The sequence below is a fragment of the Podarcis filfolensis genome (genome assembly GCF_964270895.1).
Source record: "Podarcis filfolensis genome assembly, chromosome: 4".
Classification (NCBI taxonomy): domain Eukaryota; kingdom Metazoa; phylum Chordata; class Lepidosauria; order Squamata; family Lacertidae; genus Podarcis; species Podarcis filfolensis.
Genome location: NC_139607.1, coordinates 75,626,227 through 75,738,838, shown reverse-complemented (window position 1 = coordinate 75,738,838; position 112,612 = coordinate 75,626,227). Strand labels below are relative to the sequence as shown.

General features: G+C 42.9%; 3 protein-coding genes across 6 annotated transcripts; all 3 read right to left on the bottom strand.

Annotated features, from left to right (window-relative positions):
• Nucleotides 1-1,945: 1,945 nt before the first annotated feature.
• On the bottom strand, nt 1,946-18,193 carry LOC310760531 (beta-1,4-galactosyltransferase 3-like). Of its 3 annotated transcripts, none has more exons than XM_083609245.1 (7): nt 17,886-18,193; nt 12,884-13,356; nt 7,466-7,701; nt 6,328-6,518; nt 5,200-5,322; nt 3,366-3,470; nt 1,946-2,605 (listed from the first exon to the last, which is right to left on the bottom strand). In XM_083609245.1, exons 2-7 carry the CDS (start codon nt 13,134-13,136, stop codon nt 2,437-2,439), a joined length of 1,077 nt encoding a protein of 358 aa, XP_083465371.1. In that variant the 5' UTR covers nt 13,137-13,356; nt 17,886-18,193; the 3' UTR covers nt 1,946-2,436. The 3 variants fall into 3 exon arrangements, with proteins under 3 accessions (XP_083465371.1, XP_083465372.1, XP_083465370.1); XM_083609246.1 differs by having other exon boundaries at nt 17,814-17,888; XM_083609244.1 differs by lacking the exon at nt 17,886-18,193 and adding an exon at nt 17,120-17,317.
• Nucleotides 18,194-26,796: 8,603 nt separating this feature from the next.
• On the bottom strand, nt 26,797-30,790 carry LOC310760538 (galactosylgalactosylxylosylprotein 3-beta-glucuronosyltransferase 1-like). Its single transcript, XM_083609260.1, has 4 exons — nt 30,185-30,790; nt 29,490-30,025; nt 28,791-29,087; nt 26,797-27,724 (listed from the first exon to the last, which is right to left on the bottom strand). The coding sequence occupies exons 1-4, from the start codon at nt 30,294-30,296 to the stop codon at nt 27,638-27,640; spliced, it is 1,032 nt and encodes a 343-aa protein (XP_083465386.1). The 5' UTR covers nt 30,297-30,790; the 3' UTR covers nt 26,797-27,637.
• An 8,899-nt stretch (nt 30,791-39,689) lies between these two features.
• On the bottom strand, nt 39,690-112,189 carry LOC310760537 (galactosylgalactosylxylosylprotein 3-beta-glucuronosyltransferase 1-like). Of its 2 annotated transcripts, XM_083609258.1 has the most exons (9): nt 111,365-112,189; nt 81,285-81,384; nt 63,989-64,210; nt 58,062-58,206; nt 57,367-57,902; nt 54,838-55,134; nt 53,610-53,716; nt 40,466-45,916; nt 39,690-40,217 (listed from the first exon to the last, which is right to left on the bottom strand). In XM_083609258.1, the coding sequence occupies exons 4-7, from the start codon at nt 58,171-58,173 to the stop codon at nt 53,630-53,632; spliced, it is 1,032 nt and encodes a 343-aa protein (XP_083465384.1). In that variant the 5' UTR covers nt 58,174-58,206; nt 63,989-64,210; nt 81,285-81,384; nt 111,365-112,189; the 3' UTR covers nt 39,690-40,217; nt 40,466-45,916; nt 53,610-53,629. The 2 variants fall into 2 exon arrangements, with proteins under 2 accessions (XP_083465384.1, XP_083465385.1); XM_083609259.1 differs by lacking the exon at nt 81,285-81,384.
• Nucleotides 112,190-112,612: the final 423 nt, after the last annotated feature.

Below are 112,612 nucleotides of genomic sequence, written 5' to 3'. Positions count from 1 at the left end.
GCCCGCTCCTATGATTAAGCCTTTGTTGTTACAATTTCAAGTTGTCTGTCTGCAAATCGCTCGGTAGATACCATTTGTCACTTCACTTAGTGGATATGCTTTCAGTTCCCCACAGTATGCAAGGCAAATACAGGCCACGACTGTCTGCGCATGCGTGCATCACTGCAACCTGGAAGTGGTCAGAAAATGGACTGGACAGAGGTGGGACGGGCTTACACATGCTCCGCCAACACATGCCGGGGTCAGGAATACAACCCCTGTGCAAAGTGGCCACCGCCTATACGCAATGTGTATTTTGTGGGTGAAGTGACCAATAGGAACGTGTTGGCCTCACCCTCAGTGATGCTGCACAATGCATAATCAACTAGCTGAAGAGAGCTTTTATGTGCATGGAAAAAGGGAGATCATTTGCATCCCTGTGGAGCAAACCCTGCCCTTATTGAAGCAGCTCCCTTAAGAACATAGGGAGCTGTCTCATACCAAGTCATACTATTGTCCATCTAGCTCTCCAGTGTCCATACTAGCTGGCAGTGGCTCTCCCAAGATTTCAGTCAGGCAGCCTTTTCCAGGCCTACTTGAAGATGCTAGGGATTGAGCCAGGGACCTTCTCTATGCAAGCCAGACGCTTCCTTCACAATAATTGTGCAGAGGGGGGAATGCTGCCGGTACACAGGGCTACCCTGCGTTCCTGTTGCCTCCTTCACACCTAACAAACATTGTAATATGGTTGTTCTACACAAGATGAACTACTGATGCATCTTCGCTGTACATTACTGAATGCACTGCATAAGCAATTTGCAAATGCTTAATCTCTCATATGTCAAGTCCCCCTGCCATTTGCACTGAAATAAGTAAAGATGATCACCGCCTGTTTATAGCACAGTCATCAGATCTCAAGGCATAATGAAGCAATGGAGTAAAGGCTTCTGTTGACGGCTTTGAATAGAAAGAAGAGGTTATTAATTCTGCTAGAGGCTTGTGGGGAAAAAGAAAAGAAAAATCGAGTTGGTACCAGAAAGTTTAGCAGCACATTCCCAAAGAGCTGACTGATCCATATCAGGGATGCTCTGAGGAAAAGAGGCACAGTACAGGATGCCTTAATGCAGGGGTCTGCAACCCGCGGCTCCGGAGCAGCATGTGGCTCTTTTACACCTTTGTGGCTCCGGGGCGGAAACTAGCGAGGGGAGGAGGCGCATTGTGCACCCCGACACTCCCCACTGTGGCGGGCGCTGTACTGGCTGTGACGTCGCATGGGGGCGGTGCGTGCATTAGTCACGCACTGTCCCGACGTCACCTTCCCGCCCGCCCACCCGCTACATTGTAAGGGGCATGTACACTGGTCACCGCATTGAAAGGGGGCATGTACGCTGGTCACTGTTTTGAAGGGGAGTGAAGAACACACACACAAAAAAAGGTAACTTGTTAATTTAACGTTTATTTCTATGAGGAGTAATTCTGAGGGGTCAAACAAAGAAATAATAAAAAAGTGACAAAAAAGTTATTTTTATAATGACGAGTTTTGCGGCTCCCAGTTTTTTTTTTCTTCGGAAACGGGTCCAAGTGGCTCTTTTTGTCTTAAAGGTTGCAGACCCCTGACCAAGCGCAACAGAGCTACATACACCTAGAAGAAGGTGTCTTAATTTTTACAACAAAAGTGCACGTGGGGTGCAAACCTTGGCCACTCTCACACACTATCATTTATCTCTGTTTAAGATGGAATTGTTTTAGGGAGGAATGTGAACTAGGGAGTTAGCTCCTAACACCCATGCCTTACTGTAAAATGACCATGTGCTCTTTTATATGGGAAGGTGGCAAATAAGTCATTGGCTATAGTTTTCCCTTGCCATGTACTGTACATCAGAAACCTCTGGAGCAATGCAAAGCCTCTAAGGAGAGAAATGATCCTTCAGAAAAGCAGGTAATGATTGCAGCTGAGACAAAATGCTAATACTCAGTGCAGTTTATTTAAATTCATTGAAAAATAAACTTTTACAAAATTAACACTTTGAAACACATTTAATACTTAACTGCCACCTTAAAGCATTAACACTGGTGCAAGAGAACAGAATTTATAATGCAAAAGATGTCTAAAAATAGAACAAACACATAAATTTACGTTACATTCATACGGTTAAGAGGATACAGTAATGTCAGGTATCCACATCACAGTGTAACTGGTTATAAGATCTAACACTTGCTCTTCAAGAACTGTGCAGGTGAGTAAGAGTGCAGGGTTCAGTAGACATCGCACTTTACAATGGCTGCATGCTTTTCCAAAAATACACAAACTTAATACTCGCGTGTTCATTCGTGGTGACTTTATTATTATTTTACTTGTAAATAGAAGCTTTAAAAATGCATCTTCATGTCTGCGTACCGCACAGTCCTTTAGTACCCAGCAAACTCCAGCACTGCAAGAGTCCAATGCTGCCAGAGTCAGGCTTTGTTTCCTTTGCTTTTGCCCTCGGGTGGTAGGACGGGTGCAGCCCCAATATCCACAGTAATGTTAACATACAAACGGTACTTCTTCTTTCCCAAGAGTTTGTATTCCAAAGAATTCATCCCATCATCTCTCCACGTTTTTTTAGTGTTCAGTTCAGCAGGCCTAGAGGGGAAAGTAAAGGTGGAATTATGTGAGGCAGGGACAGTAGAGAGAGAAAAATGCTAATCAGATACCAATGTTACAGGTCTAGGTTTTTCAGCAGAGATGAAGAGGAAGTTTTCTAGTGCTATGAAACGTGAATAGATAGGCAAATTCTTGCAAAGAAAAACTTCCAAGTAGGAGCTGCCTCACCCAGGAATGTGCTATTAAGCACATGAGGCTCTTTTGGGAAATTTGGTGGCAGACTGAATGCCTTCACAAGCAGAGCCTTCAATACCAAAAAGGCCAGGTGCAGCCAAAGAGCGGCATAGTTTTCAATCTATCTGAGTGCTATGAACCGAGGGCAGTCCAGTAATCTGCTTGGTGTGCCTCTGAGCATATACAGTATCTCTCAGCTCAAAGCAGCCACAACAGCTAAGGCTGAGAAGAGTTTCTGCGTCAGATGATGTAGCTGATAGGCACCTCTGCTCTTCATTTATCTGCATTCCAGTAGAGCTGCTGGAATGCCTCAACTCTAGCTGTTGGGGAGATGTTTACCAATAAGATATTTAAATATTTTGCTCCATCCTGCTGGTAGTTGCATTGATAAACAATGAATTTGAGGTGCCAAAGACTGTAAGTCTCTACTACTTAAATATATATCCTGGCTCAAGGGTGAGGGTGTGGTTTGATCTGGTGCAGATGCAATGTGTTACAAGCCCTGTCTGCTGGGAAGTGTAGTGCACATAAAGCCAGTCATGGAAAGAAGAAAATCTGTATTCACCTTTTAAGGTTCTGTACACGTTCAGCAGCTTGTTCATAGTCTATCATTTTGTAATGCCCAACATAAAGTGGAACGCGATCTATTCCCATTCCTGCGATAGCAATCCTTTTGAAGTGAAGAGATGGTGAAAACGTTAATTTACAAGCATAAGTACATGCATTTCAGAACATTTCTCCATAAAAATGGCAAAATCAAGGCAGACAGCAGCAAAGGTGAAATGGTTAGGACTGGCATATTCTAAGGGTTCGTGATTGTCAATTATTTTCTGTCTAGCAGTGACACAGACACAAGATGGCTGGATAATTTGCTCTTGGTGGGTGGAATTATATAAGATCAGGCCAGTTGTTTTCTTTCTTGTCCTACCTTGGATGCATTGCTCTGCCTCTGCTCAAAAATGGCTCACAAAACCCGAAATAACAGATTTTAGCACCAGCCTCCGCTCTGTATCAGGGTTAGGGTTAGCAAACCAATTCTTTGAAGTTCAATCTGATGAGCTTCAATGCTGTTCCTTGGAAATAGTTTTCCCTTTTTTTTGAAAGGGGGGCAGGCATACGAGTAACATTGTCCTAATACAACCACATATGCTGACAATGGCTTCACAGCCTCAGTGGCCAGTATGAAAGCCTGTCAGGCTGGTGATGCCGTGTCAGATTTCTCTGCTTCAACTGCACTGGGCCAAAGTGAGAACTGCAGTTATCAAGTCTACATTCCAAAATACTTTCCCATCTGCTATTCTGCACTATTTTAAATTATTTATCATTCATTAACAATTTTTTAAAGGAGAAATTAGAGAAGGGGGGTGTTTTGGTGTCACAATTAGGCACCATAGAATCACAGGAGGAGATCCTCAGGAATGGTAATTAATAACAATAAAATGGACAAATAGGGAGCATGAAGGGCACAAAAACAATTTGGCATCACACTAGAGTTAGTCAATGTTAACAGATTTTTAACAACTAGAAAAATGGGGGGTTAATTTTGCCTTTCAACAAAAATCAACAAATTTGGGGACATCTTGAGGGGCACAAAACATGGGGCGGGGAGGCCTGGATACCGCCCACAGGTTAGTCACCTTTACTTTGAACAGCGGTTAGAACAAAGTGTTCCATTTACATTTTTATATTCTGTCAACCGTGTTTGGGAGCAGAAAAACGCCCGGGAAAGATGAACAGAAATTTCACAAGACTTTGCCACATTCATGTTTGATAGGGCTGATCTTTGCCCAAACTAGCAACTGGCTGTCATTTAATTCAACGACCAGTAAGAAACCACCTTGTCACCTTGCAGCCCCCTGTACACATCCCAATCTAAAGTCTTTTTAACTGTCTGCAAAGGTTTGTATGGGTGCCCTTTTATCTCAGACAGCAATCTTCTTACCCTTTATCATAAACTGCTTTGGAAATTCCTAAGCAGCTTGCCACATGGTACAAGGAGTTTGAATTTAAAAACAAACAAACAACAGAGTGAAAATTTCTGTTCCCTGCAGTGCAGCTTCAGGTTTGTTTATAGATTCTTGCACCGTAGAGCCCTGTCCTTGGAATAGCAGCCTTCAGAGGACGGTTTTCGAATGTTCTGCCATTTCAGCCAACTTTTCTCACACTTTTCTAACTAAAGGTGCAAAACAGTGCTTCTTTGAATGGAAAACACATTCCACACGCAAAAGGGCACCTTTAAATCCAACCTATCAAATGAAGTAATTACCAACCACTTTCTGAACAGAGGTCCTATTGAGCGATGGAGAGCTCTCACATCATTCTTTTAAGCAGGCACAACTTAACTGTTGTTATGTTTGAATTTATCACAACCTTTTTCAACGCCTGTTCCTCAACAGTACCTTTCAGCAATGTCATCATCTTCACCATCTTTGTCCCAGAAGGTATTTGGAAACCCATTTATCTTCATGTAATGCTCTGGGGTCAAAGCAATTACACCACCAAAAAAGGACCAGTATGGGAAACTACAAAGAAAAATAAACCTAGATCAGTTTACCAAGAAAAACAAATATTGCACTGCACTGTGGAAAGCAAAGAGTACATGCGTCTGGCACAACAAACTAGAATACTTTATTTTTCTTTGGTCCTACACAGAGCATCAGGACACAATGACTTTCACATTCATGCAAGTTTAGTGCTCCTGATGCTCTACCAGAAGTGTTGTGAATACAGGGAGTATTAGTTCTGGAAAAAGTTCAAGACTTCAGTATGCTTAAAAACATACCTTCCAAGTTTCTTCTCTCTTACATCTCAATGTTAAGGCCATGATTTAAGCATGCTTAGAAGTAAGAAAATACCAGAAAACAGTTTTTCCTTGCAACAGAAACAAAGCACTTTGGAATGTGCTTCCAATGAACACCAGGAAGGCACTTGCAGTATTGGCACTTACACACCTGCTTAAAACACATCGGCATTCCTGAAGGGTGCTGTGTTGATGTATTAGGCTTATCAAATGTATTTTCTACTTGTTTTATGAAGAACATTTTATTGTTGATTGTATGCTTTTCACCGCCACATTTTTTCTAAAGGTTTGTTGTATTTGCAAATAAAAATAAATTGCAAATAAATTCAATGGGACTTACAATCCCAAGTAAGATTGCAGTTCAAAGTGTCATACAAAAGAAGCGCATGCAGGAGAACACCTGTGTGGTTTTATGCTCCATACCCTAATCCATATGCACACAATGTTAGAAGGGGAAAAGGAGTAGACGTATTCTATCCAATTGCTTCATAAAAAATGAAATTGCCAGAACCTGCAAAACTGCTGGTTGACTGCAAAGCACTTGGCCCAGTGTTAACCCTTATATTTTTTAAACAATCATTATTTAATAAATTCATTTTCATTTGTACTATTTGCATTTTTGTACTACTTGTGTTACATTTCTTCTCCTCTCTCCTGCCCGCCCCCAGCCAATGGTAATATTATGGTTTATGGACCTAGTATACCTTTTCCTTAGGATATTTATTACCTGTAGTATAACTTGTCAATAGCAGTGGACAGTTGTTTGGGGAAATAATCATCACAGGCATAAACATTATAATCATTCTCTGGAATGAGATCCACATCATGCAGAAGCAGGCAGTCCCAGTCATCGTCTTTCATGGCCTCGCGGACTCCAACGTTAAGAAGCTTTGCTCGGTTAAATGGGCCACTTCCAGCCTGAAAAGAGAAAACGAAAATCAGCCTTAGAACACAATGATGAATTAGTTAGAGGGTGCTCATAATATATTGTGTTGCTTTTGTGACACTGAGATATTCGGCATGCTTGGCATATCAATCAGTTGTTGAAGAAACTAGTTTGCAGTACAGCAACTGTGAGGAAAGACAAAATTAGTGGTTAGGAAGGGATCGCCACCTCACACAAGCAGCTAGACTATGGGATGAGAGATAAGGAGGCTAAAATAAGGGTGAAGAATAGCTATTAAGTAAAGAAGAACATGAAGAAAGGTAAGTGGAGAATGAGGATCTGAGGAAATGGAAGAAGCAAAATGGAGCTAATAATCACTGGACTAAGATTGCCAACATTTCAGAACTGGAATATGTTAACAGCTGTAAAGTGTTTACATGGTTAATAATGAGTGTGATGACTACAAAATTTGTAACATACAAGCCTGATATCAAGCCTGATATCAATTGTACACATTCACACCTAGAAATGAAAAACAACTAATTAACCCCTCCACAAATGGCCTTCTCTTCAGTACTTCCCTTTTGTTTCTGATCTTTACATGTGATTTTATTTTTTATTTTTTAAAATCCCCAGCAGATCACATTATTTTCATAGAAACATCCATAGGAAGAGTTTGGACTAAGCAGCACTCATAGCATGTACTCCATCTGGCATAAAAGCAGCATGGCTGATTAGAAGATTAACCACTTGCAATTTAGAAAGCAGCAGCATCCTTGACATTTCAACTTTTTTCTCCACAGAAGATTCTACGTAAAGCAGATTTTGATTTTATGAGGAGCACTTTATAGACAGCCGTATATCGAAACTGCAGGCACACTCCCATATTCTGTACTTATCTGACAACCTTTGCGTTAGCTCATTTTATTAAAAAAAAACATGTTAAAGAGACTTGCAGTGTGCCTTTGGTTTGGCTTACCTGATGAATCAAGTAGATACAGTAGTTAATCTGCTGACGCTGAAGGAAGGGATGGAGATAATAGAGGAAGTGCTGCAAGTGTTTCTCGTGATTCTTGTGTGGCACAATGACAGCAGTTTTGTAGCGAGCCACACAGTGGGGAGGGCTGTAGTGACCACCTGACTGGACATACGGGTTTTTGCTGATGATCATTTCTTCACTGGGTAGTGTGTCAAATGTGACGGCTAAGGGTCCAACTGTATGAGAAGAAGGGTTAAGTGGGTGAGTTTCAGAATAAGTTATTCATGGAGATAAAGTCTCCTACGAGGATGGTTGGTAGAGCACAGGTGCTGATTTAAACATTTTTCTTCTACAAGAATGAGTGTGGGAGGCTCTGGATGAGCTCAGACATAACTGACTAAACCACTAATTAGCATTAGGAGAGCAAGCCTTTCCAAGCCTCAGGCCTGTGCATTTCCCCTCTCCTCTGATAAGGATGCAGAGGAGATTAGAGGCTTCTACTTCCATTTAAGATTAACTGGTTTAGCATTCCGTCCAAACCCTAAACTATGGCTAAACTAAACTAAAGCAAGCCAGCTTCATAAGAGTGCAATTTGATTTGCAGCTTGCCTGAGCTTAGATGCCCCCAGCAAGCTGCTGCTAGTTTAAAATGAATGCTTCTTTGCACTTGTGCAAGGATGAGTGCATGATCCCAAGGCTCATCCAAACAAGGCCATTATGTTAGAACGCAAAATCAATTAGGGACAGGCACAAATCACCCAATCCCGTGCAATAAGAAGCTAGTCAACTGCTTTCTTACAAACTCTAGGTAATTTTTAAATTCCAGCATGTTTTTATATAAGTACTTCACAGAAAATATATTTAATTGTGGAATCAGTACTTAATTTGCCTTTAAACAGCAAGAGCTATTAAGTATACAATGCAGCTTCCTTGGGTCAGTGGGGTCATAGCGCTTCAATTAACATTTTTAAATTAAAAGTGTTCCATTTTCACAATCAATAGCAGCCTTGAAACCAGAGGCGGGTATAAAGCTATACATTGACCAACTCTATTTACTATTCTGAGGGACTGATCCTTCTTATGCCAAGGGAACACCAATTGCTATGCCAGCACGCAGTTGAATATGACATTGCACCAGCACAGCAAGGACACTACAACTAAATTGCATATATAAGCTGGTTTAGAGTGAAGGAGGAATGGATTTACTGCAGAAGAGTATCCCCATACTCTAATCCTGTATAGAACAAATGTTGGTTCCTTTAACTCAAGCAGATCCAATGATTGCACCTGTACAAGGAAGAAATGGAAAACAAGAAGAGCATACAGTGGTACCTCGGGTTACAGACACTTCAGGTTACAGACTCTGCTAACCCAGAAATAGTACCGTGGGTTAAGAACGTTGCTTCAGGATGAGAACAGAAATCGCGTGGCGACGGTAGCGGGAGGCCCCAATAGCTAAAGTGGTACCTTAGGTTAAGAACAGTTTCAGGTTAAGAACGGACCTCCAGAACGAATTAAGTTCTTAACCCAAGGTTCCACTGTACTGTGTGACTTCCTTCATGCATCCACAGGAGACAGACAACACTGGGACAATCACTGCGAGTAACACCTGGCCACACTGTTTGTTGATCTCTTTTAACAGCTGAATAAATCACATACAGTGGTACCTCAGGTTAAATACTTAATTCGTTCCGGAGGTCTGTTCTTAACCTGAAACTGTTCTTAACCTGAAGCACCACTTTAGCTAATGGGGCCTCCTGCTGCCACTGCGCCACCGGAGCACGATTTCTGTTCTCATCCTGAAGCAAAGTTCTTAACCTGAAGCACTATTTCTGGGTTAGCAGAGTCTGTAACCTGAAGCGTATGTAACCTGAAGCGTATGTAACCCGAGGTACCACTGTAATTAGAATGGTCTGGAAAATAAGAATAAGTTATGCAGAACAAGGAGGATTAAAAGGTTCAAGATATTCAGTTGGCTTCATGGGAAGGAAAAGGGTAGGAGGAGAGCATAGGAAGTCAAACCACACTTACTTAAGGAATATAAAATTAAAGTTAACATACCAAATAATAACAATATTAATAATAATCCCATGCCCATCTGAGTGGGTTGCCCCAGCCACTCTGGGCAGCTTCCAACAAACTCTCTAAACTAGGAGGGATCAGATCTGCTCTGAAAATTACACTGATTCAAGAGGAAAAGGCAATTACAGTTCTCAGTAATAGTAATGGCAGGGGAGGACTTTGGTAATATGGTGCCCTGGGCAAGGACAGAACTTGGCACATACAACCCCCCCCCCAAAAAAAATATTCCTTATCTTCACAATAATTCCTTTTAGTGCTGTTGCTTTTAAAATGGATCTTCTCAGTAGGTGCCTGTATAAATATAGGTTTTATTACCATTGTTATTATTTTGTGCCCCCTCAGGTCAGCGTCCTGTGCAAAGGAATAGCCTGCACCACACTACAATCCAGAACTGGTTATGGCCATGGTTGGTGCAGAAGACTTCATTGGTAACTAAGCAGATTATACTGATGATTCAATCATGGGTACACTCATCTTCTCAAAAAGAAGCACAGCCTACTACAAACCTTACCCTTCAAGAATATGGAAATGAAGTTATTTCTTCTCACTACTAATGAGGACCCTAGACATTTACTGCATACAAAAGCAAAGAACACCATCTCTTCCACAACATGACTACACTATTTGGATTGAGTCAGCTATTACTTTTTTTTCCTAGACAAGGGCTGAAAGATTGACAGTGTCACTTTTTAAAGTGTGTGAATTTCATTACTGCAAATCTATTGCTTCCCCATCAGGAGTCACAGAATGGCAACTATACTTTGTCTGTCTCCTATTTGCTGATATTGCCACTGCTGCACAGAATGATTTACACAAGCTTTATCAAAACCAAATGAATGCTGCCTAGGATATAGTACCATCACAACTCCCTCTCATTTCACTCCCCACCTTATAATATTGGCTTGATCGGAATGTAATGAGAAGAGAGAAGAAATGGGGAACTTATAGTCCTCCAGATGTTGCTGAACCACAACTCAGGTCATATCTGATGGGAGGACCGGGACTGATGGGAGTTTGAGTCCAAGTCAGCATGCTTTTGCTAACCATAGTTAAGATTAAACACAATTTGGGTTTGGATGACACAGCAAGCTGGAGGTTATTCCAAAACAGTAATAAACAATTCTGAACTCGCCGTCATGTGGAAAAAACACAAGCCAAGGGTGATGACTTTGCTGCAAAGAACGAATTGGTCAACTGAAATCATAGTGATGTTGGGTGATGGAAAGCTGAGAAGCCTGCCAGAGTTGGGTGGGAAAACAAGGAATCGGCCTGTCAGCCAGATCCTGTTCCCTACTCCTGTGCTAGACTATGGTGAGCATTATGTCAAACCAGTCCAGCAGTAAGAAAAACAGGCATTGTAATAGACAACGCAAGCACAAGAGCCAGTTCCCTACCCCTGTGCTAAACTATGGTTTGGCCTTATGTCAAAACCAGTACAGCAGTAAGAAAAACAGTCATTGGAGCAGATAATGCAAGCGCAAATCCGGAGTCAGGCAGTTATTCAGAAGTAGTTACTGAAAAAGATTAAGTTTTTAAAATAGCAGCATGCAAGATAAGAGGTACTGGATGCTAATATCTAGCACACTAAAAAACATCTTAAGATGAACAGCAATTGTTAAAAAGGATAACTACTTATAGCAAAAGCAACTGCTTCCAATGGAGGATTAATATAGGAAAGTAATGCAAAAAGAACACAATCCTACAACCCAAAATACAAAAGCAAGATCACCAGCCAAATTAACATAGGGTTTCTTAAATTTCAACAACAAAGGCAAAAAGTTAAAAGGACAATCAAAATCTCTTGTCAGACTAATGTGGACTGAGTCTCAAATGCCTTATGTATAAAAAGTCCAAGTGTCGGGCAACCTTTGTCAGATCAGATTAAGATATAGTACACCAATGGAGCTTTGCTCATGAGGTAGTTTTAATAGCAAAGCAATACAAAGCCAAAGTTGTGTACCGGCTGTTGTATGGCAGATGTGTGAGTATGAATATTTGGAAGACCTGGGAAACCAAAATCACATCTCATCAAAACCCAAGTTATGCAGAAAGTCAGATCATTGACTGCCCCTGTAGCATGCAGCTATGACATCACCTGAAAGAAGGGAACAGTTGCTAAACCTGTCCCCCAGGCATAGTCTGGAATGCCTGAAAATAAATTTGTCTGCTTTTGTGCCTGCATTTTGAGGATATAAAACTGAAATCACTCCTGAAGTAAACTGCCTTACTTTCATTAGTAATGCATAATTGAGGGAGGGCAGTAAATACACACAGTACAGTACTACCTTTCTGATAAAGTCGAAACTTCTTTTACTGATTTAACAACACAAAATGTATAATTTATTACCTAATTAGCATATCAAATTGTATTATCATACAATCGTAGAGTTGGAAGGGACCCAAGGGTCATCTAGTCCAACCCCCTGCAATGCAGGAATCTCAGCTAAAGAATCCATGGCAGATGACCATCCAACCTCCCCTTAAAATCCTCCAAAGAAGGAGAGTCTGCAGCCTCCAGAGGGAGACTGTTCCACGGTCAAACAGCTCAAACACATGGGTCCACTGGAAGGTCATCCAATATCAAATCAATGTTTCCTGTAGTAGCCAAGGTTCTCTTAGCACAACAAACCAACCATTTATCAAACACATAACAAAGACAATGCCCAGCCAGTCAAGGACAGAAACAAAAGTAGTTGATATAGCTACAGGTTTTTATGATGCTGTTTGTTGACTCAAAAAAGGAAGCACATACATTGTTTAATGGATATCCTGCAATTCCAGCACTAGAAAATACAAGCCAACAGGTGTAATTTCCCATCAAAATTCTATATTCTAAAAGAATGAGATAATATTTGAAATTAATGCTACTACGAAAGATGCTTTCACACATCGGTCCCAGTATAATAACTATCCCACATACAGGTAAAGCAATCCTAAAGCCCAATCAGCTTAACTGGAGAGATAGAATGCAGCAGGTTTCCCTCTACCCAGTCCTGGCAGTGTGGGGTGTGCTCTGTGAACAAGGTGGATCCCACTGCACCCAGCTGAGGTTCTTATGGAGTCTTAGTCAGTCCAGCTACTACCAATGGGCCTGATCCAGGCCCCTCTGCAACACCAGCCAGGAGCTGGCACAGTGAAAACTGGAAATTTTACTGTGTGTGTCCCCTTCCTTATTCCTGAGCAGTACAACCAGGAAATGGAAGAGATGGTGGCTCCACTACTTCATGCAGCCCTGCTGCTCCTAAGTGCGAGTTAGGATCACAGCCAAATACAGCTTTCATGTGCAACTCAAATCATTAGGATGCATTACCAACATCAACCTGCAACAATACATACCCAATATTGGTGACTCAGTGCAGTACCGCATATTTGCCTTATCAGGAGCAGGAGTGAACAAACTGAGATTTGTATAGACATCCTCTGTTTTTGAATAGTCCAATGGGCGAGGTAGCGGAAAAGAAGTCCGATATACAGTTGAATTGCTGCCTCGGTACAGGATCAAGATGAATATTGCTTGAAAGATTATCAAAAAAAGCAGAAAGCAGGGATTTTCTACTCGAGAAAGGGACATTTTCTTTCCAAAAGCCATACTTAGGCTAAACACTTAATTCTTCAAGACACACCGACATTTTAACTTCATGGGTACAGTGCAATGTTCTCGATGGGCAGCTGAATAAGGGAGCTAGCATCTTTGGAAAATGCCCAAAGTTCTCACAGGATATAATGCAACCTATATTATTATTGCAGATCAAACATCTTAGATTTTAAACATCTTCTATGCATCTTTATCCATTCTTCTATTATTCAATCTGCAATTAAAATGAGAAAAGCAATGAAAAGGTGCTAACAATGCATTTGACTTCTAACTGGATATAATGGCATATAAACTATAACTAGGAATACTGTTTTAAAACTAACAATTGTTTGACCTCTTCCGTGTTAGGTGGTCCCAGGTTCATCTGGTGTCTCCGGTCAAAAGCAGCTCAGGTAACATGACTATGAAAGCCCTCTGCCAGAAGCTTAGAGAACAGCCACCAGTTCAGCTTGTACAAGCAAATATAACCAATACTGGACTAGCAAGTGAATGAAAGGCAGCTTGATGAAACTGATAAAAGGGCTGACAGCAGAAGCAAAGTGGGAGGGCTGTGACTTTCAATTCATTTACGTATTTAATTTATATAAATGTATGAGCATTTATTGCGGGCAATCTATAATCACCTGTTTCCCACTTGCCACTGTGGAGTGGAACAGTTTCAAAATGCTGGTATTTAAAATTACGTTTTGGTGCAGATCCCGATCTCCACACTTCAGATTAAATTCTGGGTTTTTAGCCAATACATTTTCTTTCCATTACTGAAACTAACCCAAGCATAATTATTACATATAATACAATAGGATCTAAAGCAATATTGCAATGTAGAGTACTCCTATTCAGGGTTCCAGTCAGTTGGCCAGGCCCTCTTTCAGGAATCAGAATAAACTATTTCTCCTCCCAACTCTAAGTTTTATGTTTCTCTTTTCTAACTGAGACTCAGCATTCTTTGGCAGCTAAGCATAAGTCAGTCAGTGTGTTTGCCTAGATTTAAAATTTTAGAAACTGTCAAGTCCAGGCTTCCAATTCAGTGAGAAATTCAAATATATTCAATACTTACTTAATTATTTATCAAACCTAAAGTTGTTTTGCTGCTTTAACAATACAAAATACATAATTTAACACTTAATTAGCATAATATTATACTTATTTGGCATTTTTCTTAATTTTACAAAGCATTGCTATGTATTCTTATTCAGAAGAACAGCCCATTTTGCAAAGTGCACGTAAATGCAGTATACGACTGGACCCTTACTTTTGTACAAGCAAATATAACCAATACTGTACAGTACTAGCAAGTGAATGAGAGGCAGACTGCAGCACCCTATGCTACTTAAAACACAGGCATCTTAATTTTTGCCACCTGGGACATAGGCAAATAAAACTTGAAAATATAAATTACAAATGTTGTAGTAAACAAACAAACAAAATACATTACTTGGGAAGAAACCGCATTGCATACTCACAATATTAAGGACTGGCAGCATATTTGGGTATCAAGATAAACTTGCACCAACAATGAAAACACTGAGCACACCTTGCATGAGTGTTCACAGAAATTATCATTTTCTAACCCAGTAAAATAGATTGCTCTACATAAAACCATTACAAAATGTGTTTTAAGTAAACTGTTGTCCTCATCTAGAAGAAAAAAAGAATTATTAATAATATATTTTCTCATTGCTGTTCTCACATACTGTCATTTTTATTGGCTAAGTAATTGTACTTTATGGCTTTTCTTGCTGTTATATGAATTATTATGGCAGCTGGGTGTTTTGAACTACTTGAATATAATCCCAGTAGTGCAAGAGTTTCAGTGTGGTTCACTGCTAGCTGGTTGACTCTCTCTATTCATCTGAGAACAGGTGTTCTTTCAACCAGACAGGGAAAGTTGAATGTAATTTGATCTGGCACTCAAACATGTCCTAGTCACTGAAACGAGAATGACTGTTCTTTCAAATGGTCTTTGACTCTGGTGGAGGAAGACTGGAAAAAATTTAAGACTATCTTCAGAAAAATTGTAAAATTAATGAATGTTAAAATTATGTTTGGATTGGCAATAAGTGGTATTCAGCAACAAAAGTTAATAAGAATATGCAAAAATGAATTGATAAATGGATGAAAATATAGAGTTATAATATGTTATGATATAGAGTTAAGATAAATGAAAGAGGGTAAGGATTTGCTGAATTGATTATGTAAATGGGAATACAAAAAGGGGAGGTGTGAGGAGGTCAAGGAAACAAGCAAATGAGCTTAAAGATATCAAAAATGGATTTGCTTTTTGTATTTTGTATTTTCTTTTTTTCTCCTCTATGTATCTTTGTATTTTTTGTATTTTTCTTTTTCTTTGTTTTCTTTTTATTCTGTAAATCTCTGTTTTTTGTAAAACCCTAATAAATATCTTTAAAAAAAACAACAACAAATGGTCTTTGACTCTCAGGGTTTTCAAAATCCAGAACGCAGTGTCCTTGAAGCACAGGGGAAATACTCAGTTGATCTTATAGAACAGTATAGCACACTATTAGAATATCTCATGCCTGAACCCCAGATACTGTTTTTAATATCAGGAGTCAGTCATGGAACATGGGGGTGGGGAGGAAATCAGATAGATCGACACAAAGACTTTCAACCATATGCAGAGACTTTTCACAACCGCTGAGAACCAGCAGGATTGGTGGGGACATCTTAAAAGGAGGTAAAAGAGCCCTGTCATCTCACCCTTTTCATAGGAATTCGTTCATATTTTTTTTCCTTCAAAATATGGTCCAGCCCCCCAGAAGGTCTGAGTGAGCCAGCCCCCTGTTGAAAAAGTTTGCTGACCCCTGGCCTACACTCTACAACAGAATGGAATAAACTTTCTACTGATAGAAAATGTAAAGTGGGGAGGGCGGGGGGGGGGGGGCGGAGAGATAGGAGAAAATCACAAGGGGTAAGAAGTTGGCTTCCCACCTCTACCTCTACCCACACAGAGCAGTCTTGAGCATATTTTTCTCTCAGAAGTGGCGCTTCTAAGTGTCCTTAGCAGTCCCGCCATAATGTGGTGCCTTGGGGGGGGGGGGAAGCTTCAGAAGAGGGTCAAGCAAGCCCCTGAACTGTGCCAACGGAAGGCAAAATAGAGAAATATGAGGAGAGGCCAGCAATCAATCTACAGCAGGGGTCAGCAAACCTTTCCAGCAGGGGGCCGGTCCACCATCCCTCAGACCTTGTGGGGGGCCGGACTATTTTTTTTTTGGGGGGGGGAATATGAATGAATTCCTATGTCCCACAAATAACCCAGAGATGCATTTGAAATAAAAGCAAACATTCTACTCATGTAAAAACACCAGGCAGGCCCCACAAATCACCCAGAGATGCATTTTAAATAAAAGGACACATTCTACTCATGTAAAAACATGCTGATTCCCGGACCGTCCACGGGCCGGATTTAGAAGGCGATTGGGCCAGATCCAGCCCCCAGGCCTTAGTTTGCCTACCAATGATCTACAGTATTGTGCAAAACAGGGAGCTTGCGCATTCACACTGGAAGCCATTTTTGGATCTTCCATTAGGCCCGGGTAAAACTGAGTGAGAGCTTCCTATTGAACACAACTGAGAACCTCGGGATTTTACCATAGCAGTGAATCAGCAATCCTCTAGCCGGTGGGGCAGGAAAGATTTTCTTCTAACCTGTATGCTTGCTATGGTGGCTATTTCATCATGACAGCCTGCCTTGACCCTGTTCATACACTGCTTTGTGAGTCCTCAAAAAGTGACTAAAGCTGCTTTTAAATAGCGAACCCCTCACAGGGCTTTTGCAACTCGGATCTTCTTCTACGTGTGTGTGTGGTAGTGGGGGAACCCCTTATTAATTTATTTCTCACAAACATGGGCATAGCCAAATCAATCAAAATCAATACAAATCTGAAGGTCCCCCCCCTTACAAAAGTCAGCCCCCACTAGCAAAAATCCTGGCTATGCCATTTTTAAAAATCGCGTACAAAGGCCAGTAACACATCCTGTTATCCCCACAATGTGTGTCTGAGAGGGATTAAGTCAGCGTATGACAGTTTGGACTCCTTTATTATCATTATTATTGCCAACCAGAACTGTGACGTTTCGCATTTTTCCTCTGAGGAGAAAACAACCGCGGGGGGTGAGGGTGGAAGAGGAGGATTGAGAAGGGGACACAGCAGCGCTGGCAGAGGCGGGTTAAGTTTAACTTAACCCCCATCCCAACCCCCCAAAAACCCACCCCTCAAAAGTTGAAGCGCAGAGTCCCATCATCGCCTTACAATTCGCCCCACAGCCCAAATCCAGGGCTGAATCCCGCGCCCTGAAATGTTTCACACCCAGCAAGACCCGAGTTAGGAAAAGCTACTCCGTGTTTGTGTGTGGAGACCGAGAGCGAAGCGAAAACCCCTCGACTTAGCTTTCGGTGCCGGTAGTAGGCGACCGTCCCTCACCCCTATCTGCCCGTTTGCTTGTTTATACAAGTATTTTTTAATTATTATTTTAAAGGCTGCAGTCGAGGAGACTTTGGAGAGTCGCTTAACTCACTTACGGGACAAACGGCAACTTTATATGTCTTGACTTCTTCCCCAGCCCCCGGCCTGCTTGGGTTCCCGGCCCCAACCCGCCACCTCTTGACGGTTCACACGAAGCCCCGTTCCCTCCCCCCCCCCGCCAATCCACCCCGCTTCTCAGAGAAGCCTGACGAGCGAACAGGTGCCGCCGCCGCCGAGGGCGAGAGATGGGGCTGCTCACCTGCACGCCTGAGAGAACGCGCGTGTGCAGCACTTCCGTCCAGAGGGCTGTCGTCGGGACCCGCCCACCTCCTCGCTTCATCCCCGTGTTTTTTTGCATAACAAGGGTTTCTAGGACTACAGCTCCCGAGATGCAACGTGACGCCTAGGCCCTCTCGGTGGGGTTAGCGTTGCATGCTGGGAATCGGAGTGCACTAGGGCTCCTGCCTTGCTGTAGTCTATGGAGAAGGAATCGGCGCCTGTCAGACGGAGTTTCTCTCTCTCTCTCTCTCTCTCTCTCTCTCTCTCTCTCTCTCTCTCTCTCTCTCTCTCTCTCAGAACTGACTCCTCTTCAAGCGAATCCTTCCCTCTCGTTCTCTAAAGAGCAGGGAAGAGATTAAAATCTGAGAAGAAAATAATATTTAATACAAAAGCAGCAGCACAGTGTCAAAGTGGACGGAAGAGCTCTGCTGGATAGGAGCAAAGGCTGATCTCTCCCTATCCACCTTCTGCACCTCATACAAAATTTTATATCACATTCATGCCACATACTTGGTTTTTTTTCCTTCTTATCTAAAAAGCCTCAGATGCAAAATGCCCTTAAAAGCCATTTCCCCTCCCCAGAGGGAAAGTGTTCTACCCTCCACATTATATTGGCTGCCCTGTTTTGCAACTTTCGCTGTGTGTTGCAAAACATAAGAGATATAAATTGCACAGCTCTCGGGGCTATTACAGTGTGAGAGTATCGACATTTCATAGCAGAAACATAACAATTCATTTTATGCCTTTACATTAAAAGGAAAAGTTGAGAAGCAGCGAAAGCATCAGAATGACTAGTAGATGTGGCTGTCAGCTTCCACTACATTTATAGACATACTAATATTGTTTTTAAATATCATTACCATCAATTATTAAAACCAAGTTTACCAGTTAATTTTTAAAATTGGCTTTATTTGGTAGGTTCAAGCTTAATATATTGCTGCCTTAAACCCCTTTGGGTTGATTCCACTATCTCACCAGTTTTGCTAGTTCTAATATACACCACCAACCTTTGCGTTTTGGGACCTAAGTGCTGTATTCAGGAATGAGACAGATCTGCTAGGTTAGCCCAAGGCCACAGAGACTGCACGTGGCACAGCAAGCTTACTGACGCAAAGCAGGTCTGAGTCTGTCAGAAAGAAGGGTAGTCTGTGCTCGATGAAATCCTTCACCAGAACATTTTACAGATATGTTTTCAAGCTATATCCCAATACTCAGTCCAATTTAGAAGGTCTGCTGCCATTGAAGCAAAGCAGCATTCTGAAAGCAAAGTTTAAGAGAATGGACAAGGGTAGTTTATCCAGAGAAGAGGGTCTGCATTATAGGAAGGTCTCTCAGGAGATGTGTAAGGTAATGGAACAGTAGCCATAAAACAGGGAACATCTTTTCAGATATTGTTCTGTGTAGAAAATATACTCCACACATTCTCCAAGGATCTCAAGGTAGCATTCAATGCATCATTCCTCCCCCTCCATTTTTATCCTCACAGCCCATCCTATAAGGTGGGCGGAGAAAAGTTGGTGACTAGCTCAAATTCTCCCTGTGTGTCTGATGGGTGAGTGGCGATTTGAGCCTTGGTCTCCTTGGATCTATTCTGACACTGTTACTACTGCGCCAGCACCAAAGGGAGGGGCAGTCTACATGAATTCATTTTAATGTCCGAAATAAGCCTCTGCGCATAAAGATTTGTGTGTGTAGGCATCTCTCCATTCTATCTGAAACTGTGCCATTCTTTCTACACCAAATAACTTTTGAATAGGAGCTACGTGACGATGCAAATCAAGAAGAAAGGGTGCAGCAGAAGGAGAGAAACAAGAACCCCATGGAAAAGGAGGTGGGAAGTCGACAAAAACAAGAGAAAAGACGAAATGGTGTTTTGATTGTAGTTCTTTAAAAAAATGTTGAAACTTAATAAAAAAAATTAAACATCCAAACCTTTCCACATGAGGCTGAAATTTGACTTGCAACTGTTTTGCAATGCAAATGAGAAACTGGCATTGGGCAAAATGCTCATTCAAATGACAAATGTACTTCCTCGTTCTACTCTGCTTTAACAGCAATCATTCATTTACAAATAGACAGGCAGATCAAGCCACATACTTTGTTTTTTAAGCCACAGGATGCAATGCACACTTTGTAGGACTAAGCACCATGAAATCAGTGGAACTTGCTGTGGGTGGATGAGGAACAAGGATAAGGTTGGGCTGCCAGAATGTCAACACACACACACACACACACACACACACACACACACACAACCACCACCAATTTTTAAGTACTTCTTTTCATCCATAAGAGCTGGATGCTTTTATTTTTAAAGTAAAAGTAGAGTGAGAGCACAAACTTGCAGCCCCAGACAGCTTCACTGCTAATTTGACTCTTGGTCATAAATCCCCTGCTGTTCTTTGATGGGTGCACCTCAAAACCAAGAAACGTGTGTAATGAAGAAGCATGAAAAACCTGCATGAATCCTCATAACTAACTTTTTAATAAAACATGGCCATTTCTAGATAGCCGTAATCGGCAGTCTAGACAGGTGGATAGCACACAATTCTCAAGGTGCTCTTCTACACAGAACAACCTAGCTTCAGACTGCTTAATCAAACATTGAAGCAAACGGGAACATTTGTTGCAAGCAATAACCCTCTTTTTATTGGTCCCCAGGAACTGTCAGCCAAGAAGAGTCAGACTCAGATGGTTTCCATCTTAGCCCATGTAAATAGAAAGATTGGAGGCTGAACAAACAAAGACGGCCTAAAGCAAATGCCCCAATTACTCCAATGTGAACACACACAAAAATGTTTTGATCCTGTTTTGGTTTTCAGAGAAATCCAGCCTTCGTTAAATGTAATTAATATCCATTAAGGCTCTCCCAAATGCTATGCCAATATAAAAACAGTGTTGTCAAATGGACAAAACGTTACCCTTTGAGCTAGGAAGCCTCTGCGGTTGATGTTGCAGGATTTTGGGAAATCATGTCCAAAGAATCAGATGTTGGTGTGCATGTGTGTGTTTGAGGCCTTCAGAGTGATGGGTGAACAGAGGTGGGGTGTTTTTGTTTTTGTCAGGTGAAGAGGGAATGTTCGGATTCATTTGCTTCTTTGTGACACCATTTCTTTATACCTTTTGTGGGTGTGGGGGGGCCTGGGGGTACGAAACATGGAAATTGGAAGGCGGGCAGCTGGGTGGGTGAAATGTACTCTGAGAGAACCTTCAGTTTTGTGGAGTTTATATCAGTTCGTAATAAAAACTGTCAGTCATCGGGTGTGTCTGTCAGTGTTTGCCTGGCTATATATCCTTTGTTCAAACCCCAGGTCACACCTGATAGGCTGGTTCAAACTTCCCTTATGGAGCTAGATTGGACGGCTCCCACAGCCAATCAGATTACTACATTCTAAAGTCCTACCTGCCTATTATTCTAGGATTAAAGCTCCAGATACAACAGTGGGTGACAGGAGGAGCAGCTGCAGAAGGTTGAACAGACCTGGCGAAGCCTCAAAACATGTTGACAGGATCTCTGTGGTTTGCTTCCTTTTTCCTATTGCCTGATGTTTATCAGCAGTATCACTGCAGACACTGCTTCCTGAAACCAGTTTCATTTCTTTCCTTGTTAGGGCGTATGGCAGCCCTAACAAATAGTAATAATAAATAAGTACTGTGCTGGATCTAGACACATCAAAGAAGCGTTTCAGTTAAACGCGTTGTAAATTTAAACAGGGAAAACAGGTACAGGAAAAAAGGGACCCCACAGCGCCATCTGGTGGTACACTGTTATATTGCACATAAAGGTAAAGGACCCCTGACAGTTATTTATTTTTTAAAAAAAATATTTTTATTAACAACTTCAACATACAAACTGTCAAAACATATCATATTCATTATTTCCCCCCATTTTTCCCACCCCCTTCTAACCCTCCCCCCCAAGACTTCCCTCAGCTCCTCTCTCTGATTTCTCAGCACATATTATTCTCTGCATGTTATAAAATTATACATATCCTTACGCTATCTATGTATCATATTATCAACCAATAAATTTGTGTATGTTTATTTGAACCCTGTCAAGGAGTCCAGTTCATTTTGTTGTCTTTTTAGATAATTTGTGAAAAGCTACCATTCTTCCTTAAAGTCACAGTTGTCCTTGTCCTGCAGTTTGACATACAAAGCCAGTTCTGCATAACTCATCAATTTTTCTTGCCACTGTTCTTTCGTTGGGATTTCCTCATTCTTCCATCCTTATGCTATCATGACTCTTGCCGCTGTTGTAGCATACATAAATAAATTCTTTATTTTTCTTGGCAGGTCTTGTCCTAGAATCCGTAACAGAAATGCTTCTAGTTTTTAAACATTTCTTTCAGTTCATTGTATATCTTTTTTTTAAAAGTAATATTTATTAAGAGTTTAAAGATTACAAAAAGAAGAAAAAGAGTTAAACAAAGCAAAACAATACAATACAATTAAAAAAAAACACTACTTATCTTAACAAAACAAAAGCAAGAACAAAAACAATTAAAAACACATCCAATATTTCCATATCTTGTCTTTCATTTACTTGTTTCAACGACCTCCTCACACCTCCCTCCTTTGTATTCCAGTTCAGTTAGCTGTTTCAGCAAATCCTTTCCATCTTTCTCATTTTTTGTCCTATAATTTATCTTAACCCAATCTAACCTTATTTTTTCCCCTTTGGCCCATTAAACAATCTATTCTTACTTAATTCTTTATAACATTCCTACTAAAGCCATATAGCTTCATTCCAACATCCTTCTAACATTCATTAATTTTACAATGTTTCTGTAAATAGTCTTTAAATTTTTTCCAATCTTCTTCCACCGACTCTTCTCCCTGGTCTCGGATTCTGCCAGTCATTTCCGCCAGTTCCATGTAGTCCATCAACTTCATCTGCCATTCTTCCCGGGTGGGTAAATCTTGTGTCTTCCAATACTTTGCGATGAGTATTCTTGCTGCTGTTGTAGCATACATAAAGAAAGTTCTATCCTTCTTTGGCACCAATTGGCCGGCCATGCCCAGGAGAAAGGCCTCTGGTTTCTTCAGGAAGGTATATTTAAATACCTTTTTCATTTCATTATAAATCATCTCCCAGAATGCCTTAATCCTTGGGCATGTCCACCAAAGGTGAAAGAATGTACCTTCAGTCTCATTACATTTCCAACATTTATTATCGGGCAAATGGTAAATTTTTGCAAGCTTGACTGGTGTCACGTACCACCTGTAAATCATTTTCATTAAATTCTCTCTTAAGGCCAGTTCATTGTATATCACTTCCCAAAAAAATTTCATTTCTCTACTGTAATGGCTTTAGGGGTTGCTTGTGCGTAAGTCTGGGCTAGGTTGGCGGTTAAACCGTTTCTTGCTGGACAGCCATCCACTCTGTGGCTGTTCAGTCGCTGGCAGAATCCGTCAGTGGGCGTTTCTTAAACCTCTTCCAGCAAAGAAGCTCTTTGACGCCAAGTCGCCGCCTACTTTCCCTGCGCGGAAGTCTTCTGCGCAGGGTGGGTGTGGGCAGCGGAGGACCTGTGCTCTCCTCGCTGGTCTCCTGTGAAGAGTCCTGGAGCCCCCTCTCTGCTTCCCCCATCGGCCCCCCTCTATCCCTGGTGTTGCGCTGATTTTCTTCCCCAGCCGGAGACCTGCCTCTCTCCCTGCTTGGCCCCTCTCCAGCATCGCTGTGGAGCCTCGCCTCCTCCGCTAGTTCCGATGGCAGTTCCCTGACATCCACATTCCCACCACATATGATAGAAAGTCCCTTCTTTTCTTTACATTTCCAACATGTGTTTGACCCGGTTTTGTACATTTTAGCTATCTGTACTGGTGTAACATACCATCTATACATCATTTTCATGTAATTTTCTTTCAAAAGAGAACAATGTGTAAATTTCAGATTTACTTTCCACAATTTTTCCCAGTCTTCAAATTGTATATTATGTCCTATATCATGTGTCCACTTGATCATAACCGACTTGACCTTGTCATCTTTTGTTTCCCATTCTAGCAAAATACTATATGCTTTCCTCAACAGCTTCACTTCTTCTTCTATCACTTCCTTTTGAAATCTAGAAGTTGTATAACTAAACCCTTTCTTGTTGTCTTCCTTGTACATCTCATGTAGTTGTCTGTAACGTAACCAACTCTGAAAATGGTCTTTTATTTCCTCATAATCTTTTAATTTCCATTTTCCTTCTTGATCCTTCAGCAAATCTCTGTATGTAGGCCATTTCCCCTTTTTACCAAGCGGCTTGAGTAACGAAGCTTCAGTTGGTGATAGCCACCAGGGTGTTTTTTGTTCTAATAGATCTTTATATGTCTCCCACACCCTCATTAATAATCTCCTGATTATATGATTATAAAACCCTTTGTGAACTTTTCCTTTCCCATACCATAAATATGCATGCCATCCAAATCTATTATGGCCTTCCAAATCAAATGCCTCTTCCTTTTCCAGTTTTATCCAGTCTCTAATCCAAACCAAACACGCAGCCTCATAGTACAATTTAAGGTCTGGGAGGGCAAACCCGCCTCTTTCTTTTATATCTGTAAGTATCTTATGTTTAATCCTTGGCCTTTTGCCCCCCCCCCCAAACTTAGAAATATCCTTCTGCCATTTTTTGAGGCAGTCATCTTTCACCATTACTGGGACTGTCTGAAAGAAAAAGAGCATTTTGGGCAATACATTCATTTTTATCATTGCTATTTTTCCTAGTAGGGAGAGGGTCATTCTACTCCATATTTCTAAATTCCTTTTTATCTCAGACCACACTTTTTCACAATTGTCTTATACACATTTATATTTCTTGCTGTTAACCATAGCCCTAAGTATTTTACTTTTTTATGGATTTCTATCTCAATACTTTGCTTCAGCTCCCTTTTCTCTTCTTCATTTAATTTTTTTACTAATTCACTGGTACCTCGGGTTAAGTACTTAATTCGTACCGTAGGTCTGTTCTTAACCTGAAACTGTTCTTAACCTGAAGCACCACTTTAGCTAATGGGGCCTCCTGCTGCCGCCGCATCGCCAGAGCATGATTTCTGTTCTCATCTTGAAGCAAAGTTCTTAATCTGAGGTACTATTTTTGGGTTAGTGGAGTCTGTAACCTGAAGTGTATGTAACCTGAGGTACCACTGTAGCTTAGTTTTATTTCTATTTAATTTAAATCCTGCCACTTCCCCAAATTCTTGAATCTTTTCTATCACTTTAGGAAGAGAATTTTTTGGATCCTCCACCGTAATTACTAAGTCATCAGCATATGCTTTCAATTTAAATTCACTTTTTCCAGTTTTTATCCCTATAATCTCTTTATCTGCTCTTATATTTCTTGCAAGTACTTCCAGGACCAGAATGAACAACAGTGGTGACAGCGGGCATCCTTGTCTAGTTCCTTTTTGCATCTTGCACTCATCCGTTATCACCTGTTTTACAATTAGCTTGGCCTCTTGTTCTGAATATATTGCTTCTATTCCTTTTAAAAATTTAGATCCACACTTAATTTCTTCAAGCAATTTTTTAAATGAAATCCCAATAAACATTATCAAAAGCTTTTTCAGCATCTATAAACATCATTGCTGCTTTCTTTTCATTTTTTACCTCCAGGTATTCTATTACATTCAAAATATTTCTTATATTCTCTTTCATTTATCTACCTGGAATAAATCCTACCTGATCTTGATGTATATACTCTCTTAATATTTTTTTCATTCTAGTGGCTAAGGTATTTGCAAATAGTTTATAATCATTATTTAATAAAGAAATAGGCCTATAATTGTTTATTTGCAGCAAATCAGAATCTTGTTTTGGAATCACTGTAATATAAGCTTTTTTCCATGTTCCTGGGATTTCACCTGTTTTTAAAATCTCATTCATCAGATCTTTGAATGGATTTACCAGCTGTTCACTTAATTTTTTATAATATTTTGCCATTAATCCATCTGAGGACACCTGACAGTTAAGTCCAGTCACGAACGACTCTGGGGTTGCAGCGCTCATCTCGCTTTACTCGCTCAGGGAGCTGATGTCTGTCCGCAGACAGTTTTTCTGGGTCATGTGACCAGCATGACTAAGCCACTTCTGGTGAAACCAGAGCAGCATACGGAAACACTGTTTACCTTCCTGCCAGAACAGTACCTATTTACTTGCACTTTGACGTGCTTTTGAACTGCTTGGTTGGCAGGAGCTGGGACTGAGCAATGGGAGTTCACCCTGTTGCAGGGATTTGAACTGCCAACCTTCCGATTGGCAAGCCCTAGGCTCAGTGGTTTAGCCCACAGCGCCATTAGTTTTGCACATACAACACATATAAATCACTTGTTTTTCACCAGTCTAGCTGAGTCCCCTGATTAGGATCATAAGATCTAAGTTGTTCATGTCTGTGAGATTCTCTCCACCTGCTGAAGTGAATCTTCAGCCTGCTCACCCCTTGCTAATTAATTGTGGATATTCTGGATGTAAACATGCCAAACTACCACTATCAGATCTAGTCTGGACCTCTTCTACCATCACCTTGTAAGCATCTAGTCACAGTCATTATAGTCAGGTTCCCAGTCAGCCTTCATAATAGCTCTATACTGGTTTCATTAGTATGAGCATTTGAGTCTCGAATCATTCCATGTACTCAAGACCTTTTCCTTTATTTTCCAGGTCTTAAATTGTAAGTGTGTGGAGAGCTACTGTGTTATAAATTTGTAAACTGCACTGGTAGTGGGTTCCAAATACTTTGACAAACAAACAAACATTTTGCCTAGAATCCCACTGACTTCAGCTCTGTAAACCTAGTGGGGGATGGGAGAAATTACAAAACTGCACAAAAATGGGGTGGTATTCTTTTGAATGTCTGAATAGGGCTTTGAATGGCTAGACAGTAGTGTTGGAATAAAAGCTGACTTTGATTAAAAGGGTGTGGCTCCAGAGTCCCTAAAAGTGATGATGCTAATAAAATGAAGCAGATATACTATTGTTTGTATTAAGTTGTTGTGGAGTTAAGACAATGGTCCATCCAACCACGTCCCTCCAGATCTAAAATGGTACTATATATTAAATAGGCTGCAACCCTGTGCATGCTTATTAAATTTCTGGGGAAAGGTGCATAGGTTTCACTGTTAAGTTCCTTTTTAGACTGCTTTGTTTTCATCCTTCCCATCCTTTCAAATCCCAATTAAACAGGCATAGTTTTCTCAATCGAAACTGAAGTTCTTATCAAGGTCACAGGTTTCCTTTTTAAATGCAGATTTATTTATTTATTGGTCTTCTTGAACTAAAAGTTGACTTGATAGCTTTTTAAAAGCTACAACTGTCTCCATTGAAGCATGCCAAGGGTACGGTAGCTATTCTGAGTATCATCTGAGCTTAGCTGCGGAGCAGGGTGGGTGAGGGAAATGACAATGTTAGACTGACAATCTAAGCACCATGCATGAAGCTATCTTCACAGCCAAAGGTCCGTCTTTCTCATTTTCACGCATCTGCCTCAGAAATTAAACCACTGCATTTTTTTCCTAAACACAGCTAAATACATTCTTCAACAGAGCTTGAAATTAAGTTTGTGCAAAGGATTGTGGATATCTGAAGGAGGTATCAGCATTCCTCCCCCACATATATTCTTGAAATATAATTTCTCTTTGAATCAGTCTTGAACTAGATGAGAGAATCAGCAACAACAAAAATACATCATACCATTTAATAACTTTAGATGCATTGCATTGTCTCTTTTTGTCTTCTTATTGATTTCCCGATTATACCTCCATCCTTGGATCTGTGAATCCGTATTTGCCTTCATTACCCAGTCCTGGCTTTTCCGTCCTTGTGTGCCAAACCAAGACCTACAGAGAGAATGTGCACCTTATTAGGATGTCATGGCTGAGCCTGAAGGCAAATATTGGCAAATATGCATGGCAGCCATCCGTGAAGCCTCTGGAACATATACATCTGAACAGAACTGTACTGTCTGAACAGAAGAATCTCTGGAACATGTATACATCGATAGGAGCTGCAAGCCTTGTTGGAAGGGCATGTTGATACTGCTCTTTCTATTAATGAATTAACGAATTAAATGTATATTCTGTCCTTTGTCACAAGATCTCAGGGCGGTTCACAGAATAAAATATAAGAGAAAAACACCAAGTAAATAATTAAAACAAAAAACAAAACAAAGCAATAACCTTCCCTTTTAAAAATGAAGCAACCCCCCCCCCCAATTAAATAACAATCACTCCTACTAATGTAGGATTCATTTGAGTTGAGGTAATTTTAATCTGTTTTAGTTTTTTAACTGTGTACTTAAATTAGGCTTGTAATTTAATTTTATTGCTTATCTTTCTGTAAACTGCTTTGAGGTGGGTTGTTTTTTTTTTTTTTGCAATCAAGCAGAATATGAAACAAAGAAACGAACAATTCCATGAGCACTGATCGCTTTTTAACCAAAACAACCTCCATATTTGCACAAGAGGGAGGGGGATCGGAGGGCTTGGCAGAACCCCAGTGTTTGGGAACACCCCAAATGAAGACTAAGCATGCTCTGTAGCCACAGAATGTTGAGCCATAAGACATTTTATAAAATATCAGTAAAACTTTAATGTTCATTGCAGTAAGATGCTAAAACATGCTGGAAACACTTGTGGTGGCAGACCTGGGTGTCTCAAATTTCAGGGGCACCCCTGTGTGTGATGCTAAAATCCAGTCCTCCCCCCACTTCTGTTGGCTGTCATAGTTATGGCACCATCTGTGGTACCCCAGAAGCTCTGTGCCCAATGCAACAGAACTGGATGCGCTCCCCATAATCTACCTTTGGCCTGCCTAATCTCTGATGAGAGGCACCTTCCAGAGTGGAAGTGGATGGCAGGGCGTGGGGTGGGAAGGCTGTTGTGCAAACATTCAGGCCATGCTAACCTTTGTGCAGTTGGCGGCTCTGGGTTCCAGTTCATCCATCGTAACCAGACCCTCCAGCAGACTAGTTTCTTGGTAACCTGGTTTCACTCCGTCCAGCTTGAAAGTGGCCTGAGGCTTCTCCAGGATCAGCCTGAGGCTGATGGCAAAGCCAGCCATGTCAATGGCAAAGGGCCGCTTAGGGTCATATGCGACCTTCCAGCCCACCACTTTGCCTGCTGGGCTCACTTTTAGGGACTCGTACCTGAGGCCCCCGGCAAAGGCGACTGGCCAGACGGACACCTTCTTTGTGTAGCGCATCTGCTTGTCAGAAAGAAAACAAAATTGTGATGGCCGTTCCTCTGAGAATTCCTCGAGTGTTCCCCTTTGATTCCTCTGACTTCCCTTCTATGCACCCACCTTCTGAAAAGCCCAACAGGTTAATGGGCACAGCAATAGCTTTGTAAAAAACGGTAGCACAAACAGCACAATCCTAACCATGTCTACTTGGAAATAAATCCCATTGAATCCAATGGGGGTATGCACCCAAGGCTAGAACATGTCTCTTCCACTGAGCTCCAGCACCTCTCCTTTGTCATCGGCTTGGCACCTCTTCCTATCCACCCCAATAACGCTGTCCACTATGGCTAGGCAATGCACTCAACCAATGAGCCTCAATCATGGACCCCAAAGACGAAACCACCCTAAACTCGAGTCTCATACCTCTTCAAAGATCTCTAGGCTGTAGGTGTTGTCGTCATCAGCAAAGTAGACCACACCCTCTGGTGGTGGTGTGGTGTTGAAATTCTCCCTCAACCAATGCAGTCCAAGATTCCTCTGCAACGTGCCCCTTGGTTTTTGAGATGGGAACCAGAAAGGGTTTTTCAGACTCTTAGGAGTCTCAACGTTCAGGTGCGTAAAATTGATCCCTGTCTTCTCCAGCAGATTGGATACTAGGTTGGTCCTTCTGGGAGTGTCTTCCACCACCACCCAGTGGAGGTTCTGCACGTGGAGGAAAGTATTGGCCAGACGGGTCAGCTCAGCCTTCTGCACTGGCCGGCTGTAGGTAGGGGTGATCACAAAGATGGAAGGCAGAGCCTCTGACCACGGGGGAGGCCTGGAGTACACATAGCTCCGGATTACTTTTGGAGCTGCCCCAACAGCCGGCTGCTGAGCACATGATGAGAGTCCACCCTCCCTCGCGAGTGGTGTTCTATTATTGAAGAGAAATTTGGCCTTCACGTTTTCATCTGTTTCCTCTAAGGCAAGTCGAATAGAGAGAATAAATCATAAAACACCCACTGCAGTGCCACAAAGACCTTCATCACATTCACATTTGTATTTTAATTATCCCTGAGCACTGTAATTGCAATGGGGTAAAAAGAAGCTCTTTGTAAGGCTGGGCTTGGTGCACTTACTTCTCAGAAGGTTGAGGTAGCGGGTAGTTGGGTACTGATGCAACAGTGTAAGAAGAAGCCCCCATGGCAACACAATCAGAAGTGTAGTGAGAAGGTTACGTCTCCTCAGCATGCTGCAGAGATGTCCCACTGCCTGGGCATCTCCCTACATTTCAGAACAAAGTAGCGGGGGGAGTTATGAAAGTGTATGGATAAATATAATGACACTTGGAACGCGCTTGTAAAATTATAATGACTTGTTAATAATTATATACTGGTCGGAATAACAGCATTACTTATATACATAAATATTGTATTGTATTACAGTCCCCCCCATTTATTATTTCATTTGCATTTTCAAAAACAGGAACAGGGAGCATACTTAGCCCCTTCCACTTACAACTTCGTACCAAATACAACATGTATACATATACCATATGACTTCCCTTCCACCCTTATCCTGGTTCCTTTGCTTTTCTACTACTCTGCGTAATCCACATCTTTTTAATCATCCAGTTTGTTATCTATTAAAAACTCTATTTCATCTCTGCTAGATTTACTAAAGTCCTGCTAAGCTATGTACTGTATTGTTTATACTGGTTCTTAAAATTTTCAAGAAACATTATCCATTCCTCTTTTTTTACTTATCTTCATTATTCTCTTATCCAGCCAGTTTGGTATATTGAAACATTTTACACATTTGGAAATTCATGACAAAACTGCTAGAACAAATTAGAAGTGGTTCTAAATTTCTAAAAGGAATAGCAGCGATTTACTCAGAACAAAAAGCAAAATTAATTATAAATCAGGTGAAAACGGATGCCTGTAAGATCCAAAAAGGAACGAGACAAGGATGCCCATTATCACCATTATTGTTCATCCTGGTACTGGAAGTACCGTACTTGCCAGAAACATAAGAGCAGACAAAGAGATTATAGGTGTAAAAACTGGGAAAAGCGAATTTAAGTTAAAAGCATATGCAGATGATTTAGTGATAGCAGTGGAAGAACCTAAAACTTCACTCCCCAAAGTATTAGAAAAAATTGGGGAAGTGGCAGGATTCAAATAGGAATAAAACAAAATTATTAGTTAAAAATATGAAGGAAGAGGAAAAAACAGAGTTAGAACAAGATATTGAGATTGAAGTCCACAAAAAGGTCAAGTATTTAGGGATTTGGTTAACATCAAGAAATATAAACCTATTTAAAAATAATTATGAAAAAATCTGGCTTGAGGTAAAAAGAAATTTAGAAATATGGAGCAGAATGAATCTCTCATTGTTAGGCAAGATATAGGAGATTAAAATGAATGTGTTGCCAAAAATGCTATTTCTTTTCCAATCAATACCAGTCGTTCTGAAAGATGAATGCTTTAAAAAATGGCAGAAAGAGATTTCAAAATTTATGGGGGGGGGGCAAAAAGCCAAGGATAAAACATAAAATACTTGCAGACACAAAATATAGAGGTGGGTTTGCCCACCCAGACCTCAAATTGTACTATGAATCTGCTTGTCTGGTATGGATCAGGGACTGGATGAGGTTGGATAAGCAAGAGGCATTAGAATTAGAAGGACACGATAACAGATTTGGCTGGCTCCCATATTTATGGTATGGGAAAGGAAAGGTTCACAGAAGTTTTTATAACCATATAATTAGGAAATCACTAATGAGAGTATGGGAGAGATATAAAGACTTACTGGAACAAAAGACCCCTTGGTGGCTTTCACCACATGAAGCATTACTGCTCAAACTTGGAAAGAAAGGAAAATGGTTCACATATGTTGATTGAAAATTAAGAGATTATGACGAGATCAAAGATCATTTTCAGAGTTGGTTGCACTATCAACAATTATACGAAACATATAAAGAAGACAGTAAGAAAGGATTTAGCTATACAAGATCTAGGTTTCAGATTGAAGTGATTGAAGGGAAAGTGAAATTACTGAAGGCTGCATACAGCATACTGCTAGAAATGGAGGCGAAAGATGAAGAGGTAAAATCAGTCATGATCAAATGGGCACAAGATGTAGGTCACAACATTATGATGGAAGATTGGGAAAGGTTATGGAAAATTGATCTAAAATTTACACATTGTTCTTTGCTGAGGGAGAATTATATGAAGATGATGTATAGATGGTATATGACACCAGTGCAGTTAGGGAAAACTAGCTCAAATATATCTTGGAAGTGTAAGGAGAAGGAGGGGACTTTTTATCATATGTGGTGGGATTGTAATGTAATTAAAAATTTTTGGGAAATGATATGCAACAAATTGAAGAAAATGTTCCACCTAACATTTGTCAAAAAACCTTTAGTATTTTTGTTAGGGATTGTAGATTGTAGGGAAAGACCTGTCAAAGAAGTTGAAAAATATGTTTATGTATGCGACAACGGCAGCAAGAGTCTTAATAGCACAAGGATGGAAGACTAAAGAAGTATGGCAAGAGAAATTGATGGACTATGCAGAATTGGCAAAATTGACACATAAACTACGGGACAAGGATAACTGGGCCTTTAAAGATGAATGGGAACCTTTTACAAAGTACTTAAAGACGCAACAAAGTGAATTGGACTGCTTGGCAGGTTTTGAATAAATACTCACAAACTTTTTATTGATAACAAACAGTTAGACAAATTAAGGATCTATACAAATTTGTAACATGCAGAGAATAGCATTTATAGAGAAACCAGAGACTGGAACTGAGGGAAGTCAGGGGTGTTAGTTTTATGGGAGGGAGGGGGAGGGGGGAAATGGGGGGGAATTAAGGATGATATGTTTTAAGATAATATGTTTTGTTTAAATTCTTAGTAAAAAATCTATTAAAAAAAAAGAAACATTTTACACAGCCGTTCTTCCTTAGTGGGTACTATACTTGTTCTCCACCTTTGTGCCAATAAGGTTCTAGCTGCGGCAGTGGTGTATAGTAATAAACTCTTTTGTTTTTTGTGGACCTCCGTTGTTTCTATCCCCAAGAGGAAAATCACAGGTGGGGAAAGTTTTTAAAATTATCTTTAAAAAAAATCATTATATATAGTTTCTCAATATTCCTTAATTACTTTACAGGACCATCACATGTGGAAAAAATTTCTCATTTTCATTACACTTCCAACATTTTTTTTAAAAGACGTTTTCACCAATCTTGTGGGTGTTAAATACCATCTGTGGGTCATTTTCATCATATTTTCTTTTATTGCAAAACATGTCGTGAAATTCATATTTATTTTCCACAACTTTCTCCATAATTCATAATCAGTATTGTGACCCACACCTTGTGCCCACTTAATCATGCTCGATTTCACAAATTCATATTTAGTTGTATTGTACAATTGTATTGCATTACAGTTTAAAACACATTTTGTTTTCATTTTTTCATTTCTTTCACTTGTCCACTGAAAATTTTATCTCATATCCCTGACAACGTGCTCTGCTTGCTGCAAGTACAGATATAGCCCCACATACCTGGTTTTCTCTTCTCCTTAGTGAAGACATATTCCTGAGATCATTCTTTCTATGTTTTTCAGTAGCGAATGATTCTTTACTCTTTACAGCTAAGGTGTATACGTTTAATGATTGTATTGCTGCCCGCATATGTGGAACCTTGATGACTGAAGGCTATATACTTTATATGTTTCATTTCCATGTAATAAACCAATCTTTATTTACATTATGGTGTACAAAGATCTTTATGGGCGTAAGGGTGAAAGGTGTACACCATTTTAAATGGAGACACGTACTGACTCCATGCAAAATATTCCAGTTCTCTCAGAGCTGTACGCTGAAGACGCATGTGTGGTAGGCGTGTATGTGGGTTCAGGCATACACCTTGTAACAGTGTAAAATAAGACTACAGTTTTGGTCCAATTCTCACAGAGTTTGCTTCTGCAAAGTGACTCTTATCCGCATCCTGCACATGATAATTTCTTCATTTGCCCCTTGAAGTAGTAAGCTCTTACATATGTAGTCCAGACAAGGATGAAAAGAATAACCTGAATATTGTATATGATTTTTACTTGCAAGAGATTTCACATTATGGTAAGGGTTGTGTAGACTTGGCTGGATTCCATCTGTTGGCCAAAGAAGAAGCAGTTGCAATTAATTTGTTTTCTTGCCGGAAAGAGCAATCTGCTCCAATTGTCAGTTACTCTAGGATTACAGAACTGAAGGAGAACTTCACCAGATTTTCCTAGGAGGATACACTCTATTGTTGAAGGAAAGTAAATCTATTTCCTTCTCTTAAGCTTCTTGTTAATGCATGTGTTGCTGTAAACAACCAGAGGGCCCTGTTTGTGTAGCAATCTAGCCAGCATTTGTTGGTAGCTCTCTGTCTAAGTTAGCTCCACCCCTAAAAGCTGAGTCATTTTGTTTACTCTCCAGACAACATATCTTCTATTTCTTCCCTTTTATCTCCATGCATCCTGTAAATAGTTCCTGCATGAATAAAACCTTTGAATTCCAGATACTGATTATTCTAATCTAATCCACCCAAGCTTCAAGGTCTGCTAACACCTCTTGTCTTCTACACTATGTCCACAGTATCCCCCTGGTCCACCAAGCTTGTAACTCTTTCTATATATAAAAAAGAAATCATGTAGTGTCCTTGCATACTGAAGACACACCTCTTTACCCTTACCTTTGACACATGAGATATATTGATTGTATTTGTTTTAAACTGATTTTTAATATCAAAATTTTAAATTGCAACGGTAACCTGCCCTGGAACTTTGTGGTAAAGGGCAGGTAAGAAATCAAATCATCACCATCACTTGGTGACATTCTCAGTAGCATTCTTTTTGGGGGATGCTACAGTGGATAGATATTTCCTATCAACTGGATCTTATTTCTGCATTTAGTCTTAGAAAATTTCAGAATGAAATGTCTATGTGAAATTTCCTTCATCCAGATCTATTCCCAGCCAACCTGTCATCAGTACAGAGTTATGTATCCACAGGGAATTCTTGTTCCTTCTGGTAAAGCATAGGAAGCAGATTCAATGGAGCAAAGAGCAATGCAACAGAGACCTACTTAATTCTACTTGAGTAGAAACTAGTCTTTCTGCCATAGAAAGATCCTTGACAACCTATCCTGCATCCTGGAGTAATAAATGTTAACCGTGATAATGAGCCTAAAAAGACGAGCGGGAGCTTGTAACACAACAAGCAAGCTAGTTTCCCCCCCTCTCCAACATTTCCAGTAGTTCACAATAGCAATGTCAAGGTATTGTCAGTTATCTCTTGTGCAGATGCGCAAACAAGCCCAGAGAAATGATTTGTTCGGAACCATATGGCTACGCAATGCATAGCTTGGAACAAAAAAGCATATGGTGCACGGACCTTTCCAAAGATTAAAATGAGTTTTATTTTTAGCGCTTTATTAGCACGAGCCGTGATCCAGCACCAGTGATATAACTCATATCCTGCCCTTATGTAATGTTTCAGCTTGGGGGCATAACAACATCTCTGCAACGGAATGAGCTCCATATGGAACAATGTTTTGAGATCTGAGCAACATCTGTGCACGCTAAAAGAAACATCTGGAAAGTCCCTCTGCTTCTCCCCACACAACAAGGCCTTCTGGTGAAATGAACCCTTCGTAAGCAGGAGTCTCGACTGTCTTCTCTGCTCCCCGCAATTGACTGATGGTTAAAAGCAGAGATACGGTAAGAAAACCATATAGTAAGCACAGGAAGCAGAAAGGGAGAAGAAGGAAGCCCTGGCAACCATGCAGGGCCCAAGATATTAAATGAAATAAACCCTGCTTTACACAGATAAGCTGGTGAATGTGTTCCCCGACTGTGACGCTTCAAACAGCAGGTGCAAGATCACTTGGATGAATGCTTCTGAAATGAAAAAAAGATTCCCAGGACGTTCAGAACTCATGTATTGTCGGGGTAGAAGGGAAGCTGGGTTGGACTCTCACATTTAGTTTTCTATGTGTGGTGACTTTCCATGTGGAAAAACATCAGATCATGCAAATGCTCCTCATCTCCTGCACACACCCTGAAGCAGTGAAGTCCAGGAACACTTTTTATGTCTTAATTTGCTGTTTGTGTGAACTAAGCAAATATCAATGTAATCGAAGAGCGCTATAGTTCGGAAAGGAGGGTTGCTGTGCAACCACAAACTCACTTTTAGCTCCCTGCAAAAAATAAAATAAAATATTTTGACAAGGTCTGTGAGCTTTCAGGTCTTATGGACTTTTATTGAGCTTCCAGAGATAACCACTTTGTGGTTCCTTTGACCCCTATTTTTTTTCTCGTTCCCCATGAGCCTGTTAGCAGCTAGGGATGCACTGCAACACTTTGTTGCAAGTTCCCATTTGCTGCTGCTGCTTGTGAGACACAATTCATTACACTAGTGGGGAAGAATGGAGGAAAACGCTTCCTTGCTTTCAGATGACTGACTTTTGAGTGACCACAACATTGCCTTGATATAAAATGTACAGGGTTGCAGTTGGATGCTAACTTCTTGTGCACTTCTATATCACTGTGATATATGACCCCTCAAATTGAACTATTAGTGAATACACAATCACTTAAAAACAAAACACAAATTCCTCTCACCATTGACATATATCTAAGTAATCAATTCTCCTCCTGTAGAAAAGGTATCCAAAATATTTGTGGCATTTTCACCTATGTCAAATTTCACCAGGCATAGGCAAACTCAGCCCTCCAGATGTTTTGGGACTACAACTCCAATCATCCCTGACCACTGGTCCTGTTAGCTAGGGATGATGGGAGTTGTAGTCCCAAAACATCTGAAGGGCTGAGTTTGCCTATGCCTGTGTTATGCCCATATGAATGTGCTCCTTGAAATTGTTTTGCTAAAACATCATTTGCACCTGTGATTGTGTGACAATGGGTTTGCTGGAATGGCTTTCATATAATGTCTTCTGGCTTCAGAGGTACCCATGAACATCCGGTATATAAAGCCATTGTTTCTGTAGCACCATCTGTTTCGGTTTTGATATTTAGGAGTAAGATTGACAGAGCAAGAACTGAATTTGTTATTCATGAAGAGTCTTTGAATTTACAAATGTATGCATGATTGGAAGTGGATTCCTTTTTTCTACTTTCTCCCCATGAATACACATATTTTCACAAGCAGCTCTGTGAGATTGGATATCCATTTTGCAATATGGGATTTATTTTTTGATATTTGTGTACATTGTGTCTTAACATTTTCAAGCTGACCTCATCACTTTTCAGTATTTTACAATGCTCAGAATCTATTTTAGTTTCTTTCCCATAGTTTGTTATAAACCTTCTTAAGCATAGCCACCTTGAGGCCTTGTGGTTGGGTATACTGACAGAAGATTTTATTGGGCAGGGTGAGGGAAGACTGCAAAAACCCTTTTCTGCCTGTGCCATTTACTACATCAGTGCTACAGGTTGACCACATAAAGAGCCCAACTTGCAATGGCTTTCAACTTTCCCCTTTTTAAAAAGGACATTCCCTTATTCCGAATAGGATTCCTCGCAAGAAAAGGGGGAAGTTGACAGCTATGGCTATAATTCTGTAAATATGAAACCAGTGCCACTGGTTTGTGAAAAGAATGCATGGAAACTGTGCAACTTCCACACTGGAGCTGTTTCCTGATGGGATTCAGTCAAGTACTGGCAAATTTAGGTTGTGCAATTAAATATTTGGTGCTCTTCTGTGACAAACCTTTTAAAAAGAGAGAGAGAAATACATTTGTGGTAACAAAAGTGACTGGAAAGTGTGAGATAACGAAGCAACATCATATACTCTCCCTGAAAACAAATCAGAATGGATCCTCAATAAACAGCCAACAGCTGGGTCCAATCCCTTCCAGCTTCTCCTCAGACCACACTCTCCAGCCCCATCCCACTTGGCTGCCCATCAATCGCATTGTGATCCCAGGCGCACCAGGGAGGTGTGTGTGTGTGAGAGAGAGAGAGAGTGAGTGAGTGAGAGAGCCAGACGCTGCCAGAGTTAGTGGCAGCTCCCTCAAACCGCTGGGAAGGGACCACCGGTTCAGCGGCGGCCGCAATCCCCCCCTCCCTGACTGGCTTCTCCTTCTTCACACACACTCCTCCTCCTCAGTTGCCAGGCGAAGCGGGTCTGAAGGCAGAGGGACCGGCCCATGGACCAGCCGGGCCTGGAGCTGAGCCCGGAGGAGCCGCTGCTGCCAAGGAAGGCCTGTGGAAATGCAAATGTAGTGCAAAGGTGCAGCGGCCGTCGCCACAGCCTCAGCCGGGCCTAGGGCGCCTGGTCTCTCGCTGGAGGGCACTGAGGGAGGAGCAGCCGGATTCTGCCGCTGCCGCTGCCTAAGGCGGCGCCTCTTTCCTTTCCTTTCCTCCCTCTTACTCGGTCACTCTCCTCTCTCTCTCATATCCCCCCCCATTGAAATACTTATAAGTTTATGTTGATTAAAATCGTTCTTCATTTTAAATATTGTATTGTTTTCCCTATTTTGTGTGTGTACTACAAATAAAATATGTGCAGTGTGCATAGGAATTCGTTCATATTTTTTTCAAACCATAGTCCGGCCCCCAACAGTGTCTGGGGGGACAGTGAACTGGCCACATTTCAAAAGTTTGAGGACCCCTGGTAGATAACCTTTTCTTCTGCTCTGGAGGGTAGGACTCGAACCAATGGCTTCAAGTTTCAAGAAAGGACATTCCGACTAAACATACAGAAAAAGCTTTCTGACAGTAAGAGCTGTACAGCAGTGGAACAGACTCCCACGAGAAGTGGTGGACTCTCCTTCCTTCGAGGTTTTCAAACAGAGGTCGGATGGCCTTCTGTTATGGATGCTTTAGCTGAGTTTCCTGCATTGCAGGGGGTTGGACTAGATGATCCTCAGGGTCCCTTCCAAGTTCTATGAACTCCAGTGTGCAGTTGGAATTGACGGAGAACTAGAGAGGCCTAGACAGAGAGTGTGTATCTCTGGAGTGTTAGTTGAAACTGGGTACATGACCTTGAGAGGCACTTCACAAGTTCCTTTCGGGACTTTCCTGTCTATGGAAGGCATGCCTGCTTGCTATAAATGTGTTTTCCTAACATTGTAAAACAAAGCAAATACTATAAGCACTATCTACAGTGTTCTCTCTTAGAAATAAAGCTTTTATTGGAAACGGCCAGTGGTCTAATTAAGCCATTTTAGACTCTGAGATGAAAGGTCTTACATGAGCCTCCTTCTTTAGGTAGTAATGTGCACTATATACTTCAAAATGTGGTAGGCAAGTTCTGCTGCAATTTGGATGTCACCTGATGGGTGGGACCTAGATTCTGCCCCCAAAGTCTTGCCCTGACATCACCACCAGTGGAAGTTCTCCTTTGAAAAGCCTCTTTACTGAAGGGAAGATGAGTTATCAGCAGCGTCTGATTTTGGGCAGTGTGGGCAGCCCCTGCACAGGGCACCAAGCTGAGAGGGTGCAAAATTAAGAACATCCATCATTGAAAAAGATCCATTTGGAGGCGCCAAATTTTGGCCTCGCACAGGGTGCCATATTGCAAAAGATTACCAAAGTCCGCCCTTGATACAAGTTATCTCCATGTGCTGTTTTCATAGCATGTTTAATAATAGCCAAGTGCCCACCATCATAAACAGACATCACAAAACGGCTTCGTTGACATTTCCTCTCTTTCTCTTGTTAACACCGCGGTTGTTTTCATTTTTGCTTTGACAATACAGAAGGTTAATGTCATTCATGAAATTCAAGGACTACACCACTGGTCCCAATGAGATGCCACAAAGCCTGCTTGAAGCCTTTCTTCACAGCTCTTTACAAACAACTCACTCTTCTCAAAGGACCTTTCTCTGTTAGTTCTGAAAGCATCCTTCTGCTGGTCTATAGCATACCTGTTACAAGGTCACACCTATACCATATATTTAAAACACTCTTATACCACTTCAGCTGCCATGTATTCCCCCAAAGAACCCTTGAAAAGCGTGCTGCGAGTTGTTAGAAGACCCCTCATAGAGCTACAATTTTCAGCATCCCTTAACAAACTACGTACAGGGGCAGCAAAGCTTCTGAATGCTGTTTGGTGGTCCCGGTTGGCTACTGTGAGAATAAAATGTTGGACTAGAAGAAGGAGGAGTTTGGATTTGATATCCCGCCTTTCACTCCCTTTAAGGAGTCTCAAAGCTGCTAACGTTCTCCTTTCCCTTCTACCCCACAACAAACACTCTGTGAGGTGAGTGGGGCCGAGAGACTTCAGAGAAGTGTGACTGGCCCAAGGTCACCCAGCAGCTGCATGTGGAGGAGCGGAGACGCGAACCCGGTTCCCCAGATTACGAGACTACCGCTCTTAACCACTACACCATATTGGCTCTCTAGATGAGCCATTGGCTTGATCCAGGAGGCTTGTTTTATATTCTAATGTAACTACAGTTCCCATGAGTCTCTGGGAAGAAGCCATGGCTGTTAAAGTAGTATAACAGGGTTTTAATTGTATGGTTTGGATGCGACCTTACCTCATACAGTTCTGCTGGTCAATTACATCTCCTCATCACAAGGCAAGGCCAAAGATGCCACAAACGCTGTCCCATTTATTTTCATTTTCTGGAAGCTGGCCTGTCTCTCCACATATGCAACGCAGGTGAGGGCTCTGTATAAAGTGGGACCTTTGGAAGCTATTTATCCAGCTGCCAGAACATTTCAAAGGCATGCCCTCAAGCTATGTCCTTCTTCGATCTGTGGCTCAACAGAAGGCTGCCATCAGGAGCAGGGAACCTGCAACACACCAGATGTTTCTGAATCCCAACTCCCAGCCAGCTTGGCCAATGGCCAGGCACGATGGGAGTTGTAGTCCCACAACATCTGGAGAGCCATTCTTGACAGGAATCCTGAAGTCCTTCCTGAAAGCTCTACTTCACACTCTTCACACACAATCCTACCAACATTCCACTTTCTGCATTTTTGTTTCAGTAGCCTCTGGCTAGGCAAATAGTCCCCAAGAAGCAGGAAGCTGGTGCTGGCTCATCTAGTCTAACAGGAAGTGGCTCTCTGGAGATTCAGACAGGAATCTTTCCAACCATGTGTGGAAATGCAGGGGCTGAGACCTTTGCAAAGTAAGGCGTGTATTTTACCAGAATGGCCTGTGACAGCCAGAGACTGCTGCTAGTTCCTAGATAACACGATGACTATGTACATACGCAATAGACAATCTTTATAGAATTCCTTCAAACCATAATAAGTACAAAATGAAATCTTTAGTCTAAAAGTCTCTGAAAATCTTTAAATGAAGCAAGGTACCACCAGACTTTGTACGATGAAAGACAAGCTGTGAAGCTTTGTGTATTCAGCAAATATGAGGCCCAACACTGAACAGTGATTCCGGATATTGACTACTGTTTCGTAGAATTCTTCATCAGCGTGGTGGGAGGATATAGAATTACTTCATAAACTGAAAATAAAATTTTACAGACGATGACCTGCATGACATATCACTTTACAAAAATTATAAACTATAATACAAACAGTAATGAAAAAGAGTACATACCCCATCTTATTTCAAATGAATGCATATAAATGAAAATATCAAATGCTGTGGAACAGTGCTCATATAATAATGTAGTCACTGCTACTAACAGATTTCATTTTGTACTTATTATGGTTTGAAGGAATTCTATAAAGATTGTCTATTGCGTATGTACATGGTCATCATGTTGCTTAGATATTGCTGATGTTCTCTTTGCAACACAGGCGTTTGTTTGGTTCCTAGGTTCCTAGATGGCAGTGACACTTCTGTGCATACCAGCTAGGAAGTGAGTCCTATCCAACTCAATGGGGCTTGACCTGACTAAGCATGCTTAGGAGCAGATAAGAAGGCACAGGATATGCAATGTAGTTACCCAACTCTTGTTGCTAGCAACAACGTGACACACAGATATTTAACTGATGAAGCTTTCCCTGGTATGATTTTAAAAGAATAAGATTGCTGCTACTTTTTTCTTTTTCTTTTTGCATATCAAGCTGCTCTTAAAGTCATAGCTGCAGGCCAGTAAAAAAAAAGTTGGCAACCACAGTGGAAAACCTGGTCACATTTAGAAAGGGGGTCTTTCTACCACCATTAACCATGACTGCCCTTCCTTCCTCTATTGCCTGCAAGCTTGAGCTCAGAAGAAGAGGAGAAGAAGGGTTTGGATTTGATACCCCGCTTTATCACTACCCGAAGGAGTCTCAAAGCGGCTAACATTCTCCTTTCCCTTCCTCCCCCACAACAAACACTCGGTGAGGTGAGTGGGGCTGAGAGACATCAGAGAAGTGTGACTAGCCCAAGGTCACCCAGCAGCTGCATGTGGAGGAGCGGAGACGCGAACCCGGTTCACCAGATTACGAGTCTACCGTTCTTAACCACTACACCACGCTGGCTCTCTTTACTGGGGAGCCACAGTAGGGGCTTGAAAGGGTTACAGCAAAGTTTTAAACTATTCCTGCACACAACGCAATGATAGGTGAAGCTTGAATAATTGGATGATGGGGGATGGAAACTGTTCATCTTTTGAGCAAGGAGGAGGTGATTTGCATCCCGGGTGGCATTGCACTGACCATGATGGGGATTTAAACTGCTGTGCCCACTTAACGTTGTGCACTCTTTTCTTCTCTTCAGAAGTGCTGCCGCCACCACCCCTGGAAAATTAGGTTGGGGGGTTGGGAGGCCACTGGGGCAGTCTGGATCAGTTCCTTCCCTGCCCCTGCTAAAGGTTGTTATTGAGCAAAGCTATTGCAATTTTGGCAAAAGAATAAAAAAAGACATCCGGGGGGGGGGGGAGATTCCAGATTATCAGGAGTTTCAAGATGGGATTCAATCGTATGCCACAAAATTCATGTTGTGCATTTAAAGTGTATTTGGAGATCTTGCATGACAAGCCCAATCTTCCAGCCTTGCTCCCAAACTGGACTATTTGCAACAAGGAAAGTGATGGGGGAAATGCCCTGCGTAGTGTGGGGTCACTTGCTTGATGCAACATTGTATAGCTTCCCCACATATAAATTGGCCCTCAAAAGCACAGCAGTAGACCTGACAGGAAGAAAAAACACACCTTAAAGAGGTGCCAAGTTCATATAATTTCTCTTCTCAGTTGGACCTCATCCTTCTCTCAGTGAAAAGAACAAAAGTGGCTTGGTCTTAATGCTAGAGGTTCAGTATGGGCCCTAGTCCCCAGTCTTCAAATATTTTCTACAGCTAATGTTCTCTGAGATTTCCCAGGATTCTCTTTGTTCTATAATGAGGTGACCTCCATGATTTCCCACAGAAGCAGCAGCTGGCAAGGGAATCGAAAAGCTTGACAAACCTTTCCTGCCAACCTTAACTCCCACATAGCCTCTTTCTCCTTTAAATTATACTTTCCTCATTACTGTGCTTCTAATTATTTTGCTAATTTAAGACACCACTTCTCCCCCCCCTCCTGTAATGCAGCGAGCATGAAATATATATGACATTTCAACGGAGAGTATAAAATTGGTTATTCCCTATTGAGATTCAGAAGAGCAGAGGGGGGGGGAGTGGGGAAGTATATTTTCCATAAAACACACCAGGCGACCCAGGTTGATATAAATGGCATAGGCAGAAAAGACCCATGTTACAAACAAGCTAAGAAACAAATAGGTATTCTGCCATTTCTGAATCATTTTTAGGGGTGGCTCAGTTGCTAAAAAAAGTGTCCTTCTAATTCTTGGGTGTGAGAATTTCCACACATATGTAAAAACACCAGCAGTGGGCTTTTGTGAGCACAGCCCACCACAGAAACAAACATTTGTGCTATCATGTCATTCTACCTTTTCAGGTATTTGGGTCCATCGATTCTTTGTTTCTTTGATTCTACACTGGCCCCAAACCTTACTGATGTGCTGACAATACTTTTCCAATTACAAATATAAGAAATTACTTGTAGGTGCTTTTGTTTCCCTTTAACACTCATAATGGATGAATATTTCTGTTTTCAGTAGTCATTTCCCTCCCCTGTGGTTCCAAGTCTTGTTTCTGGGTGATGCTGCATTTTTTTTTGCCACCATCACATGTATTTAAAGCTTGGAGTCAATGGCTCAGTATGGCTGAACACTCTCTGCTCACTCCAAACATGTTGGTTTTGTTGGAGTTCATAGCTGTCCGGACAGGAAATGAGTTGAGTTTGATCATGCAAGTGCACCGACAGTTCCAGAATGTGTAATAGTTCTACAAAGCCACAAGAATAGAAGAACTGACCAGCTGTATCTAACCAAAAGTCCACCTGTTGCAGTATCCCACTCCCAGCCACGGAATTTCATGAAGCCACTGCCTATCTATTAGCCAGGATTTCACCCACTTGGAGAAGGGGAGAGAAGCGCTGGATTCAGAACATCTTCTCTTGTGGAAAGGATTTAGCCAAATAATACCGCACACAAGGATTTCATCCTGATAAGTTTTAGACAATGGTGTCATTCACACATCATGGTAAACCATAGTTAATAGTTTCCTGTGCACATGCTGGTCTTAGCCAGTTTGCCCCTCCCAGCTTTCAGTGACAGGAAACAAAGCACATTCACTGGCTTAGCATTACATCTGAACCAAGGACCATGGTTTGTTTCACTCCCAATAAATCATGCTCTGTACCCAAGGCTTCTTCTTGGCTTACTGATCATGGTTTGTTGCAGCAAACCAAGCCATCCTCCCTGGTTCAGATATAGCACTAAACAAGGGATCATGGTTTGTTTTCTTCATACACTAGTGGGGAGGAGAAACAGCCCCCTTTGTGCATTCACAGCAAACCATTACCTATGGTTTACTGTGACATGCAAACTGGAACAATGAGGCTCTTGGGTTCAATGGACCCACTTTCTAGCTCAGTTTACCATTCCGATCCAAGAGGAACTGGAGATGGCTGGAACCATGTGTGTCACTTTGGATCTTATATACAGTGGTACCTCAGGTTAAGTACTTAATTCGTTCTGGAGGTCTGTTCTTAACCTGAAACTGTTCTTAACCTGAAGCACCACTTTAGCTAATGGGGCCTCCTGCTGCCGCCACGCCGCCGCAGCGTGATTTCTGTTCTCGTCCTGAAGCAAAGTTCTTAACCCGAGGTACTATTTCTGGGTTAGCGAAGTCTGTAACCTGAAGCGTCTGTAACCTCAAGCATATTTAACCAGAGGTACCACTGTAAAGGGAACTGATGCAGAACTCAACAAAGCCAAAGAATGAACCACATGTACCTCCAAGCATGAACTGCCCTACCGCATTCTTCTGGGGGGCAAACCCCTCAGATTGAATGAGGCTTTAAGCTACTCTGAGGGCTTCTCTTCCCCCAAAGTGATGTTGGCATATTCCATTGTTCCCATTGCAGGGACGGCCTCCTTTTGAACTGCTGTGGCATGGAGCAGATTTGCAGAAGCCCTCATCCCATTGCTTCACAACGCAGAGCTTCAAAAATCAGGATGTGAAGTTACCAGAAAGAGCTTTGTCCAGAGTGAAAGCCTGGTTCTTCTTCCCTTGCCCTGGAAGGGGTGTGTGTGCGTGCGCATGCATGCGCACGCACAAGTACACACACATTTATATTTTTTAAAAGTCCTTCAAGAAATAAATACAAACGTAGAAACAATTTCTCCTAGCTGCAAGATGAATGGCCATTGTACAAAGCAACTGGACTTGGAGTTCCACATTCCCTTCCTTTCAGTCTTTCTGTCTTTCTTTCATGGCTTTCGGGACGTGGGAAGCTGGTAGCTATGAACACAAGTAGGATGTTATTCTTCATTGCTGCATCAGTTTGCTGCTGAGCAAGTGTAGAGATGAGAACAGCTGCTACCTGCAAAACAAACAGGGGAGGAGGGATTTTTAAAGAAATGTGCATAGGTACTCAGCGTGTCTTAGGACATAGTCAACCAGATCATTGTCAAAGAACACCTTGCATCAACGCAGTAGAATCTCTGCTTACGATAAGGTTACCAGATTTTTTCCCCAATGAATCCAGGGACACTTCAATCAATCAATCAATCAATCAAATAAATACTACATGTTCAGGACGTTGATGCTGCAGAGAAGGCGGTGGCAGAGGGGCGGCCACCACCTTGACCTCAACCACCAAATTTCCCCTTCCTCCGAGGCTTCTATCTCTTTTTTCCATGAGCCTGCGCAGCCCCTGAGTTGTTGGTTCTTCGGTGGTGGTGGTGGTAGGGAAGCGATGCGTGGTGCGTTGTGCATGGAAGGCGGAGAAGGAGGGCCAAGAGTGGCGGTGGCAAGGCTTGGGCACCGCGATGCCTCCCTTCCCATCAGAGCAGCCCCAATCCCATTCCTACTTGCATGCAAGCAGGAGGGGGCGGGGATCCCTCAGCTGGGAAGGGAGGCTTCCCGTTGCCTAACTGAGAGATCCCTGCCTCCGGCTGCTTGCATGCAAGCTCTGATAGGCTGTGTGAGGCCTCCCTTCACAGCTGAGAGATCCATGCCCCACTCCTGCTTGCATGCAAGTAGTTGGTAGGCTGTGCTGATAGGCAGCATGAAGCCTCCCTTCACAGCTTAGTTGCTGGGGTCAGGGAAGGTGGAGGCAGCCTAGAAGCTGCATTTTAGAGCCCCTGCACCACCATCATATGGAGACTTCCAAGCAGCTCCTGAAGCCAGCCAGAGACAACTGCTCCGGGCTGCTGAGACTGCCGCTGCTGCATTTCCTGGGACATTAGATGAAATCCGGGGACATTCCAGGGATGGAATTTGCCCGGGGACTTATTCACAAATCCAGGCACTGTCCCCGGGAAACGGGGACGTCTGGTAACTTTAGCCTACAAGGTTTCGCATTGTTGCAACAGCTGACTCTCCCACCTCCCAAACTGGATTGCGTGCATCTTTTATACTTATTCTTATGAAACTTCTTTTGATCCGTTTTCAAAAACAATGTCTCACACAGGGGGGAGAGCTATCATTTAGGAAAGGCAAGCTCGAAGTGACCTTGGAACTAATTTCATGGCTGTAATAATATTATTTTTAATTACATTTTCACTCCATCCTTCCTTCGAGGGCTTCAGGGCTTCAGAAAAAATGGTCTCCCTCCAGTATTTACTTATCCTCACAACAACCCTTGAAGTAGGTTCAGCTGAGAGAAAGTGACAGGTATAATAAGGTCACTACAGTTCCCAGCATTCTTTGAGGGGAAGCCATGACTGTTAAAGTGATATAAGAAATGCTTTCAACATATGGGATGGATGTGACTGAAGTGTTATAATTTGCTCTGCTTCTTTCTTCCAGCTTTATGGAGTTAGCCAGGAAACCAAACTATTGTTCAATATTGTTCAATATGTATTGAAACTAATACACATATTGTGGAGGAAGTTTATCACAGCACTGAAGGGAAATGGATTATTCAGATGGATTTGGGCTTTTCAAGATGGCAGTGGTGTAACAACCCAAAGCGAATATTTCCTCATTCATCACACTTCTTTGCACTTCCTTCCCAACCATTTGGAATGGATCCAAAGTTACAGCCAAGTTGCCCAGCTGAGCAGGGATTTGAACCCAGGTCTCCTGGAAGGCAGATCAATGACTATCCTCACTCCAACACACTGGCTCTGATGCAAGACCCACAGAAAACAAGTAGGAACCCCAGTTTTATTAATTTCAATAGTGTTTGCCCTTGAGGAGGTTTGGATGCCTCCCTCTGCCTGTCACAATCCAGCGCAGGGCCAAGCATACTCAAGCCAATTTATTTTAGGGGAGTTAAGCTTGCTTAAGTCTGTGCTAAATGGTGCCCATCGGGTTGAAGAATTTAGCTAGGTGTGGGGGGGGGGAACAACACCTGTGCTTGAACATTTCATTTTTTGCCCAGATCCGAAGAAGTTCTATTATAAAGAGGATTGTAAGCAGCTATCTTTTACTTTCATGGTTAAGGATAGTTATTTATGCCACCCAGTCTCCTAGAAAAGCGGGAGAGGGGAGGGGAGAGAGAAAATTAACTGGCGACTTGGAGGCAGCGCTAAGACATATGCTTGCTGCAGGCAGAAACAAGCTTTTTACATCAGTGATGTAGAATGAAGACAGAGCAGCTGCATAAAACAGCAAGAAAGGAGGGAGAAAAGCAACCCCCCCACTCCTTGTTATTGTGGGGGCTTATTATATAACCCCCCAAAAAGCAACCACAGTCATCTTTTTTATTCTTCTGGAGGGCATTTTTGAGGGTTGCAACAGCACAAATGAGTATTTTCAATCCTACAGCTGAAGAACATCTTGCAAATTGACCATTTAGCCTCGGGGTTCCCGAAGTGCGAGGAAGATCTCCCTAGAGAGATGCAGACAGTTGCTAGGCTAAATCAAGCTTTTCCATGAGACACTGCAATCTGTGTATGTGTGATTGGCCCAGGAGGCAGCAGAGAATTGCGGGGGGGGGGGGGGCAAGAGAAAAAAACAACAGCAGCATTTCTATACACACACAAAGTGAAAAACTTGACTTTGTACAAACCAAGATGTCTGTGGTGGACTGACTTTGCCTGTTCTTGTTGCAGTTTCCTGATATCTGTCTGTCTGTCTATCTGTCTAAAATGAAGTGCAGGATGAGCTCTGAAGTAGGTATAAATATTTTGTAGATGGCAGGTAGGTTCCTGGCTTACAAAGAACAAACTGATCTTCACTTTAGTGCTGGAGAAGGGGGAGCATACACCACCCAAAGAGAGATGGGGAAGGAATCAATCTTTTTCTTCTTCTTCTTTTTAAAGTAAGACAAGTGAGAGCTGGACCATAAAGAAGGCTGATCGCTGAAGAATTGATGCTTTTGAATTATGGTGCTGGAGGAGACTCTTGAGAGCCCCATGGACTGCAAGAAGATCAAACCTATCCATTCTGAAGGAAATCAGCCCTGAGTGCTCACTGGAAGGACAGATCGTGAAGCTGAGGCTCCAATATTTTGGCCACCTCATGAGAAGATAAGACTCCCTGGAAAAGACCCTGATGTGGGAAAGATGGAGGGCACAAGGAGAAGGGGACGACAGAGGACGAGATGGCTGGACAGTGTTCTCAAAGCTACGAACATGAGTCTAACCAAACTGCGGGAAGCAGTGGAAGACAGGAGTGCCTGGTGTGCTCTGGTCCATGGGGTCACGAAGAGTCGGATATGACTAAACGACAACAACAAAGTATTTCTGAAATAGGGTATATTTGCCATGGGGAACGGGTAGCCTTTTGCTCCTTGTGTTGTTTTTTTAGAGGGCTATAGGATGACTTATGCAGGGAGAAGCACTCATCTTTTCGTAGCAGTAATTAATAATGAATTTTCAAAAACTTGAAACAACATCCAGAACTGTTTGGTATATGGAAAGGAGGTGAGGAGAAAGGCAACAGAAGGGAGAAACTTTTTTAAAATTATTTTAAATATCTTTCATGGGTACTATCCCATATCCACAGAACCCTAAGGCCATTCATTTCCACAGGCAGCTCTTGAGGTGTTCCTGCTGAATGAAGTGTGACAGATGTTGACCAGGCAGAGGGCCTTTGTGGTGGTGGGGCTTCATCTGTGGAAAGCTCTCCCCAGGGAAGCTCACAGGTGCCCACACTGCTATCTTTCCAGCTCCTGGCGAATGAATAATGATAAATATATATTTATTCAATACTTTGCTTTTCAAAGAAAAAAATCCTTAGATTTGAATTTGAAGTGATTTTATGTTGCATTACCTGTGGCGTTGCTGTTTTTTCCCTGGTCATATTTTATAATGTTATTTTAACTGAATGTTGTGCAAGTACGTTTTGATTTGAAAGGCAGTCTAGAAAATGTATTAGTATCTACCATGTATTTTGAAAAACGGCTTGTCTGTTCGTTCCCTGTGTGCTTCAATGCCTATCAATATATTGTCACTGAGAATTAAAAGAACAATGGTTACAAAGTGGGGGCAGCGATCTTTGTCAAAGTTCAGATGTTGCCCCCATTTTGATTCAAGATGGAAGTCTGGAACATCACTTTGGTGTGACTTTGCCCCCTCCGTGGGCATAGGTTTGGCTGCCTCTTGATATCGTTGCCAAACGCAGCATCAGGTCTCCTGAGGTGGGGGTGGCAGCTTTCACCATCATTTCTACATCAGACGCCATTTTGAATCTGTAGTGGCACCTGCCCTGTGGAACGCCCTCCCATCAGATGTCAAGGAAATAGAGTGGTACCTCGGGTTACAGACGCTTCAGGTTACAGACTCCGCTAACCCAGAAATAGTACCTCGGGTTAAGAACTTTCCTTCAGGAGAAGAACAGAAATCGCGCAGCGGTGGTGCGGCGGCAGCGGGAGGCCCCATTAGCTAAAGTGGTACCTCAGGTTAAGAACAGTTTCAGGTTAAGAACAGACCTCCAGAACGAATTAAGTTCTTAACCCGAGGTACCACTGTAAACAACTATCTCGCTTTTAGAAGACATCTGAAGGCAGCCCTGTTTAGGGAAGTTTTTAATGTTTGATGTTCTGTTGTGCTTTTAATTCTGTTGAGTGGCCAGGGAAACCCAGCCAGATGGGCGGGGTATAAATAAATTGTTGTTGTTGTTGTTGTAATTGGTGTGATGGGTCAAAACTCACAAATTACGCATTTAAAAATTAAAATACTTCTTGGTTTCTAAAAATTCTGGCATGACAGGAGAGAGATATATATAGACTGTTCACATATTAGTGGCATAAAATGCAGGGAGATGTCTTCCCTCTGCTGTGTCATAAACCACATGTTTACATTGCTGTACACACCAGAGAGGAGCCGGGGTGTCTTCACCCGATGCACATTACCTGATTCATTTCTCTGCACCTGCAACCTGCCCTGAACTCCTTTTCAATGAAACCACCATCCGTGCATGTGCTGCCATCTGCACGTGTTTGACAGACACCTGAAATGCACACACCTTAACAGTGGCTGGTGTTTTCAAATCAGACAGAAGCTGAGAGCAAACCCATCAAACAGCGGCAATTCTCAAGAAGCTACAGGACAGATATGGATTGTGGCAAGCATCACGCGTACTCGGCTTCACACACCAGTGGTGGGAGCACAGTGGAGCCGAAGTAAATGGTAATGTGTGCATAAAGATAGAGAGAAAGAGATATAAAGATAGCTAGACCTGTATCTATTTCTCTATCTGCATATAGACAGAGGTAGACAGAGATAGACAAAGATACATAAGATTAATACATCCACACTAGGTGTTCTGGAGGGAGAAAAGGTAAACATGTGGCTGCTGTTTTCTGTGGCAAGCCCACTGCAGACCCCAGCACTGAAGTTAAAAGGAGCAGGTGACATTAATGTAATCTGCCTGGGAGCCATTCCAGTCAGAGTAGACAAGATTGGGCTGGATGGACAAGCAGCCTGACTTCTTATGTTCCACACTCAGCATTTAGTTTGGCTCCCAATTCAGGTCATATTTTTTTCCACGCTGCTTTCCCTCTTTAATCTACAAGCCAAGCCCAAGATGGACAACAACCCATTTTTATATGCACAGAGAATTAGGGCACCGTCTTTCAGAAACTCTGACATAAATCCTGTTGGAATTAACCGGAACAGAAGCCTCAGTCCCTGAAAAGCCGTGTTTCGGAGTCGTCAGCAGATACTAATTCCCCTCACTTTGTTACGCTGCTCCAAAGGCTTTACAATATGTCCTTTCTGTGAAGCCAGGATCAGATTTGTAGTCCCTGACCTCTGCCAGGCTATGATGGCGCTGCCCGAGGGTAGCAAACTTGGTCGTGTCCGGGCCAAGAGGGCTTTATCGTTTCAGTTCGCAAAGATAGCTAAACTAGGATTTTCTCAACAAATCGTCTCTTCTTTTTTTGTAAAAAAACCTAAAAACCACAAAGAAGCTAATATTTTGGAGAACAAAGAAGTATTTATGCTGCAGTGCTGCATATAGGTGGTTTCAGATTCTTGCCTTTGGGCAAGTTTAACTATTAAAGGAAATCAAGCCTTCCCTACCTTTGCCTTCCAAGTCCATTCCACCGGCTGAACCTAATGCTGTGATGTAGAATTCATTTCAAGGAGGTCCCTTGCGGCATGAACTGTGGTTATGTGACATACATAGCTAAAGGAAAACCTTTGCAAGACTAAATTAACCATTGCCTATGCCCTGGAGACTGCCCTGACTCTTATTTACACAGCCAAACACTTTATAAGAATCTGTACCAGAGGTTGTTCCTATCATGGGCTGAGTCAGGGCCACTCCAGACTGGGCAATTTGGGTTTTTTTCCCCTGCGGTGTATTTTGCAATATGTCATTGTCCCCAAAATGGTACATTAATGCTGCATTTGTACTGGATCATTCTGCTTTATTAACTGTTCTGCAGTGCTTCTCCAACATTACCACTTGGAAGGGCACTCTTGTGCTATAGAACAACAATGACGAGATGAAAAACAAACAAAAACCCAGCAACATTTTCAGTTTTTAAAAAATTACAGGGTTTCTGCAGAAGCTAGAGGGCATGGAAGTAGGATCCTGTAGAATTGCCCAAATATCATCATGAGCACAAATCATTATGGCATCTGCAAAGGCCCTGAGTTCCAGTAAGTTAGGACACATTAATGCCATACATGTAAAGCACCATGAATACCACTTTAAACTGCCACGACTTTCTCTAAAGAGTTGTAGATTTTGTTAGGAGACCTCTGTTTCCTTCCCAGGTCAAAAATTCCCAGAGTGGTTTAACAGCCAATTCCTCTTCACAGGGGACTCTGGGAACTGGAGTTTTGTGAGGGGAATACAGGGGTCTCCTAAAAACTCTCAGCACCCTTAACAAACTACAGCTCCCAGAATTATTTGAGGGAAGCTATGGCTGTATCATAGTGCTTTAAATTTATGGTGTGAATGTGGCTGTCAAAGATAGTTAGGATGACTGAAATATCTTAATGTTTTCAGGTTCTGCATCCTACATGTAAGTTATTCAGAAGAGCTATTCACAAGCCCACAATGAAGTACAGACACACGCAAACATGGGCGTAGCCAGGATTTTTGTTGGGAGGGAGGGGGCAGAACCTTAGTTAGCTATGTATTTTTATTGATTTAGGGTGGGGCAGCTGTACTTCCCTATGTTAGAATTCCTGCTCCGTGATTGCAGTCATGGGATTTTTGTATTTCACAGGACGGTATATGTTTTGACTCCACTGAGTGGGAAGTGATGGAGACAGGATGTTTGTGTTACTGTGTTCTGTGAAGTGGGACTATTGTCCTTTGTTCTTTTCCTCTTTGCTGTCTGATGCTAGAGAGAGAGGGAGCCATGTTGCAGTGCTCCGTGTGTGTTTATATGTAAATAAAGTAGATTAGCCAACATGCTGAGTTGCTGAGGTCTGTCATGCAATGCTGCGAAGACTCTGTGGATCCCTAAGTGTGCCGGTGTTGGTTGGCATCGGTCGCTGTGATGTTCGGGCAGAAGAAAGCTTTTGAAGCTCCCGAACAATCGACCAGGAGGGAGAGAACATGCCAGTTGGGCATGTGTCTCTGCCAGGGTCCTACTCAAGTGTAGGCTGAACTCCTGACACCCTGCCCCTCCTTTGGCTATGCCCATGCATGCAAATACTTACAGAATAAGGTGATTTCCCGATTACACCTCCACCCTTGGATCTGTGAATCCGCGTTTGCCTTCATTAACCAGTGTTGGTCTTTCTGTCCTCGTGTGCCAGACCAAGACCTATGGAGAGAATGTGACCTTACTAGGATGTCATGGCTGAGCCTGAAAGTAAATATTGGCAAATATGCAAGGCAGCCATCCATGAAGCCTCTGGAACATATACATCTGTGGTACCATACCATGGTACCCTATGTACCCCAGTATACTTCTGTCTGAACAGAAGAATCTCTGGAACATGTATACATCGATAGGAGCTGCAAGCCTTGTTGGAAGGGTATGTTGATACTGCTCTTTCTATTAATGAATTAAACGTATATTCCGCCCTTTGTCACAAGATCTCAGGGCGGTTCACAGAATAAAATATAAGATAAAAACACCAAGTAAATAATTAAATCAAAAGATAAAACAAAGCAATAACCTTCTGTTTTAAAAGACGAAACAGGATTTCGCAAAAAACAAAATCAATTAAATAACAATCACTCCTACTAATGTGGGATTCATTTGAGTTGAAGTAATTTTAATCTGTTTCAGTTTTTTAATTGTGTACTTAAATTAGGCTTGTAATTTTATTTTATTGCTTATCTTTCTGTAAACTGCTTTGAGGTGGGTTTTGTTTGTTTTTTACAATTAAGCAGGATATAAATTTTATGAAACAAACCAACAAACAATTCCATGAGCACTGATCCCTTTGTAACCAAACAACCCCCATATTTGCACAAGAGGGAGGGGGAGCGGAGGGCTTGGCAGAACCCCAGTGTTTGGGAACACCCCAAATGAAGACATGCTCTGTAGTCACAGAATGTTGAGCCATAAGACATTTCATAAAATATCAGTAAAACTTTAATGTTCATTGCAGTAAGATGCTAAAACATGCTGGAAATACTCGACAGTGGGTGCCTACCCAGTGGCAGACCTTGGTGTCTCAAATTTCAGTGGCACCCCTGTGGGTGACGCTAAATCCGGTCCTCCCCCCCACCTTCCATTGGCTGTCATAGTTACGGCACCATCTGTGGTACCCCAGAAGCTCTGTGCCCAATACAACAGAACTAGATGTGCTCCCCATAATATACCTTTGGCCTGCCTAATCTCTGATGAGAGGCACCTTCCAGAGTGGAAGCGGATGGCAGGGCGTTGGGGGTGGGGTGGGAAGGCTGTTGCGCAAACATTCAGGCCATGCTAACCTTTGTGCAGTTGGCGGCTCTGGGCTCCAATCCATCCATCGTAACCAGATCCTTCAGCAGGCTAGTTTCTTGGTAACCTTCTTTCACTCCGTCCAGCTTGAAAGTGGCCTGAGGCTTCTCCAGGATCAGCTTGAGGCTGATGGCAAAGCCAGCCATGTCGATGGCAAAGGGCCGGTTAGGGTCGAACACGACCTTCCAGCCCACCACTTTGCCTGCCGGGCTCACCTTTGGGGACTCGTACCTGAGGCCCCCGGCAAAGGCGACTGGCCAGACGGACACCTTCTTTGTGTAGCGCATCTGCTTGTCAGAAAGAAAACAAAATTGTGATGGCTGTTCCTCTGAGAAGTCCTCGAGTGTTCCCCTTTGATTCCTCCGACTTCCCTTCTATGCACCCACCTTCTGAAAAGCCCGACAGGTTAATGGGCACAGCAATAGCGTTGTAAAAAATGGTAGCGCAAACAGCACAATCCTATCCATGTCTACTCAGAAATAAATCCCATTGAATCCAATGGGGGTATGCGCCCAAGTAACTGGGGCTAGGATTGCAGCCTACACTTCATGCTTACTCAGAAATATGCCCCATTGTGTTCAATGGGCAGCAGTGTGCAAAGGATTGATGATAGTTCTTGCACCTTTATTTTTAGATCTTATTATGATTTACTTGGAAATCGTTTAAATTTGGCAGTGTACTTTCTGATGCGTTTTATTTTTATGCCTTTTTATGTTTGGAATTTAGTGATGTATGGAAGTGAGAGCTGGACCATAAAGAAGGCTGATCACCGAAATGAGTTTGACCAAACTGCAGGAGGCAGTGGAAGACAGAAGTGCCTGGCGTGCTCTCGTCCATGGGGTCACGAAGAGTCAGACACGACTAAATGACTAAACAACAAATGTTCGGAATTATGTAAATCTTTTCATGTTGTAAGCTGCCTTGAACATGGTTTTAACTATGGAAAGGCAGCATACAAACAAAATGAGGAGGAGGAGGATGAACGTAAGGTGGATGAGGTCAGTGGTCCATCTAGGCCAGCATCTTGCTCTCATAGTGGCCAAACAGGTGCCCATGAGAAGTCTGTACGTAGGACCTGAGCACAGGACCACTCTCCTCTGCTAAGGTTTCCATCAACTGGTATCCAGAAGCATTGCTACCTCTGACTGTGGAGCTAACCATCGTAGCGAGTAGCCACTGATAACATGATCATGCATTAGCTTGCCTAATCCTCTTTAAAAAGGGTAGTTGGTAACTATTACTACCCCTTGTAGGAGTAAGTTCCATAGCTGAACTGTGTGAATAATTATTTTCTTTTGTCTTCCTACTGGATGACCATGAGGTCTAGTGTTTTGAGGGGTGGTGGTGGATTTTATTCTCTAACCGGTTTCTCTACAACATACACAATCTTATACACTACACAGCATCACAGATTTGTAGAGTCCAGGAATCTTTTGCCCAACGTGAGACTCGAACCCACGGCCCTGAGATTAAGAGTCTCATGCTCTACTGACTGAGCTACCCTTCAGGGTACTTCTATCCTGTTGCCTGTTCTCTAAATTAAAAAGCCCCAAGTATATTAATCTTTCCACACAGAGGAGTTTCTCCATCCCCTTGATCATTCTGGTTGTCGTTTCCTGAACCTTTCCCAACTCTACAATATCCTTTGGGAGGTGAGATGACCAGAACCGCTGTACACAGTATTCCAAATTTGGCTGTGCGGTAGATTTGTTTCATGATATTCTATTGGCAGTTTTATTTTCAATTCCCTTCCTAATGGTCCCTAGCATGGAACTTGCCTTTGCACAACTGCTGCAAACTGGGAGTAGAAACTGAAGGTTTGTCACTGCCAGCTAGGATGCCATGAGCATGCACATGAAATTCAGATTTTGTACTTCACTTTAAGGCTGTTTACAATGATTTACATTTGCCATTTTGTCACTCATTCACTCAGTTTGGAGAGGTCCGTTTATTTTATTGTAGAAAATCCTTTTCTTGTTTTAATGACCCTGAACAGTTTAGTAGCAAACTGGATTACCTTACTGCTCACCTTGATCAATTATGAACAAGTTAAAAAGCACAAGGCCCATTACTGATCTTTGGGGGCGGGCCTCCACTTTCTACATCCATCCATTGGCATCCATTGGCAGAACTGACCATTTATTTCTACTCTCTGCTTACCGATCCACAAGAGGACCTCACTTCTTATTTCATGACTGCTAAGCATAATCAGGTGTCCTTGGTGAGGTACTTTGTCAAGAGTTAGCTAACTGTTGTTTACAATGACTGGCTGAAGCTCTTGAGGATTTCATACAGGCCTATCTTTTATTTTAGACATGCAGGGGATCCAATCTGGGACCTTTGGGATTAAAAACAAGTGCTCTTCCACTGAGCTCCAGCACCTCTCATTTGTCATATGGCTGGCATCTCTTCCTATCCACCCAAATATTGCTGTCCACTATGGCTAGGCAATGCACTCAACCAATGTGCCTAAATCATGGACCCCAAAGATGAAACCACCCTAAACTCGAGTCTCATACCTCTTCAAAGAGCTCTAGGCTATAGGTGTTGTCGTCATCAGCAAAGTAGACCACACCCTCTGGAGGGGGTGTAGTGCCGAAATTCTCCCTCAACCAATGCAGTCCAAGATTCCTCTGCAACGTGCCCCTCGGTTTGTGAGATGGGAGCCAGGAAGGGTTCTTCAGACTCTTAGGAGTCTCAACGTTCAGGTGCGTAAAATTGATCCCTGTCTTCTCCAGCAGATTGGATACTAGGTTGGTCCTTCTGGGAGCGTCTTCCACCACCACCCAGTGGAGGTTCTGCACGTGGAGGAAAGTATTGGCCAGACGGGTCAGCTCAGCCTTCTGCACTGGCCGGCTGTAGGTAGGGGTGATCACAAAGATGGAAGGCAGAGCCTCTGACCATGGGGGAGGCCTGGAGTACACATAGCTCCGGATTATTTTTGGAGCTGCCCCAACAGCCGGCTGCCGAGCACATGATGAGAGTCCATCCTCCCTCGCAAGCGATGTGCTATTATTGAAGAGAGATTTGGCCGTCACGTTTTCATCTGTTTCCTCTAAGGCAAGTTGAATAGAGAGGATAAATCATAAAACACCCACTGCAGTGCCAATGAGACCTTCACCACATTCACATTTGTATTTTAATTATCCCCGAGCACTGTAATTGCTATGGGGGAAAAAGAAGCTCTTTGTAAGGTTGGGCCTGGTGCACTTACTTCTCAGGATGCTGAGGTAGCGGGTAGTTGGGTACTGATGCCACAATGTAAGAAGAAGACCCCATGGCAAAGCAATCAGAAGTGTAGTGAGAAGGTTACGTCTCCTCAGCATGCTGCAGAGATGTCCCACTGCCCGGGCATCTCCCTACATTTCAGAACAAAGTAGCGGGGGGAGATATAAAAGTGTATGGATAAATATAATGACACGTGGAATGCACTTGTAAAATTATAATTCTTTGTTAATAATTATATACTCGTCGGAATAATAGCATTACTTATATACCTAAATATCGTATTGTATTACAGCTCCCTCCCATTTATTATTTCATCTGCATTTTCAAAAACAGTAACAGGGAGCATACTTAGCCCATTCCCCCTTTCTCCCCTCTCCCTGTTCCACTTACAACTTCGTACCAAATACAACATGTATACATATACCATATGACTTCCCTTCCACCCTTATCCTGGTTCCTTTGCTTTTCTACTACTCTGCGTAATCCACATCTTTTTAATCATCCAGTTTGTTATCTATTAAAAACTCTATTTCAACTCTGCTATATTTACTAAAGTTCTGCTAAGCTATGTATTTGTTTATACTGGTTCTTAAAATATTCAATAAACATTATCAATTCCTCCTTTTTTTACTTATATTCATTTCCTCTTATCCTGTACGTCAGACCAGCCAGTTTCGCATACAGTTTACACAGGTGTCCTTCCTTAGTGGGTATTATACTTGTTCTCCACCTTTGTGCCGATAAGGTTCTAGCTGCGGCAGTGGTGTATAGTAATAAACTCTTTTGTTTTTTGGGGACCTTCGCTGTTACCACCCCCAAGAGGAAAATCACAGGTGGGGAAAGTTTTCTTAATTCTCTTTTAAAAATTCATTATATATAGTTTCTCAATATTCCTTAATTACTTTACAGGACCACCACATGTGGAAAAAAATCCCTCATTTTCATTACACTTCCAACACTTACCTTTTTCTTTTTTATACATTTTCACCAATCTTGTGGGGATTATATACCATCTGTGGGTTATTTTCATCATATTTTCTTTTATTGCAAAACATGTCGTGAAATTCATATTTATTTTCCACAACTTTCCCCATAATTCATAATCAATATTGTGACCCACATCTTGTGCCCACTTAATCATTTCACAAATTCATTGTTAGTTGTATTGTACAGCTGTATTGTATTACGGTTTAAAGCACCTTTTTGTTTTCCTTTTTTCCTTTCTTTTACTTTATTTGTCCACTGAAAATTTTCTCATATGTTTGTGTGTGTGTGTGTGTGTATGAGAGAGATTTCTATCCCTGACAATGTGCTCTGTTTGCTCCGAGTTCTGCTATATCCCCACATACCTGGTTTTCTATTCTACTTAGCAAAGGCATATTCCTGAGATCATTCTTTCTAGGTTTTTCAGTAGCGAATGACTTTTTACTCTTTACAACTAAGGTTTGAATGTTTAATGACTGTATTGATACCTGCATATGTGTAACCTTGATGACTGAAGGCTATATACTTTATATGTTTCATTTCCATGTAATAAACCATGGGTAGGCAAACTAAGGCCCAGGGGCCGGATCTGGCCCAATCGCCTTCTAAAATCGGCCCACGGACGGTCTGGGAATCAGAGTGTTTTTACATGAGTAGAATGTGTCCTTTTATTTAAAATGCATCTCTGGGTGATTTGTGGGGCATAGGAATTTTTTCACCCCCCCAATATAGTCCGGCCCCCCACAAAAACGTTTGCTGACCCCTGTAATAAACCAATCTTTATTTACATTATGGTGTACAAAAGTCTTTGAGCATAAGGGTGAAAGGTGTACACCATTTTAAATGGAGGCATGTACTGACTCCATGCAAAATTTTCCAGTCCTCTCAGAGCTGTACGCTGAAGATGCATGTGTGGTAGGCGTGTATGTGGATTCCGACATACACCTTGTAAAGTGAGACTACAGTTTCAGTCCAATTCTCCATAGAGTTTGCTTCTGCAAAGTGACTCTTATCCTTATCCTGCACATGATAATTTCTTCATTTGCCCCTTGAAGTAGTAAGCTCTTACATATGTAGTCCAGACAAAGGTAAAAAGAAAAACCTGAATATTGCATATAATTTTTACTTGCAAGAGATTTCACATTTTGGTAAGGGTTTGTAACTGGGTTCCATCCATTGGCCAAAGAAGCAACAGTTGCAATGAATTTGTTTTCTTGCCAGAAAGAACAATCTGCTCCAATTGTCAGTTACTCTAGGATTGCAGAACTGAAGGGGAACTTCACTGGATTTTCCTAGGAGGATACACTCTATTGTTGAAGGAAAGTAAATGCATTTCCTTCTCTTAAGCTTCTTGTTAATGCATGTGTTGCTGTAAACAACCAGAGGGCCCTGTTTGTGTAGCAATCTAGCCAGCATTGTTGGTAGCTCTCTGTCTAAGTTAACGCCACTCCTAAAAGCTGAGTCATTTTGTTTACTGTTCTGTCTTCTATTTCTTCCCTTCTATCTCCATGCATCCTGTAAATAGTTCCTGCATGAATAAAACCTTTGAATTCCAGATCCTGATTATTCTAATCTAATCCACCCAAGCTGCAAGGTCTGTTAACACCTCTTGCCTTTCAGAAAGCCTGGCACCATCCACTGGCTGAGAAGGTGCAGCTGTTCCAGTGCTTCTCCACCCCCTTCCTTCACTCTGTATTCATTTTGTATAATGTCTGTTAGACTGTAAGCCCGACAGTAGGCAGAGTCTTATTTTGTAAGCTTTGTACAATACGTAGAAAAAAGAGAGGCAGTTTATAATATTGCTAAATAATGGTGATGAGAATGATGTTGCTAGGTATAAGAACTTGCAGGCGACAACACAGTTTTTTTTTATTTTTGTGAAATCCTAGCACTTTCAGATGCTTTCTGCGAAACCCCGGCTGGATATTCTGCTATTATCTGCAAGAAACCTGAGACAGGCACTCACACAGAACTGTCAACTTTTACATTCAGCTCTCTGTGGCATTCACTCTATCAAGAAATACGTGGGAATTATTTCAGTAGTTAGTCCCATGCTCTAACAGCTGCCTTAATACATTTTGCCCCAGCATGCTCTGAGACCGGAAGTGAGCTTGTCATAGACATTAGGGATGTGCATGAGATTCAGACAAACCCTGAATCCTGAGCTGAAGCTGCTTTGGGAAAGATTCTTGTCTGAAACAGAATGGGGTCTTTCCAAAGTGCCCTGAAGTGAAGCTGGGGCAACCAAAGTGATTTGGAATGCTTTGGATATTCAGGCAAAAAGGCTAAAGTGAAATCTTTCCTCCCAACTTCGCCATATGCGGAAAACTCTACAGAGGTGAGGGAGAGGGTGGGATGGGAGCCATTGCTTTTGGAGCCATTCTCTTGGCTCTCAGATTTGAAGTGCCTGCTGGCTGTGCCTGCCACCCAGTTGCTAAGTGAGCCCCCAGACCACCAAGTCCAAACTCCAGTGGCAGCTCCCTGAAATGAGCCACCATTGGCAGCAGCAGCTACATTTTACGTTTAAGATAATACTTCATTTTCTTGCTAATTATGCCACTTTAAATGTGCATTCTATACCTGACCTCCTTTAGTAATGTTTCATTTTGAAATGTCTAAGAAAATATTTTGTCTTAATTTTATTGTGTTAAATGTGTATTCTGTATTTGACCTTCTTCCGTAATGTTTTATTTTGAAATCTTTTAGACAGCATTCTATTTTCTTGTTAATTACGTTGTTTTCATACAATCATAGAATTCTGGAGTTGGAAGGGACCTTGATCGTCTATTCCAATGCCCAGCAATGCAGGTATACACAGCTGTCCCATACGGGGATTGAACCTGCAACCTTGGCGTTATCAGCGCCATGCTCCAACCAACCGGTCCAAGATCCCTGAGTATATATATTTTATATTTGAACCTCTTCTGTAAGAAGTTCTGCTTTATTTTTTAATGTTCTATTTGACGTTTTAATGTAGGCTTGTAAACAACTTTGAGATTTCCCCCTATTTATAAATAGAAATGAAAAATAATGATAATCAGAGGGAATAATCTTACCAGTGTTTTCCAATCACAGCAATGCATCACCTTAATCTGCTCTGCGCTTTTGCTAGTTCTGTTACTGATGCTTGCTTACTTGGAAAATGCTGGGCATTTAACTCCTTCTGCCTTTGCCAATGCCACGCATCCACTCCCATTAAATCAACTCTGCACTTAAGTTTCTGTGGCTTTTAGTGCCAACTGAGCATCAAACAAGCCTGAAGCTGTTTTTCCTTTCCTTATAACTTATAGCCTATGCACCTGTCTTTCTGGTATTTTGTAAGTTACTTTCCTAAAGGCAACTCTACCATGCATGCCATTTTCATGCAAAATTGTTGCCTGCAAAATGTCAGGGATGGGGGAATGACTCCCTTTTAGTTCTCCTCAAGAAAATCAACTTTAAAAAGTACCCAGCACAAAAACCCCTGAACCAGTCCTTTTGAATTATGGCAGCTTTCTTGCTTTGGGACACCTGTCTGATATGTATTATTTTCACACACAATTATTTTCACACCTATTGCCCACAAAACAATAGGGGAATTAAGTTAACTCTTTTTAAAACCACCTCCAAACTGTAAATGCTGCCCTGGCAGGTAAAGCACTGCAGATTTATTTTGGCAGAATTCATCCTCTTAGAAATGCCTGAAAACTTCATCCATTTCTGCCAAAAACAAACAAACAAACTGGTCAATATTTTAATCAGGCAAGAGACATGAAAATGAAACAAATATTGGTCTTAATTCATGAACTGAAATTCAAGCATGAACTAACGGAAAATGGGTGGGGAATCTTTTTTAGCTTGAAGGCCATATTCTCTTGTGGATTTTGCCAGAAAAATCATTGTTTCCTTAGCTACTGGGATGTGATAATGCATCCATACAAAGTACATCCTGACAGGGAGCAAATGTTGAAAACAATGGAGCTTGGGGAGAGGAACAGGTTTGACTCCACACTCCTAGACAGTCCCATGAGTGTAAAAAGTGAACCATTGCCACTCTGTTGCAGCTGAACCAGGGAAAACATGTTTAATAAATCAGCACTCTTATGGTCTGATCCTAAGTTCTGAGTAAATATGCCAGGATTGCAGCTAATTGCCTCTCTCTCTGTGTGTGTGTACACACATAAATTAAACAATATTTGTTTTTTAAAATATGGTTCTCTTTAGAGATATGGATCTCCAAAGAAGTTACTATGCTGGACCATCTTTTTCTTCAAACACTGAAAGCATAGGATTCCCATCTTCTTTCTTCTGTACTAATGCTATTGACACCTGAGCAAGAGGCAAAACCTCAGCGGGTGAAGCTTTTCCCTTAACTGAATTCCCACTCTAGAAAAAGGCTCAGATGTGGCAGCAGTTTTGCCTGTCATAAAGGTGCCAAAAGGCCCTGATGGAAAGAATCCAGCAAGTCTAACGAACTGTCAGCTCTACGTGCAAACAAGCAACGGACATCTTCCATAATCAGTCTCATAATTACATTCAGTTACCTAGTTCCGGGTAGAGGAACAAAAACAGTTTCAGCAGTGTGTCAAGTTTGTTTGTTCTTTTATGAAATACTTTCAAGTTAGCCAGCAAAAGCAGAACACTGGAAGCAGTAGCTGCAAGAGCAGACTGATAGGCAGGAACAGAATAGCTACGTCATAATCCTGTCAGCCATTTCCAATCCCTCTCTAGGATCGCAGTTTTGCTGATCAAGGCTGACAGGAGTCCAGGAACATCTCAGGGACCGCAGGTATCCCACCCCTGAGTCAGAGCTGTGATTCTCCTGTCCCTGCCTGCAATATGTAACTGCTGACAGTTTTGAAATTTAGGAGAAAACCCTATTCATAATAACGGCATTCCTTCCCTTGCTAGGCGAGCACACCTCATCAGCCATGCTGCAAAATGACTCACCAGTTATCTGTCACAACAGAGGGCATGCCTTGACACCAATGGCTTTGAGGAAGAGAGTCTAGCTGGCAGGTTTGTTTAGCCCCCTGGCCTTCCTGGGATCTGCCAGGAGTTGGTGTCCTCTGAGATGCTCCTCAGGTGCAGAGTGTATACATTTGGCACTTCCTTGCAGGCCTTCTTCCACATTCCTGTCTGTCAGGGGGGGACGGTGCTTTCTCTGGAGGCCTAAGCAGACACAGACCTCATTAGTCACAAAGCAAAGTTTCTCACCTGCTTGGAAGAAATACGACCGTGGCCGTTCCTGATACGAAAAGCACAACTACAAGTATTTCATTTGAAAAGCCGATTCACATACTTACTAGGCATCTTCAAGAGTCCCTGTGCTACAGCCATACGTTTACAAAGTCAATTACGTCACTGCTTTTAAAAAAACAAAAACTGTTGCTAAAGGGTTGGATTTTTTTTAAAAAATAGCTCTATCTTGTTCTCTCTAGGCTGAGTACATACATAGGTGCTTCAAGCCTTTCCTCAGATGACAGGTTTCACTTGAGCTCTGAATCTTTTCTGATTTAGCAACATGCTCCTGGAACTGTGATGTTCCTAGTAATCTACATGAGGCCTTGCCAGTGCAGCATAAAACATATTATTCCTGCTTGAGCCTTGGGTAGAATGTTTCCACAAACCAGAATTGAACTGGCCTTTTGTGCTGGAGTGTCGCATAGCTGACTCACATTCAGTTTGTTCTTCACCACGAGTCCAATCTTCACTTTACATGTGCACAGCTAGTCTTCCTTCCAGTGTTTAATTAGTGTTCTTTCCAAAGTTTACAGTGACATTTGAGAAAGACCAAGCAGTCATCATCAGTCTAGTGCTCCAATTGATGTCAATAATTTTGCCATTTTACCCCATCGTATAAAAAGGGAATGTTCTGAATGGGAAGGAGAGCACTTTCGCCATGACGACACACCTTTGCCAGCATGCGCTCACACCTCAAGTATATAAGGGTCGTCCTACTAGATCAGACCAAAGGCCTATCTAGTCCAGCATCCTGTTCTCACAGCAGACAACCAGATGCCTATGGAAACTCCACAAGCAGGATAGAAGGACAAACACTCCCCCCCCACTTGTTATGCCTAGCAACTTGTATTCAGAGGCACACTGCCTCTGACACTGAAGACAGCACAAAGCCATCATGACTGGTATCCATTGTTAGGCTTATTCCCCATGAATTTGTCTAACCCCATTTTCAAGCTCTGGAAGTTGGTGGGCATTATTACTACTTCTTGTGGGAATGAATTCCATAGTTAAACGATGCACTGTGTGAAGAAATACTTATTTTGTCTGCTGTCAATCTTTCAGCATTCAGCTTCATTGGGTTTTAGTGTTACAGAGAGGGAGAAAAACATCTCTCTCCATTCATAATGTTATACACCTTCAGGTCAGCTCTGGGTGCCCAGTGTGTGCTTGTGCTGTACCGCCCCTAATATTCCACTTAAAAACCTGGGAATGGAAAAATGCCATGAGAAGTTTTGAGAGTTAATGGCGTTCTGCAAAAACTCAAGCAACTTTTGTTAGGAGTTTAGAAGAACTGTGAAGGGCAGTGACATATAATAAAAACAGATGAATGGAAAACAATTAATGCAAATTAGGCGCTGGGAGACGTAGAGAATGACTAAAGAACTATATGCAACAGGAAAAGATCCACAGCTGGCAGGGGAAAATGCTATTGTGAGTGTGTATTTAAATATACCAGGGACAAAAGAAATCCGAACAATGATGTAACTTGTTCTCATTACTAGAAGCAGAGGGCAAAACGGTTAATAGTGAGCAGCGAAAGCAGTTGTGTTTAAAACAGATTCCCAGATTAATTATGGAAAGGAGTGGGATGATGCATTCATGACACATAATGATGATGAACTACTTCCTGTTCCAACTGTATCAAGGGACAAACACAAACAGATTTAAATGAGCCAGCCTGGATAACTTGTTCCAAATCATATTTTGGATCTCTGAATACAACACATGCATAGAAAAAAGTAGTTAACACAACATTTTCACCCGGTCCCTTTACTTTTTCTTGCAAAGACCCATATCACTGAGACACGCGCTCACATGGCAACATCCCTTTAATTAACACGGTGTCAGATTTGTAATGTCTGAATGCACTAGACACTTTCTAGAGGGCTTTGCTCAGGAGCAATGAAATAACAGCAACCAGCGGCTGCTTTTTTTGACGTTTCACATTCTAAATGCTGCTCTAAAAACTATGATTTCAAAAGTACAGCTACAGGACTCAAAGGATGAACAAACCAGTGTTTGGAAACACATCACCCAAGTATACTGGTCAGGTAGTCACAATTGGTTACATCTGGGTGGCCACTTACACAGAGTCAAAAAATGTGAACTACATCACCAAAAAGAGACAAAAATGGGGCAGATGTGCATGACATTTGCCTATACACTAGTATTAATAGTTTAAATGAAGCTTGTAAATGTTGGAAGGGCCTCTGAAAGCTAGGATCAGAAATGAGCTCTCATCACTCCCTGTTCCCTTTCATCACCTTTCTTCTTTTCTGAGGTTTCCTCTTCTCAGCTCCCATATCTGTTAATGCCTGCTTCAGAACTTCATTCCTAACCACCTATAACAACATTCACTGGCCGAATGATGGATGCCTTCAATATGCTGCCTAAGATCCTTGAGCCGATTTCCAATTATACACGTCTCGCTTTAATTTCAGTCATCCATCATCCGTTTTCCTTTTATATAGAGATATCTAAAGGAGAGCTTCATAATTAAAAGTTTGAGACGCAGCCTTTGAAACAGATGCTTCCCCTTTAACTTAAGTGTTCCTGTCGTCTATGCAACCAGCTAATAATTGTGCATGGGGGTTATGAGTCAGAAGGATTGGCTAAATAAGCATGGGGAACCTGTAGTCCTCCAGATGTGTTGGCCAACATCTCCCATCATCCCAGCCCAGTGGACAAGCTGTCTGGGGCTGATGGGAGTTGACTGAAATCCACCATCATTTGGCAGACCACAGATTCCCATCCCTGTATCCAAGGAAAGCAAGTATTGGGGACTTCCGGGTCAGCGCCATCGTTAATGGCGGATTCCCTCTGAGTCTCGGAGGGATCAGCTCCGCGGGATCGGGTCTTACCGCTGCGGCAAAGCTGGGGCCCTTTAAAAATCACAGGCGGGGGAAGCCTGTGAACGTGGGGACTCGGCGGGCACCATTTGCGCCCCCCCAATTTGCGAAGGGACCCTTTTAAGGGCTCTGGAGCGGGACGGGGTGAGTGGCGCGGTGCTGAGAGTCGACTGCTTCTTCCACGGAGTGAAGCCGCACAGCCGTTATCGGAGAGCGCTGACTTTTTCCTGGGACAATTGGACTTTGAAAGCAACTACCCATGAGTAGGATTAAATTGGATTTAAAAGGAGAAAGAACAAGTTAATTCGACACCGAAGCGGGAAGGTATAAACAGGAAGTCTGCCTTCCTTTCTTGTAAACAGATCAAAGCAAAGAGACCGTAAAGCGGAAACTTGGAAAGACGTTTGGAAAAAGACTTAAATCTTAACATCAGGAAAGCGGTCTCCCCTCCGGATTGCAGGAGAGGAGGGGGGAAGGTTTGAGTTGTATTTACCTGCAAAAAAAGGGGAAAAGGAAGTTAAAATCCGCTGCCTAAAACCTGGGAACGGACTGCCCCTAGACAAGGAAAGCCGCTCAGTGGAAAGCCTATCGGTAAGCAGCTAGCTCTGCAAAAGAGATAGTGTTTCTGGACTTCTCCTGGTTTTAAAGTAACTGTCTAAGTGCACTGAAACTGTTGTTTTTAAGTGAATTGGGGGACTTATAAGGACTATCTTTGTTTTTAAAAGTTGCAAGGATTGACATTGTTACAATAACAACTGGGTTAGAGGAAAATTCCATTTCAAAACAAACTTTCAGCTGTGGGATCGACCTTGAATTCTCATGAGAGTGTTATGGCAGATGGGAGAGGAAAGTTAGAGCTGGCGCAGGAAAAAACTACTAGGTCTGGCAGACACTATCGGACAGACACTGCACAGCAGCGAAGGGCTTCAACATCTGGAGCATCTGGAACACCAGGGGCTGCTCCTCCACAGGTCAAACCAAAAGTTATGTCGTCCGAAGACGTTTTGGCACATGCACTTGGAAAAATTAATGAATGTTTGGAAAATTTAGCTAAGCAGGTAGCTGAGACAAATAAACAAGTAGCTGAAGCATCAGTTAAAATTGACCTGAATACTACAGGCATTAATAATTTGGAACAGAAGGTGAATACCAATACAGAGTCTATTGAAAAATTATTAGAGGAATCTGCTTCGACCCGAAAGATAGCTGAAGAAGCAAAAGAGATTGCAACTGCTACTCAAGAGAAGATACCACCAGTATATAAGCAACTGGAGGACCACGGTTTGACATTGTCTATGATTGAATTGAAAGAGAAACAAATAAATTTAAGAATCAGGGCTGTACCAGAACGTGATAAAGATAATCTGGCTGACTTTCTTACACAGGAATTTACAGATTTTTGGCAACAGGACTTGGGGAAGGAAGAATTTAAGATAGTGAATGCATTTAGACTTGGAAGAGGACAAAGGAGGAACAAGGTGAGGGACTGCTTGATTACTCTTCGAACAAAAGAGGAGAGAGACAAAATTTTGAACCTGCACTATCAAAGGACTTTGGAAATTCACGACTCAAGTGTGGAGATATTTAAGGACATTCCAAAACATCTTTTGGACTTAAGGCTTAACTACGGAGACCTAGTTGCCCTGTTGAGAAGAAATAGAATTCTCTTTAGGTGGGAATTTCCTCAAGGCCTATCCTTTAAATACAAAGGAAGAAAGATAAAAATAAGATCAGTTAACGATAAAGACAGGTTTCTGAAAGATCACGAAGAAGATCTACAGAAAGAAGCGGAATCCGGAGAAGAGCCAAAAGCACTGGAAAAAGGAATACTAGACATAGCAAACTTATCTTTTGGATTGCACGGTCCAGAGAAAGAGACACCATCGACAGAACAAGAACAGACACTTGGTGCAGTCGGAGGCAAAGCGAAGTAACCCCATCATGGCTCTGCAACTTTTAAGTTGGAATTGTAACGGTCTTAACTCTCCTCGGAAGAGAAAAAGTGTTTTTCATTTACTAAAAAAGGAACAATTGGACATGATTTGTCTACAAGAAACACATGTAACAAGGTTACACAGGAAACTACTTATTAATAAGAGATTGGGACAGGAGTTTATCTCATCTGACAAAGTTAAAAAAAGAGGAGTTGTGATATATGCAAAGGAGAGATTATTACCGAAATTAATCTTTAAAGATGAACAAGGAAGATTTCTGGCAATTGAAATTCAAGTTTAAGGAGAGAAATTTCTGATTGTAGGAATTTATGCACCGAATGAGGGGAAATCTGAATTCTTTAAAAAGTTGCATGAGACCTTATTGGACTATTTGGATTACAATCTGATTTTGATGGGGGACATGAATAGAGTAGTATCTACAAACATGGACAAGGCACAAAGACAGGTAGTTACCAAGGATGGTAGACTACCAAAAACATTTTTTGAGATGACAGACAATATGGACTTAGTGGACATTTGGAGAATAAAGAACCCCTTGGGAAGAGAGGGAACCTTCTTTTCTGAAGCCAAGATGACATGGACTAGAATTGACCAAATATGGGTAACTAGAGGAATGGCACCAAAGATAAAGAAAGTGGAAATCTGCCCAAAAACTTGCTCCGACCATAATGCTGTAAGGATGGAGATGAAGCAAATATCAACTGGCTCCTTCAGATGGAGGATGAATGACACCTTATTTAGAGATGAAGAAGTGTATAAAAAGGCCCAAAAAACTTTGAGAGATTATTTTGAAATAAATATGAATACCAATGTAGAAAAAAGAGTAATCTGGGATGCAAGCAAAGCTGTTATGAGAGGGTTTTTGATACAACAGAATGCAATAAAGAAGAGAAGTCAAAATGAGAAGAAAGATAAAATTTTGGAGAAAATAAAAGAAAGTGAGAAGAAATTGAGAGCAAAACCAAAGTCGCAGGAGATTTTGAGAGAAATAAAATTATATCAAGTACAATATATGGAAATGATGAATCAGGAAATAGAATGGAAAATTAAACAAATGAGACAAAGAACATTTGAATCAGCTAACAAATGTGGGAAATTGCTGGCTTGGCAAATGAAAAAACAAAAACAAAAATTAAATACTATTACAAACTTAGAAGTGGAAGGAAAGAACATACATAACCCAATTGAGATTAGAAACTGTTTCCAGAGGTATTTTAAACAATTATACACACAAGGGCTACAGAAAGAAATGGACATAGACCGATTTTTGAAGACAAATGGATTACAAAAAATCTGCCAAGAAAGCAAATTAATGTTGAACTATAAAATATCTGAACAGGAAGTAGAAGGTGCCATTCAAAATATGCAATTGGGCAAATCTCCAGGCCCGGATGGGCTGACTTCTAGATATTATAGATCTTTGAAAGAGTGGCTATTACAACCTTTGAAGGAAGTCTGCAATGAAATTCTGGAAGGGAAAAGGGCACCAGAGTCGTGGAAAGAGGCGTATATTACACTTATACCGAAAACAGAGACTGAAAAGACTCAGCTTAAGAACTACCGCCCTATATCGTTACTTAATGTGGATTACAAAATTTTTGCTGACATTTTGGCCAAGAGATTGAAAAAAGTATTGATGGAAGAGATTCATAAAGACCAAGCGGGCTTTCTCTCGGGAAGACACTTGTCTGATAATTTGAGGAACATAATTGATATCTTGGAAAAACTAGAAGTGAATATAAACACTAAAGCAGTTCTGATATTTGTGGACGCGGAGAAAGCTTTTGACAACATCTCTTGGAGTTTTATGAAGAAGAACCTACAGGGGATGGGGGTAGGCCAAGGTTTTGAAAATGGTATAGGTGCAATATACTCTGAACAAAAGGCTAAATTAATTGTAAATAATGTGGTGACGGAAGAATTTAAGAAAGAAAAAGGGACACGACAGGGGTGCCCAATCTCCCCATTGCTTTTTATATCGGTCCTGGAGGTTCTGCTGAATATGATTAGAAGGGACCGGTTGGTTAAAGGTATACAGGTCGGAGCCAAACAGTACAAACTGAGAGCATTTGCAGATGACTTAGTATTGACGTTACAGGAGCCAGAATCTAGTACTAAAACTAAGGTTTTAGAGAAAAATTTAACACCGATTGAAAGAGAGAGGTTTCAGAATGAGATAGGCTTGACTGTGGTTAAGAAAGTGAAATACCTGGGGATTAATATGACAGCCAAAAATGGGAACTTATTTAAAGATAATTATGAAAAATGTTGGACGGAAGTGAAAAAAGACTTAGAAATTTGGTCGAACTTGAAGCTTTCACTGTTGGGTCGTATTGCTGTGATAAAAATGAATGTATTGCCTAGAATGCTGTTTTTGTTTCAAACATTGCAAATTGTGGACAAGATGGACTGTTTCAAGAAGTGGCAGAGAGATATTTCTAGGTTTGTCTGGCAGGGCAAGAAGCCCAGAATAAAATTTAAGATATTTACTGATGCAAAGGAAAGGGGTGGATTTGCCCTGCCAGACTTTAAACTTTACTATGAATCAGCAGCCTTTTGCTGGTTGAAAGAATGGCTGCTTCTGGAAAACACAGACATTTTGGACTTAGAAGGTTTTAACAATGTATTTGGATGGCATGCATATCTGTGGTATGACAAGGTCAAAGCGCATAAAGTATTTAAAAACCATATCGTCAGGAAAGCATTGTTTAATGTTTGGATAAGATATAAGGACTTATTGGAAAATAAAACCCCAAGGTGGCTGTCACCAATGGAAGCAAAAGCCCAGAAAAAGCTCAATATGGAGGCCAAATGGCCGAAATATTGGGAAATTTTGGAACAAGAGGGAGATAAACTGAAACTGCAGAGTTTTGAGAAACTAAAAAACAAAGTGCGAGATTGGCTTCATTATTATCAGATAATGGAGGCATATAATTTGGACAAGAAAATTGGCTTCCAGGTGGAAAAATCAAAATTAGAAACAGAACTGTTAGAACCCAAAACTAAGATTTTGTCAAAGATGTATAACTTGCTGTTGAAATGGAATACTCAGGATGAAACGGTGAAATCTGCTATGATTAAATGGGCACAAGATGTTGGACATAACATCATGTTTGCTGACTGGGAACAGTTATGGACCACAGGTATGAAGTTTACGGCATGCAATGCCTTAAGAGAGAATATTATGAAGATGATATACAGGTGGTACATGACCCCAGTCAAGCTTGCAAAAATCTATCATTTGCCCGATAATAAATGTTGGAAATGTGAAGAACTGAAGGTACATTCTTTCACCTTTGGTGGACATGCCCAAGGATTAAGGCTTTCTGGTTGTTTTTTTTAATATTTATTGGGATTTTACAAAAAACAGAGATTTACAAAATGAAAAAACCACAAAGAAAGGTAAAAAATGAAAAAAGAAAACAAAGAATAATACAAAAATTCATAGAAAAACAAACAAGAAAAAAAATACAAAAAACAAATAGTTAGGAAAAAATTAAAAAAAACAAATCCTTTTTTTGATATCTTTAAGTTCATATGCTTGTTTCCTTGACCTCCTCACACCTCCCCCTTTTGTATTCCCATTTACATAATCAATTCAGCAAATTCTTACCCTTTTTCATTTATCTTAACTCTATATCATAGCATATTATAACTCAATATTTTCATCCATTTATCAGTTCATTTTTTACATATTCTTGTTAACTTTTGTTGCTAATTACCACTTATTGCCATCCAAACATAAATTTAACATTCATTAATTTTACAATATTTCTGAAGATATACTTTAAATTTCTTCCAGTCTTCCTCCACCGCCTCTTCTCCCAGGTCTCGGATTCTGCCAGTCATTTCCGCCAATTCCATATAGTCCATCATCTTCATCTACCACTCTTCCAGGGTGGGTAGCTCTTGTGTCTTCCAGTACTTTGCGATGAGTATTCTTGCTGCTGTTGTTGCGTACATAAAGAAAGTTCTATCCTTCTTTGGCACCAATTGGCCGACTATGCCCAAGAGAAAGGCCTCTGGCTTCTTCAGGAAGGTATATTTAAATACTTTTTTCATTTCATTATATATCATCTCCCAGAAAGCCTTAATCTTTGGGCACGTCCACCAAAGGTGAAAGAATGTACCTTCATTTTCTTTACATTTCCAACATTTATTATCGGGCAAATGATATATTTTTGCAAGCTTGACTGGTGTCATGTACCACCTGTATATCATTTTCATAATATTCTCTCTTAGGGCATTACATGACGTAAATTTCATACCTGTGGTCCACAACTGTTCCCAGTCAGCAAACATAATGTTATGTCCAACATCTTGTGCCCATTTAATCATTGCAGATTTAACTGTTTCATCCTGCGTGTTCCATTTTAGCAGCAGGTTATACATTCTTGAAAGTGTTTTAGTTTTGGGTTCTAACAATTCAGTTTCCAGTTTTGATTTTTCCACCTGGAAGCCAATTTTTTTATCCAAATTATAGGCCTCTCTTATTTGATAATAATGAAGCCAATCTCGCACCTTATCTTTTAATTTCTCAAAACTCTGCAATTTCAATTTGTCTCCTTCTTGTTCCAATATTTCCCAATATTTCGGCCATTTGGCCTCCATATTGGACTTTTTCAGAGCCTTTGCTTCCATTGGTGACAACCACCTTGGGGTTTTATTCTCCAATAAGTCTTTGTATCTTATCCAAACATTAAACAATGCTTTCCTGACAATATGGTTTTTGAATGCTTTATGTGCTTTAACCTTGTCGTACCACAAATATGCATGCCACCCAAAAACATTGTTAAAACCTTCTAAGTCCAAAATGTTTGTGTTCTCAAGAAGCAGCCATTCTTTCAGCCAGCAAAATGCGGCCGATTCATAATAAAGTTTAAGGTCTGGCAGGGCAAATCCACCTCTTTCTTTTGCGTCGGTTAGTATTTTAAATTTTAGTCTGAGCTTCTTGCCCTGCCAGACAAATCTAGAAATGTCTCTCTGCCACTTCTTGAAACAGTCCATCTTGTCCAAAATTTGCAAAGATTGAAACAAGAATAACATTTTTGGCAATACATTCATCTTTATAGCTGCAATTCGGCCCAACAATGAAAGCTTCAAATTTGACCATATTTCTAAGTCTTTTTTCACTTCTGTCCAACATTTCTCATAATTATCTTTAAATAAGTTTAAATTCTTAGCAGTCATGTTGACCCCCAAATATTTAACTTTCTTCACTAATGTTAAACCTGTCTCCTTCTGAAACCTCTCTTTCTCAATCGGTGTTAAATTTTTCTCAAGGACTTTGGTTTTTGACTTGTTCAACTTAAATCCTGCCACCTGACCAAATTCTTGAATCAATTCTAATACTCTTTACGTACTAGATTCTGGCTCCTGTAACGTTAAAACTAGGTCATCTGCAAAAGCCTTCAGTTTGTATTGTTTAGCTCCGACCTGAATACCTTTAATCAGACGGTCCCTTCTAATCATATTTAATAAAACCTCCAGGACTGAAATAAAAAGCAATGGGGAAATTGGGCAACCTTGTCGTGTACCTTTCTCTATCTTAAATTCCTCTGTCACCACGTTGTTAACAATTAGTTTAGCCTTTTGTTCTGAGTAAATTGCACTTATACCATTTTCAAACCCTTGGCCCACCCCCATCCCCTGAAGATTTTTCTTCATAAAACTCCAAGAAATGTTGTCAAAGGCTTTCTCCGCATCTATAAAAATTAAAACTGCTTTGGTATTTATGTTCACTTGCAGCTTCTCCAAAATGTTAATTATATTCCTCGTATTGTCAGACAAGTGTCTACCTGGGAGAAAGCCAGCTTGGTCCTTATGAATCTCTTCCACTAATACTTTTTTTAACCTATTAGCCAAAATATCAGCAAATATTTTGTAATCCACATTGAGCAGGGATATGGGGCGGTAGTTCTTAAGTTGCGTCTTTTCAGACTCAGTTTTCGGTATAAGTGTAATATAGGCTTCCTGCCACGACTCCGGTGCCTTTTCCCCCTCTAAGATCTCATTGCAAACCTCCTTTACTGGCCGAATTAACCAATCTTTCAAAGATCTATAGTATTTGGAGGTTAAACCGTCTGGCCCTGGAGATTTACCCAACTGCATATTCTGAATGGCACCTTCCACCTCCTGTTCTGTAATTTTATAGCTCAACATTGTCTTATTTTCTTGAGAGATTTTTTGTAGTCCATTTTTTCTCAAAAATTGGTCTAAATCAGTCTCTTTCTGTGGCCCTTGTGTGTATAGTTGTTTAAAATATCTCTGGAAACACTTTCTAATTTCCAATGGATTCTGTATGTTCTTTCCATCTACATCCAGATTTGTGATGGTATTTAATTTCTGTCTTTTCTTCATCTGCCAAGCTAGCAGTTTCCCACATTTGTTAGCCGATTCAAATGTCTTTTGTCTCATCTGCTTAATTTTCCATTCCACTTCCTGGTTTATCATTTTCATATATTGTACTTGACATAACTTAATTTCTCTCAGAATCTCTTGCGATTTTGGTTTCGCTCTTAGTTTCTTCTCTCCTTCTTTTATTTTTTCCAAAATTTTGTCTTTTTTCTCATTTTGAGTTCTCTTCTTTATTGCATTCTGTTGAATCAGAAACCCTCTCATAACCGCTTTGCTTGCGTCCCAGATTGTCCTTTTTTCAACCGTAGTATTCAAATTTATCTCAAAATAGTCTCTCAATGTTTTTTGGGCCTTCTTAATCACCTCCTGATCTCTAAACAAGGTGTCATTCATCCTCCATCTGAAGGAACCGATTGGCGTTAATTTCATCTCCATCTTCACTGCATTATGGTCGGAGCAAGTTTTTGGGCAAATTTCCACTTTTCGAGTCTTAGGTGCCAGTCCTCTAGTTATCCATATTAGGTCAATTCTTGTCCAGGTCATATTGGCTTCAGAAAAGAATGTTCCCTCTCTTCCAAGGGGGTTCTTGGTTCTCCAAATGTCAATCAAGTCCATATTGTCAGTCAATTCAAAAAAGGTTTTTGGTAATCTGCCATCTTTAGTTACCACCTGTCTCTGCGACTTATCCATGTTTGTAGATACCACTCCATTCATATCTCCCATCATAATGATGTTGTAGTCCATATAGTCCAACAATGTCTTGTGCAATTTCTTAAAGAATTCAGACTTCCCCTCATTTGGTGCATACACTCCTACGATCAAATATTTTTCTCCTTGTGATTGAATCTCAATTGCAACAAATCTTCCTTGTTCATCTTTAAAAACAAATTTCCGGAGGCGGCGCCAACGGCTATGGCGGTCTCCTTCTGAGTAGGAGGGAGAAGCCCTGCAGAAAGTGGGTCTGTCCGCTACGGCGAAGCGGAGACCCGGCTGGAAATCGCAGGCAGAAGGAGCCTGCGAGCGTGGGACTCGGCAGGCACCATTAGCGCCCCCCGATTTATCGAGGGAGCCCCGTAAGGGGTTCCGGAGCGCAACGGGAGCGGCGCGGTGCTATGAGTCGACTGCTTCTTCTGTGGGGTGAAGCTGCGTAGCTGTTGCCGGAGAGCGCTGACCTTTTTCCTGTGAAAATTTGGCTGCTAAACGACTACCCGTGAGTAGGTGAACTTAAAAGATTGGACTTGAAAGAAAAAAAAAGCGTCAATTTGGCACTGAAGCAGAAAGGTGTAAACAGGAAGTCCGCCTTTCCGTTTTGTAATAGATCAAAGCAAAGACGTTTTATGCTAGTACTTTGAAAGCGGAGCTGCTAAAGTTTTAAATCCAAGCATTAAAGTTAAAGATCTCCCCCCCCCCAGACTAGGAGAGGGGGGGGAAGCAAGGAAAGTGACTGTATTTCTTCTGGGAAAATTAAATAAAAAAAAATTATTATTTTTTTGAATCCCTGGGAACGGACTGCCAGGCTTATGAGAACTGTTACATTGGAACTCGCGCTACCTATGGACATTGTAATCTTTGAGGTTTAACCCTGCAAGGAGATACATTTTGAGAGTCTTCTTTGGACTGCAAATTGTTACATGTTTTTATTGAAGGGGACATGGAAAGTTAGAAAAGACTTTGTTACTGTGAATTCTATGGCTGATACAGTGTCCCCCTAGAGGACTATTGAAGTGTGCATCCAGCTGGGGGAATTTTCCATTGCTGACATTAGGGAATTTCCACAGTAAGACCTGACTGTGGGACTGACCTTGACTGAAGATAAAAGGGGATGACTGATCAAAGAGCAACAAGATCCAAGGGCAGAGCGCAACAGTCTAGTACAGTCTCCCAGCAACGTAGAGCATCCGTGCCCGGCCTCCCTGTGACTCAGGAGGAAGATTCGGGGCAAACTGAGACAAAAGGAATGGCCTCAGAAGGGGAATTTACATCTGTACTGAATAAAATTTTTGAGAAATTGGAAGGCCTAAGCAAACAGGTCTCAGACCAATCAACCAAAATTGAAGGGAACACAGCCATCATTAATTCAAACACAAAAGTTATTGAAAAATTGTTGGACGAATCTGCGTCTACTAGAAAAATAGCCGAGGAAGCAAAATAAAAAGTTGTGGCTGTGGAGGAAGAAATTAAACCTATGCGCAAACAGATTGGGGATCATCAGGCTTTATTGTTTATGATCGAATTGAAGGAGAAACAGACAAACCTGAGGATCAGAGCTGTGCCGGAACTTGAAAAGGACAATCTGAGTGACTATCTTACACAGGAATTTGTGAAATTTTGGAATTTGGAGCTGGAAAAAGATTTTAAGATAGTGAGCACTTTCAGACTTGGAAGAGGGGGGAGGAAAAACAGGGTGAGAGACTGTTTGGTGACCCTCCGTACGAAAGAAGAGAGGGATAAAATATTGAGTGCACACTTTCAGAAGACCTTAGAGATCAACGATTCCAGAGTCGAGATTTTTAAGGATATACCGAAACATCTTTTGGACTTGAGGACCAACTACGGAGACTTGGTGGCCGTACTGAGAAGGAATTGCATTGCCTTTAGATGGGAATTCCCCCAGGGACTATCTTTTACCTTTAAAGGGAAAAAGTTCAAAATTAGATCAGTGGAAGACAAGGAAAAATTTCTGAGAGACTACGAAGAAGACCTACAAAAAGAAGCGACAGAAGAGCTAAGAGCCTTGAGACCAGGAGTCTTAGACACAGCACTACCACCTTTGGGACCTGACAAATCGAAAAAAAAGATACCACCGCAAGAACTAGACGAGCTTCTGGGAGCAGTTGGGGGAAAATAGAATAAACACATCATGTCTCTGCAACTATTAAGCTGGAATATTCATGGTTTTAACTCCCCAGAGAAGAGGAGGAAAGTATTTCACCTATTGAAAAAGGAACAATTGGACTTAATTTGCTTACAGGAAACCCATGTGATAAGGCTCCATAGGAAAGTCCTGATTAATAAAAGATTGGGACAAGAATTTATTTCATCGGACAAAGTTAAAAAGAGAGGAGTTGTTATTTATGCCAAAGAGAGCCTATCAAGGATTAAGGCTTTCTGGGAAATGATCTATAATGAAATGAAAAAGGTATTTAAATATACCTTCCTGAAGAAACCAGAGGCCTTTCTTCTCGGCATTGTCGGCCAATTGGTGCCAAAGAAGGACAGAACTTTTTTTATGTACGCTACAACAGCAGCAAGAATACTCATTGCAAAGTATTGGAAGACACAAGATCTACCCACTTTGGAAGAATGGCAGACGAAGGTGATGGACTATATGGGATTGGCAGAAATGACTGGCAGAATCCGAGACCAGGGAGAAGAGTCGGTGGAAGAAGATTGGAAGAAATTCAAAGACTATCTACAGAAATATTGTAAAATTAATGAATGTTAGAATGATGTTGGATAGAAATTAAGTGGTTTCCAGCTGTAATGCTTTAAGAGAATATGAAAAAAGGGTAATAAATAGGTAAAAATCTAATGGTAAGGATTTGCTGAACCAACAATTTGAAGTGGAATACAAAAAAGGGAGGTATGAGGAGGTCCGGGAAACAAGCTAAAGGAAAATAAGCAATGGAAAATCTGTGTGTTTTTAACTATTTTTATTTTGTATTTTTGTTATTTTTTTCATTTTTATTGTAATACTTTAAAAAATCTTAATAAATATCTTATAAAAAAGAAAGAAAGCAAGTATTGGTTTCAAGTCAAAGAAGTAAAATGAATATAATTTTGTATGTGAAGAAGAAGAAGAAGAAGAAGAGGAGGAGGAGGAGGAGGGAGGAAGAGGAGGAGGAGGAGGAGGAGACTCTTGGAATTAGCAGCCATTCAAAGATTGTTGACAATGTGAACAAGCATGCTTTAGATCTGTCATTCTACACATTTCTGCCCATATCTTTATAAGCAAAATCTGTCCATGGGAAGCAGGTTTGCATATCCATCTACGCGGAGCCCCAAGGAAAAGCACAGAGCACAACCTTCCATTTCACATGCTACACTTGGCAGGTTCGTTTTGAACAGTTAAGTATGATACTCAAATTATGGAGCAATTAATTTTAACCAGCTGCAAAGGTAAAGGGTGTGACAGCCTGTATACATGCCAGACAAGGGATTATCTCTCCATAAAGAAATCTGGCCACGTGACACAATTGGCCACATATATTTGCTAGTTTGTCCCTCAAAGCCGGTTTCTATAAAAACTTTATTAGATAAGACATGATGTTATATACCGTATTTTTCGCCCTATAGGACGCACCGTCCCATAAGGCACACCTAGTTTTTTTTGGGGGGGGGGGGAAATAAAGGAAAAAAAAATTATTTCCCCCCCAGCCCCCAGAACAGGCAACTCTCCGCAAGCCGTGGGAGCTCAGCGCGCCCGGCCTTGGCATGCAGGCAACTCTCCGCAAGCCGTGGGAGCCTGGCGCGGGCTCCCACGACTTGCAGAGATCTGCGCGAAGCCTGGAGAGCGAGAGGGGTCGGTGCGCACTGACCCCTCTTGCTCTCCAGGCTTCAGCAAAAGCCTGCATTCGCCCCATAGGACGCACACACATTTCCCCTTCATTTTTGGAGGGGAAAAAGTGCGTCCTATGGGGCGAAAAATACGGTAAATATGTGGTTCTTTTAATTGTCTTTTTTTCTTTTTTTGTCACCTTTAAACCTTTTTTCGACCTTTTTGAGGTGACGAATTCTTTTTCTTCTTCTTTTTTGTGCTTAATTTTGTTATACTTACCTTTACTGTACGATTGTATTTTAAACTAATAAAGATTTATATTTAAAAAAAAACACAAAACAAGCAAACAAAAACAAAGCCAGTTTCTGTAATCGTTGGCTCCGGTGAGTAGGCCTTGGCAGCTGGGTTGCTGTCCAACTGCTAGCTATTTCCATTCTAGCTGCGTATATGAAATTGGCCCATACAGGGGGAGATGACTGGGATGGACGCTCTGATGGTGGCGATGAGAAGGAAAGGGGCTTTAAACCTCCAACTGCTGCTTATCTGGATTAGCCCCTTGCGCATAGTATTTATACTGGAAAGAAACATCCCCTTAACAGCAATGGAAGACATCCTAATGCAAAAAACACATATGGATGGCCCAGTCTTTGCTGTGGCAGGCAAAGTTCCCAAACTGGATCATTCATATATGGACGTATACGTGAGCCTCTCTCTTTCTTCCCCAGGGTGAATGGAGCCAAAATCACCTCTCACCAGTGTAACTACAACGCTTAGGTCAAATTCACCTCATACTTTTAAAGCATGTGGCTTTCCCCCAAATAATCCTGAGAACTACACCCTAAAGAGCTACAATTCCCAGCACCCTTAACAAACTACAGTTCCCAGGATTCTTTGGGGGGAGCTATGCGATCTTAGGGAGGGGAAAAAACACCTTTCTATCTGGCTCTGATCACACTATGAAAGCAAGAAACAACCCTCCCTTCTCTGCATTAAACCTTCCCTGAAAGGATCACACACAAGCACATGCTTAAGTACACACCCCTCTGATTAAAGTTCAAACTTAACACACAGCTGTATGTTTTATATCAAACAAACATCTCGCTTTGCTCTCAGAGGGCAGTGAATCTGGGTCAGGCTGTAAATGCTTTATCACATATTTGTAACCAGGTGTGTGATGATGCCAAGAAAGAAATAGGAACATTAATTTCAAGAGTGGGATTAAGGCCCTTTTCTCTATGCACCAGGCATGTGGTTGGTGTGCAGATCTGTGTGGAGTCTGGAAGGGAATGTGAAGTTTTTTGGTTGGTGAGATTCACACAAATATCTGGTGCCCCTTACGTTACCTTTAATGCAAACTGATAGGCAGGAACTGCAGTCCAGGAATACATTGGAGGCCAGCTTTTCTAATCTTCCTACATCCCTCTAACGAAAACCAAACCAAACCTAGGAGAAGAAAAAGAGGAAGGAAGTTTAATAAAAGTTTTGCCATGCTCATGAAAACCAATTATTTATTTGTGCCACAGAGTATTTAATTGCAGAAAGATAAAACATGTTTTCTTTCCTTAAAAATGGTGCAATCTGTGTCTTTCAAAGGGAGAGTTTAAATCTATGACCCTTAATGATGACTGGAAGATCTGCACTCAAGTGTATTAGGCTGGTTGAGACAGTAGGTGAGGTTGGAGGTGGACTTTCTGCTATGTGCTCATTCCAGTGGTGGAAATGGCATTGGGCAGGATCTCAAACATAGGAGGGACCCCCATATGAGGTCTGTGTTGGTTGGCAAGGAAAAAGCAGTTATATGAAAAGGAAAGTTCCTGGATGTCAAGATCGATGCATGGGGCAAGTACTCTTTGGGGAGAGAACACCAGCAGAGATTTAAAATCACAAAATATGCAGCAAAGTAAAGCGTGGAAATACAGGCTGTTAGACCTTTACAATATGCCCTTGTGAGTTCCTTCCAAAGTTCCCCTCTTCCCCCAGCATAGAAAAAGACCACACATTTGGTAAGTTAAAAATGGCTTACTTAATAGCTCAGATTCATGTGCTTTTCCATATAGAAGTCAGAAAAGCTGCACAGGCAGTAAAACTCGTCTTAGTTACTGTGGTGAAAGAACCTGAATTATTGGTATAGGAACACAAGCATGGCTTGTGAAAGCCATGTGGTCTGAGCTGCAGCAACCATCTCAGATCTCCTCACGCGTTGAGCTTCTCTGGTAGACCGAAGGAACAAAGACTTGATTGCACAGTCCCTCCCAATGAGCTAAGTCTGGCAGGACAGCTTACTTTATGGTCTTAACCCCTTCATGCATAAGATTTAAGCATGTTGGTTATATGAGTCTAGTTATTCCACAGTCTGGAGGTGACACACCAACCTAAGTGCATTTTCCCTGCCACTTTCCTAATCGCAAAAGACATTTTTAAAAAATAATTGGACTGGTAGCGCTTGGGCAACAGAATGCTTTAATCCACTTTCACTGTGAAAACCTAAACTTCCCACTATCCACCTCACAAAGCTATGACAGTCTGGAGGCACCCTCTAGCATCCAGAGACTCAAACCAGGTTTGGACGTATCCTTAGTGAGCTGCCTAGGTCTGTCGATACTCAGGCCTCAGAGCCATGGAAAACCAGTCCCTTGTGATTGGCAGCCTCTGTATAGGCCAGGCCTGTACTGGGCAGAACAAGAACAAGAACAAGAACAAGAACAAGAACAAGAACAAGAACAAGAACAAGAACAAGAACAACAACAGGATATTGGGCTTCTGTCCAGGCCTGATCAACATATCAGTGGCCTTTGCCCACTGCACATCAGATTCAGCCCTAGTTTAGCACAGACCCTGCTCAAGTCAAGTTCTAGCGCCAGACAGCAAGGCTCTTCCTGGGCCTGGTTTCAAGTCCAGCCATGCATGGCCCAGCCTTGACATTCAGATATGCACCACATGAGTATTTTTGCTTTAAAAAAAACATAACAGGGCAGGCAAATAACCTGCCCATCTGGCCTTAACAACAACACTGGAAAACTTGGAGAAGTGACTCTTTTTCCCCTTTCTTTTTCTTTTAAACTAAACAGGACACTGTGCTGGTGAGTACAGATGTGTCTGCCTTAAAATTTGTCACCAGTTGGTGAAACAAAGTCAGTATTGCAAGTCCCAAGCCCGGATGCACGAGCTGCAGTCAGCTGCATTTCACAGGCAAGCGTGCATTTGTGGGCCTGTGCCAGAAAGGATCTAATCAGATCTGCGCAAATGAATCCCGCACTCATTCGGTGCCTTGTAAACATGCACAGAAATTTGCCGCAGCTCGATGTGCCGGTTGCTTCCTGCTCTGCGGCTTCTTCCCCCCGGCAGCCCATAAACACCCTGAGAAAGTCCATGCAGATTTCATGAGTTGTTGGTGCTGGAAGATGCAGGCAGAAGGCAGAGCGGGGAGCCTTTCCTCCATTATTGATGAGGCTGACCTCTCTTCAGACAAGGGATGCATAATTCATGCCAGCTCGGGTGTCTGTGGTGCTCGGCAGCTCTTCTTTCTGCTCCCTGAAATCAGGAGGAACGTCCTGTTGCCCATTGCCACCCTCCTCCCTCCACATCCCACTTAGAAGGGAAGGGCCATAGCTCAGGGGCAGATCATGTGCCCAGCATGTAGAAGGTCCCAGTTTCAAACCCTGGCATCTCCATCCCTGTCTGATATCCCAGAGAACAGTTGCCACCCAGTGTAGACCATACTGAGCTAGATTGTCAGGGGACTGCCATCGGAACAGGGAAGGGAGGGAGAGGGATGGTTGGGATACAGGGAACCTTCGAAAATCTTGCCAAGCAGTTCCTCTTCCTGCAGTGGGGAAAGCCACACCTCTGGTGGGGAAGAGAGGAAGGGACCAGAGGATGCTGCTGGGAGCCCCAGCACCGCACCTCTGAGGGTGGGGAAAGCCTCACCTCCAGGGTTAAGGAGGGGAAAGGGCTAGAGGATGCTGGTGGGAGCCTCAGCACCGCTCCTTGCAAAGCCGGCCAGGAGGGAAGCACGCCTCTTCTGTCGCCCACCTTGCGCAGAGGTGTAAAATGCAAAGAAGGAATGAAAAGGCTGGGGGTGACTAAGCTCTTATGTTGGGGGAGGACACAGAAACGACCACTCCCAGATTCTGCTAGCGATTGAGGCAGACATGAACTTGTGGTTCTGCACTGTAAATAGTTTTGCACCATAATAAAACCTGTAAAAGACAGGTCGGAATCCTGACTGGTTACTCGCGAGCAACCACCATTGCCATCTGACATAGATGGACTAACGGTCTCAGCATAAGGCAGTTTCCTACTATCTCAGAACAAGCAAATGTTGTGATATGGGGTCAAGAACAGAATTTGCTATAGATCTGTATCTTTTCACCCCCTGCCTGCTTCAAAACACCAAGGGTTAATTTTTTTCTATTTAAAGTATTTTCCTTGTGCAACGAAAGATGCCGTCATTACCGAGCAAGAGTTGTGTGCATTCCAGATATCTCTTTGGCCGAGTAATGCTTGCTATCAGGATATTGTGTTTTCCCCAGCAGCTACACAGTGGTGTTTTTATTACTGGGGGGAAAGCAGTTGTCTCTACTCCTCTGCTGTTAACGTCAGTTGCAATGGCGAGGGCTGTGTGAGATACAACTGTGCAGATGTCATATGTACCTGCTGGAGAGTGCCTGTGAGGAGCACAACAGTTGTGTGATTCTCCAACCACCCACCTGTATCTTGAAGTGGTAACGTCACAAAAATGTGTCACATTTTCTGTGCCCCCCCGAAAGAGGTAGGTCAGCCCATAAATACACAACTTAGGGGTATGTGTGTGTACAAGTCCTGGAAAATCCATACACAGGATATATATTCATTATCTACTTTGTCATGTTTATATCCCGCTTTTCCTCCAAGGAGCTCAAGGTGGTGAATGTGATCCTCTCCATCATTTAACCCTGACAACACTCCTGTGAGGTAGGCTAGGGTGAGAGGCAGTGACTGGCCCAAGGTCACCCAGTGAGCTTTGCGGCTGAGTGGAGATTTGAACCCTGGTCTTCCAGGACATAGTCTGCAAAGGATAAAGTAAAGGTAAAGGGACCCCTGACCATTATTAGGTCTAGTCGTGGCTGACTCTGGGGTTGCGGTTCTCATGTCGCTTTATTGGCCGAGGGAGCCAGCGTACAGTTTCCGGGTCATGTGGCCAGCATGACTAAGCCACTTCTGGCGAAGCAGAGCAGCGCACAGAAACACCGTTTACCTTCCCACCAGAGCAGTACCTATTTATCTACTTGCACTTTGACGTGCTTTCGAACTGCTAGGTTGGCAGGAGCAGGGACTGAGCAAGGCGAGCTCACCCCGTCGCAGGGATTTGAACCGCCGACCTTCTGATCAGCAAGTCCTAGGCTCTGTGGTTTAACCCACAGTGCCACCCACGTCCCTTTCTGCAAGGGATACACTGGCTATAAAATGAGGTTCCAAAGCTGGTGTTTGGTCTATGATTATTTGAGCCTTGGTGGCTCATGCCCCCACATGCCACAGGCGGCTTTTACGAAACAGCTATCCAGCCTGATCACATTCTTATTCAGGTAACTCTGAAAATTGTGGCATGGAAGGTTGCATTGTCATAGGAAAATGGTAAAGTGCCAATAGACCATCAGATCCAAGGGAATGGAGTCAGTGGATCCCAAACCTTTCCCACAATGGACCACTGGAAAATACTTGGGGGTCTTGGAGGACCACTTAAATGATTTTTTTCTGCAGCTTGTAATGTGCTGGGCTACATTCCATGTGGTTTTTAATTGTATTTTTTATCGCCACTTTCATTTCTTAAATTGTATTTTACTGTTTCACAATTTGAATTCCACAGAACTCAAATTGTATCCCAATAAAAATAAATACAAATGGTAACAGAAGCAATAAAAATACAATTGAAATCCATACGGATGTTTTAATGCGGACCCTCCTTTCTTTCAGACCACCTGAACGAAAACTTGCAGTTCACAGTTTGGTAACTCCTGCAGTAGTTGATAGCTGGCTTCTTCCAGTATTCCCTGATCACACCCCTCTATCTACCTAGAATCAGAGTTGGAAGGAGCCCGAGGGTCATCTAGTCCAACCCCCTGCAATGAAGGACTCTCAGCTAAAGCATCCAGGACAGATGGCCGTCCAACCTCTGCTTAAAAGCCTCCAAGGAAGGAGAGTTCACAACCTCCCAAGGTAGACTGTTCCACTGTTGAACATCTCTTACTCTCAGAAAGTTCTTCCTGGTGTTAGTTAGAATCTCCCTTTCCAAATGTTTAGACAGAATCTCCTTTCTTGTAACTTGAAGCCACTGGTTTGAGTTCTACCCTCCAGAGCAGGAGAATACAAGTTTGCTCCATCTTACAACATCTGGCAGCCCTTGAGATATTTTAAGATGGCTATTGTATCTCCCCTCAGTTCCCTCTCTTCCACCTCTAAACATACCCAGCTCCCTCAATCATTCCTCATAAGGCTTGATTTCCAGACCCTTGATCATCTCGGTCGCCCTCCTCTGTACACATTCCAGCTTGTCAACCTCCCTTCCTAAATTGTGGTGGTCCAGCTCTTCTGTGGAGGATGAACTGGTGCTTAGATTCCCAAAACATGGAATGCTTTGTACAAATTTGAACCTTTTTAATACTTGATTAGACTGGGGACACCAAATGGTAACACAGCAATCAACACTTAGCATCCATTCTGAAAAAAGCAACGGAGCACAACCAATTTCTTTTCTTAAAAAAATCCCACAGTACATATTCCTGCCAGCGCACTGCAGTGAGGAGAGCTATGTATGCAAAGACGTTCATCCCCTGTTACGCAAAGGGCAGGTGGGCTAACAAGGGCATTCAAATCAGCTACAGCAGATTTATCAGAGCGGGTTCAACATACTGTTTGAGATTACGGTTTATCCATATCATTCTATGGACTGTGGGAGCAGCTTGTGGCTGATGGAGCAGCTGGTCACCAGGCATAGATCACCCTAAGAAACAGGATAACACTGACTCAAGGAGGTAGCTACTGAGATGGAGTTCTGCTAATCATGGGCTTGGCTTCTCCTTGCTCTTTCATTGTTATGCAGACTTAATGAGATAGTTGTTTAAGCAGATCCTTCCCCCCCCCCCCAAAGAAGCACATCTGTAATGAGCAGGTTTCTCACACTGCTTTCCGCATCAGAGAACGGCTCTGCACAGATTCACCGAACTGGTCCTCTTGTTATCTGTATTGTGTCAGAGCTCAGCTGCACGTTGGGGATGTACTGCTTATAAGGGAAGAAAAAGTTGCAGCATCCAAAGCAAGAGGAGGCAGGAAAGGAGGCAATGGTCACTCTGTTACAACCTGCACGGGGGTGTCGATGGGAGCAGTGGCAGTATAAGGGCACTGGGTGCCAATTCCATTTATTTAGCACATTTTAACCCCACTTTCCCACAGGGCCCCATGGAGATAACATTGAATTTATTTTTTTTAACTGTCAGTACAACACACACAAATACACAAATACACATAGATATAGACTCATAGAATTGTAGAGTTGGAAAGGACCCTAGGTCAACCCCCTGCAATGGGGTTTACGGGACCACCTCTCCTGGTAAACCCCGCAGAGGACCTTAAGGTCCATGAATAACCATAGTTTAGAGGTCCCGGGGGCCTAAGGAAGTCAGACTATCCTCCACCAGGGCCAGGGCCTTTTCAGGATTTAACCTCCTTCCGTCGGGCCTGTAAGACAGAGCTATTCTGCCTGGTCTTTAATTTGAATTCAGCCTGATCTTTTATTTCCCTTTATTTTATTTCAAACTGCTAGGTGGGCAGGAGCTGGGACTGAACAATGGGAGCTCACCCCGTTCCCACTGGAGCGGTACCTATTTATCTACTTGCACTTTGATGTGCTTTCAAACTGCTAGGTTGGCAGGAGCAGGGACCGAGCAATGGGAGCTCACCCCGTCGCGGGGATTCGAACCGCCGACCTTCTGATCGGCAAGCCCTAGGCTCTGTGGTTTAACCCACAGCGCCACCCACGTCCCGTTCCCTATTTAGCTGCCTCCTAATACAGATTGTCTAGGCCAGGGATAGGGAATCTGTGGCCCTCCAGATGCTGTTGGAGGCCAGCTCCCATCAGCTCTAGCCAGTATGGCTAATGGTCAGGGATAATAGAAGCTAGAGTCCCACCACATCTGGAGGGCTAGAGGTTGCCCTTGAGCACTCCCCATAATACCTCTTTATGGTATTACAAAAGTCATATAGGCAGGTGTGTTCCTGGCTAATAAGACCCTGTATCTTAGCCCCAACCCCTGCAGCAAGCTCATTTGCACTTGCCCCTCATTGCAGGTCCACGTTTTTTAGAAACACAGGACTCAACTACACAGCTGTAAATAAAACATTTTAAATCTGTTGTAAAGTACAATATAAAAATGTGACACTATATGCCGGCACTGAGCCATGCCAAATTCAATGTATTTTTCAAAACTTTTTTTTAAAAAAGCATTTTCACAGTGTTTTTTATATGTGTGTAGATTCCACCACAGTTGCACCTCATGGTCCAGGAACTTCCTTCCAGCATTCTTGCATGAGCTATGCTTCATCACCATTAGGACAATCACAGGAAACACTTGGGAAGGTAAACAAAAGGCAGCCCTTCTCACCTAGTCTCAGGTTTATTCTGAACACATCCACTTATTACCTGGTTTGTGCAATTGGCTTTTGGTGGAGAGGCTAAATGAAGCTTTAGGGAGGCGGGAAGGAGAAAACAACAATAGTTTCAATTTACTGGAGCACTGCACTGAAAGATTTCTATCCTGTAGTTTGGGGGTAGTGCCTGAATAGAAGATTTTGTGCACATCTAAGTGTTGGCTATTTGCAGTTTAGTAGCGCTGCAGAGAGCTTACTGGGGAGACCATGCATTAAAAAGGGACTCAAAAATAACTTAAACAAGGTTTTAATTACAAAAACAAAAACTCCATTTACACTAAATACATCAACAAACATGACCCAACCACCAACCCATCCCCCAGGGTAATGAGAGAGCTAGGTGCTGCTCCTTATATACTACACCCAATTGCTGACACAGCTTAATCAATACAACTCAGCAGCACCTGCTATGTTTCACAGCTGTAAAGCTGGGTCTCGTTATTTTGCTCTGGCCCTTGCTCTGGCCCCTTAAAGACATACACATCGGGTGGAACAATGATGAACCTTTACATTTAAAGAAACCATTCAACACTAAGAACTGGAAAGGGACGCGGGTGGCGCTGTGGTCTAAACTACAGAGCCTAGGGTTTGCCAATCAGCAGGTCGGCAGTTGGAATCCCCACGATGGGGTGAACTCCCATTGTTCAGTCCCAGCTCCTGCCCACCTAGCAGTTCGAAAGCACATCAAGTGCCAGTAGATAAATAGGTACCGCTCTGGCGGGAAGGTAAACAGCATTTCTGGTTCGCACACTGTCTGGAGCTGTCTGGAGACAAACACCGGCTCCCTCGGCCTATAGAGCGAGATGAGTGCACAAACCCAGAGTTGTCCACGACTGGACCTAACGGTCAGTGGTACCTTTACCTAAGAACTGGAAGGCCATTTCCCCCCAATCTTTTCAGCAGCTCAAGTACACCAGACTTCAGAAATGGGCTAGCATGGACATGTTGGTCTAAGATCTTTTGGTGCTGTGGTCTTTCAAATCATGTATTTTATATTTGACTTTCACATGTATTTTATATTTGACTTCACATAATAATAATACTAAAGGTAAAAAGGTAAAGGACCCCTGGGTGGTTAACGCCAGTCAAAGGTGACTATGGGATTGTGGCGCTCATCTCGCTTTCAGGCTGAGGGAGCCAGCGTTTGTCCACAGACCATGACAGAAGCCAGAGCACACGGAAACGCCGTTTACCTTCCCGCCAGAGTGGTACCTATTTATCTACTTGCACTTTGACGTGCTTTTGAACTGCTAGGTTGGCAGGAGCTGGGACTGAGCAATGGGAGCTCACCCCATCACGGGGATTCAAACCGCCGACCTTCCAATCGGCAAGCCCAAGAGGCTCAGTGGTTTAGACCACAGCACCACCCACATCCCAATAATAATAATAATAATAATAATAATAATAATAATAATAATAATAATGTATTGGGTATACACTTCCATTCTGGATCTCTTAGCCTGGGTTCCCCCTTTTCTCCCATTCTGTTGGTTACAGTAGCTTATTGATTTCTAACAAGGCACCCCTGTTCCAACCTTCGTTTTCATCTCCTACAGCACTCAGTGGACTCATGATCACCCTTTGTTTTATTTGGTGTTTTTTTTTTTAAAAAAGAATAGCACATGTAATATACTGGGGCCAAAATCTCATGCACATTTAACTGGGAGAAAAGCCTAGTGAACTTATATCAAAGTAAATATGCACAAGTTGTTTGCATAGGACTTGTCATTGATGTACTTTCCCTACCTGTTGCCTGGTTCTTTCGCCTTTCTGCATCCACCAGGTTGTTCCAGCGTTAGATACAGGTCCCTATAAAGTGCTGTCCTAGGCAGCCACCTAGTGGAAAGGCCATCCTGGTCCTGATGCAAATGGCTAATTAGGCTGTATTCAGAAACACCACTGCAAAAAGGCATGTAGCACCAAGCCAACCACAAAACTGGGAAAGCACCACTTGCAAGGGGGAAGAAAGTCCAGATGTTTCAAATGAGATTTATTCTAGCCCTGTCACACGTTGGATCAAATCCTTTCTCAGGGGCACTATAAATATACAAATAGTATACGCCCTAAGAATGGGATCATAAAATGCAGGATATAATGCACTCTCATAGTCCTTCCACTAAATCAAATAAAATTATCAAGTTCCTTTAAATGTTTTCCCCCTCTCATACACACATATATCAAAAACCCAAATGTCTAAAAATCAGACAACTCTCAAACATGAGAACCACCTAAATGGAGCCTAAAACCTGTTTAAAATTACATGCAATGCTGCCTGAACAGCAAATGCAAAAGAATAAACTAAATATTTAAACAGTAATTTTCATCAAATGCAAGGAACACAACAGCAAATCCTGATGCAAGACGCTTCCAAAATGTTGTGTGTGTGTGTGATACCAAGAATCATTGTCTATGTAGCCAAGTGCTACTAATGAACTCAGGGAATATGTGTGAGCACAGCTTTCATATCCTAGGTCTGTTTGTAGGGGACTAACTTTTATTTCACAGTCACACTCTGCTCCAGAGAGGATGCTTGTACATGTTGTTGCTTGGAGCTTAAAAGCCTGATCTCGTGCTGCTGCCGCCAGCCCAACTAACAGAGAATGTTTCTTATGTGCATTCAAGCAAACCCACCCTGCAATCAGTGAAAAGATAATAGCCGAACTGGATGGATGATATGAGCCAGAGTATAAATGCATATCAAAGCCCACAGGAATCTGGCTGGCCACTGTGAGAACAGACTGCTGGACTAGATAGATGGGAGTTCATGACATACAAGTTTCCGTGCATGGCGTATGTAGTTCCTTAAGATGAACTCACCTGCTTAAGAACACACAGGCGACTAAGGCCAGCTGTCGCATGCCTTGTATCTACTACAGCTTACATGCTGGGGCACAGGGGCAAAAAAAAGCAAGCAGCCTCTTGTTAAAAGTTGCTGGACAGAGAGAGGCTGAAAACCTGCATTTTCCATAGCAGCAGGGGAGCACAAAACCACGTACTGCATGATGTTCAAGACATTGGTCGTCTTTAGAGCAGGATTGAGAAACATGGGGCCCTTCAGGCACATGTGGACCCCAATTCCCATCTGCCCCACCTAGCATGGCCAGGGATGATGGGAGGTGCAACACCTGGAGGGTGTCCTCTGCTTCAGAGTATACCATGTTGAATCACGATCCTTCTCCCGGTGTCCCCGGTTTATATGCGGATTGTGCAAACTTTTGTAGTAGATCCAATAACTGTGGGTTGCTTCGGGGTGGGGGGTGGGGAGACCCACAAATAAAGAGGCAAAACATTTAATTAGGATCAAGTAAAATGTCACAGTGCAGCTGGCAGGCTTTTGTGTTCCCCTGATATTCAGACTGGATCAGTGTTCGAAACTCCCATTGTTCTAGGCACATTTTGCAACAGGGAATTTCATTAGCACAAGCAGTTTCTGAGCTCTGGGCGCAGTACTGCACCTAAGATTTCAGATTAAAACTGCAGAGTAAAAGGAAAGAAGGACCTTTTTCTGCCTCCCCACTTCCAGCTACTCTCTGAAGACTGGAGAAGAGACCCTCTGAAGAATATTAGGGGTGTGTGCAAGGTAAGGACGAGACCATGTGAAAAATGCACATAATATTTTAGCTGCCGTTCATTCATTTTCAGTTTATTATTCTTGTTATAAAAAAGCACACCTAGACATTCCATTGTTGCGCCCATAACCTAGGTTTAAAGTGCCATTTAGCTCCTAGCTTTCATATCTCAGTTTTTAACACTGGACTGAATGTTAGGCTAAAAAAAAGTTGGGATGAGAAGGAAAAGACCTTGAAGTCTAAAGTTTGTAACAGTTGCAAGAAGGAGGTGTTAAGTACAATCCCATGCCTACTCGCAGAAGTAAGTCCACTTGTGTCCAGTGGGCATCTGGATACAGAATGGCAGCTTTAATAAGGTTAGAATCAGTGTGTTTCAAACCTGGGTCTCCAGTTGTTTTTGGACTGCAATGTTCATCATTTCTGAACACCGGATGGTGGGACTTGGGAGTCCAACAATATCGAGAGACCCAAGTTTGAAACACACTGAGTTGGATCCTAGTCAGTGCAAAAAACATGGCAGATTGCACTAAGGTTGTACTGGGATCCAAAAACAAGGGCTGTTCCCCATTGAAAAGATAAAAACCGCTGGTTACTTGGCTCTGCCTCCAGGCGTTGTGGGGAGATATTACCTTTTGGCTAGTTGGTCCCCCCCCCCCCGTGAACTTTCTCAGACAGCACAAAGGGTAACTGAGGGCACTGATATTTTATTTTGATGAAAGCAACACTGGCTCTTTCTGGATGACAATACCATAGGAAACAGATGTTTTGATAAAACAAGTTATTTATATCTGTGACTAATCTTAGTTACTCACGTCATGTTAAGAATCACACATGTGCGCCCCAGAAGAATCAGTGATCAGCAAGAACTAGCACATTTCTTTTGGGGTGGGTGGGGTGGAGAGGTATTACTTATAACAAGCCCAGAGCCTTGTTATGAGGCAGCAAGGAAGCCATGCTGCTGACATGTCATGTGTGGAATCGGCACAGCTTCCTCACCTCCAAGTGCCTGTAGTGGTTCCCTGGGGATGCCTTGACATGTAGCAGCAGCAGCAGCTGCCTGCAGCACCAAGTCCTCTGCCTAGTTGCATACCTGTCAACTGTCCCGCTTTGGGCAGGACATCCCGGGATTACAGAAGCCACACCGGCTTCAGATTGGAAGTCCCATTTTTGTTGAGTGTGTGGACCTGAAAGATGCTCATGTTTGGGGGCCATGCTCTCTTGCCGGTTACCTGGATCTCGCAATGGTGCAGCCCTGATGACGGAATCCAGCCGTCACAAATGGTGTACAGCATAGAAAAAGGACACAGTGAGACAGCAGTATTTTCAGGATGGAGCAGCTCCTTCGACTTCTCCCTGTCCGGTAACTTTTATTATCCTTTGTCTCTCTCTCTCAGCCTGCATGGCCGTCTGCCAATGTCTCACGTTACATCATCCGGTCATGGCTTTTACTACACCCATCACCATATAAGGTAATCACTGCCCAGAGGGAACACAACTCCATATAAGGTCAATACATTCTATACATTGTAAGGCACAGACATGCTGGTCACTGAGGTCAGCAGGCACCAGGCAGCATTTACAAGCCTCTGCCATGGCTTTATGGCTCCCACACCCTGAAAGATGCACGTTTTGGGGAGCCATCCTCTCGGATGAATCCTGTGACTCACATGGAAGTGCAGCCCAGAGAGACACACATCCTGATTTTCCTCTGCAGGATGTTGGAGGGTATGTAGTTGGTCAACTCATCAAGGAGAGACCCTGCCTCTCTCACTGGCTTTGCTTCCCCATTCCATCTTCAGCCGGGGGGATGGGGTGCCAACATGGTTGCTGCTGTGTCACTAGCTCCCGTTTGGATCTAGGCATCACATGAAATGAATGGCACTACAGCAAGAGACGAGGAAATGTATTCGGCCTGAGGGCCACAGTCCTTCCTGAGCAGCCTTCAGAAGGCCACATGCCTGGGGTGGGGAGGACTAAAGAGACATGTAGGTGTAGCAACAATGGCAATTTTTTTACCTTTGTTCATTTGGTTAGCTGCTACACACACCCAGGCAAGGAAGAGGCATTTGATCAGGCATATTCCAACCAGGCAAAAACTCTTGGGGTGCAAGAAACCAGAGGCCTTTCTTCTTGGAATAATAGGTTTGGAATTGCCCAAGAAAGATGTTAGATTGTTTTTGTATGCCACAACAGCTGCTAGAATTTTGCTGGCCAAAAAATTGGAAATCACAAGAAGTACCAACAGTGGGAGGAATAGCAGATGAAGATGATGGATTTTTCGGAGCTAGCCGACCTGACCGGAAGAGTCCGCGACCAGAAGGAGGAGGAGTACCAGCAGGAATGGATGAAATTTAAAGACTATTTAGCTAAATATGCTAAGATAACTTAAAAAGAAATACTTGCAAGTACCGGATTGGCTTAGGATTTAAATATGTGATGTTATTCTATATATCTAAAGTTAAAATGAAAAGAAAGAAAGATGTTAATTGATTAAGTAAATTTTATGAGAAATTAGTTTTGGAAAACTGTTACAATGATATACATAGAAACTCAGCCAGGGGGATTTGAGGAAGTCACCTAACAATGTTAACAAAAGGGGAACTAATATAGTTAGGATTTATGTTTGTTTGTTTGCTTGCTTTTTGATGTTTGTTATAAATTTGGAAAATCAATCATTTTTTTGGAAAAAAACCCAAAAAACTCTTGGGGTGCAAAGTAGGACCAGTAAAGGGTATGGCCTGGGGAGAGTTATGAGGGCCAGATAGAGAGGTCTGAAGGGCTGCTTCTGGCCCCCAGGCCTGAGGTTCCCCACGCCCGTGCTACAGGTTGCCATAGGTGTCAGCAGAGGCACCCACAAACTATGCAGTCATCCTGCAAATTATTTGACTCATGATAGAATTAAGCAGAAAAGCCTCAAGCTCATTGAAGGACCTGGGCTCCAGCTCCAGGCAAGTACTGAACCCACCTTTCGTCCATGGCCCATCCAAGCCCTTTCCAGATGCTTCAGAGATGCATTGCCTGTCATTCATTTCAGACAGGACAAGTGGCAGCCTTGAGCCAAGATGACTGAGGGATGGGCTCCAGCTGCAGAGTTCACATGTGGATCTAAAACTTATCCGCTGCCTGGACAGGTGGGGCTAATGTAAACAACATATTTTATTTTTGTTTTATTTATATACCGCCCTTCGTGGGATGCGGGTGGCGCTGTGGGTTAAACCACAGAGCCTAAGACTTGCCGATCAGAAGGCCGGCGGTTCAAATCCTTGTGACGGGGTGAGCTCCTGTTGCTCAGTCCCTGCTCCTGCCAACCTAGCAGTTCGAAAGCACGTCAAAGTGCAAGTAGATAAATAGGTACCGCTCTGGCGGGAACGTAAACGGCGTTTCTGTGCGCTGCTCTGGTTCACCAGAAGCAGCTTAGTCCTGCTGGCCACATGACCCAGAAGCTGTACGCCGGCTCCCTCGGCCAATAACGCGAGATGAGCCCCGCAACCCCAGAGTCGGTCACGACTGGACCTAATGGTCAGGGGTCCCTTTACCTTTTACTGCCCTTCAGCATAAGATCTCAGGGTGGCTCACAGGATAAAATACAGGATAAAAAAATACTGCTTAGTAGTAGTCGTGGGAGTAAGGCCACTAGCTGCAGAACTTGCAAAAGTTTCCAAACTACTGTTAAAAACATTGATGAATCTTGTGGCACCTTACATAGCAGCCAACATATTATGGCACTAGCTTTCATAGAGTGTTTACATCTTTTCCTCTCTATCCATGCATACCTGCCAACTTCGGGTAGCACTTAATTTATCTGATGAAGTGGGTTTTTGCCCGCAAAGGCATATACCACAGTTAATCTACTGAGTGCCAAAGAAATCTTTATTGTTTACTTGCTGCAGCTGACTACCCTTGCGACTGCCCTTCTGGAAGTTAGGCTCCTTGAATCCCATTCATTGTTTGGGGTTGGACAAGGTAGAACACATCAGGTAGAACAGATTCATTAGGCCCCATCACAATTTATTTATTTTTCAGCCTCATGTCCTCCAATCATAATATAAGTTTAGATCTCGAGTTTAAAGGATGCAAGAATGCAGGGTCTGGGTTTGGAATTGATATTGCCAATTGAAAATCTAATTCCACGGTTCAGGGGCCTCCTTGGAGAGGAGTTGGAAGTAAAGTTAGTGGCAAAAGCACATTGCAGATTCTGCCTGGCGCACTCGACGCTTGTGCCTTGATTGGATGTGCAAGCCTGCACTTTCCCATCAGCACCAATTGTTACAGTCTGAATTATTAACAGTACATCACGGCAATCAAATCCTTCCAAATCAATGATCAAGATTCATTTATTTGTATTTAGTCATTGGACCATCACAAAACAAAAGTTTAACAAGGTAACATCAATGAAAGATAACTCGGCCCCAAACAAAACTACATGCAGCATAAACAAACTTAAAATGCCGAATTCCTCTGGCAGATCACAGCACATCGCTTTCTGACATTCTCACAAATTGAAAGTGAACAAAATCTTTGAATGTTACTCACATCCCTCAACCTTCCCTCATCTCCACTTTTGCTGCATTTTAGTTTGCTCCTTTGTTGTTGTAAGTGTGTGTGTGTGTGTTGAATTGATATGAACTAAAAACAAAATTTGATTATATATAAATATGCACATATGCATAGTGACAAAAGTTCATAAATCTTCATCCATAGCCACAAATGATCCAGAGAGAAACCACATCTCTCCAACAGAACAGGAAAATTATCAACCAATAGGTTTGGGAGGCAAAAAGCCACAATTTCTATATAACTGGGCATACATATATCCCAGCAATATCAATGCTGCATACATAAACCTTTTTTAAACCAACCAACCAACCAACCAACAAACAAACAACCTCCAATGAGGGAGATTCTACCACCTTCTGAGGTAGCCCGTTCCATGGTTGAACAGTTCCTACCACCAGAAAGTTCTTCCTGATGTTTAATTAGAATCTCCTTTGCTGTTATTTGAATAACAAGACCCATTGGTTTGGGTCCTACCCTCTGGAACAGCAGAAAAAAGCTTGCTCCATCTTCCATGTGACAGCCCTTCAGATATTTGAAGATGGCTATCAGATCACCTCTCAGCCTTCTCTTCAAGCGTTTGTATGGCTTTCACGACAGCTAATGTGTGGTGAACTTTCTATGCAATGGCCCCCTTCGCCAACCTGGTGCCCTCCATACATTTTGGGCTGTAAGTCCCATCAGCCCCAACCAGCACGGGACAGCACTAGGCACGGCAAAGGGTGCCACAGAAATTTCTCAACCCTTCCCCAGCTCTGCTTCTCTGCCATGCAAGCATATGGAATTGTTCGCAACTCTTCTGCTTGAACAGAATCACATAAGCTTAAGGGGAAAGCCTGGGCATATTTTTGGTTGTAATTCAAGGAGCAGAGCCTCTGCCAGTCCGGAAGCAGCAGGATCCGATTCTGCTCACAGGAACACAGAGAAATATCATGTATGGGAAATGAGAACAGTCAACATGTTCCTAGGTGTTCTAGTTTCAAAGCAGTGATTTACCAAGCTGACTTGCATTGCAAGCTTCCAGTGTTCCATGCCGGAAGAGAACGCAGGATTTGTGGCTGAGGAAACTGAACGCCACAAAGAAGACCCATGATTCACTGAGGAGTCACACAGAGTGTGATATATATGTAGTACACCCCGGCTCCTTTTCAAATGCACAAAATGTTGGACGGCAATCTGGACCCTGTTCTAGAATGGACTTACAGAGGCTGACCTTGGGCAAATCATTACTCCTCAACCTTGGCTTCCCATCAATAAAACGGGAAGGAAAAAGACACAATCTACTTACTGTTATGAATTTGTGGTGGGTGGGTGTTAAACTGTGTGCCAGACTCTTCTAACCCCTGGATCCAGCAAGTATGAAAAGCTAATCAAGCCTTCTCATTCTGGGAGATAGCCAAACTAGCTTCCTGGTGAGGTGATGGGCAAATGGGACAGAAAAAGCCACAGCTGAGAGCAGAGTTGGGGCCGGGATGTGAGCTAGAAGCAGCAAGCTGGAGAAACATTTGAGAGCAACGTTTGGTTCTGTCTGAATCCAAGGCTGCAACTATGGGAGAAACAATACCTTTTTGGGGTGTTGATGCTATGAACCCCTCCATCCGTCCAGAGGTCCTTTACCTTTTTACTTTATACAATGGCCCCCGATATTTACCTGGTTTGCACAAACAAATATCTGAATGGGGAAAGCCATCTCCCCTGAACTGGGAAGCAAACTTAAGTGTGTTCTTGATACTGCTAGCGATTTAGCCATACGAATTCTACCTTGGTCTGTTTTTGGTAGGAAAAAGCAAGCGTCAGGAGTGAAGGGACAAAAAGAAGAAGGTGGGGCAGGATGGCGAAAGATGCACAATGGTCACAGGTTCGATCCCAGGCGTCTCCATGTAGGTCTGGGAGCTTCTCCTATCTGGACCCCTGGACAGCTCTCCATAATACTGAAAACAAGGCACCTCCTTGTAAGAAAGCAGAGATGGATTACGGGGGAGAGGTGAAAAGGGGAAGGGGGCTGAGTGCGAGAGAAGAAGAAAATAAAAGGAGCAGCGTCTAAGAAAAATAAAAGTGGGGATAAACAGTCAGCCGAGCCTCTGCGGTTTCTCCGAAGGCAAATTAACTTTTCTTTCAGGCTCTCGCCTTAAAATTGCAAAGAATGTAGCAGCACAACATCAGCTCTCCGATTTATTAATTCCATCCTATCCTACAAGGCCGCCAAACAAAAGCATCTGTGTTTCCTCTGGAGGAGAGGATGAAGGGGCTCATTCATGGTGGAGGTGGGGAGAGCAGCAGCAGATAGAGGAGAGCCATCCCTGCCTCATTCCTCGCTCCTTTTCACCTTTGTGCGGATTTGGGGAAGGGGGAGAGAGAGAGAGATGGGGAGGGGGATTGCACATGGAGATGAAAAGCAACAAAAAGGGGGTACAATGTTACGGAACGGAGGAGAACAAGATCAGATGGCGCTTGAAAAAGTCTAGGCAAGCTGCTCAGCAAGAGCACCGGCATTTCAACCCTGCAAAAGAGCCATCTTAAGCCTATGTGGCTCCTGTTATTTTCCTTTAGAAAGCAACCGTTCTTCTGCTGAGGCCATTTGATGTGCCTTCAAAGTCTACTGGAGCATCTGCTTTGCATGCAGAAGGTCCCAGGTTCAATACCCGACATCTCCAGGTAGAAACCTTGGTGTGAAATCCTAGACAGCTGCTGCCAGACAGTGCAGGCCAAACTGAGCTTGATGGACCAGAATTAAAGTAGAATTGATTTATTACGGTCACAGTCCGGAAATGAGCTTGATGGACCAATCAATGGTCTGACGTAGAATCATAGAGTTGTAAGGGAATCTAACCCTCTGCAAGGCAGGAATCTCAGCTAAAGCATCCATAACAGATGACCATCTAGCCTCTGCTTAAAAACCTCCAAGGAAGTCCACAACCTTTCTGTCAGAAAGTTTTTCTGACAGTCAGAATCTCCTTTCTTGTAACTTGAAGCCATTGTTTTGAATCCTACCCTCCAGAGCAGAAGAAAAAATCTTGTTCCCTCTTTCATGTGACAGCCCTTGAGATATTTGAAGATGGCTATCATATATCCTGTCAGTCTCCTCTTTTCCAGGCTAAACATCATTATCACTACCACCACCACCATCATCATTAGAATTTATATACTGCCCTATACCTGGGGGTCTCAAGGCAGTTCACAGAATAAAATCAATATATACATACCCAAAACATACCCAACTCTCTCAACCATTCCTCATAAGGCTTGGATTCCAGACCCTTGACCATCTGGCTTGCCCTTCTTTGCACACGTTCCAGCTTGTCAACTGGTTTAAAGCCATTTATAATTTACAGATGCCTCCCCCCACTACGTTTTTGAAACCCCAGGCCGTGGTTTCTCAAACACAGCCACACAGGGGATGCTGGGGTATGGTCCTAAGGTCACGACGTTAAGTTTGGAGCCACATAGCGTGATGCTCCTTGCTCCCACCGGCGACCACTGCAGGAGGAGGCGAGGATCCCCTGTTTCCCTCACCCTGTGAGCTCCTGACATTCGCTGTAATATTCTGCCATGTTGAAATTTCTTTGGCTGTGGGGCACGCCACAGATTAAATCTTGAAGGTGTTCAACTGTGAACCAAAGTATAGGGAACGTGCACCTGCAGGTGACTTTGTAAAGAAAGTTAAGGACAACCACAACGATAGCATTATGCAGCGATGCGCTCGAAGGGCAGGTGAGGCCAAGGAGTGGGGAAGCTCTCAAAATACAAGGGCATTACTTTCCGTGCTGATTATTTCTGAGTTGTCAATTGCTTTCAAATAAAGTGGCGTTCTTCCCCGATTCCTTCCCGCGGCCCCTCCTGCCCCCCACCCCCGCAACTCATCACACTCCTGCCTTGAAGCCTCTTGGAAACAGGCTACCAATTCTCTGAGTGCCAGACAGAAGGAATTTCCTGGCTGATTGATTTCTGGCTTGAGGTAGCCAGCAATTGTGAAGTCTCATCCTAGGAAAGCAGCCAAACTGGGGGAGTCTGTAGATGGGACGGCATCCAAAACCGTGGAGTGGGGAGGCTGGGGCAGCTGGGCGGGGGCATACGAAACGGCGTCAGGAGACGGAGCCCTTTCTGCCTCATGTTCGGAGATAAACAAGGAGAAAACGTATTAAACAACAGGGGGACGTCCGTTGTTAAAGCAGAAACAAGTATTTAAATTAGGCCGGGCACTTTGCTGAACCTTGGGAATTTGCACATGCTTAACCAGGACAAGCTGGGAGCCAATGGATATTGCTGCACACCTTGCACGCTGGCCTCAAGGGACTATCTGATATATAGCGAACAGCGGCAGCCCCCTCTCCTCCACCTTTCCAGTCAATGGAATCTGTGTTTGATTGCTTTTTAAGGCATCCGTTGCACTACTGTTAATAGGAGCTAACAGGTTCTACATCGGTCAGACCACCTTTGATTGAGACGAAATCAGATCTACAGTCTGAAGGTAGGCAACACAACATCACTCCCCACAAGCTAAGCTAGCCAGAGTCTGGCTAGTGCTTGGATGGGGGACTGCCTGGGAACCATGTACATGCTGGGTCCCCCTAGGCTGTCACTAATTCTCAGTAAGGGTTCAAGAGTATCCTGTAAGTTTAAGTTTGCACCATTACCCCTCATTCCTCACCCCTCATGCTCTCCCAGCTGAAATAAGGATGTGCTTAGCTCAGTTTCCTACATAGATCTTGGACTCACTACTTCTTTCTTTAAAAAACAAAATGAAAAGCTTATGTGATGACCCTGAAATTGTTACCAGTGTGACTATGGCTGCTCAGTCATTTCATCTTGTTTAGGGAAGTTTTTAATGTTTTATCTTGTTTTTAATATTCTGTTGTGAGCTGCCCAGAGTGGTTGGGGAAACCCAGCCAGATGGGTGGGGTATAAATAATAAATTTATTATTATTATTATTATTAGTGAATTAAAGCACTTCCTCACCCTGGTGAAACAGACCTGCTTTTTAACAAGAAACTGACCCCTCTTTTTTTTTAGATTAGGAAAGTGACAGGGAAATGCATTGTGTGGGATGAACAAATAATCAACGGGGAAGAGGATGAACACTCAGAAGCAAATCAAGAGGCTCGCTCATTGTCACAAACGAAGCAGAACAAATGTCCAATGAAGACTGGGCACAACGCAAGCATATCAGGATGAATGCACAATAAATAGGTCAACTGGAGGATCCCACTCTCTTGAGTTCCAAAAAAGGGGGGAAATAGCATATGCATGCAGGGAATAAATAAAATGAAACCCCACTCAATCACACACACACAAAACAAAACCTCAGCATTTATAAACATTATCAAATAAGTCACACATGAGACCATGCTCTACTAGACCATGTTTGTTTATCCAGAATTATTATCATCCCCTGCTATGCATACCCAGCATCACTAACATGGATTTGAAGCCATGCCAGTTTTGCATTATACAGGGAGACAGAGAAAGCCCTCTCTGGGGCCAAGCAGCACTGATACAGGAAAGAAGACCATCATTTGCCTGGCCCCATGTAGGTCTGCTTTATGGACCACCTCGCTGAGAAAAACCAGACCAGCTGAAATGAGATCCTGCACACTGCAAGGACCATGGCATGAAAGCAATTAAAATGGTGGTGGGAAGTCAATATGACACTGCGCTTCCAGAATTCTTCAGAAGTCCCTTGACACCCCCCCCCCCCGCCTCTTCTGCTTCAGCATCCGAGTCTGAACTGCTCCCTGTCACAGGCTCTTCCTGCTCACTAAACCCTGATGTCACTTCGGTATCTGGCACCTCTTCCCAATCTTCCCCCTCTGATCTATCCTTAGTGTCCCACCACCAATCCCTGGGCTCTGAGCCTTCCACCTCTGGGATTTCCATTGGGTGTTCCCAGTGCTATTTTTCTAGAAAGAGAGATGCTGGAACTCACTGTGAAAACCCCCCTTGTTCTCTTGGAACGGCAATGGCGCCCACCTGGGAGACCCTGGGGGTTCTCTTGGGGTTTCTCTTGGGGATTCCCCAGCTAGCGCTTCCTACTAGTCACTGTCATCCAGCCAGCCCCCGACACCAACCCACACTGCTCCCTACAGTCGTGTAAGGAAGGGGCATGGTGGCTTGGCGAGTTGTAAGGGTAGGGGGGAGGGCTGACGAGGTCTAAGTGGGGGTGGGTGGGTAGGTGAGCAATACAAGCAGGGTCACAGCCCTTAGTTCTGCACAAAGCTGGAGAAACTAGAAACGGAGAGAACCAAAAATTGACAGATTCATCCATCCCTACTTTGAGCACATATAAGCAAGTGCCCACGCACCGAAGAAGCATAATAGGATCTTTTCACAGTAGAACTGTAGTGAGTCTATCCAAAGTCTGTGATGGGCTGGCAGCACTTCCTCCAAACAAAATTGCTTTTGCTTTTCTTAACGTACTGCAATATGTAGCCACATAAACCTGGCAACTCTGCACCATTACGACTAGCCTTACCAGGTTTGCATCAAGTGTTTAAATTTTATGAATGCTCATTTCTCCTTTTTATTACATTGCTTCATTTAGCAAGCAGAGAGCTACCAGAGCTGTGGCCATTGATGCAAAATACCTGGGACAACTGAAAGCACACCGGCTCAGAACAGTTTAGCCCGGCCTTTGTATTCCAGCGTGGTTCGTAAAACAATGCCTCAAACAGGCTTCACAGCTGATTGCAGTGTCCTTTCCAAGGAGCAAAGGGCAGCGCAAATTATACACTGAACCGTCGCATTCAGCTGCATCCAATTGTTTTTGCTCTTGAGCTACAGGAAACCTGTTGCGTCTGTCGGTGTTCTGAGCACTGAGATATAATGAATTATGCTTCATTTCTTCACGGAATGAAGCAGCCCCCCAAAATGACTAAACCTGCATTATTTCCACGGCGACACTGATTTTCATTCCCTCCTTTTGATGACATGAGGTGCTTTTCTTCAATGAATAAATTGTGTTTAATTGCAAGACACCCACTTTTTAGATAATGTAGCATGAAAGCTACGTGCTTTTAACCATTAACACCACTCCCCCCCCAAAAGCTCTTTTCAGTTCTCAATAGAATCTCATAGAATCAGAGTTGGAAGGAAACCCTGAGGATCATCTAGTCCAGGCATGGCCAAACTTGGCCCTCCAGATGTTTTGGGACTACAGTTCCCATCATCCCTGACCACTGGTCCTGTTAGCTAGGTATGATGGCAGTTGTAGTCCCAAAACATTTGGAGGGCCAAGTTTGGCCTTCTAGTCCAACCGCCTGCAATGCAGGATTATGCAGCTGTGCCTTACCTGCAACCTTGACATTTCCAGCTCCATGCTCTAACCAAATGAGCTATTCTGTGAGGCAGTATCTTTTCACTGGCGGCCATAGGCTTAAACCCACCACCACCAGTTTAATCAACAGTTGTTTCCCATTTAGAAAGATATAAAAAGTAGTTGTTTCCCATTTGAAAATATATAATTTTATGAATGATCACACAGGGCCATTCCAGAGTCGCTTCTGCTCCAGGGTCTGCTTCCTCTTAGGGTCAATGTGCTCCATCTGCTTTCTGCACTTTGGGATGGAGGGAAGTGCTTGAACTGTAGGGCACTCAGATGGGTGGGGTACAAATAAATTTTTTTATTATTACATTACATTTATTTATTACATGACCGACTCTGGGGTTGCGGTTCTCATCTCGCTTTATTGGCCGAGGGAGCCGGCATACAGCTTCTGGGTCATGTGGCCAGCATGACTAAGCCACTTCTGGCAAACTAGAGCAGCACACGGAAACGCTGTTTACCTTCCCACTGGAGCGGTACCTATTTATCTACTTGCACTTTGATGTGCTTTCAAACTGCTAGGTTGGCAGGAGCAGGGACCGAGCAATGGGAGCTCACCCCATCGCGGGGATTTGAACCGCTGACCTTCTGATCGGCAAGCCCTAGGCTCTGTGGTTTAACCCACAGCGCCACCCGCGTACCACATCATCATCATCATCATCATCATTATTATTATGAAGGTGCTTCCAGATAGGTGAGGAATGTCAGGAATCCGCCATATACTGAGTGAAGTCACTGGTCCAGGACTATCTACACTGACAGACAGCAGATTTCAGGCAGGCTTCTCTGTCTCAGAACTTCTGCAGATGCTTCACCAATAAGCTGCAGCTGTTCCCAGGTGAGGGCTCACTGTGGGATCCCTCCTCCCTGTGTAAGCAGGTTTTTGAGGTCCACGTGACATTACGGGCTTCAAAACGCCAGCCCACATATTTCCCACCTTTAGAATCTTGTGAATTAAAAAAATCCTGTTGCCAGCGCTCCATCTACAATATTAAACCCCCCATGTGGAAGCTCCCTTAAATGGAACCATCCCAGGGGGCAAAGGGCCATGGGCCGTGTAGCTTCATAGCAGGCACAAGTAGCTTATATGGGTACCAGGTGTTGTAGAAATGACATGGTCCAGGTGCCCCTGTGCAGAGGATGCTGTTGTTGAGGAGAAACAGCATTTTGCAGGGTTCCTGGTGCCTGGAACTTTGCTATTTCAGCGAGAGAAAGAAGGATTTACAGGTTGCCAGAGAGACCTCCTGTTGACACCATCAGGTGAGTTTCAAAGAAAGTGAAGGTAAGAAAAGGAAAAGGCTGGTCATTTTACCAGCTTAGCTGTGTTTGTACACGTTTGTATTTTATACTCGGTGGCTGGTGGCTGATGCAAATAAATATCTATCTATAAAAAGGGACGCGGGTGGCGCTGTGGGTAATACCTCAGCGCGTAGGACTTGCCGATCGTCAGGTCGGCGGTTCGAATCCCCGCGGCGGGGTGCGCTCCCGTTGCTCGGTCCCAGCGCCTGCCAACCTAGCAGTTCAAAAGCACCCCCGGGTGCAAGTAGATAAATAGGGACCGCTTACCAGCGGGAAGGTAAACGGCGTTTCCGTGTGCTGCGCTGGTTCGCCAGATGCAGCTTGTCACGCTGGCCACGTGACCCGGAAGTGTCTCCGGACAGCGCTGGCCCCTGGCCTCTTAAGTGAGATGGGCGCACAACCCTAGAGTCGGACACGACTGGCCCGTACGGGCAGGGGTACCTTTACTTTTTATAAATAGGGAAGGGGTTCAGAGGCTTCTCAGAATTTGAGTTTTCAGGGGACAAGGGGTGAATTTGGACCCTGGTGGCTCCTGATTATGTCACTGAGAGCATCACAGTGTCCAAATTTCAGAGCAGGCTCTGAATAATACATTTTTCCAAAAAACAGAAAATAAAAGTACAAAGAAAGCGTTGTAAAGATTATGAGGAAAGAACATAGATTAAACACCACACAAAAGCTACAATTTAAACTAGTCTGCAAAGCTAACTTCCTTATCGCTACAATTTTTCATTGAGACAATGGAGTTCCAGACATCTTAAGTTTTTTTTTTTTAAGTATGAAATCATTCCTCCTATCTGAAAACCCGAAGACTCCTTGTATAAAGCAAATCGTTGGGGACTAGCCGTTCAACATCTTTTTATAGGATTTTCACACAAGTTATTAAATGCTTTAACTAGTGCCCCCTCCTTTTTAACTCTATCTTGCCAGGACTTTCCAAAATCTAGTACAAATAATTATTGCCAAAGTCAACATGAAGAACACTTGCTTCTGTTTCTCCGCTGCGACACAACATTTCACGAATTTCAATACATTTTCTGATTCTGGGGGTGAGGATGGAATAGTTTGCATTAGCCAAAGTGAAGTGAGCTCATTAATTACACGTAGCACCGATATAATGCATTTGAAGCACATAACAATCATATTACATCAGCCTTGTAACATATTCCTCATGTGTGTCTGTGCACACTTGTGCATGCTATGGGCACCAACCGAGTTTGGCCTTGGGAGAGACCTGAATGAGATCACAGTTCCACCACTTATGTTACACAAATGCCATTAGATTTACAGAGCATCACTCTTCCAAACAAAAATTCAGACTCGCTGCATGCAAAATTCAGACCCCTTCTCCTCTTGCTCCAATGTCCGTCGTGTCCACCCTATGTGACGTTTTTGTGCAAACGTGATATGCTGCTTCCCCTCACATCAAAGGTGGCTGCCTATTCCTGCCCCCCCTTCAGCAATGCTCTGTCTAAAAGCACCTAGAATATCACACTTCTCTGGGCAACCGTTGCTCAAAAAGTGGAAATGATTCATTAATGGATATTCAGCGTGTTGGTACTTTTGATTGGCTCTGGCATACAGCATGCTTTTAATTCTATATCAATAGACTTTCAAAACACACAATATAGAGTTTTAATTGCTGCAGGGTTCTCTCCTCCTCCTCCCACTGGCCTTTTATTCAGTGCAGAGTTAAGTGCACTGAAAGTGATGCTAAGAGGCTGCTGGTGCTCCTGCGAGACAAGCATGGCAATCATACTCTGTGTGCTTCTGACCCCCCTGCAGGGGGACTCACAGCTCTCGCTCAATGAACAGCATTTAGGTACAGAGTGTGCCACATACATAGCCAATCCTATATTCAAGTTACGCCAGCTGCATGAGGATGGCAGTCACTACTAAATTCCTGTTGCACAAGTGGGAAAAGGCATTACGCCGGCAGGTGATCTGAGTTCTATGCAATTCACGCTAGCTGCTGATCAGCAATTCGTTTCCAGATTCAACAGGAAGGTGCTGGTGTTAATCTTTTAAATCTCTTAACAGCTTGGGGCTTGGATTCCTTAGGAACCACCATTTTCTGTACGTTTTACACCTCATGAGCCATCATCATCTGGGGGCCTGTTCCAGTTCCCTCCATCTCAGTATCCAAGGGTTGGGATTTGTGTTGTGGGATTTGTGTTGAGCGAAGTCACTTACGCCCTATCACTACACTGTGCTGGGTGATCACCGAAGACGCTGCTGCTTTTTTTTTTAAAGGTTTTTAGTTAATTGCATGATTCTTGCTGGCTCAGTTCCATGTCACCTTTGTGCTGCTGGAGTTTGTTAAACAGGTTGGATACTGCTAACTTTTTTATTTAAATGTCCATTGTTGTATTTCACAGACTATGCTTGTTTCATTCTGATTTTTTAATTACAGTTTCTTGAGTCATTTTGGAGAAATTATAAATGTTTGTGTGTGTGTGTAAATTTATACTGTGACTGCAATACTACTGCAAACCATAGAATCAGAGTCGGAAGGGACCATAAGGGTCATCTAGTCCAACCCCCTGCAATGCAGCAAACTTTTGCCCAACATGGGGCTCGAAGCCATGACTACGAGATTAAGAGTCTCATGCTCTTCCGACTGAGTTATCCAGGTCAAAACGCAAAGCACAAATTTCATATTTAAGGTATGGGGCTACATTGCTGTCCCCTCATGCCTAGACACACATGGTGAAATACGTGGACACTCTGGCAATGGGAAACTTGGGGAAAAGCACTTAGGGCATTGCACTTGCCAATCAGGACTAAACTCCCTTCTCCCCAACTGCTGCAATCTCAATAATTATCTCCCAGCAGCTGTGAAAAACATGCATGCTAAATACAGCCGTGCAAGTAATGCCAGGTTGCCTTGCGTCCCTTGAAGAGGTTTGTCTTTGGATGCAAATCCCTCCAGAAACAAATGCAACTCTCGCAGGGGTGACACTGGTTCCTGATCCTGCACCAGAGGACACAGCACATGTACGTAGCTAGGACTTGGGAGCTTTCTACACACAAGACACAGTTCGACGTGCATTCAGCTCATTCAAAGGTGGGTAACCCCGTCCTAACCTCAGCATGCAACATCCTTTGCTCTTGGGTCCTCTCCTCTCCCCCTCTGCTATACAATGGCCTATAACATGCACCTCCAATACTTTCTGCAGTTCTAGTTCTAACCGCCCAACTTGTAATGCTCCCTTCTTCTCCCGAGGCCAATTCACACATTACACAGCAAGAAATGAGCCAACAGAAAAGCCCTGATCACAATCCCGTCTCATAGACCCAGCAAGACCCATGTTGGGCACATTCACACTTTATCCTTTTAGGTGTGCCCTAAAACAAGTAATGTGTGAAGACACTCATGGCCTCTACAGCAGGTGTGCCCAACGTGGCATCCTTCAGATGTTGGCCTCGAACTTCCATCAGCCCCAGCCAGCATAGTCAGAGATCATGGGAATTGGAGTCTGGCCACATTTGGAGGGCTCCGTGTTGTTTATATCTGCTCTGTAGATCAGGCCTGGGCATGACAGCCAACATCTGCTTCTAACTGGGAGAGAGATTTTACTCTTCTTCTTCTTCTTCTTCTTCTTCTTCTTCTTCTTCTTCTTCTTCTTCTTCTTTTGCTTCCTGCTCCACAGCATGCCTCTCTTATATCCGCTGCCTTGGCAAGAAGATTTTACAGGACGAGAGCCGGGCAGTGGATGTGTTTGTAACCCATGACACAAACGCTGTATCTCAGCGCAAAGTCAGACAGCCGGGCACCATGTTGAAAGGGGCATTTTCTCCACCTCCTGGCGTTGCTGGCAGGTTTTTTAAAAAACGGTGTGGCAGAATATACAGGAAGCTTTCCCCGCTGGTCACTTGAACTAAATTTATGGTCACCACTGGCGACCAGGCAGCCATATTTCTGAGCTCTTGTCTAGTGAAATCGGCCATTGCCAGGCACTCTCAAGCTACTTACTCCTCTACCTCTTCCAGTCTTTGGCTCCCATTCCTTGGCTCTGCTTCTCCCCTTAATCCTGATTGCCATTTCAGTTCTACCCCCCCCAGCTGTCCCCTAGCACCTTCCATCACTTTGTAATAGCCTCAAATAAAACAGGCTGGCAGCCCCTCAACTTCCTCCAGGCACATCACGGTCCTGAATTTCAATAGCCACTTCAGGTTAGCTTGATCAAAATGCAATTCTTCTCCCCCTCTCAACCAGCCCACGTATATAATCAGGGCTGCAATGGCCTCTTCTCCATGGTCCCTGTTCGAAGCCAAGCATAGTTGCGTGTGAGAGAGTATGCTAGACTGCTAAGGCTGTTTTGGACTGTAGAAGCAGATCAGGCTATACAAAAAGCACGAAAGTCCTACACTTTCTCCAGTGGAGATATGATCCTTTACTTTCTCTTTGGACTGAGGGCAAGATTCATATGATCAAATCTGGATCAAAAACTGTCTCCCCTTGTTTTTAAAATCGATGTGGCAGGGAGATATTCAGCAGATACGGCTTATCTATCACTGCAACACCATGACAGAAGTTGTACCTGCACAACTTCCCCTTGGAATACAGATTTCCAAGGCACAAGAGCACCTTTCAGATATCAGTAGCCTGCCATTTATCCTCAGACATTGTAACTCGGCTCGGCACAGATGTGGGACGCCTGCCGTCCGGAGCACATCTATTAAACGTTCTCCTGCATTACATCGGTACAGAACTTACACGACTGTAGATCTTCACTGCCTTGCATGCTCTGTGCGTTGATTAACGTGAGCTGCATCTCATCAAGGGCTTTGCTGTGGGATCTCTTTAATGTCACAGCTCAGCACGGAAATACGCCGATCCCCACGAGCGAACACCGAGTGCTCACCTCTCGCCAGTATGCAACTACAATTTGCCCAGGGTCCCTCCTGTACCTGATTATGGCTTCCAAGTCAGAGAGTGAGGATGCTGAGCTCATGCCTCTCATTTGGGTAATTAGACCTTGTTTGCACCTGAGTGGTTTAGAGTGGCAGGGAAAGTGAAGCTGTTACCCTCATCAGATTCATCCTCCCCTAAACAATAATTACATCCTAGAAAAGGAAGAAGATACATCCTAAATAGAAACAAGCACAGCAAGGGCAAAGGAGGGGAAAAAGAGAGAATATTTTCTTCCACTTAACGTTCTAAAAGTGGTCCAATCTTCTGAATCTTGGATTAATGCCTCTTGCCAAGTTGTCATAGTTAAGACTTTTTAAAAACATCCTGGAACCTTTTTCTTTTGTTAAAGTACCGCGACTCCCCCTCCCCCCTTTGTGTGTGACTCTTTTTGTTTAATCCAAACAAAAGAGGAAGATTTGATTGGGAACTAGAGAATGCAGTGGGTCCTTGCATGCCCATCTCTGCCGCTGCTTTCTTATCCTTAGGTGAGCAGGCTCCCCGGCAATTTGCAACAGCACATCTATTCCCCCCTCTTCCAAACGTAGTTAAACACAGGTGACATTTCAGGTAAAGATGATGGGAGGGTTAAATAATGGATTGGATAATATCCTCTAGGATTCTTTCACCGGAGCGTTAAATATGGGAGGGATGTAGAAAAATGCATTATTCCATCCCTTGTAAAAACATTCCCACATCTCTCCGTCTCTCTTAAATCCATCAAATTTGCTGAGGATGAGAAAATATTCGTACCTAAGGAGAAGGGTGTTATTCGAGCCTTTATATTCGAGCCATTATATATCTTAAAATTCATGGCAATTGTTTGCTTCGCTTAGCATCTGTTAAAGTTAACTGTGTCCAGTAGAGACGGGACTCTCTTACAAAAAGAGGGGTGAAAGTGGGCAATGTCAAGGGTGTTTAGTCTTAAAACATTGTCCCCCGAGAGAGAGAGAGAGAGAGAGAGAGACTCTCCTGCCCCCCCTCAATATTTATTTATTTTATTTAAAAGAAGAAGAAGAATACGGTGAAGATCTCTCTGTTCATGGCACAGATCTATTCCTCTCCATGCGGTTTTTTGTTTTTACCTGAGGAAATAAATGCGTCGTGTTGTTTCGCGGGTAAGTTGCGACGAGGATCTCCAAGATCACCCAGGCGAGGGTCTCCGGCGGGATCTCCCGGCGCTTAAAGGCGGCCGCGGCACCCTGCTTCAGGATGTGGAAGCAGGCGGGCAGGCGAGCAGGCAGGCGTCCGTCCGGCTGCAAGGCTACAGGTCTGCCGGCTGCGGCTGCAGCACGTGCCCCAGTGGCGGCGGCGGCGGCGTCTTGCGCGCGATCCAACTCCGGGCGGCCGCCTCCTCCTCCTGGCCAAGCCTCCCGCCGACTGGAGCGCAGCCGCTTCGCCGGGCGCCCTTACAAAGCAGCGCCGCTCGGCGCACCTCGAAGCTTGCGGCTCTGGGTGGAAGGAGGCGAGGAGGAGGAGGAGGGTTTGCTTTTAAGGCCCGCTCGGCGGAGGAGACGCCGAGCAGCGGCCCACATCCCGGCGCGCCACCTTAAGAGGAGGGAAAGCGGGCTGAGAGCGAGAAGGGCGACCCGGGAGGAAAACGGCACGCGCGCCTTGGTCCCGTCTGGTGCAGAAGGGCTCGCTTGCTCGCTCGGCAAGCAGGCGGCTTGGAAGAGCCTGTCTCACAATTCTCCGACACCCCGCCTTTTTAATCCCCAGGGGGTGCGGGGGTGCACCGGAGCGGAAACCCCTACGCGATTTCATTCCATAGGCCGCCGCCGGGTTCTTCTGTTCCCACGATCGCTAACCCGGGTTGGAAAACGAATAAGCTACGCACATACCCGCATGCGGGGAAAGACGGGGGCTGTGACTGTGAGGAGACCGGGGAGACGCTGGCTGGTGGGAAAGCTCCCCCTACCCCCAATGACCACGGTTTAATGATGCGGATGGCATGCGCAAAGAAGCGTGTTGAGGGAGGGGCGCTTCCTCATGGGGGTTTGGGGTTGCAAACGGGTCGGCTTTAGAAAGGGTGAATCTGGATTAGATTGGGAGGGGCGGCGAGCGGGCTGACAGGTTGATGGCAACGCGGTGCTGTGGGCGCTGCAAAGAAACTTGCAGGCGCTGATCCCAGGACAGGCAGTCTTATGGAAGGGACCTGATACGTAGAAAGCGGCTTTGCGCCTCCTGGGTGTTTTGGGTGCCAAGTGTTGAGAGCGGGGGAGAAAATGCAGGAGAAAGCCATGTTGAAAGGACTCTGAGCTTAGCAAGGCAGCTCTGCCCTTTGCACGAGAACACCTGTATGTATTGCACCTGCGTGTCCCATGACAAACGCG

What these genes read in the sequence shown, in the direction of transcription:
- LOC310760531 (XM_083609245.1), bottom strand. Translation starts at nt 13,136, where the DNA reads ATGGCTTTTGGAAAGAAAATGTCCCTTTCTCGAGTAGAAAATCCCTGC. An exon ending in CACTGAGTCACCAATATTGG is followed by an intron (nt 7,702 to 12,883) that starts GTATGTATTGTT and finishes CTTCTCATACAG; the next exon opens with TTGGACCCTTAGCCGTCACA. An exon ending in GTATCTACTTGATTCATCAG is followed by an intron (nt 6,519 to 7,465) that starts GTAAGCCAAACC and finishes TTCTCTTTTCAG; the next exon opens with GCTGGAAGTGGCCCATTTAA.
- LOC310760538 (XM_083609260.1), bottom strand. Translation starts at nt 30,296, where the DNA reads ATGCTGAGGAGACGTAACCTTCTCACTACACTTCTGATTGTGTTGCCA. An exon ending in CTACCTCAACCTTCTGAGAA is followed by an intron (nt 30,026 to 30,184) that starts GTAAGTGCACCA and finishes GACTTGCCTTAG; the next exon opens with AGGAAACAGATGAAAACGTG. An exon ending in GCCTAGAGATCTTTGAAGAG is followed by an intron (nt 29,088 to 29,489) that starts GTATGAGACTCG and finishes TCTGACAAGCAG; the next exon opens with ATGCGCTACACAAAGAAGGT.
- LOC310760537 (XM_083609258.1), bottom strand. Translation starts at nt 58,173, where the DNA reads ATGCTGAGGAGACGTAACCTTCTCACTACACTTCTGATTGCTTTGCCA. An exon ending in CTACCTCAGCATCCTGAGAA is followed by an intron (nt 57,903 to 58,061) that starts GTAAGTGCACCA and finishes AACTTGCCTTAG; the next exon opens with AGGAAACAGATGAAAACGTG. An exon ending in GCCTAGAGCTCTTTGAAGAG is followed by an intron (nt 55,135 to 57,366) that starts GTATGAGACTCG and finishes TCTGACAAGCAG; the next exon opens with ATGCGCTACACAAAGAAGGT.